Source organism: Calypte anna, chromosome 13, assembly GCF_003957555.1.
Source record: "Calypte anna isolate BGI_N300 chromosome 13, bCalAnn1_v1.p, whole genome shotgun sequence".
Lineage (NCBI taxonomy): Eukaryota > Metazoa > Chordata > Aves > Apodiformes > Trochilidae > Calypte > Calypte anna.
In genome coordinates this window covers 6,213,387-6,357,565 of record NC_044259.1, presented here as the reverse complement: position 1 = coordinate 6,357,565, position 144,179 = coordinate 6,213,387, and the positions used below count along the sequence as shown (strand labels likewise).

Here is a 144,179-nt window from a genome sequence, read left to right as displayed (position 1 = left end):
TGGTATCTGGTTGATGATCAGAAGACAGTTCCAGCTGTTTTCTCCATGCCTACCACTGTACAGCTGTTGAGAAGAATTACTCTTGAGAGCAGCTGCTCTCTGACATGGGGAGATCTCTGACACTGGTTATTCAAAATAAGGGAAAGAGGTTTTTGGCTTGGAACTGCAACGTATGGCCACATCTCTAAGGTGTGAATAGGTGCTTTAGTTTTCATGTTTGAAGGCTTGTAAAAATGATCAAAACAGAATTTAAAGCAGTATGGGAGCTTTTACACATGTGTAGCAACATCTATCAACATGTTACTGCTTTTTTTCTTGTGGAAGATCTGAGAAGAACCCGAATTCAAAGTTCAGTTTTGTTTGGCAATATGCATTTATTACTATTATTATACACTAATTATTGTTCATTTCTTTATATTGAGTATTTTCTGGCAACTGTAAGCTATCTGTGGGTTAGCCACAGCCTTTGATTTAGTGTTATTTAATGTGTATCTCTGTGGTCAGGATGGAGTTAGCTATTTGCCCTGTGGTCCTGCATGACAGCCGGAGACTGATGAACCCCTTGGCACTATTCAAGGCTAATGTTATAATCCTAATATTTACTCAGGGTCTGATAGTTCCACTCAGTATAGCTTATCAGTCAACATAATAGAGTAATCAGGCAGATATTAAAATGAGAAATTCCTCTCCTATTCCTATCCTGACATTTGGGTGATCCTTCATTCACCAGACCCTGATTTAGTCCTTTGGTAATGCTCACTACATTTTTCCTGATTTTCCATTTCAACCTGACCATTTCCAGTTTTGCAGGTAGTTTCCCATACCTAATTTTCAAAACATTCTGGAGTGACTGGAGCAATCTGGAACCTGATGAGTGTATAATGTATCTTTCGGTTCACAGTACTTGCTCTGCCAGGATGCTTTATAACTTGGTACTTTTTAAATCACTTTGGGACACTTTGAACACAAAAAACACTACCTGAAAGAACTCTTTTCACTGTCTTGTTGAAGTGAGTTACCGCAGTAAGCAATTTTTTTCACCATCCCCTGTCAGGGTTTGTGCTAACTTTTTAAGAATTTCTGTTGTCTCTTTCAGCATAAGTTGATGAAGGATAAAGAGATTAGACAAGCCTGTAAACTCTGTACTGTGTCAAGACATCCTCATTTAGAGTATCTGACTGGATAGAACTTGAAACATTATTATTGTATTTATTCAGCGGCCCTTTTGAAAAAAAAATTTAAAAATTGTGTAATGTATTTTAAAGCTATTTATCATGGATTGTTGAAATGCAGATTAATATATTGCTTTCAGAAAAGAGTAAAATAATGATTCTGACCTCTAAAACCACAAGAAATTAGAAGCCCTGAGTCATACTAAAATTCTTTAGTTAACCTAATTTCCCAAAAACTATTTTTCCGCACTCTTGTTATTCTCTTTTAATAAATCCATTTCCAGAAAGTGATGATGGATAAAAAATTTTAGAAAAATACAAGTGTTTTAACCATCACTTGACAGTAAGAGATGTTTGGCACAGTATGGACCAGAAGAGCTCAAGTCTTTGCGAGGAACAACCAGGGTATGTCTCCTGGGTAAGATAGTAGGGATGAGGCTGTCCTGTCAAGGTGAAAAAAAGCAATTTAAAGGAAAAGAAACCACTAAAAAGCTGCAAGCAAAGCTTGACTTGACAGAAGGTAGTGTAGAAAGGAACTTCAGGACTGTTGTGTAGGCAATATAAGTGGCCTAACATATCCTAAAAGGGAAGAAAGACAAAGAAAGAGGTTCATATAAGGCAACAGACTCTTGCCCTCACACATTCTATTTACTGGAATAAATATTTATTCCAGTAAATCTATTCTATTTTGCAATCCTTCAGTCAGGAACGCCCTACTTAGTGCTATGATGGATGAGGTAAAACAGATGTAAAGTTCTCTGCACAGAGAATGTGGAGCTTTTACCTTTTTCAAGTAGCTTCCAAGACAGCATTACCTTGAATGTCAGAGATGGATTACATGACTGCAGATCAATACAGAACAAAATCACTGCTGTTCAGCAAGGTTTCTCTTCTGTTTCCCAAGCTGAAATTAGGCAAATATATAATCTACTTTGTCCTTCATGGCTTATTGCTTTGGTTGACTCGTTGGGTAGCATTATGTTTAGCACAGAAAGCTTAATGACCCATGGTTCTAATTTATAAGCAAGAAATCAGGTTTTTTTAAAGGCTGTTTGCCATTTAGATTTTCTAAGATTTGCCTGTCTAGACCTGCCAGTGAAATCATGGTGGTATATTCTGATACCACTTGTTACTATTTATTTGTTTATGCAGTAAAAATGCAATCCCTAAGATTATTGACCTTATAAACAAGAGTGTAGACATACTTGTATTTGTTTTTTACTGATGTGAAATTTGTCCTTTAGTTGTCTACATATATGTGTGTTTTCCAAGGGAAGGAAAAAAGACTTCTCAAATGCTCATTCACCCAATATTTGATGTGCAAAGAGGAGATGGAAATCTCTGCTCTAGTTAAAAAAAAACAAAACAAAGCAAAAACCCAGCAACAAAACAAAAAAACAAAACAAAAAACAAAACCAACCCCAACTCTGTATTATTGTTGTTATTATTCTTACTTTGATGAAATCCATTCTTTCTCATGATTATAATCAGCCAGCATCCCTTCTATGCTATCCCTTCTATATTGACTTTGGAGTAATAGCTTTTAGTCTCAGTATTTGAAACAGTATTAATGCCTCTTAAAACCATAATTGTGTTTACTCTACAATGGAAGAGACACTAAACAAAACCTAACACTGGAACTACAGTTTTGTATTGAATCTGTCTCATCTTATCTTTTTTTTTGCTGGAATTCCTCCCCCAACCATCTCCTCCCCCATTTATGTTGATGAAGTCACTTTTTTTAACACTTTTTTTAATTTTCATAAATGGTAGGACTGATCCATCAGAAGTGGAAGATACAGGCTTCTCCAGCTTCCTCCTGTCCCACTGCCCATGACAGTGGTCATCCTCTTAATTGTGTCCATAAGCTAGGGAATAATTGGTCTTGCACTTTTTAAATCAAGAGAGAACAGACAAATAACCAACTTTCAGCTTCATTTGGTTCTTGAGAAGGTAGCAACAATCTTTGGATCTAATTCAATACTTTCATCAGTCTTCTATATAGAATTTGGTTTATTAGCAATTCAGTTTTATATATTTATATATTTCACAGTTTCTGTCAATAAATCTTTTTGTTCCATACTGTTAGAGGAGAGTAAGCTGTGCAGAAAATCACAGATCACATCAAGAACCCTTTGATATTAGAGGGACATTTTAATTAGACGTTGACTTCTGGTATGGACTATGAATGTTTATTTGCACATCTGCAAATATGATATGAAGAAACCCAAAGTGTCTGGAGAATTTACCTGCAGATGATTTAAGTTAATACAGCAATTGTGAGAAGGTATTGAATTTATAAATACTATAAAATTTTTAAGCTGCATAGGTTCTGTGTACTTAAAAGCTGCTCGGTACATAAATAACACTTTCCCCTTTTGTTGATTTTCATAATTGATTGAAAGGTGAAAGGATAATCGTGATAATATTAAAATCTTTGAGAGTGGAAAAGGTTTCACTGAAACCTGCCTTGATTTATAATGACATTAAAGACTTAAAAGGGACTAAAACAGTTATCCATGAAGGAAATACATGTACAGCAAACTCATTTGGGTTAAGCTGCACGTGAGAAATCTCACATCAGTCAGAGGACAGTGAAGTTCACTTCAATGTTCCAGGATGTATAATTCACTGCCATTCTGTGCTGTTCTTCTTTATGAGTAAAATTTCTCTCTTGGGAAATGAGGACCAGGAACAAGACCTGTGTTTTGCATTACTGGCTTCTCCTGTCTTAATTTTACAAGCATGTGTTCTCCATTTTCTCGTTGTTCTGTTGTTTTCAGGTAGTGATGGGAAAAGAAAAAAAAAAAGAAAAAAAAAAAAAGAGAGAGAGAGAGAGAGAGATAATTTAATTTGTAAGGAGAAGATTAAAAAGGGATTCTTAAACTAAACATACCTTTTCCTGATTGTCCTTGCAAAGGATGGACTCCTTTTTGCATCCACTAATCTCAAGGATGCAGCTTCAGCTACTCCAGCAGCACATGAGGAAGGGATTAATCCATGTAAACTGCAGCAAATGCTGCAGCTGTGTCACTTCTGCTGCAAAATCCTTTCCCTCCTTGTAGGTAAAATGTGACACATTGCTGCTTGGGAGGGAGGAAGCCTGAAGCTCTTCTACTTGAGTTATTTAGTTCTTGATATTTGGTCTGGACTGTGAATGTTGATTTGCTCACCCATACACATTGGATCCAAGGACTTCTGAGACCCCAGAATGTGTATCTGGAGATGAGATGAATAGCCTGTTTTATACCTTGGCATTATCTAGAAGAAATTATACCGTGTGATTCATACCTGCTGCCCAATTCTCTTGCTTTTGATATCTCTATCAGGAGCACTCCATTCCACTACTGTCTGCTTGAAAAAAAACCCATGCAGCACACAATGCAGTGAGTTTGTTAGGAGTTAGTCAGTCCTGAAATACTGGGCAAATTAGGTAAAACAAAAGATGAAATCACCATCAATATATACAAATTTCTGTTGGTCAGAGAAACAGTCAGTAGGTATTGGAATAGGGGAAAATGTCTTCCATGAAGACCATTTTTTCCATACAGACCATAGAGAAAATCTTTGGAGGGACAAGAGCACATTTCTTGCTGAGGAACTATCCCCCCCTAGTTATGATCTACTTTTACAGATGGTCAAAAGCAATGACTGTAAAAGCTGCATCTTAATTGCTCATTTGTAACACTATTGCTGGGAGACATTATACAACTTTTCATTCTACTAATAGTCAATCACATGCATAAATGCTCCATCATTAGTCCCTGGTCATAAGGAAATCCTCTCATACAGTTTGCCCACCAGACATGACTGAGTGACATTGCACTCACTCTGCTCATTTTCCTTGGCTACACAGAATATAATTGTAGAAAATATGGATTACACCAGATGTTTGTGGGTTTTTTTTAAAGTGGTGGGGGTTTTTTGGCCCCTTTGCAATCTCTGACATTCTATTCAATTTCTCAGTAATTAATATTCCTTTTCATTTTCTGGCCTTTTTGCAGAGAGGGTGAGACACTGAGATTACCCTGAATGTATTAATTCATGTATCATGATCAAGCTTTTTCCCAGTGGGCTGGAAATTTTTAAAACTACGGAAGCACCTGCAGTAACAGAGCAGAGAGGCTTTATGGGCTGATGTGATGGGACAGGCTTTGCTTTAATATATTCTGTGAGCCCACTGTGTTGTTCTGCCATTGCAGAGCTGCTGGAACTCAGCATAACTGAATTTGGTGCATTCTCTTGATCCAAAGTGTGTTCCTATATTTCTGTATTCCCACAATTTTCTCTTCTCCTATCTTGAGGTAAGACCTGTATGTCTTTAAGGATAATAATAGGAAATAAAAGATGCCTTTATTTTCCTAGTTATATGGAATGTGCTGCCATGTAGCAAATAAGCCTTTTAAGCCTTCTATTGCTTAGAAATATAGTGAAAAATAGGAAAAACTAAATTATATGTTGGTTTTTGTTTTGCCTTTTTGTTTCCCAGCTAGTCTAGTTTATAATAGCATCAGGAAGAAATGTTGGCCTTTCTTCTTTGAGAATGGGTACCAAATGTCTCACCCATAGAAAAATAATACATCCTCCACTATAAGTCTTCTGAACTACCTTGTTAAGTTTCCTATATCTGCAAGAAGGAGGAGTAACAGGATTAGAAACTTAAGTCTGGTCTCATCATAAGTAGGATGAGCCTCTCCTCTCCCAGAAGACTTCCTGAGAGCTCCCTCCCCAGAGAATTGCTCTTTTTCACTTCTTTCAAGGCTGTGTCATTCATTCAGCTAATTGGGCAGTTTTAACTGGGTCAGTCAACTCCATCTCTGGAGCTGTCTAGCAAGAGCAGAGACAGATGTAAGACTGCAAACTGAAATATGCCTGATTTGGGCTTTAGATTTTCATTTATTGTCTGTAAATGCAGGACTGGGTTTCAGTTTCTGTCAACCCAAGCACTGTAAGCCAGAGCCACAAGCAAAGAAGTGGTTTGGAACCAACTGGACATATTTTGTCCTTCTTTCAGTTATAACTCCTTCTTGGCATATGACATATTTATTGTTTAAATAATTAGTTAATGAAGAATCATAGAATCATAGAATCGACTGGGTTGGAAAGGACCTCAGAGATCATCAAGTCCAACCCTTGATCCACTACCGTTGCAGTAGAGGAACAGCTGTTCTTTGATCTAGAAATGCAGTGTACTGTTACCAAAGCAAGTAATGTACTCTTGAGAAAATGGGAAACACTCTCTGATCTTTGGATACTGCAGCTTGATACTGTCTGCTATAATAGTATATTAATGGAAGATAAGTAATGGTGCAATCATGAACAGCAACTGCTTAGTGGAAAATCTGTCTTTTCATGTTCCAGTTAGTGTTGATGTGGTTGAGTGATTTGCTGTGCCATGGATGAAGCTGCAAACCTGCATCATGAACATCTGAGAAAGGCAGAAGCAGAAAGTTCTATCTCAGCAAAGCAGACAAAACTAGATTTTCAACTTGTACATAGAGACTGCTTCTTGCAGAAAGCAAGAAGGACCATTGATAATAAAAGACATAATAATGTAGTTTCTTTGTCTTGATTTGGAGCTTCTTGGTGTCTCAAATTGATAATTTAACAGCTTAATGATACAAGTAAGGGCTGAAACAGCTTAAAAGTATCAGAGTTAAGGGACTGATCTAGTCCATGATGTATTTTTCCAAAAGATTTACTTATTCTGCAGGATAAATTAGTGTAGGTGATGCCTTCCAACATAGAAGATGAACCAATGTAAAGCATGATTAAATTAGGTTCAAAATCAGTTGGAAAAACAACTTCCATAACTTCAGAACAACATGCTAGATAGATGTTCAACACAGCAGCAAATGCGAACTATAATCCACAAACAAACTCCTGTTTTGATAAGAGAGTTGTCATAAACAAAATAGCCCATACTCAGTAGAAAGAGGAAGAAGAACAGAAAAGGGGAATCTTCTTATAGGTCAGGATAAGTTCAGACCAAATGCTCAGCAGCACATAACCAGGTAAATTCTACTATATTTTATGTTAGAGTTATAAGGGAAGGTTGCAGGAAATATATATATATTTGTTATTCCCTGATGGCATATTTGGAATAAGAAGTCATGTCCCAAAGATCTTGCAATCTAGACAGGTAGTTTTGAAAGTATCACTGAGGGATGCAGGTCACACAATAAGCCTGTGACAAAATGCAAACTAGAAAGCTCTCCCAAATACAACTCAGTGCAGACATCACAGTTTTATACTGACTTTCCCACTACTGGAAGCAGGCATCCGTAAGAACAAGACACTGAATGAAAAAGGACATGTCTTCATTATTAGATCACTGCCTTGGGAATGGAGTGGATAAAAGAAACATATTCATCTCCATATTTCATAAGCTTGCTCTTTTTTCATATTATGTTGATAAAAAGTATTCTAATTAGAAATGCATTTCTCTTCCCTCTCATTGAACTGGAGCTATTTTAGGAAAAAATGACCTGGGAATGAGAACCCAGAGTCAAAAAATTATGTTAAAGTGTTGTGTGAGGAATAAGTAAATCAATTCTAGCTAAAGTTTCATGTCTCAGTCTTTCAGATCTTGCTGTTGGTTTTTTTGAGAGCTTTGTGAGTTGCATTTTTCTTTGTTTTGGTTGGATTTTTTGGAGGGATTTGGTGTGGGGTTTGGTTTTTTTTTGTATTTTTGTTTTGTTTTCAAGCTTCCTGTTCCAAACTATCACTTCTGCTCACCAACTTTATTAACATATTTAGCATTTAATTTTAAAAACTATACGTCTACCTTATGTGTCACTGTGCCTCCCCTGAGGGACTTTGCCTTTCCCAGACTAAATGCAGACCTGTGGCTAGTGTCAGCTTCAGCAGGAGTAACAAATCTGATGGTCTCTGGTTTCCCTCAGCTCCTGTATCCTGCACTTCTTTCACCCTCAGGGTTTGTGGTAGCTCTGAAGTGTCATGGATGCTAAAAAGCAACTCACCCAGCCCATGAATGCTTGAGGACAGGGATTTCTCCCCAGGATCACTGACTTGGGCATACACTGATGTGAGAACATACTAAACCTCTGTTTACCCATAACGCAAAGTTCATTTATGTAACACACTTTGTGTAGTTGTAAACCTGGCTTTGACTTGGGTTTCATGGTCCTTGTGATGCTGAAATTCAGCTGCTCTGACTCTACTCATGTTCTGTATCTGAGCATTATTAAGGGTGTGCTTGTGTGAGTACTTGTAAACTTGTGCTTTGGAGAAAACATACATAACAGTTAAAATGTTTAACTATTTTTTATCTGAAGGCTTGTAGGAGGTAGTAGGAGATGGCATAGCCTCCCATGTAGCTGCTTGCCATGCTGTCAATTCCATGAGTAAACCCACTCCAGCTTTCCAGCTGGCTCACCCTTTGCACAAGTTCTTATTCTGTGTCACTGCATGATCCAGCAGCGGGAAGCAAGTCAAACATTAAAAATAAATGTTCCCTATCATTTATTTTTATGAGGTTTTATTTTTTTTGGGTAGCAATTACTGACTCAGCCACTGGCAATGGAAAAGTGTCCTTTTAAATAACTCAGGTTTGATTTGAACCTGAATGAGATTATTTGATAAGATGTCAACAAGTGAAGGTTGTAACCTTGTCAGGGATGACATTTTAAGTTCCAGCCTGGTCTGTGCAAACTGTCATAACCTTTAAACAGGGGCTTCAAAAAGATGAATTGCTTATGTCAAAGTAATGGGTCAGAGTTAGACTGGAACAAATGGCAAGTTCAGCAGGCTCTGATTTTCTGGGGCACTAAATCGATGGAAAGATTTAATAAATAAATAAAAGGTTTCATAAAGATTGTGATATAGTTTCTTTGGATAAAGAATAGTTGTTTCTGGATGGATTAAAAAGGTTATTATTTTATTGTAGGATGGGTAATGTTGTAAACCCTAAAGGTAGGGTTCCCCCGTGCATCAGTTCTTGATTCGAAGCAAACATCTTTACGGCATAAACCTCTCTGCTGTTGAAATAATTTCTCAGATAGCCCTACCAATCGCTTTTTGAGGTTCTGTTTTTCATTTGAGTGAAAGTCTGCATTTATTTCAAAGTAAAAAGAGTATTCGTTGTGTTCAAAGATTGCCTCTTCTTCTGAATGGGCAGAAATGCCTGCAGTAAATGCAGAAGTAGATGTGTAAGCAAAAGGCTTGATTCATGTCTGATCTAAAACCAGAAAACAATGCACCAGATGGTGAAACCCTTCTGCTTTGTTGATGACCTAAAACCACCTGGAAAGTGAGTAGAGTTGGCCTGAGACAGGGTACAGCCAACACAAAGGAATATGAATCAGCTTTTCCTAGAAGTGGGAGTCATCTCTGAACCATTAGTTATCTCAGAACCAAGTATTTACCCAGAGGTGTTCTGTACAAATACAGTCCCTGGGATTAACATTACCTGAAAAAAGCATTGAAAAGCTGATAGAGAAGAGGTGGCTACCATAGCAAGATGTGCAGCTTTTTAGCCAGTGCCCAGAAGTTATTGCAGCTTTTCATTTGTAACCATTCATATCCACAGAGATGAGAACAGGTATTTATTCTTTGTCTTTGTTAACAGCTAGGGAGCTTTCATCCTTTTTCTACAGAGTGAAAAATTCTTTTCTAATTCTAGGTGTATGGTTTCATAACTTTGCTTGGACACTAGAGTGGCACACAATGTGTTTTCTAAAGCATCCTCTTTGAAAGACTTTTCAAACTTTTTATAATTGTCCTTTGAAATTAGTGGGGTTTTTTTCCACCTAACTCATAATACATGAAGGGTAAAAAAATATAGGTACAATAATAATTTCCAACTGAGAACTTTTGACAGGAACTGACAGGTTCTTTCCACTAAAAGGACACGAAGATTTTCATATGGATTTATAATGATCTCTCTTAATAAATTGATCCTTAATGAAAGATTTCACAGCCTATATACGTTATATCAGAAAACAGACACTTTGAAAGATCCTCAGCAATTTATCTTCACTTTGTGAAAAATAATAGAGTTTTTTCTGTTTCTAAAGGTATTTCATAAAAATGTCCACCTTGATAAATCTCCTACAGAGAAAGTATCTTTAGTCAAGATAATGGTGACCAACTTCTGTGACAATCGCTCCAGATGACAGACAAAAGGTGGAGAAATAGTTGGCAGTGCCCTGGCTAACACTCCCCAGAGCTATTATTCCCTTGTGCTGTCTGCTGTCTCTATTCTTGTTTTTCTGCTTTATATGCATTGACATATTGTCACTCTATCTCTTAAGGTGTCTTTTTTTTTTCTTCCAGATGGTAAAAATCCACACTCGTCCTTATTTGGGAGCTATCCAAAAATAGTTCTAATAATTTTCAATGTTGCTGTTTTTCAAGCCTGCTCTAATTACTGACTTCATGTTCATAGACTTCATTGTACCTTAATGTTTGTTGCTTCTTTTGATGGTAGAGGGACTGAAATGGGTTGTCAACATCTAACTTTAAAAAAAAGTATTGTTATTATCAACATCCATTCTTTTCATAACAGTTGTAGGAGTAGTCTTGAAAACAACAGTGCATCACTGCCATAGTAGAGTACAATAGTGGAGAATTTTTCTTTATTTTTTCACTTGCTGAGATTTTTCATATCAGGTTATCCAGCCAGGGCAGTAACCCAGAAGTCCCTGTTTGATTTTTTCAGAATGCTGCATTTTTAGTGAAATTTCTCTGCATTTTTAGAGCAGCATAAATAATGTAGATATTTTTTCCAGCCCTGCTATTAGCAGAGAAGGAATGAAAAACAGTCAATCCCAAATGTTCTTGTTAAATTGAAGTAGCCCTGTAATTTAGCAGGAACTGTATAATAAGTAGTCAGAGGGCCTTGAGAGCCTCTTATAGTCCATGGAAAGAGAGAGAGAATTATCCTACTGTGGAATAGTGCCTACTCTAGTACATGGTTAATTTTGCCTAAGTTAGGTGTTTGCCCTGGATCTTTTTCACAACTATACTGTAAATCCTTATGAATTTAGCTCCCTTAGCCTCTAGTGTGTAAAGTGATTAACTTTCAAATGTGACAAACTGCAGTGCAACTATTACACTTGCAGTCAAAGAATAATTTTTGCCTTTATGTTTGGTCCTGTTCCTAGCTGATCCCAGGGGGCCCATTTCTCTCTTATCTGCATGTTCCAAAAAGGGAGAGGAAGCCTCTTTTAACTGGTTTTCTTTTGAAGTGCCTGAGCAGATCCTTAGAGGCTGATGGAGAAGCAGGAACACTCGTGGCACAGGTGAAGTGGCCAGGTGACAGCATGGAAGGCAGTGCCTGATCCCAGACTTTAAAGGTCCCGAGGGAAGCTCCTGAGATGTGTGATTCATTCCAGCCCAAAAATGGGTTTTGCCCATTGTAGACAATGCAGCCTGAATCTGTCAATGTGACCCCAAGCACTTTATTTTTTGTCTTGCACAAAACAAATGTATAGAACTCAGCACTGCTTCAGCTTCCAGTAAATCCATTAATTGTTTGACAGCTACTTAGAAAAAAACATCCAGTGTGCATTATACATGACAAAAAAGACTTATTAGCTGCTTTGTGCTGACTCTCTCATCAACATGATGCCATCCCTCCTGAGAAGATCTGCTAACTACACTTTTGTATTTTTTACTGTATTTAAAACATTCTTTTAAATCTCCACCAACTCCAGAGAGTACTTGTAATGCCAGCCGTGTGTTCTCTCACTTCTCCTTTGAAGTATTCATTTAGTTACAATCTTTACAAACATCCTTTATTTTCACTGCTCATTTTTCAGCTCCCCAGCAAGGGAGGGATGGGGTGTTCTGTGTGCCAGGCTCTCCAGGTAGAAACTGATCCTTTTTTTTTCCTCTCCTCCAGTTACCTATGTGCCATACTTTTACATCCTCTGCCTGCTTCCTTTTTACATTTGTAGATGACCTCCTCAAAATGCAGTTTTGACGGGGTTGTCTGGATCATTTACCTGGTTGTTTAAGCTCTGAAGAGATTTGATCCCAGTTCCCAGTGTGGGAGTGATGAGCCCTCCCCCATAGTCCTACTGAAAATTTTCTGAGCTTTTATTGAAGATTTATAACAGTGTGTTTGCAGAAATCAAGTTGAAAGACAAGTCCCTTCCATCATAACTCTTCCTGCCTACCTGCCCTCCCTGTCAAGTGCATGCTCCAAGCTGTCTTGCTCTTTGTAAAAAGCCTCAGGCAAGTGGAATCCCAGGGGACTGGGCTGCCCAGATTGAAGTAATCCTGACTGCGTAGTTTGCCAAATTGTCTATAATAATTACATCCTTAAGCTGGTGCATTTTCATGGTTAATTTGGCTGGCAGAAAATGAAGAAGCTATTTTTGCAGCGTATATGCTCCATATGAATATAATTACTTGGAAGCACTGCAGACTCCAGGACTGAATGGGTTTTTTGTGAAAATTTCTAATGAGCATGAGCGGGCCATGCTGCTGCAGTTGCCTGGGTAACTGAGATCAGACCTTTACCTTGTTCATTCTGTTACAAGTGGAGGAATAGACATTAATTCTGATTTTTGGGCTCTACCCTAAATGATTTTATGGAGATAGAAAAGGCCAAAAAACATCTTTAAACCTGGCCTTACTGCTTGCATCTGAGAAAATGATCAAGCAATCGATTCCTTACATGGAACCGCAGCGGTGGTTCAAGGGTTGGACTCCATGATCTCTGAGGTCCCTTCCAACCCAGCCAATTCTATGATTCTATAAGAGCAGTGCAGGCAAGGAGCTATTTCCTTTCTCCATTTAATTGCAAACTCTGTCCTGTGACCCCAGGCAGGAGTGTGACATGATAGGAATCTCCCCTGAGTCTGATTGTGCTGGTGAGCCCACAGCTTGAGTCCTGTGTCCAGTTCTGGGCCCCTCAGTTCAGGAAGGAGATTGAGGTGCTGGAGCAGGTCCAGAGCAGGGCAAGGAGGCTGTGAAGGGATCCAGCACAAGTCCTGTGAGGAAAGGCTGAAGGAGCTGGGGGTGTTCAGTCTGGAGAAGAGGAGGCTCAGGGGAGACCTCATCACTCACTCAACAACTCCCTGAAAGGAGGTTGGAGCCAGGGGGTGTCAGACTCCTCTCCCAGGCAGCTCTCAGTAAGACGAGGCCAAGGGCTTAAGCTCTGCCAGGGGAGGTTTAGGTTGGATATTAGGAAGTAATTGCTTACAGAGAGGGTGATCAGGCATTGGAATGGGCTGCCCAGGGAGGTGGTGGATTCTCCGTCCCTGGAGGTTTTTAAGAAGGAACTGGATGTGGCACTCAGTGGCATGGGCTGGGAACCACAGGGGTAGTAGATCAAGGGTTGGACTTGATGATCTCAGAGGTCCTTTCCAACCTGATTCTATGATTCTATGACTGGACTTTCAGAAGCAGTTCTGAACCCCAAACATGCCCATTGCCAATTTTTTCCAGCCACACAATCAAGAGGCCTGCAGGACCTCAATGCAACAGCCCAGGCTGCCTGGCTGGACAGGGCTGAGTCTGAAGAGCACTCAGAAATTTCACTTAATGCAGGCAATGTCTATCTGCTTTCCCAGTGTTACTTCCTGCAGGGAACACATCTTCTCTGTGCAATTCAATGAGCTGCTTGAAATTTCCAAATTACTTGTGTCCCAGTAACCTTGGAGACTAAGTTCCTCCTCCTGCTGCAACAAAATTGTTGGAACTCAAATTTAGTTGCTTTTGGAGCTTGCTGGAAGGCTGATTTATCTGGATGTTGGGAAAAGAGAGGAGATTTGAAGGTGGAATTGGCCTGGTACATGGGTACCTCCTAGGCATGGTAAATAGGAAAAGCAATCCAGCAAATCCCTAATTTTAAGATGCATTACACTGCATATGGCTTGTACAGACACTGAAAGGAGGTAGGAGACCATGCAGAGAATGGATTATTGAAAAATCCCCCTTTTATGAGGTGGTGGAAAAGATTGGTAACTCAGGAAATGTTAATTTAAATTTTACTTTAGCTCCTCCCTAAAGTATCAGCTTTGACTGAAATAAAGGTTAGAATATTATTAACTATACACATACTGGTTTTTCCTGTGGAAAAGTAAAAAAATCAGTAGGTAATGATTATGCCAAAATAGGTTATGCTGCTAGACCTCTAATGGTAAATCTCCCTGTGTTGATAAGTTCACTGGCTGCCAAATAGCCACAGATCCTGAAGTTATTGCTACCTCCTCCTGCTGCAGGATGTCTCTCAGAGAATTTTCATAGATGAGGATTGAGAATATGAAGTTAATTTTAAAAACTTCATTTTTTTAAATGGTGGGAGGAGTTATCACAGAGCCTGAAATTTTTCTTACGATTCAGTCCATGAGATTTCAATAGGGATAGAACTTAAGGATACTATACTATACTATACTAAGGATAGAAGCTCTTTTCTCTTAATATATATATATGTATATATAAAAGAGAGAGCTATAAATTTGAAACAGCTTTTTCTGCAGCCTCTCCAAACTGCTTGATCTGTCATTTAACCTGGCATTTTGTTAAGGGCTATTTTCCAGCTGTATCTGTAAAACTGTGATTGTGTTTTTCAGGGTATTTCAGTCAGAGAGCTTGAAGCCAATCATAGTGGATAACATGAACAAAAGATATTTTCTTTTTCCCAGGAGAATGAACCAAGTGTCCACATATGACAAAATCCACTGAGACACAGAACTTAATGTGAGAAAAACAAATGGGCATCATTGCTGTCATCTTCCTCTTTTCCCAGGAAGGATTTCCCAATAGGATTCCTGCTTAAAGGGCCATTGCTGAGCATTTTTTAACACCTTTAAAGCAAACGAAAGTTCTGTGCAGCACAGATTGACAGATGACCAGGCAAATGAAGTGGTAGCAGCTTAGAAGATAACCCCTCTTACAGATTTGATTTTATTGCTCAGCAATGAAACACCTACTTCCTCTGGTCTTCTGCATCTGAAGAGTTTGAGAACTGAAAGGACTATTAAGAAGCACAGGTTTCACAAAGAAAACACGGAAAGGTCAGGAAGGCTGGGAAAGTTGCTATTGTCCTTTTTCAGAGTTTCTCACATCTATTCAGTTTTCTGAACTCTCTGGAGAACACAGAGTATATTTTGAATATTCCCTAACAGGTCATCAGTTTTCTGCAATATTCTGCCTAGAAACACTGCTGAAAACTCAACCATTGTGCTTTTTTTCTAACCATAATGGGTCTGCTGTCAGGTGAATGGTGGTGGGTGACTGATGTATGATAGTTTTCTTCATAAAATCTTCTTTGGGAAGGTAGCAAATTGTCAGGAACTTGCCTGAGACTCCATCTTGCTGCAGGTTTGCCTGGGATTTTCTCAGCAACTGTAATGAATCCTTACAAATGAGGTTTTAGTTGTAGTTTTATGATCTCCTGAAAGGCCTGGCAGTAAACTGTTATGAAACCAAATTCATCACAGAATTTGAGCAGCCAGAGATAGACCTATAAATGACCTGTGAGCCTCCCACACATCTCTGAGGCTGACCTGTAACATCTGGAGCTCATCCACAGCACAGATTGCCAACCAGGATAAATGCTGCTACCTTTTTATGCCAGTAATTCCTATTCCCCTGGTACTTAAAGAAAAACTCCTGTCCAGTCATATACAAGTCCTTCTTTCCATTCAAAAGCCCACATAATTTAAGATGCTTAAACTGACTTCTCTGGCAGTGCTGGCTGCTGAAAGAGTATCTTGCTTTCTAATCAGAAGCTGGAAATGAAAATTTCCTAAAATGCTTTGTTTCCTCACCACTTAGCCTGTTCAAACACTTGTGCCATCCTTCAAATAAAATCTAACAATGAAACACAGCTGGAATAATAGATGCAGAAAATCACACAGCATAGCAGTCTGTGTTTGGATTTTGTCTTTTAGTGGCATGGAACACAGTTCTAGTGCACTTAATAGCAGTTCTCCCAAGTAAATTCTATAACATAACTGCATTACTTCTTGATCTCTCTAAGCCTAACTCTACCTACTCAGGTTTCAAGCATGAACTGTCTTAAAAAACTGGTTCATTTCCATCAGTAACACAGTGGGCAGTGAGGAAGCGAAGTACAGAATACACTGAGCTGGAGGTCTCTGATTTCTGCTTGACTGGCTGTGGTTGTTCAAGGAGCAAGGGAAGATATTTCTGCCAGGAAATTACAGGAGTAGTACTGCTCTTTTTGAATAATTTATTTAATATTCCTGAGTGGTACTTGTTTGCTGACAATCAAATAACAACTTAAAAACCCTCAAGCTCTTTATTTGGCACTTAGTGAAATTCGGGGTGGGGAAGGCTATTGGCTTCACTTTTAATCCTTATCCTTACTACCAGTCTTGTAGGAAAAGCTCACCCCTGTAATGCAGCTTAGAAACCTGGTGCTCTAAGCTCATTTTGGAGCTTTGATGTCTCTGTTGTGACATTTACTCTGCTTGCTGCCAAAGGTGGAGAGAGCTGGTCTGGCTGTTTCTCTTCAAGTCTCATCAGGCCTAGGGTCACCCATCCTTGTTAAAGCTCCACAGAAATGTGTTAAAAGAGAAGATGATTGAACCTCAAGATTTTAATACAGAGCTTTCACATTTCTAAGTGTTTATGAGAAATTCATCATCTGGATTTTGCTGACCATTATTTGTCAGTTTTGTTAGACCTGATTTGGATCAGGTCCAAGCTGATTTGGATCATATCCTGATCTGAGCTAATTCCTGTATGAAAACAAATATCATTCTTTCCTGAATGTTAAATTTTGATCAAGTAAATCCTTAATCCAACAAGACTGCTCTGAATCATTCTACCATAGCTTGACTGCTTTATATTGGAAATAAGGTAGCTGTCCCACTTCTGCTGTGGCAAGTAATTGAAGACATTCTGTCAAGGTTAACAGTTAAAAAAATGTATTGCAATTATAATTAAAAAAAAGGGCACCCTACTCATAATGAACAAGAGTCATATTGCAATTTAACTGCAGAAAAATTTGCCCTTTAATCCATACATCTCTGGATTGTACAGTGCAGAGAGAAGAATATCTGATTTTATTTCCTATCCTTTTTCTATTACCTTGACTAATTTCAGGGGGTCTAGTAGAAGAGTCAAGTTACACATCTCTTAAATGTAGATACAGAATCTAAAGCACTGAGTTTATTTCCCTAGACAGTTTATATAATTAGAAGAGACAGGTTCTTTGTCAAATCCCTAATTGTCTCAAATCAGCCTTTGCAGGTCTCTAACCTTTCCTTTTAGCTAAAGAAAGATTAGAATCTGAATATGGGTGTTTTGGTTGTGAGCATCTCCATAGAGCTATTACAGGCACAACCAGGAATTGCTATCCTTGTCAGACCTCTGGTCTGCACATCTCTAAATTTATTAAATGAGTATCTGTGGTGCTTCTGTCCTTGGAGTTATGCAGAACTTCAGCGGACAAGACCTTGAGGAACTTGGTGTAACTTTAAAGTTGGTTCTGCTCTTGTGTGAGGGGTTGGTTTTTTAGGGGGTTAATCTAAACTATTCTGTGGTTCTAAACAGCTCATGGTATAATCTCACAACAATTTCCTGTTATTCTCTCATTTGAGAATAGGTTCATTTCCTGAAGCAGGGAAGTGAAAGAGAATCCATAAATCTTACCTGTTTATAAATGATAAAATCATTTTTCTAATCTTGAAAGCAAGGAATGTTCTGTGTATCATGCATTTTCCTTTATGGATCTCTTTTTTCTTCTTCTTTTGCTCCTACTCTTCTAACTCTAACCATTCCTTGAGAGATAAGATGCTGGGAAACAAGCAAATATCACTTCTGCTCTGTCTAGTAAATCAGTAGGAAAAAAATGTTGGGATCTGGGGAGGGATTTACTTGCTCTACTGCCTGGTATTGCTGTCTTCAAAACAGTCTCAGAACAAACTGGATGAGAAAAACATCATAGTCTCCAGGACTAACTGGGTGAAGTGATCTGGATGGATTCAGGCTTTCTTTCCAACCCATGTTGCCAATCTGTCTTCTCAAATGAACAGCACAGTGTGGAGGATCCAGGAGTAGCAGGAAAGCAGAATAAGAGTTTTGTGCCCAGCAGATTGCAGGTGGTACCTTCACCAGGGTCTTGATGAAAAGACCCAAATTGAGTTGGCAATGGTTTCCAGCTTCAGCAGCATGGCTGGAAAGTTACTGTGAGCCAGGAGCAGATAGAAGCAGAAAGGAACAGAGAGGGGAAAGTACCTTTTGTTGGAGGTGTCAGAGCTGTGTGAGGGTCCCCAGGGGCTGTATAAATAAAGGAGCTTTCTGGGCGGGAGGTTTGAACGTCAGCCAGGTGGCTGCACTTGCTTGCAAGAAGGTTGCTATGGCAAATAACTTTTTACATCTCTAATGTGTGAAAAGGATTTTGCCCTTGACTTCAAAGTAGTAGAAAGTTTGTCATGCTGCCTGATACTTTTCTGGTTTGGTTTTTGTTTTGTTTTGTTTTAGTTTGTTGGTTTTTTTTTTCCTTCCCAGGCAGTTTGCTATAACCATCCTACAGGAGCAGCTCCTGAGGTACCCAGAGCTTAATCTGTGATCTGCCTGGCAACCTTGCAGCTGCCAATTGTGGGGATGAAGAGTTATTTAGATAGGCAGCAAATGCAAAGTTTAGAGTTGTGTGCAACTGGCAGAATTCCAAATGTATAATTACATTCTGCTTACCTGAAAATCCCCTTATGGCTTTTCAAAATCCCTTGTCAAAGCTGTTATTGTAGTGTTGCTATCTGCTCTTAATTGGTAACTACCTCCCACTCTCCAGGCAACTGCATTTCAGTGACAGATGAGATGACCTGGTATGTATTCTGGTGTCCCCAGTGTAATTTCTGAATCCATGTAAAAAAATATAATTTTTCATGCACCCCTTGTCCCAGCTGCTCTCAGTCCAGTGATAGATTTCTGCAAAGAGTGCTTGTACAGTAGTCACCTCTGGTTTACCTAGAAGCAGCCATTTTTCAAAGTTCCATCATACATTTACTTTTTGCTGTTGTAGCAATAAGTCTTTGCTACCTTTTCTTCTTATCATTTTTTTACTTAATGCAAGGCATCACTGGCCTATGTTCCCTGTGGTTAAAATGACCTGAAACTCAGCAATGAGAAGAGATGATTCCAGAACTGAAAGTGCCCTGCAGAAACTTCCTCACTTCTAGAATATGGCTGTAGTGTTCAATCACAACATAAAATCAGGCATAATTACATAGTACAGTAATAGGTAGGTCAGTATCAGCACCTTCAGTATGGCAGGGGATTTTTCCAACCTTGTGGCTGGGGTGGGTGAATCCTATTGCCAGGGTCACCAGAAAGCTGATGCTCAGAGTCCTTATCACACAAAACTCTGAAGTGCTTAGTGCCAGGTGCAGGTATTGAAGGCTGAAATTACACATGGTCTCCTGTATTTAACTCTATTTGAGTACCTGTTCAGCTGGTTTGGGCTTTTTTAGACCTGCCACCCACCAGTAAACAAATAATTTTAATGTTATTCCTCACGCAAGGTATATACATGGAACTGATTAAAAATGTTAAGCTGTGCAATGTAGACACAATATTCTTGTGCAAAATGTGTTTTGATGCCATTTGCATCCTGTTTCCTGCATCTTTCTTAAAAAAAAAAAAAAAAAAAAAAAAAAAAAGGAGGCTCTCAGCTTACTGGCAAAGAAAAGAAAGCTGAGCACATAGGAGAGTTACAAACTTGTCCTCTGCTTTTGAAAACGCCACCATAATGAGCCTCCCACTTAAATATCTGTAGTAAAAAATGAGTCTGTAGTGTTCCTGCTAATAGCACCACATTTCAGTAACCTGGATAACACCCTCACAGTGTCCATGCTCTGCAGGCTTTGTGAAAACAAAAAAAGTAGTTGCTTGAGCACCTCAACTTCTAAAGCCTGGTTTAGGAGTAGGGAGTAAATCTGCTGGTGGTATCAGCACAGAATCAGGACTGCACTTGCACTGCAGCCCTTCGTTCAGGAGGGGCTGCCCCAGGTCTGTGCCCATAGTCTGGCTGCTTGTTTCCCCAAAAGTTGCGTGGTGCTAGTGTCTGACTTTAAACTCAGTATACTCCAAATTTCTTGTTAGAGAAGAAAAAGGAGGAATGATGGATGGACTGGTGCCATAACTGCACATGCTTTCCCTTGCATTTAGGCTAAAAAGAAATGTTACCCACAGAATAATCTTGCAAAAGCAGAGCAGTAAAGCTGGGTTTGTCACTCCTATGCTTATTATGAGAACTGTGTCTCTCCCTTTGCAATACAGTTTATTTCAAAGTCACAACTGACTTTGCTTTGACAGTGATAAATACTGGAAATCCAGGATAATGCTGTGTCAGAAGAGACGTGTAATCACTGCTACATCTCCACTTATTTTTGAAAAGCTACTCTTATATTTAATATATCCTAATCTATTTTATGGACACCTAAGTCATACACTTGGCTCATTAGCTAGTTTAGCTTCAGTCTGAATGTGGTTTATTCTTTTTTCCTTAGACTAACTGCAAAAGACAGTGGCAGTGCTCTCGCTGGCCTCTGACACAGCAGTTTGTGTCACTCATTTTGTATCTGCAAAGCATACATACTAATAACCATACCCAGTCTCCCATAGGCCTGAGGTCCAGCTCGTTCACCTTCAGTTAGGACTGTGGTACAGCTGCTAAGGGATTTATTAATTTTTAAGTGTTAAGGGTTCAGCCAATTTTCCCTAGTGACAAAACACCAGTTTTGCTAGAAGCAGATAACCATTAGTTTGGTTTTCCTGTGGTTCTTGTAATACGTAGAGCATCTGGTTGTTTTTTATGCTGGTAGCCTCAAGGCACTTTTATGGGATGGAAAATATTTTCACTGTGCTACATATAGGGAAAAATATCCATCAAGAAAGGAACAGTTTATGTTAGACTGCCCATAAAGTTAATATATATTATTGAAATCTGTACTCTGGTCCAGTGCACCAACACTGCTGTCATTACTGTCACTTTACTAAAGGTTTCATGCAGGTTTCAGGTTATGCTCAGATTTCTTTTTTCTTTTCTCCACTTCATTAACCTGTTGATCTCCTCAGGGCCATTGAAGTTGTACTTGAGCTCAGGCAGGAGTTTAGTGTTCACCCTCCCACTTTACTTAAGTTCTCTGAGAGCATCTTTCTGTCAGCAAGGCAGCCCCATGAACCAGATTACATGATTTAATATTTCACAGGCCCTGTAATAATGAAGCTATTAAAACTGGCCCAACTGGGGCATCTTCCATTTTGACCACTAGTTGAAGATAAGATTTATTGGATAGAAATGCTGCCTTCCTGCCATGAATAAAACTAAAGCTTTTGGGTAGTGGTGCACACTTATTTCTCCACGTGAATTTATGAGGGGGTGAAGGGAGAGCTGTTTTTCTTTACCTGGTTTCCTTTTCCTCAGAGTGAATGATGGTTGTGCTGCTGGTGGCTGCAAGTACATCAATGTTCTGCCTGCAGGAGGGCTTTTCATGTCTACAGCCAAGTGCTGCAGGAGAGCAAGCAGGCAGGGTGGGAAGGCTGTAAAATAAATACACTGCTACTTAAACAGTCATCTTCACTGCTTGTACCTCACTGGTTGCCTGATACAGTATTCACTCATCTTTTCAGCAGAGGTTATCTGAGCTTTTGCTACAGCAGTTCTGCTCATCTTCTGTGGGGTCAGTTATGTCCTGTCTCTGGTCTTCTGGTGACCTCTGCAGTGCTGTGTAAGGAGAAATAAATTAAATCTGGGCTGTGAGCAACTTCTAAACTTTTAAAACACACGTATGTAATTCTCCTTCTACTCTTGCACACTGTATGAAAGGAAATATTCATAATATTTTTTGGTTTTCTAACACCATATTTCTCAGTCAGAAAACTGTTTAGTTGCTGTAGTTGTGAAGGGCTTCTTCTAATTTCATTAAGAAAATAGGAAAAACTGTAGTAAATTTACATTTGAACCCAAAGTGAGTAGAGAAGTCTTTATTTCTGTAAAAATCTTTAGGATTTTTCCTTAGAGTACAAGACAAATGGAAATATCTGCATTAAAATATTTGTTTCTAATAAATGTCAGTGGTCTAATTTCATGCTGTTACACACACAGTTAGAGAAAAAGAATGTGTTAACCTTTTTTAAAAAATGGGAGTCGCCTGCAAAGCTAAAAGCATTTAAACACTGCAAAAATAGGTAGGAAATAAAGCCTTGAATCCACATTCTCTGCCTGTAATTTGTCTCTAAAGAATGCTGCCTATGAGAGACTTGGCTGTGAATTTGCCAGGACCTGTGGCTTTTAAATTAACCATTTGACAGGGGTGAACCTGACATAGCCTGCACAATTCTACATTTACACAGACAGCTTCTCAGTATCTTTTCTCTGCGTGGTGAAATCCTGTTGGGATGGAGTGACAGAGGCAGAGACGGTTGTTCCTGATTTTTTTGTCCTTGCTGTGACATTAGCAGCAGTTTTATGATTTGCACAAGGGATGGTTTGTTTACAGCATCAAATCTTTACGGTGTCTACCTAGTTAATGATTGCAAATCTGAGGGCTTTAAAATAGCAAGTAAACCAATTCTTATCCTGTTCTTACGTTGATCAGAGCCAGGATCTGTCACTTGATATTTGAACACTGCCTTTTTATTGAATCTGCCACTAGTTACGAGTTCAATTGTGGACTTTTAGCTCTTACAGAGTAACAGGGTCTCAGGGGCTTTGTTTGAAAGGATAGAGCCAAAAGTACTTCCCAGCTGTGAGGTTTGATGGCAGAGCAGACTTGACTATATTGTGTTTTTTGTTAGAAGAAAATCTGGCATGGATGGAGCAAGGATGTATTTCAGTTGTGTCCAGGGTCTTGGCAACCAAGAAACTGCATCTGAAAACCCTCTCCTAGGTGTGAGAGAGATCCTGGATGATCAGCCAGGCTTGTGCAAGACCCTTGGCTTGCCTCTCCAGTGAAAAATCTCTAATCCAAATAATCACAACCACAAGCTGTCAATGCTCTTTCTTTGGTGTCTGCAAAAGGTGGAACTTCCTATACAATAGTCGTGAAGAAGTGTTTGTTTCCTTCAAATTACTGTAAGAAATCCCTCTAAATGTATCTACATTTTCTGTATATTTTATGAAATTAAGGAAAATATATTTTTGGAGAGACTCCTACTTTGTCTTGGTGTCATCAAATCAAGAATTCCATTAAGCACAGGCTTACACTCTGTACAGGAATGATTTGATAAAATCAATTGGCCACTGTTAATGGGAAATCAAGCTATGCAATCCCATGCCCCAGACAGCCACAAAACTTGGAATCTTGATACTTCAGTTTTAAAAACAGCTCACTTTTCTCTTACCAGGAGAAATACAGCTTTTTGGTAAAGACTTCCCCATCAGTTCCTGTGAACAAGATTGCCAGGATGTTATCTTTCATACTAGTGTTCCCTGAAAAAGGGCTCAGATGTTACAGATTATCTGGACTATTATGTAATGGCAAGATTGACCAACTTGACCTATGGTTTTTGCCCAAGGGTTACTCCTGAAAATAATTTATTGTATGGAACTAAGTACCATAACAAACAATGTCTTGAGTCACTGCAGTGCACTGATGAATGAAAAGCTGGTGTACTAGCTACAGAAATAGATCATTTTTTTCTGAAAGAGTTTGTCTTCTAAATGCTTAGGAAAACACTAGAATTGTTGTGCAGTGGCTCCCAGTTTATACCTCTGTAACTTCAGATAGCAATGGATGTGTTATAACCTTCACCCACTCAAGTAGTGGTGTCAAAGTTATTATATGCAGCCTACAAATGTCACACCTTTTTTTCCAGGGGAAATAATTCCTAGCACCCTGTGATATTTAGAACTTCCCTGTATGCTGATGTAATGAGAAAGCAGAGCAGAATCAAGTCTCAGGACACTCAAGTTAGAGACAATTAAGAAATAGGAAAAAAAAGGAAGAATACAGTGTAAAGGTTTGAATCTGTGTGTCTGAATTAGAGGAAAATAAATTCCTTTGTTTTCAGTAGGTGAGCTAGGCTTACATAAAATAACTAATAAATGAGCAAAATTCCAAGAAGTTTGACTGCTTCACATTACTGCTCATATATTTGGGTTTTTTGTGTTCAAAACAAAGCTGTTAAACAATTATAGTTTCCATCTTCCACTTGAGGGTTATAGCTAAACCTAGCTCAGATAATAACTGGAAAAGCTGACTGAGTCAAGTACCCCATGTAACCACAGCTTGTAATCAACTTCAGTGTAAAGATATAAATTGTAATTCGGTGCTTTTAAAAACAAAAAGCTTGAAATTAGTGCAGGAAAGAGATTGCTCTGACAGAGACATAACCCTGGGATGCAGGGGTAGAGAAAGTCTTTCAGGTGCTCTGTGAAACCAATTCCAACACTTCCAGATTTTGTTAGGAAGAGTTGGCTTCAAGTCTCCTGTGCCAAGAGGATGAGCAAGAAGAGGATGATGATAACTTTTTGTCCTTTGACTTAACTGCATATTCATGATCTAATGCAATTTCACTGGAAACTGTTGTATGTGAAAAGTCAGTCTAGAAATGAAGTCATTTATACATCAGACTCAAAGAACATTTGTGCTTGCTTACACTTTTTGGTGTGTTTAACACTGAATGTCATCTGCTTTATGTTATAATGAAATGAACTCAGTATTTTGAATAATGTCTTTCAACCTGAATCAGAAATCAGCCACAGTCATACTTTTAAAGGCAAGGAAAAAATTACTGGGTCTTTCTGTAGAAAAAAGCCTTGGCTAAAAATTGTCAGAGTGTCTATATCCTTTATGTTCTGCTTTTTAATTAGTTTCATCAACTTGATTTTGTGCCAGTGTCTATGGTAGTATAGAATTTTCATGTACCACAACAACAACAAAAAAACCCCAGTCCTCAGGATGGGGGAAAAGCAGCTTTGCATGTGTTAGAATTTAAGTTCTAAAACAGTTTCTTGGATAGTTTAGAAATTGAAACAACAATAGCAGAAAATTTTTTTGTCATATAAGGCATTTCTCCAGAATGTTTTCACAGTATGGTACTTGTTTGGCTTTATAGATGTGTTTCAGAATTAATGTCCAGCAGAATGAAAATTTCCTCAGGTCCATTTGTTAAGCAGTAGTTAACAACACAGGCCTCAGATGCTGCAACCAGTAGCAAGTGAAGCTCAGGTTTAGAATTAGATCTCTTAAATTTGTTTTGGTTTCCCTTGCAGTTATGCGTTTGTATCCTGTTCTGCCTCCTGTTTTTTCTAGTCAGGGAAGTGATTTCTCATTATCATGGTATTTTGCACTCATGTAAATGACTGCACAAGATGCAAAGAAACAAAAAAGTAAGCCCAGGGAACCTTTAGGATGACAGATGCATATGTTTGCTTTTTACCTTAGGGCTGCATCTGAGGCTTTGGACAAGAAATAAGAATTTGTTAAATCTTATTGTTCACATCCTTCTAACAGAATTTGGTTTAAACCTTTCTGGAAACACATAGATCAGTAGAGGAAGATTGAACTCTGCATTTATGCTTCTCAGAGAATCTGTAAGGAACTATCTGTACCTCAGCATGAGGAGGTGCTCAGGTAGGATAAGGTGTCTCTGTTGGACCCAATATAGTCATGACATAAAGCATTTCAGCTTTCTGCTTCCCATCAGCTCATTTTTCTTGACAAGTCTTTCTCTTCCCTAATTTTATAAAAGAGCATCACAGCTAAATAACAAAGAGGTGTTTCATCTCCATAATAGTGCCAATATTTAAATCACCATTTCCTCTATGTGCAGACTGAGTAAAGGAGTAAAATTTCTTAGTTTCTGAAACTTTGTCACAGCTCACTTTTTAAATGTACTTTTGAACCTTTGCTTGTGCTACCTTATTGCAGTACATCCAATATCCAGCAAATACTTAGTGTCTGAAGTGACTGGGTTAATATCTCTTGCTTTGGGTGTGTATCCTCTGCAGGAATAAGATTCAAAGCTTCCCAAGATTTCCAAATAATCACTGGTCCCTTGGAAAAGGCCTGGTTTGAGTCATCTTGCAGAACAAAGGTTATTTCCCTTGGTCTCTGTGGAACTGTGTCTGTAGGCCACTACTCCTTAATTTCTTGTTTTAAAAAGAGCCAGAATGGTTTTAGACACCTTGAATAATTTGCAGTGTGAGTGCAGGAGTGTTTACTTTTACCCCTGTCCTCTCCCACCCTCTCCTGTCACCACTGCCTAAACTGGCTGCCTGGCATTTCTTTGGGACAAGGTGGCATTTCCTGAAGTTTATGTTCTATCACTGTGACCTGGCATGAGGAAGAAATAGAAAGATCACAGGGAAAATGAGATAAAGACACAATAAGATAGATAGATACATTTTTTAAGAAAAATGAGCCTTAACTTGGCATGTTGTACATCTTGTTCTTTCAGATTTTATTAGCACAGGGTTGGGGAGAAATACCACGCTGTGCTCGTTATGGTCTTATAAATTGATTTCTGTTGAACTATCCTGTTTTATCAATTTAGTTTAGTTAAATATAAAAACATACATCTCGGTTACATTAGCCTGGGGGAAAATGAAAGAGCAGAGAAGGAAAATGAGGTAAGATTGAAAGGAAGCTGACTACTGCTTTCCCAAAGGAATTAATGCTTCCAAAGAGCATCTCAAAAGTATAGTGTTACTATAGAGTCTGTGCTTAGATTCTTACATGGAAATTTGTGGTCCTCTTTGGGGCCAAGGTAATGTGTGGCTGAGCAGGAAAGAAGGATCAGTTTCCTGCATCTTAACCTTGCTCCACCCTCCAGTAGCTGACAGTTCTCCTCTCCATTCTCAGGATCTCAATGTGATGCTTTACTATCAGGAGTTCCTCTGTGGGGTGAAGACTCCTGACCAAACCAGACCAGCTCTATCCTGCCCAGGTGTTACTGGATGTTCCTTCAACAATACTGGGTGATTAGATCCTGATTAGGCTTTCCCTTCAACTTTGATTGACATGGAGCTGTGCCCTATTGAATTGGCAGTTGTTTCAGCCTCTCTGTTTTTCCGTTCCATTTCTTATTAATAAGTAACTATTCTCTTTGAGGTACTTTAGTTTAGTATTTATATTCAGAGAACTGAAATTAGAGTCAGCACATTCTGACAAAAATATAGTTGCATAAAAGGTTTTTACATATAAAGGATCTTCTGGTCAGTTTCCAATTTATTTTCAATTTTTCTGCTTCCTTTTGGACTTTTTCAGCATTGCTGAGTTCCCACATGAACATCTGCAACATAATTTTGATCATAAGTGCTTTATAATCATGCATGCTATAAATATTAGATTGTCTTTTGAAGGCCACTTTGATTTTGAATATTAAGTGAAACAAATGAAAAAAATATTATTCAGACAATTGCTCTAATTTTGGTGTCCTCATTTCTGGGCAAAAATGCAACCAAATTCTGCCATTGCTGAAGTGTGAAATGCAGGGTCTTCTAATTGTGTGCAGGACCAGTCTGAGAGCTAGAGATGGAGCCATACATTGGATTGAAATGGCTGGAAGTCTCTGCAGTAATAAACTCAAAAGATTCTGAATACCTAGATGATAGCACAAGAGAAACTGCAGTAATGAAAATGCTTCTTATGTGATATATTCAGAAAAACAAGGAAGAGCTGTGCAAAAAGCTCTCTGTGGAAAATTAATAACTGGCCCCAAAATTCTTGAATACTTCTTAAATCCTTAAAGATGGACTTTTTTCCCACAATGGAGAGATGTCAGAGCTATAGAACCCTGGTGATACAGGTTGCTGCTCCTTTCTCTGATTGCTGGTTTCTGAAGTGTTTTTATAGGTAAACAAGACAGATTCCTCAGTTGTACAACTTGTCTACCAAGAATTCAAGGAGCTAGAAACCTCTGACATGTCAAATAAATGTAAAGCACTGTAGCATATGCACTTTTTCTTCTACCTGGCTTTTCTTTTCTGATAACCATGATATGGAAAGAATGGAAATGTAGTTTTCTAGTGCTCAGGAAAAAAGTAGGTCTGGAACATTTTTAATTTTACTTGTTCTCTATGAACTTTATGAATGACCCTTTCTTCTGTGAACAAAAAGGGAATTCAAATTTACATGGAGGCTCTTCCCAAAAGTCAGTGATGCAGGAACATACCTGTTTGGATTGTGTATATATTGGAGATATATATATTGTTTAGGCCAATGTATGCTCATGAGGCATAGAATTTTTTTTTAATTTATTTATTTAAAGTGAAGTGTAACTATGACTATCAGTTTCTGTATTATGGCTCTTTTACTTTCCTGGTTAAGAATAAAAGGCCTGATTTCAGAAAACATCTGTAGCTAGAAGAGTATCTTCATGTGTAACCTCAAAACTATACACATGCCATGGTCTGTAGTTCTGTTTCTTATAATGTCCACTCTCACTTCTGCACTGCCCTGAAAGCTGCAGTCTCATATCTGGAATTATGCTTACTTCTTTGAAAAGATAAATGCACATAAAACATTTTTAGGATATACAGTGGAATTCACTCCCCATGTCTGGGCACTTAACTGCTAAAAGAAACCTCAAGAACATCAAAGTCATGAGACCATAGACCTGTCTGCCCTTTCAGTCTGACATTTCCAAGTACTCCCTTGTATTATGTACTTTGTAAAGGCTCTGGGCAAGTGCCTCTTCCCAATGTCTCCTGAGCTGAAGATTGACAGGAGCAAACGTAATAACTGAGCTGGAAATGGTAAAGATGCAAAAGTGCATCTCTGCCTACAGTCGTGAGAAGTGCAGTGGACCTCAATGTAATAAGAATAGATCACTATAGTGTCTGGGCATGCTGGCAGCAACGACAGCAATTGCTGCTAGCCAGATAATTTTAGTTTTTAACTCTTTCTTGAAATGAGGATGTCATATGGGAGAGCAGAGTAAACTCCTTTGTCACAGAATGAAACTAAACACAGCATTCAGCACTCGTGTTTGCAGGTTGGAAACTTCCTTCTTGAATAATATCTGATAATCATCCTTATCTGGATGTCAGCATATGCTGAGAGCACATCTATTTTGAAATCAACCTTAATAACCCAGCAGCAGCCCTGCAGAAGGTTGGGCTGCCTTAACACGCCTCTGCACTGCTCAAGCTAAAGGGAAGTTCTGCATCAGGCACTGAAACCTGGTCTGTCCTTGGGAAAGAGTTTTATAATTAACCTATTATTGCAAGATTTTTGGATTTATTCCTCAAGGAAAGAGAATCTTGTTGAGACATGAAAAATGTGTCAATCTAATATAATAATAGGCTAGTGAAGCCCTGTGGTCTAATGACGCATTAGATTTATGAAAAGCCCTTTTCTGTTTATTTATCCCACACAAACACAAACTTGCACTCGGAAAGATTATGTAATTGTTAATCCAAAAGGCATTTTTCTTGTCAGTTGAATGACAACAGTGTGCAATGACCAGCTTTATTTCAATGGAGCAGTTCTTTGGAGCTCTTTTTCTTCATTTTTATCGACTTTCTTTCCTCTTGCAAGTATTCTTTCTCTAATATAAAAACTTACAGCATAATTTTAGGCTGTGGTCTGTATCCTGCTAATCAATGTAATTACCTTCATCCCTCTTCACAATCTTCTTTTCCTTTTTTATTAATCTTACCCACAAAGTATTTTCTCTGAACTGATGTCACTGAAAAGGAATTTCTATACAGTACCATGAAAAAAATGAAAGAACTTCCAGCAAGATAATTGCATAGCAGATAAAGTTTGTGGCTGAAATTTCTATAATACTCTGCTCACTCAGTAATGTTTATCTCTCTAGCCAAACCTCTGCAGAATGGCTCTTTTGAATAGATGCCACACCATCCATACAGGGCATCAAGAAGAAAAATTGCTGCTGCTTTCAATTAGGGAATACAAGAGGTTTAGAATAATGGAATTAAGTATTAGTGGGGACTTGTGTTATTTAATGCCTTCTTGCCTTGGAGGTAATGTAGGAGTGAAAATCTCAGGTGAAAACTTGGAAGGACATTTTCTCAGTTGCAGTTCCTTTAAGTGCATTTTCTCACAGTACTGATTTTCAAAAATAAGCTACACCCTGTCAAATTTTTGCCCTGAAGTCAGATTTTCAAAAATACCCAACTGACAGAAATTTTTTTAATGTATATCTACCATCTCCCTTAATATACAGCACAGGAGGCATGATTGTGTGAACTTTTTGGTTTTTTTTTATTTATTATTATTATTATTGCATATATGAGAGAGTCAGGATTTCTGTTTCCAGCTTCCAAATTCTGGAATGTAGAGATCTGCAGCTGAGCCTGTTGTTTGGCAAGAATGAGGCAATCTTAAAAAATAAAAAGCTGTTTTCTTATTGATGACTTTCTGATGGGCTTTTACCTACTGTCAACAATATCCTTGTTGGATACAACAGTCTTCACAAAAAAGAAAGCATTTAAAAAGTATTCTTGTAAAGAGTATGTGTCACAGCCATTCCTTCCTGTTACAAGTGCAGCCTTTTTCTGACATAAAAAGTTTTCTTTATTGTTGGATGAGATTAAGCAATGAGGGAGCCATGTAGGCTACTTTGGAAAAATGGAGAGGGATCCTTCTCCTTGTCAGCACAGGGATGCAGGAGGAAAACACCATCAGGGGGTTATGTAGCATCCTTTTCCCAGTAAAGGGAAATACTTCCCAAATGCTTTTGCTGGCTTACAGTGCAGTAATCAAAAATAGAAGATGGGCTCAAAACATCTGGAAATGAAAAAGCCAAATTGTACCAACTGCATACTGGATTCTCTAGTGCTGGTGTCCCTGTGGCTTTCTTCTTGCCTTAGATGTACCTTTTAACAAGTTCACCTCTTGAATAAGAATGCCTACATATTCCTACAATAGTATAGATAAAATAATTTTTTAAAATTAACCTGGGGCCTCTCTGAGAGGACAAAAAACCAGATAAATACATAGTACTTCATCTCTGATATGCTGAACCATCTTAACAAATGGAAATCCGCACTTGCAAAGAACTCGGAATTTCTCTTTGTGTCCTCTGTCAACCCAATGTGCTTTGCAGCTCTTTTCCCAACAAAAGGAATAAAAAATTATCCTGCTTCTCTCTAGTTCAAAATGTGTTCAGGTCCCCCAGATACCTTATGTTCTGGACACAAGCCAGGGCTACCTGTGAAAGCTCACCACTGTGTAGGCTAAATCATGAGCACACTTGGACTTCACAGAAGAAGTTTCACAGAAGCAGAAATGTGGAAATAATTTGAACTATGGTGACAGTTTCATTCACTGATGAAATGCAGCAAAAAGAAAAGAAATGAGGTTTGCAAAAAATGAATGATGGCCTTAGGGTTTATAAGATACAGTTACTGGTTGCTTAGTGCAGTAAATAGGTTCATGTTGTGTTTATCAGATAGGCAAAATCCTCTTTCTGAGACAGGGTAGTCAATAGCATTTCCCAAACAACATCTTTTTCCGAGTACCATTGCAAAATTGTTAGTCAAAACGAGTACCTTTTCCCAGAATACCATGATGTGCTCTTTCTAGCTCATTGAAACTGGGTATTTTAATCCATGCTGCAAGTGGCAAAGAGAAAATTGTTTAATGACATGGTCCTTCTGAATTGCCTGGTGATAAAAGTTATTAAATTGCACCTCAGACTCTACAGAAAGTGTGTCAGTCCTCTTGTTGTTGCAAAGAAATTCTGATTTTTCAAGAGCTACCTGATGGAAATGTGAATGAGACCATTTTAATTTGCAGCTTATTGTTCACTTCAGTCTTTCATCAAACATCAGAAATCTTTAAAACTTTCTTGGACACATACTCCTCCAGAATTTTATGGGAGAGTTTTAAAGGTTTTCATACTTTGGTTGTTGCTTCACATGTCAGAAATTTTGATACAGGCTTGTGAAATAATGTGAATACTGCATCCAAGCCCCTGTGCCAGCAGCTTACACATTTCTTCTCAGCTCACATCTTAATATAAGTGGGTGTCTGGCCGGCACATTTCTGTATGGTTAAATTACCTTTGCTATAAATATATAATAGTTTAATCACTTATGTTGCTAGTCTTGTTTTTTCCAGCTGCAGAAGTTCAGGAAATGGGATATTTAGGTACCTTTTAGCTTTTTGCCTGTCTCTGGAGACCACAGTGCCTTCACTGGAAGATCAAAGAGTGACAAAAGTGTGGACTCTGGAAAGGAGTGCCTTTTCCAAAAAGGAAGAAGATAGATTATAATTTCATATAATTGCAATTTTATATAATGAATATATGTCTCTGGCTGTGGGAACCTTGAGAGAAATCTACCCAAGGGGATGGAGGACTTGTCCTAGGCTGAATTTTCTGCTGTTCTCTTCCTGGAAAACCATATGGGAGTTCAGATGGGAAAAATATGTCTGGCCCGTTGAGAGCTGCCCACAGGTACATCCATGAATAATGGAATAGAATGAAAGAGGGGAAATAGCTTCTTGAAACTGGGGCTTTTTAACCTATTGAGTAGATCTCCATGGGAATGACAGTAATAGCATCAATTACTGCAGCTTCACTAAAGACTGGACAATGAGTTACTTAAAGCTGCCATGGTTATATAGGAGTAAAGGGAAATTGTCATGGATACTCTTCTGTATGACTTAGCTGAGTAATTTCTCCAGGCTCTCTCCCACATATCAGGTTTTGTGGTTCTAAGGACCCAGAGGAATTTTTTCTCCCCAAATTTGCAAGTTTAACAAGCTTGGATCTGCAGTATACCCCTGCTTTCCTCCTAGTTCTCATCACCTTATGCCTTGAGCAGTTACAGAGCATACAAAGCAACTTTGTGGCTGGTGTTTCTCTGACCTCATCCCATGGAAAGTCTCAAAATCCCAGTCAGAAATAAAGCAGATCCTTGGGTCTTGCTGGTTCTTTTTAAGGGCAAGGGTTTCTGACAAAGAGGAGTTTATATAAAGCAGCAAGAGCTCTCATGTGCACTTGTAATTCTCTATGCTGAAGGGGAATAGATGGCAAATCCCAAACATTATGATGTTGGAACTGCCTGTATCACCTTGATTTTTCCCTTTAAATATATGTAATGCAGTACTGAAGCATCATTTGCTAGATGGGGAAAAAACAGCCACTTCAGTAAATGTATGTGGAAAAAATCAAAACTTCAAGGGTTCTTTCAATTACATGTCTTGTAAAAATATAAATCAAATGGGTGTGAACATATAAAATACTCTAGAATTTTGGAAAAGGGATGTAATGAAGTTCTTTCTAAGTGTTGAGACAGATACATTGCCAGAGGAATTCAATATTTTTAATGGATTTTCTACTATACAGAAAACAACTGGCACAGCACATCAAAGTGCCAGTAAATTGGAAGATTCTTGTAAGCAGTTGGCTGAATTTTAGAAAATTGACAGTTTTACAGAAGAATATATCTTTGAGTTCTTTCTTCTTTCCTGCTAAGTTATCTTCTAACATTGATGACAAGTTTAGGCTCCCTTTTATTCTTACCTTTCCAAAATTATAAGTAGTATTTTTGTTTCTGCTATCTTCTCATTCCCAGCAACAAAATTCATACGTCAAGAAAGGCATTATCCTTCTGCTTTGACTGTGCATCCAGCTGTATAATTTACCCCCCATGTAATATTTCCTTAGGTTTACATTATTTATGTTACCACATCTCTACATCTCCTGTGACATTTAATTCCATGGTGGTACCAACTGACTTCTGTCTTCAGGGATGTTTATAACCATTGTGTTTTCAGTAAAGCCACGAGGAAAGGGTTGATTTCCAAACTGAATAAACCCATATCATTCATTAATTGATTGATTTGCTAAGTAAATATTTAGAGACGGGGTGGAGAGAGACACTATCTTGAAGCAGACTTCTCATTGTGATTTCTGAAGCTGCAGAAAAAGTTTCCCAGAGGAAATTGTTGAAGATATGAAGATATTTATGTGTAAAACTACTAAAATTAATCTTATTTTTAGTAACATGCCTGAAACTACTGTTGTTGTTTTTTTCATTTGTAATATTTAAGGAATTTCAGCCTATCTTGATGTATCTCAGGTAGTGAAAGAACTTGATGCTCTGGTAGGTTGGGTGTAACTCATGTATGTAGCTCTACTCCATGTCTGTTACATGCAACATAAATATAATTTAAGATGTATGTAGCACAGTATGTATCTGAGTCACCAAAAAAAAAAAAAAAAAGCTGAATGTCATTTTGCCTTCAGTCAGTAGTTAATATGGATTCTGAGAGATCCTGTCTACAGATTAAGCTATGATTTTATTTAGTTCTGCATGAAGCCAATGGAGGTTTAGGTTGTGTGTGCTAACACCTTCAAATGATTGATTTTCCTCAGTAAATAAGCACCAAGTATGGTGAAATCCAGACACAAAGAAGTCTATCATCCTGTCTGCTGTACTTCCAGTCCTCTCATGTTTGTAGTTTAAATCTGGTATCTTCTGGAGAAAAAGTTCTTGGCTTGCAAGCCTTGTAAAAATGTAGGTTTTCCATCAGTTGTCCAACCCAGTGCTCCACACTTCTCATTGTGTCTGGGTGTTTCTTTTGTCATGGCTCACATGCAGCAAAACCACAATAAAATCAGTGTCATTCCATCCTGCTAAGAGACAGCTGCTTGCTGTGGCCTTGTCACAAGGCTCTCACAAGTCTTAAAGGAAGCTTTAATTTTCCTCTCCTGCCTACCAGCACAACTCTCTCACTGATGTTTTGGGGACCCCCAGAAGAAGACAGGACAAAAGCAGAGTGAAGCAGAGTCTGATGTTCCAGTTTAGGTTCAGCACACCTTCATCAGAGCTCTATTCTCCTTCCTTTGCAGACCATCTCTGATGTGCAGAATGTAGGATGGGATGCTGCCTTCATGCTTTTATTGACCATTCTGCAAGCCCTGAACATCAGTCCTTGTGGTCCTGCATGAACATGACCTTCAGGGATCAAGCCCACTCCATTATTTTAAGTACATCTTAACCCATTATCAGACTGGCTGCTGCTTTACCTTACAGTGGCTCATCTTTCAACAGGTGAATTAAATTACTGTATACAAAGTGAAGGCATCTAAAACCCAGGGGTGAAAGGAGGCATTCCAGTCTGCAGAACACAGCAGGAGTAATGGTAAATTCTGTTAAAAACTCCTTTTACTTGCTTGTTGGGTTGTTTGCCTCCCCCTGCATATTCCCATCAATTTGTAGTTGAGTGCTCCTGTCAAGGTAACGTGGTATTAAATCTGGATTCATGATAATGGGACTTATTTTGTATCAACTGAAACAGTATTTACAAGTTTCTGATAGGCATAAATTAGCCCTGCTCAACATTGTAGAGGATCCCCAAGCACTACTCAGCAACCTGAACTCTGAATTGATGCTTTTTTCAGCAGTTAGTAACTAATTGTTTATGGGCAATACTTGTTTGATGATGAAACATTATACTTTGAATATTTTAGTGAAATTCTGCACAATATATTATTTCTGTTCCAGGAGTTACTCCCTTACATTTTTACTCACTTACTACACTACATATTTTTAAATATGAGAAAGTTTTTTTCCAAAGGAAATCATATCTCACATATGGTAAAAGGTATGATTTTTGGAAGAGGAAGCTGAAAAGCAGAGATAAACAAAGGATTCACTTGTAATAAAGGTATCAACCATTTCAAAGGTTTAATGGATATGAAATGTGTTTATTAGACCAGTACAAACATGTACAGATATTCTCAATCTGCCTCAAATAAGGCTGTAGCTAAATAAAATTCTAACCAGTTCATCACTGAATAAATCTAAGTTACCATTGTCTATGTTTAAATATTTTTTTCTCTCTATTTCCCATGGTCTGAGTGAGATGGGTTCAGTTCAGGTGCTTTGTTGGGAGAAACTTTGAAGCTGCACCAGGCCAATGCCTTTTTCTGTTTGCTTTTTCACAATTAGGGCTCATTGTTATAAGGCAGCTTCCAGTCCTCACACTCCTGCTGTTGGATTGGCATTTTCCACTGTTTAAATTGAGCATAATAATTGTACACACCTGCCCTGCAGGAGCCTGAGCATCCTGCCTGCTGGATCCCAGTCACAGCTGTGGATGTGTGAACAAGTCAGAAGACAAATATTCAATGAGAATAGGATTTGTATTGGGAGATTTAATTGCTCTATTTCTCCAACCAATAAGACATCAATTGTTTTAGTGCTAGCTGGCATTTGCCATTTAAATCAGATTTCTGTGGATGCTCTGGAAAACTCAGAGTGTAAATGAGATTAAGCTGATGTTGCAGCTCCTAATTTTCTGAGCTGTTAAGATTCAACACCTGAGCAAGTGTCTTTGTAAGTGAGTGTGAATAGAAGTATTGTAAGAAAGTCTGAGACATTTGAAGAAAAATGCTTGAATAGATTTGGTGGCACTTTATGGCTGAGGAGAATGATACAGAATTTGTGGCTGAAAAGCTATTGTTCACCTCAGTTAAATTGGCTCTATCTGTTATTTTACTGTTCTAACATACAGAAAATAGATTTGGGATTTTTTTTTTTTCCCCAGAGCAAGAAATAGATTTTTCCATCTCGGAGATTTTGTTGTATCTTTTCTTCTGGGCTTTCTCTCTTGAGCAGACTTGAAGACTGAACATGTAATGCACTGAACAGTAGTATTGTTTGCTGCTTTATAAACCTCTGCTAGCACGATGGGAAGTGAGTTTTCTACCAGAAGGGAATTGGTTTTCAGTTCTTGTCATGCATTTGTCTTTCAGCCTGACATCCCTGATGTGCATGGCTTTGTCTGTGGACTCTGCTTTGTACCGCTGGCAGCGACCAGGAGCTCCAAGTCCCTCCCAGACTTTATCAGAATCAACACCACTGCTGGTTCCTGTCAGAGACAAACCAAAGCTTCACTTGAAAAAATGGAGGATTGTGTTTCCCAACAAAAGGGGAGACGGGACAGACTGGAAAGGAGCTTCTGTGCTTTATTCTGGAAACAGGATACGGACCACAAAATATACATGGGTCACATTTTTACCCCAGAATCTTTTTGAGCAGTTTCAGAGGTAAAATAACATCATTCATTGATACATAAGTTTTAAAAACTCTCTGAAACAGTGATATTCAAGGGTAATGGAGAAGGGCACATTGCTAGAATTTAAGTGATGATTGTTTGTAGCCAAATGTCCCTGGATTCATACTGGAATGGAGGTTTAAAGCAAGGAAATGCTTGTTGTGCTTTCACTGGTGCTGAGGCTCTTGCACTGAATGCTGCAAGAGTTTTCTATGTAGAAAGTCACATTTTTATTTAAGAATCCTTCTGTTTCTCTGCTGAATAAACCTCTAATTTTTTAAGAACATGTAAAGGTGTTCATTGGATGTGTTGAGACACCTATGAAATTCCTTAGATTTCAGAAGCTTCATAGATTAATTTTAGAACATTGTTATTGGCATGCAAATGACTTTGCTGACTTATAATCAGTACTCCCGGGTACAAAGGTGCTAGGTCAGGTTTCTTTCCAAGTGATAATTTGAAATCATGCACCCCCTCACCCCAGCATAATGAATCATGTTAATATTACATCCATGGTTATGAAAAATAAATAAAATGTATATATCCATATAGTTTTGAAGCTTTCATTCTGTATATTAGATTTATACATTCATAATCTGAACTTCCAAGTGTAGAATCCTACATGGGGATGTTTCCATAATGCTGAACATGTGAGGTTTTACACCCATTCTGTTACATTGGTTTGGGTTTTTTTAAGTTGATTTTGTTTAGTTGGTTGGGTTTTTTTGCTTTTGTTTTATTTTACACTTATTTTCAAGACTGAGGCAGTGGGGGATCATAAAAGAAGTTTTAGCTCCTACAGATAATTAGTTAACTAACAGATGAATTCATTCAGGGAAAAGAAGAGAAGGGTAGAGGTGGGAAATTATTAACGTTCCTTTGACACAAAAAAAGAGACATTCTAATTTCTGACTACTTTCAATTTCTTTTACACCTTTTCAGGCTGGGTAATCTTTATTTCTTCTTTCTGGTGGTTCTGAACTGGTTCCCACAACTGGAAATTTTCCACAGAGAGATGATTGTGCTGCCTCTGGTTGTGGTGCTGCTTGCCAGCATGGTTAAGGATGCTATTGAAGACTATAGGAAATACCAACTTGATAAGATGATAAACTTCTCTAAAACCAGGATATATGACAGGTAAGCAAACTAAGCCAATTATTTTTGTTTGTGTTTGATGTGGTGGAAAAAACTTGTGTCAATTTGCAGTAATTCCCTCACTGACTCTGGAGTACAGTAAGTCTGGAAATCTGTTATAAAAAAGCTTTCTTCTGCCTTTAAAAATTCCTTGTTTATCTTATTTAAATCATCCTGATATCACTGAAGTTTTGTTTCATATCACAGCATTGTATGCTGATATACAAGTTTTTGTTCCAAATGAGCTTGCCAACCCACACAACATCCTCTCCAGGTATGTCATGTACCATCATTCCAGCTGAATGATCTGCAGGAAAAATTAGATTTATGCCAAGTCTGGAAGGATTACTGGGGCTGTTTAAGAAATTGGAGAAGTGCCTTTTAGATGTTTCATGCTAAAAACATTAATAAAAAGTTAATAATCAGCTATATTCCAGGTCAAGCATAACCAGGAACAGAAAAAAAAAAATTGTAGGACTTCCAGTAAACACAAGGGATCAATACAGGATGGTTTCGCTTTTATATGGCACAACACGTGCAGTAAGCTGTAATGTTTGCTCAATACTGACTCAGAAGGAAGAAATACTGTCATGTGCAATTCTTATTGCAACATTTTGATTTCATCAGAGTTTCTTGTCCAAATACTAATTTGACTTGAGACTACTTAGCCTGTCACTTCATAATGCAATACACCTGAGTTTTTATTTCAAAGATGCTTAAATGTTTAAATGTCTCTTCCTTTTTGACCTCTCCTTATGCTGCTGGCCGTAGAGAAAACGTTACTACAGTTTGTACACACCTGGTTAACCCCTTCATTGCTACACATTTGTGTGTCAGGAGCACAAAGTCCAATAGGGAAGAAGAAATGGGAGGCTGGGAGGGATTTCTGGATGAATGGGAGGTGCTTTGAGTTTCCAGAAGCAAGAGGGGGATTGGGCTGAGGGATAACCAAGGTAAACTGCCCTGCAGTTTTTTTTTTTAAAAACCAAAAAACCCAAAAAAACCCAACCTATGTAAAACTCATCTGCTGTAAAAGTAGCATCCCATATGATTGATTTCTTTGTCTAACTTATATCACTGAAAATCTTCCCAAGTATCTTTGATGGCTGTGATGGCCATTATAGCACCAACTGGGATCACAAAAACTCTGTATCATTCTGCCTCTGTGTCATTCTCCCAACTACCAAATCATTTGCAAGGTTAGAGGGGCTGGGTTGTTGGTTTGATAATCCATTTTATGGCCATTTAAAACAAAGAGTAGGTAGAGGAAGTAAAGAGAGCAATAGTGTCTCTACTGCTGTTTACAGTAATTTTTTTGTTGACTTCTGGGACACAGAGCTCTACCCATTACCTTTGAACTTCCGGGCAACTCCCAGGCTTATAAAGTGATTCTGAAACTCGTGGAGTGAACCCTGGAAACTACAAAGTTCTTTGCTTTGTCACTGCTCTGGGTTAGCACCGAGACGCTTGGTGTGAGCAGGTAATCCCTGCCAGGGAAATGCTCTGCACGGGGCCTCCAGGCAAATGCTGACATCACCCACAAAGAATTTGGGGTGCTTTTGTCATATGTGAGGTGCAGCCTCCCTGTCAGGCTCCAGATGTGAGGCTGAGTCAGGGTGATACCTGAGCCAAGGCAGGTGGAGATTGCAGTCAACTGGGAGGCAGCCCGGGGATTCAGACATCTTGAGTCTTCTCTTCAGCACTTGGGAGATGATCTGGGTTGTTGAACTCTTGTAATTTTGTTGGAACTCTGGTAAGTTTGGTGGCAAGATGTCGAGGAGTAGTGTTTCAGGGTGCTTCTCTAGGATGGTATGGAAAAGACATTTCTTCAAGGAAAACAGCTGTCGATGGGATGCTCCAGACACTGACATTCAGAATGAAGCCCTGGAGAAGAGAGAAAAAGGAAAGAAAAGAAAGAAGAAAAATGAAAATAAAAGAGTGATCGTCTCCAATTTGCCCTTTGGAAGTGAGAAATGGAAGGAAAATCCAAACAGATACTATGACTCAAATAAAATTAAGACCACAAAATATACCATCTTGACTTTCCTCCCTAAAAATATCTACGAGCAGTTTCACCGCTTTGCCAATATTTATTTTGTGGTTATTGCTTTGCTGAATTTTGTGCCAGTGGTGAATGCTTTCCAACCAGAAGTTTCTGTGATCCCAATTTGTGCTATAATGGCCCTCACAGCCATCAAAGATGCTTGGGAAGACTTTCGACGATATAAACTAGACAAAGAAATCAATCATATGGGATGCTACATTTACAGCAGGTGAGTTTCACATAGGTTGTTTTTTTTGATTGGTTTGTTTGGGTTTTTTTTAAAGTTGGCTTGAGAACTTCTATCAATGGTGAATTTTTTTTTTAAACAAAAATTAATAAACAAACTGGAAAACCACAGGTGTTAAGTGAAAAGGGGAAAAATCATAGTGAAGAACATCTGATATTTGTTTCAATACAAGGAAAGATATTTCCTGTTTTGTTTAAGCCTCATGTTCAGACTATGAAGGAAAGTTTGAGTTTTATCGTACTGGGGTAGTTATTTAAGCACCTTTTTTCACTGCACTCTAAGCAGCTGATAGCTACCCCAATACCATAAAACTCAAACTTAATATGCCACAATTGAGCACATGGATTTCTAAGGAATTTTCAAGAGGGCTTAATTCTGTCAATATAAGATAGCACAGAACAAGATATCAAGCATGTGACTTATCTGTGTCCTTAAATGACAAGAAAATGTAGCTCTTTGAACTACTTGAGAATTTTATACTAGAAACTGTAGACTATCTTTCAGTTGTATTTGTTTTACTAGGTGGTATCTAAAATGAAACTGAGTAAAAATGCAGTATAAAAATGGGAGATGATAATGTACCTCTGTTCAGTCCTCTGTAAATGAATTAACTACATGTGTCTGTGTTGACTTCTTCAAAAAGTTTCATGACCTCTGGCTTTTAGGACTTTTAGAAGTTTGAAAATTATGTTTTATTGTATCAAAACTGTTCTCTCAGAATAGCAGAAAATGACTTCTCTCTGTTAAAAAATATCACATATGGGACTCAGAGGAGCAAAACTTTCCATCTTCCTGAATGTTGCTTGTCATCTCTTAAATTAATCAACTGTACTTTATAGAATGTCTGCTTTCACAAGCAAAATCTTGAGAACTCTGCCTTTTATCACCCAGTGCTGTCATTTCTGTTTGTTTCTTTTGCATCTGTTTGTCAGAGTTTTATTTTCATATCCCATTAGTTAAACAGGAAAATGATGGGATTGCTTCTTTGGGGGCTAAACTTATCTCGATTTATAAATGACATGTTAGAAAGAAAATGGCATTGTTTTCCTTGCCAAGTTATCTAAAAACCCCAGATATTTTACAAGTCTTTAAATACCATTCATTTAGTATTTCATCTCTTTTTTAGCATGAAGACTGTCTATAATTGTAGCTCTTTGGGTAGGTGGCAAAAGTTGCCTCTTCTGCCTTTCTTTGAGATTGCATTCAAGCTGGATTTGTTAATCTTTTCAATGTTGCATTAATTCATGAGGTTATGGATAATTTGTTAACATTAGTTGAAAGCAATATGAAAGAGAAGAGGTGGTACAGTAGGTCACTAATAGATCTGCATGGAAATCTTATTTATTTCCCCTCTTCATAGATCAACCATGTTAATTTATATCTAAAAGCCTTTTACCAGAAGAACATGGGAAGTGAGGAATACAGTAAAACTTGTTTTCTGTGAGAGAAAAATGTCCATCGTGGAATAGCAACATACGCAGAGATCCAGATTCAGATTCCAGCCCTGAGTACTTTCTTATGGAGAAATCTGGCAAAATTCTGTCTTATAATTGTATATCCTGGCCAATAAACGAGACTTTGATCTATGAATAAATGTTGACTTTCCCCAAAGTTTTGTGGTCCAAAAGGGTGATGTAAGGGAAACGAAAGTGAGAACTTCAGACTACAGCATTCATCTTGTCTGGAAAAACTATGAGTAATTACAACTGCCATCAGATCAGCAGCTACAGCTTATTACGCAATGAATAATTTTAATCAGGCTTCTCTAGCGCTTGGGAAGCTGATATTTCTTGTTTTTCTTGCTAGCTGCAAAGTCATGGAAGAGCATGATGTCTTCTGATTTCTTTGCTTATGAATCATCTGCTAGAGGTAATTTTTTAACATAGGTGAAAGTCTTTTCTGAAACACTGCAAATTTTGCTAGTCTTGTGCCAGCAAAGAATTCTCTTTAATACAGCAGATAATCTTCTATCACACGATGAGAAATTACTTAGATTTTAAAAGTTAATATTGGAGTACATTGTCTTTATTTCAGATTTCAATAACAAGAACTTTTGTCCCTGTTCCAAAAGAAATATGAAGGCAGTTTTGAAAAACTTTCTTGAAGACTGAGGGAAAAGCAATAACTTGCCTTCTTTCATCACAGAGCAAGGGAAATTGAATTTAAATAGCCTGCTCTGTAAACACATTTCTTTTCATTTTCTTTTCACTTAGATCAGCTGGAATGCATAATCTGGTCTGCTAGTCAAATGAAGGAAAAGGCTCTTAAAGTAATATATTTAAAGAATATTTAATTGAGAGAATGGGAGATAATTAATAAGAAAGAGTCTCAGGCAAATGCAATACCTAAAATTTGATTGTGGAGATTTTTATTTCTGAACGGAAACTTTAGCAATCATATTAATTGTGTGCAAACTCTTTTATTAACAGAACAAATCACTCAACACCAAAAGAAAGAACAAAAAAATGAACTGTAACCTATATTCAGTTGCCTCCTTTCCCCTGGTATTCTTTTTAATATATTCTCTCTGCTTTGAAATTTCCCAGGAAAGAGGGCTTCCATTACTACAAAATGTGACTGTCAAAGCATTTACAATTGTATTATCCTCTATTATCTCTGATTGCATTCACATTCCTCAAGTCACCTGGTTTCGTACTACCCTAATTAACTATTCTTCATCCATGACATTTAATTATAATTGGCAAATATGGGTTATTTTTACCATGCTTGTTTTGCCACTCCCAGGCACCTTTTAGTCACGATCTGTATATAGATCACTCTGCCATCTTTCTTGTCAGTCAGCCCCTCCAAACCCACTGTGGTTTCTCTTCTCTTAACTCTCAGCAGTTTGTCATTAACTCACTTACAACAGAGGCTGGCACTGGATGTTGTATACAAACCTGTAAGATATTGTCACCCCAGCAGTTGCTAAAACTTATTTCATTTTCTTGAAGTTCTGTAATGTTCAAGGAATTACTTGTTATATATTTAATGTATGGCCTGCTACTTATATACCCCCCGGTTTAGGCCTGTAAATATTCCAGCATATCCAGGCAGGTTTTTATATCAATTTCACACTCCTGGAAGATTTAACCTAAATTTTTCTGAGTAGATATTCAGAGCCAAATGAAAGGACTGTGCACAATTCTAGATGGCAGAGCATCACACTTGGCTCAGTGCACATACAAGTAGCAGCAGCCATAAAAATATTATTTGAGCTGTTGACATCACTTAATTTTAAGCACCTAAACTTGCCTATCTGAAGCAGTGACTCAGATAAACCTTTATATGCCTTGACTCACCCTGTGGAGTTGTCAGGAAACTATTAAGTCAACAGGGATCTTAAATGAGAGCCTGATTACTCTCTGTTGAAAGAGTTCTGTGATGCTTTCAGGCTCTGTGGTTTTCAGATAGTTCCTGCAAGCATCAGCCTCTTCTTTCTCTCCAGGTCCACCGATGTCTGTGATACAAAAAAGTCAAGCTGGCCTTTGCTCTGATTTTTATCTTCTTACTGTAAGATTTTAGAACATTTAGAGACTTCTGCATCAGCACTAACTCTGGGATAGTTCTAGAGCAGTGATGTAGAAATGAGGAAAAAAAAAAGTAGTTCCCTTTGTGTTGCACAAAGCAGAACTGCTAACAGCTGAAAAACTGGGGATGGCTCAAGCTAGACTCACTGGTTTGAAAGAGAATTCAAGTATTTCTGTTTACTGAAGTTTTTAAAATCAGGATTAGAGTAATTGTTTAGGAAATCTCAACTTTGCTTCATTAAAATATTATTTCTTTTAAAACTAGCATTATTAATAGGGTATAACACCTGCAGGATTATTATCTGCTATGGTATTGCAACTGAAAATTCAATTCCTATCCTCTGCTTGAAGACAAACTTGATTCTACTGTTCTGTGTGGGATTATCTCTGGCAGAGGGAATCCTCTGCTCCAGTTCTCAGTCATCCATATAACCCCTGTGTGTACTTCAGGTATCATGGCATTTTTGTACCTAGTTTTTCTGTGAGTACCAGACATAAGAGTAGGTTTTACTGAAGGCAAAGACAATCTGAGGCTTGTTTCAAACTTCCAGTGAACTGAGCAAATGGCCTAAACCAACTGTACACTCAGGTTTATTATATTTTCAGCCCTCAGCAGCACTTAAAAGTCAGAGAGAAGCAAGCCAGCAGTTCTTGTCAGTCAGTGTGGATTGCTACAGTGAGGATCCTTGGTCTCTGTAGACAAAAATCAGTAAATACATTACTAATGCTACCACCTGATGGTGCATTGCTTTATTAGAGCTTTCTTCAAGATCTATTACCTGCCAAGGCATTTAAAGCTGCTTCACAAAAAAGTTGCAGTGGTTTAGTAGACATCAGCAGAAGCTAATGACTGAAGACAAAGGGCAAATAAATGAGAACCTCTGGTTTTGGCTCAAATACCTGCAGAATCATGACCTCATGGTATTGTTTCATCTGAACTGAAGTTTTAAAATTCCATTCATACCTGTATGGGAGCAGGTTTCTAGCAGCTGACCTCAGGAGCTCTGTGGGCATGTAACAAGATGGCTGGAGCAAAAAAGGTGACCTAGGATCTGGCTTGCAGAAACTTTGTAAGTTAATAAACTAATGATTACCAGTCATTAGGGAACTGATCTTGGAGTTACCTACTCATTCCAGCTGGTGTCAGGCAGAATCAAGACAATAGAATTTTGTTCAAGGCAGTATTTAAAAAAAAATTATATTACAGAAGTTGAATACAGGCTTCCTTTCTCAGGGGGAGAGTAACTTCCTTGGTATGAAGCTCTAGTGAGGTTGAGGCCATAAAAAGATAGGATATGTTGCTAGCATTAAAGTATTTGGTATACCAAAATGGTATATAACCAAAGAGGTATTTTATTAGAATTCAGAAAATTTTTACTCCTATTATCTTTAAAAGATGCTCATTGCTGTCTTAGAGTACTACTCAAATCCTGGGAGAGAGGTTGAGGCCATGGGGAAAAGCTATAGCTGCTTGCAAATGGGGGTTTGTGATAAAATCCAGTGCTGCTAAGTGACAACATTCATAGATGCTGCTGGGCTGATGTCCACATCACCCAAAACTCCTTCCCAGTACTGTAATAATAATAATGTGACAGAAGTTGATGAATCAACATGGGCAATCCAGCACCTTCTCATGCTCAGAAGATGAGCTCAGCAGTACTGCCAACCAAGCTGTGCTGTACTCTGATTTATGGACAGGTTTCAGAATCACTTCCTTTCCAGTCTAGTACTTTCCTCAAGTCCTAAATCTGCTCCTTTGTTGTCAGTTTTATGGCCCTGGTTCCAAACTTTGAGGGCATGGTCATAAGGTAGTCTTTGAAAACATCTTGTGATTTTTTTAATTTCATATAAAAGTTGTAGTAATCTTTGGTAACATCAAATGTGGGAGGGTTTCTATTTCCAAAAGTGCACTGTAATGGGTAAGTAGTTGTGTGATTCTACCTGTTGTCTCTGTAGAACTGAGAATGTCAGAAAATGATCATATTTTATAAAGGAGGTGATGCTTCGGGGGTCATTTTCAAATATAGCAAGTTCTAGCAAATCTACTTACAATGAAGTAAAAACATTGGGGTTTATATATTTGTGATTTTGATATTTTTTTCCTAAGTGTGGTGACCTAGTGGCAATTTAGGGGGTGAAAGACAGAGCAGACAACATCTTTACTTCCAACTGCAAAGGATGCTGAGATGGAACTTGCAGTAATTCAATGGAGTACGATTCCCTGAACTAGTTGGTTGATAAAACACTTGCAGGTGATAAAGATTTCTGAATACCTTTCTCTAAGACAATTTAGGAGTCATAGGCATGCTGTAGAGTGCACATGAAAAATTACTTCTATTTAATCTTCTCTGGGGAGCAGGACAATAAGTATTTTCTCCCATTCATCATCCATTTTGACCCAATTTCTGTTTGCAATTTATCTTTATTGAACCCAAGGTTGTGAAATGAAGTTGTTGACATAAATTCAATAATTTATTCATTGTTCTCCAACCACAGAAGGACTTTTTAAATGATCCTTTCTTCTCTTAAATGACTTCATAAGGTCTATTTAGTTCAGTCCTTCTGGTCAGGCATGAGGAGTGCAATAGCAAATTCTGGCAGACTCCGCTTTGTTTAAAGGTAACAGCAGCTTTTTTGTCTTCTCTCCCCTCTGATGAGTATTACCATGCTACCCAGTATAAGAGAATAGCAAGGGAACACTTTTTAAATGTGCAGCTGATAAATTGACTGGTACAGGAGAGAAGGTACTGAGAAACTTTCATCTTGGATCATGTCTCTGATGTGTCACAGTCCTGATGTCACATGCTACGAGAATTGGGTTTACAGCTTTCCACCTATTGAAAACCTCCACATCTTCTTTATCTTATTGGATGATGGAGTTTTCCCTTTCTATATGTTTCTCATCACATTATCTTAGATTTAGTAAGTTCCTCTATTTATTTAGCAACCAGAGATAGTGCCATGAACTTTAATCACTGAACAGAAAGTGGGGAGTGTTCCCAGTTATGAGAATAGCTAAAAGGAAACTGCTTCATTCAAAAAATCTTGCTAGGCAACTGGGCCAGTTACTATGAGGTGTGCCAGGTTCCTTGTAAAGTGCTTTTCTTCCTTTCATCCGCTGGTAATTCTCTACAAAGTTGTAGAAAACCTTTGTACTACAGGAAATTGTTAATCTTACAGCTCCAGCTGAGTCATTCTTTCAGGAGCAGAAAGTGTGTTGCTTTACCAAATTCAGGGCAAGTTTGGAGAGAGGAACAGTGTTTGGGATTCACAGGTTTGAGATTCTAGTAATTCCTGAACTTCTGTACCTGTGCTAAATAAGACTTTTCCTGAAAGAGGTAATTTGGCTTTTCTGGCTTACCATCTCCTCTGTAATTAGTGAATTAACCTGAAGCTTCGTGTTTAAAGTGTGTTTCAAAGGGAATTGTTGACAAAATACTAGAAATCTGTCATTTCTGTGGATTATTTTTGCTAACCTGGTTTCTTAAGACTGATGTGGCAGACAGCCATGTGGGTAAGGCCCCTTTTTAGCATTTTGTGAGCAGAAAACATCAGAAAGAGTTCCAGAAACACCAGAACTGGGCAAGAGTTGACCTACAGGGAGGTTGGATTGCCCTGCAGAAGTCATAGTAAGCATCATATGCAAGCTATGCTTGGCATCAAAGTTCTAGGATAGCAAGACAAGCCATCTGGTTGCCCTAAACTGCTCTCATTTTTGTGTTTTAAACAAACAAATTAAAAAGTTCTACCCGGAAAGCATTTGACTTGCAAACATTTCATAGTTATATAGTTGTTTTTCTATATTGACATTAGTATCTATCTTGTAAAGCAATAAATTCTCAACTTGTACCTGCTTAAACACTTTTCAAATAGACACGGATCTGAAATTTTATTTTTAAATTAACTTACAACAAACCTCTGTTCAGTGTGGTCTTTTATGTCTATTCTTGAGCAAAAGATTGAAGGACAGGCAGATAAGCAGTCAAACAAAAAAAGAAGAATGAAATATTCAGGAAGGGAAAAGTAATGAAATGAGGAATAATTAAAGCCACAATGCTAGTGTTTAGTAAGCACTTCACATCTACCATTAAAAGGATTAAAATAGTTAGGATTTTGGGGGTTCTTTAGCTTCCACAAAATATAGATTATATGCAGGGAAGTACACAAGATTTAACCTTTGCATGAAGTAATTATTTCACATTACTTTACAGGTAAGGATAACAACCAAGTGCAAGGGTTTTCCTGACATCATCAGGCTGGCTCTTCCTTTAAAGAAAGCCAGGAAAGTAGGTTAGCAGGAAGCAGATTTTGGCCTGACTCTGGAGCAATGCTTGGATGTGTGCTTTGAACTGTAGCAAAACACTTTATCTGCTGTATCACTGCTCCCCTTCTCATGATACAAACACTTAACTGAAAGACAGTATACTTCAGGCAATGGATGAGGATGATTAAAAACTTAAGCAAAAATGAGACTGAGTCATTACAAAAAGCCTGTTACTGTCTGTCAGCTAAAGTATCAGGAGCATTTTCCCTCTTACAGAGCAAGACATAAGAGGATTCAATTATTCATACTGAAAAAATAACTTCTCAGAGTGTTAGAGGAACTGGGCCATTGTTGCCGATGCAGTTTTCCCATTAAGTAACTTTAAAGGTTATTGTGCAGTTTTCTTAAATGATTAAGAGCAGTTGAAAGATCAATTATTAAAAAGGTGATGCCAAAAAAAGTTTTCTGTTTCCTAAATCAATGGGTACCAGTTTGTTGATGAAATAGTAACTTCTTTTCCTTGAAACCCAAGGAAATTTCTTCTTTTTTTCTTTTTTTCTCTTTTATTTTTTTCTTTTTTTTTTTTCTTCTTTTTTCATTTTTTTCTCTTTTTTTTCTTTTTTTTCCTTTTCCCTTTCCTGCTTTTAATATAACAGGGAAGAGCATGCTTACATTGAGAAGTGCTGGAAAGATGTCCAAGTGGGGGACTTCGTGCAGCTACAGTGTAATGAGACCATCCCAGCTGACATCCTCCTGCTCTACTCCTCTGATCAGAACGGGATCTGTCACCTGGAAACTGCCAACCTTGATGGGGAGACCAACCTTAAACAACGACAAGTTGTCATGGGCTTCTCCAGACAGGTAAATCTGCTGAAAATGCACCCAATGCAGAGCAGGGATGGCCCAAGTTCTGGTAGGCTGGTTGCACTGATCCAGCCATGAGAACATTTTGATGTTGGATCTAACATCCCATCCAGAAGTATGTCCCAGAAGATTTTTGTTATTCAGGCACAGGAATGGCTGCATAAAAAGGAAAATTGTCTCAGATGTTTGTGGCTTGCAGCAGACTGCATCAATAAGCAGCAAGAGCCAGTACTGCTGCTTGGTCAGCCTCAGGTCTGCCTCAGGTCAAGCCACCCTTACACCACAGGTTGTCACAGCATGTGGTGCATTCCCCAGCAAACCCCTGCTGCCCAGTGAATTATTTCTCCATGGAAACTGGAAGAAATCTCATGGTTCCTTTCCCAAACTGGCCACAAGATTCCTTATGGATTTAGCTTCTCTGCTGCAGCTGCTGCACTGCTCCTGTTTGCTGAGCAGGTAGAGCTGTGGCAGTTCAGCTGGGAGCTGCTCTAAGGCACAATAAGCTCTAATGAAATAATGCAATCATTTATAGGAGTATAAGAAGCAATTGAACTCAAATTAAAATGTGACAAGTTAAATACAATTGCTGTGTTTGACATCACTTGGATTGTTAGCAGAGCTTCAGTCTGGATGCTTAAAGCCTCCTTTTTTTTTCCCCAGTCCCTTTCCTGTTATATTCTCTTGACTTATGTTAGAAGTGAATAAAGAAATATGGCTTAAGGAGAGTTGTATTTTTTACCTTTTAAAATATCTTCTGAAACAACAGACCAGTTGTTAAAATAACGCAGAACAAGCTTATGGAGTTGTAGGGGAATCACTCCAGCAGATAAAAAAATTAAGAAACCTGGAAGGTATATCTAACAATTTCATGTTTGTGTACCATTAGTACCAGTGTCATTAGGAAGATATTATGGGGTTATTGATGAGAGCAACGTGGCTGCCAAGGAGCATAAATAAAAGTACAACATTTCCATGGCCAGTGGGGCCAGGTATTGTACTCCAGTGTTACTTGCTCTTTATTCAAACAGAAATCACTTTACAAGCAGAACTAAGGACTTTCTCAGATTCGGAGTGCCATGGGATAACACACTTTAACTCTGCTTTCCAATGATGATGAGGGAGAGATTTTTTTTTATTGAGAAACACTGGAAATTTCTACCATGTAGAGATTCAGCAAATAAAAAACCCAGTAAATGGACTACTTAAACAGAAAAATAAAACTGCTGCATTTGTGTCATGTAGTCATAGTTTTCACACTAGATTTTATATTTTTTATTTTACAGGAAAACAGTGCTCTATTGTCATACAAAATGTAAAATTTTGCCCGTCATTTATAGTATAAGGAAGTCTTTCTTTAAATCAGAAAATCTCTTCATGCCAAGTTAAGAGTGCCCCTCCATGGTTCCATTCTTTAGATTTTGAGATGCTATTTGAATAACTATGCCCAGAAATGTTTATGCTTACAAAGTCTTGCTAGTTTGGCAGAGCAAAATGCAGTTCTGACCCTGGTGGTAGCCAGTGCTCAGGAAAGTCAGAGCTTAAACAGGCAATTTTCTTCCCCTGTTATTTTAATGTATTCGTGTAACCAGTACATTTAGTACATTGGCTAAAAAAAGCCCCTCAGTGTGCTAAATATCTTATGTACAGGTTTTAGTGTGCCAACTAAACTGCCTTGTTCTTGGAGTTTATTTAGTTATGTGATTTATGAGCTGCATAAAGCTTACTCAGATTTAATTGTACCCATAAAGTGTGACTCTTAAAGGAGGGAGGGAATAGAACGAGCTGGGGTTTAGTTCTTCGTTTCAGGATCTGCTTAGGTTATTTAATTCAAATACCCCTAAAAGACTGAGAGGGAAGATTTTATTTTTTTTTTTTCTTGTATGCCATTTTCTGACTTGGATTTTTGAATGTAAAATTCTTACCATCAAAAGACAAAAAATTCAGAGAAAAATGACCCTTGTTCACCCCTTGCTAGCTAGAAGCATGTTTGTTTTCTTCACTGGTAATGAGCCCCCCCAGGTGCCTTTTGCATCCTCCTGTTATGTAAATATTTCTGCCATAATTTCTTTTTTTTTTTTGAGCTTACCAAGTTGAACAAGATTCAGTGGAGGTGAACAATGTCTTTTTTAAGAGATTCTACATATTCAGCCACATGGGTCAGGAGGTATAGAAAAGGTCCTTATATTCATCAAACTTTTATATATTTTCCAACTTTTTTTTTTTTTAGTTCAGATTCTCTACTTGCTTTTACTTAGATACTTAGATATTATGGTATGCTTTTTATTAAAGAAAAAAAAAAAAAGAGCAAAGAACAAGAGAAAGAAAATAATATAAAAATTAAAGAACAGTGAAAAAAGAGGACCAATAATGTAAGGAAATACTCTTGCAGTCTGCCAAATCTTGCAATTTCCCATGAAGGATCCCAGGATTTGCAGTTTCTGAAGGAGTCCAATCTCTGGAAGTCTCTTTTCCTGTAGAAAAAGGCAGGGAGGTTGAGCAGCAAATTGGATTTCCAGCTTTCTTAACAGGAGGAATCTGGATTAAAGTGAGTGTCAGTACTTTTAAAGGTTTTATGGCACAGCAGTAATGATTCACATTTCTTACATCTCATTTTTATTACACTTCCTTAATCTAAAACAAAAGTTTTGAGTATTTTTTCAGTTAAGAAAAAAACACCACTTATGGCAGTCAAGTACCTCTTATGCTGTCTGCTTTCCACACTGCTTCCTGCAGTCCAAAACCCAAACCTCTTTCTTCAAACACAGGGGAAATCAAGCAAAACTGCATGGCACAGTTCAGCTCCAACCTCTTTTTGAGGGAGCACTTTGCCTGAAAAACTGTCTTGTTTTTCTCTCTGAAATGTTTGAACTGCTCCTACTGCCTTCCATCTTTTCATATGGATTTTTTTGTTAATTTTGGGGGTTTTCTTTGTTTGGTGTGGGATTTTTGCTTTGGTTTTGGTTGGGTTTTGTGGAGCTTTTTTGTTTGGTTTTTTGGGTTTTGTGGTTTTGGGGGTTTTTTGCTATTAGTCTTATTTGAGTGTGATATGTTTATTCAAATGTTTGATTTCTTATTATTTGGTTTCTTATTATACTATCCTGGCCAATAATGTAATTCTTCTAACACACGTTAAAACCCTGAGAAATCCTGAAATGATTTTCATTTGAGCTTGCTTTTAGTTGAAGGCTGCGTTTGTTTCATAAATAACTTGAATTCTTTGTGACACTCATTTTAAATGAAGACAGAGGTTTTCACTAATTGGCATCTGTTATATCTTGCCCAATACACACAGTATTTTCTTCATTTAATTTAAGCAGTTGTTGATCCAAGAGAGGAAAAGCTCAGCTCTTCACTCGGTCCCCCTGAAGCTTTGCTTCAGGGTCAATGACCCAAACTCCCTCTGCCTCTTTTTGTAGGGCAAGTGCTCCAACCCCCAACTATCCTGGTGGCCTATATGTAGTTGCTCTTAGTGTTCAACATTCCAAATATTCATTGGATTTGACATTTATTTTCTTGCAGAATGAGTTGTTTGAACCAGAATTGTTCCAAAACACCATCGTCTGTGAAATGCCTAACAATGATCTCAATAAATTCAAAGGGTACATGTAAGTATGTGGTATCCATATTATCCATAAATGCATTTTGTATCTGGATGGAAGGAAAGAATTTTGCAGAAATTAATGGATGTAAAAGTCAATATAAAATGGAAAGTTGATCTGTATTTTAAGGCAAGGCAAAACCAAGGCTTGACAATGAATTTGTGTTTATTTCCCACAAAGTATTTTCACAAGGTTTCAGCTCTTTCAAAATTTAGACATAATCTTACCCACACCAAACCTTACCTGAAGGTTAGGCCAGATTAGATTTTAAATCTAAATTCTTCTCAATGTTTAAAGATACTCCAGCTGCATGGCTCTAGTTCCTTCATATTTATGTTCATGTGTCTTGGTGAGGACATCAAGGGAAAAAGGTAATTCCCAGAACCCTACTGAACTTTTTTTTCCTCCTTTTTCCTCCTTTTTCCTCCTTTTTCCTCCTTTTTCCTCCTTTTTCCTCCTTTCTCCTCCTTTTTCCTCCTTTCTCCTCCTTCTTCCTCCTTTTTCCTCCTTCTTCCTCCTTCTTCCTCCTTCTTCTCTCCTTTTCTCTCCTTCTTCTCTCCTTTTTCTCTCCTTTTTCTCTCCTTTTTCTCTCCTTTTCTCTCCTTTTTCTCTCCTTTTTCTCTCCTTTTTCTCTCCTTTTTCTCTCCTTTTTCTCTCCTTTTCTCTCCTTTTTCTCTCCTTTTTTTCTCTCCTTTTTTTTCTCTCCTTTTTTTTCTCTCCTTTTTTTCTCTCCTTTTTTTTCTCTCCTTTTTCTCTCCTTTTTCTCTCCTTTTTTTCTTTTTCTTTTTTTCTCTCTTTTTTCTTCTTTTTTTCTGGGGTTTTTTTTTTCTGGTTTTTGGCTTTTTTGTGTGTGTAAACTTATGTATGGAAAAACCCACTCTGTTCCTTCTTCATTAAATAATTCTGGCTCAGGCAAAACAGGGAAATCCCTGCTAGCAAATTCAGCAGATTTAAGCCCACACCCTGACAATAATGCCAGTTTGTAGGGAATGGTTCATATCCTCAACTTCTCTTCCCCTCCAGTACAGGGCAGCTCTTTCCCAAGATCCTCTTCAGAGTGGTTGTTGGTCCATGCTGCTTCCTCCAGCACACAGAGAATTGTTTGACACACATCCTGCCCCAGGCCAAATTCATGCCCCATGTTTTGTACATAATTAAATTGTATGAATGTGCCAGGAACAGCTGCAAATGACCAAAACCTCTGACAGGAGTAAACCAGAGGGCTCTTTCCCCTTAGCACTGACCATGTTTAACCTGCTCTTGAGAATTTATGCCCTGTAAGAATGATTCCTCTGACAGGAATGCCATTTTCCCCTCTACCACAATATCTTAAAAGGGAAAAAGAGGTCAAGTTTGTATTGATCACTGCCTGTGGTTGCTGGCTTTGAGCACCATGGGGTACAATCTAAATTGAAGCAATCCTTCCTATTAGCCTGCTGGAACATGGCTCAGGAGCACTGGGATTATAGAAAGAGAGGTCATATGTCACAAGAAAACAGACACAAACACACCCCCTTAAGACCCAGGACTGCCTTCAAAATCTTCAGATCTCTACTGAAAGTCTGTAACAGAAATCTCTTTTGGAAAAGCCTATTATCTCGATTGCTTGCTAGAATATGCAATTAGTTGCCTTTCTTTCACCCTCATCTACCCTCTTGGATGAGATATTTTGCACTGAAAATTATTTACTAACATTTAGCAGGGGTTCTGTCTTCGGTCTGCTGTTGGTTGAGCTCTTTTGTAAACACAAATTACTTGGAACAGGTTACAGTTTTTCCTCCAAGAACCCTTAATAAATTACTGAGGCTCTACTGCCTTACTTTGAAACAGTAGCATAACTCACTCTGCTCAAAATTATAATGAAGAACTTAGTGACACCCACCAGACATTCCTAGCCACAGCAAATGCTGCTCAAGGGGATGCAAGAAGGCTTATATTAAATGAGTTCATCAATACTGAATCTAGATTCTCAGGAAAATGGCTTTCTGACATTATTTTTTATAATTTACAAGTTGTACGTTGTTGCCCTCCAAGTCAGTGATGCTGCAGCTGGCTGGTAAATGCAATGTCAAATGTGAAATACAAAATAGCACAGGATCCCTGTTGTAGAAGAAAAATAGTTTCTGCTGCTGATGTTTACAGAAAAGCAGATCCTGTGGCTGAAATGAAAAATCTCAGCTTTGCTAAAGATCTCAGGAGGAGCCTAACAGACTATATAATAAAAAGTTGTGAGAATAAGTAGCTTAATACTTTTATTTTCAGAGGCAAGTATAAAAATTACCTGCCTGATGGAGCACTGACCTGATAGTTTCCATTAAGTTTTCATCAGCCTGTTCTGCTAGAAGAAAGATCTTGTGAATGATAGGACATCTTCAGCCAGGATGAAAAGTCTCCCATCCAGTGTGACAGGGAGGAAGGGACCCTAAACCCAGGGTTTGTCCAAGTAAACTGAGGTCCACAAAGATGAGAAGCCTTTCGATGGCAGACAGACAGACGTTTTTGCAGGGTGCAGAACCTTTGCAATGAATTTTATCTGAATGAAGTCACATCCTGTATCTTGGCTTCATTTAAGAGACACTGAATCTGTCAAGTAAGGTATCAGGTGAAAGCCAAGCTGGCTTCATATTAACATCATCATACACACACTATGCAAGGGATCTTTAAAAGAGATGCTTGGACTTCTCTGTAGCTTCTATTGGAGTCTTTATTGAAGCTGAGTGAAATAAAAGTATAACAGGTTCTTTGATTTTAACTTAGAACAGGCATGCACACAAAAATGTTATTTAATGTTATATTGGAACAGAACAGGTGTTGATGTATTTTATTTTATTTTATTTCTTTTAGGAAGAAGCCAAATCAGGAACGGATTGGGTTTAACATTGAGAGCCTCTTGCTTCGTGGATGTACAGTCAGAAATACTGAGGCTGCAGTAGGGATTGTTATCTATGCAGGTAAGATGTATTTTCTATCTAGCCAAACATAGAATTTCCCTGTAAATATCCTTCAGTATATATGCATTGCACAGTATTACAAGACAACTTGACATTTTGATTTAAGAATTATTAGTGCATGGGGAAATCACATAACTTTTTGAAGTAAAGGGATAATTCATCCATCTCCAAAGCCCAGAGTTCTGCTCTGGATCTCTGGCAAGTGAGAGTATCCTTGGGTATGTCAAATATCTTGCTAGTTTACAATATCTTGCAAAAATACCTAGACAAGTGAAAAATCTCTAAGGTGAGTTTAACTCTCAGCTCTGCAACTCTGATTAAAACACTAACTTCAGCTGGCATAAAATCTGCACTAAGGGAGATCAACTCATGCAGATGAAGATCTACACAGCAAATAAAATTAAAAATAATAATAAAAAAAAAGATCACAAAGCCAAGCTGTGCCAGTGCCAGCACACAGGAGGCAGTGAGAACAGCAGCTGGAGGTGACAGAAGAGGTGGCAGCAGCACAGGTTTATGCTGACATAGATATAGTGTGTCCATCCAACCATTCATTTCATGCAATAGAGGCATGAACCAAGAAGAGCGTTAGTGCCCAGCTCAGCTGCAGCAGGACCAGTTCCAGCAGTGGGTCAGCCCATCCCTTTCTCAGAATCTTCTTCCTTTGGAGCTTTACCACTGCTTTTATTCAGTGAGCAGGATTTATCATTGCCTTTGCCAGCTGTGTCTTCTACTTCAGATAGGGTGTATCAACTACTCTATGAACTCCACATGTGAGGATGTTGCCTACCAGATAGAGGAGAGCCAGAGCCAAACCCATCATTGATTTCTCTGGAAGTAACTACTATAAAGAAAGAAATCTCTGTAGGGATCATTCTCTATAAAGTTGCAGTAACTCATCTTTCCTTCTGTTTTAGGATTCCTATTTTTCTTCTCATTATTAAAAATGTCCCAATATGTTCCTCTGACCACCACCATGGATCCTAATATGGATCTTTGTTGTGATGGTCTGATGGTCATCTCTCTGACCATCTTTGTGATCCTCTGGACTTGTTCCAGCAGTTCCAGGTCCTTCTTGTCTTCAAAGCTCTGGAACTGGACACAGGACTCCAGGTTGGGTCTCACAAGAGTGAAGCAGACAAGGAGAATCAGGTCCCTCAAGCTACTTGCCACATTTCTTTTGATGTAGTCCAGTTGGTTTTCTGGGCTGCAAACACCCATTGCCAGCTCACATTGAGCTTCTTATCAACCAACACCCCCAAATCCTTTTCATCTGGACTCTTCTCTGCCCAGCCTGTAATTCTGCTTGGGCTTTCCCCAGTGAATGTGCAGGATCTGAATAGTGCTCAGTTTCCAACTGACATCTTTCTGTAAATGTCGGTATTGAAATATATTCCTTTTCTTCTAAAATTAGGCTCACTTGAGCCAGGACCAGCTTCATTTCCAGATTCTTTGACATTGATTATACTCTGGCTCTTAAACATGGTCTGTGACCTTTCCACAACAATCAGTATCAGTCACATTGCAGGATGGCACATTCTCCATTTTTATAATTCTATTGCTCTTCAGACCTATTTTCTAATGGAAAACTTTGTGAAGAGTAGAGGCATCACTTAATGTGATTGGTTAGGCTATGCAATTCTCATCTGACCCACATGTGGTTAGACTTTTCTTGGCTACCAAAATGGTTCTACATGAAGCAATAGTGCTAAGACACAAAAAACCTCATTACAAAGGAACAGCCAATGAAGTTTTCTCATTGTGGTAGAGACAGCAGCAAGAATCAAATTCTTTTTCGAATAATAAATACCAGGAAGAGGTTTTAGATAAGCCCATCCACATCCACAAATAGAGAGACCAGTGGGATGGCAGGTAAGGTGCTGCATTGCAGAAAACATGAAACTGTGAGGATCAGAAGAGAACAAAGTTTATTCCTCCTCTTTCTGATATTCCATTTCTTGCAAGGTGGTATCTGTATTAGAGATGTGTTCTCTGCCTTTTGGTCAGCTGAAGTAGAAAGGAATGTTAAAGCTGATGCTTGGAAAGAAAGCTTTTCAAATTTTCTTCCCGAAATAACCTGAAACAAACATTTTTCCTGAAATAAACATTGGTAGGATAAAATGGTTCCACTGACATAGCTCCAGGTTATGTAAATAATTACATATTTGTTGGAAAAGGAAGCCAAGAGTCCCAGCTCTTGGGTGAAGGTCTTAAACATAAGGCTAGAGAGTAATTTTCTCTCTTGCTCTCTGCCTCATTTAGTATTCTTTGATGTAAATCTGGAATGAATTCTGTGATTGAATCACATCCAACTTCCAGCTTCTGGTTCAAATCACTTTCCCCAGAGAAAGCCACAAGGCAGCCTGAGAAACAGCCCCTCTCACACACATCATGCACCCACAAATGAAAATAAATACAAGTCTGTAGGGACTTCAGGGAAAAGGACTGTGGAAATAGACATAAAAGGTTCCATTTAATCTAGCAACAGATGGTATCCAGATATCCCAATTCTAGAGCCACAGTTTAAATAATATTAATAGTATAGAAAAAGGGATTTCAGCTTGTTGGCTTCTCGCAGCACTCTTCTTTTTCCATTACAAATATATTAGCTCAGTTCTGATTTAGTAAGTTTTAAGTCTTGTTTTTTATTTTTATTTCTTGTCCGACTGGTTTTTAGCACTTTACAATGACATAGTGAAAAAGTAAATAACATTATTGTCTTTCACTGCTGGATCTGACATGTTGCATTTTGTTTAAGTTAATACATTAAATGTGTTTGCTATCTTTTAAATAGTGTCTAAAATATATCCAAATGTAGGCTTCAGGAATCTATATGGCACCTAATCAAGCTGTTCGTAAAATACAAATTTTTCCTCTTATTCTCAAGGAGGTCTGGCTTTTGAATATTTGTATATACCTTGTGATCTTACAGAATCTGCTCTCTTCAGAAAAGTAAAATGTATATGACAGCTCCAATATGTGATGCACTGAAAGACTTTTGTAAACCTCTAGATTTATTCTCTGATCTATTCTGCTATTCAGTCTGATGAGGAGATAGACAATAAAATTATTGAATGAAACTGGAGGCAACTTAACATTAGCAACGAGCATCCTGCTGTCATATTGTAACAGAAATACTGTAAAAACAGACCCAAAAAGCCAACTACAAAATATTGACTAAGCATGATGAGATCCATTTGTGTTTTGAAGGTCATGAAACCAAGGCCATGCTGAACAACCACGGCTCTCGTTACAAGCGCAGCAAGATAGAGCGACAGCTGAACAGGGACATTTTCTTCTGTGTGGGACTTCTATTTGTGATGTGTCTTGTTGGAGCTGTAGGTATGGAGCCCTAACAAAAATCTGCTGTTTCAATGCTATTTTTTTAACCTAAAAGTGATCTTGGAGATGTGAGTGAGATCAGATCTGGAGTTGAAAGCTCTCGATTTCTGCAGGCGTTTTGTTTCTTCCAACAGAAAAGTTCAAATGGCAAAGCTGAACAATTCATATGGAAGAAAATTCAGCCATGGCTATAAATATTTCAGGCAAGCCCCATCTCCACTGTGGTAAAATATGTGTAAAGCTAGCTAGCAAAATCCACTGGGATAATACCAACTGAGGTGTGCTTCCTAAGTTGATGTTTGTTCCTTGTCTGTAACAACAAGAGTAAAATGTCATAGTTTTACCATCATTGCAGGAGCATCTTCCTCTAATACGTTAAGGAGTGATGTAACCAGAGCTAATTAGAGCCCAAGAGGAGCTGCACTGACAACTTCATCCAGTATGCAGTCTCCACAGCAACCTTTCTTAAAAGTCTTTTTCCTAGCAGGCTGTGAGATGGGCTAATTGTTCAGGTAGAAATTGCCTGCATATTTCTGGGGTTCTTGCAGGTGATCACCCTTGAATACAGTAACCTGGGTTAGCTAAGTTTACCAGATTGCTCATCTCAAAACCATCATCTTCACTGCAGGCAAGCACCTGCTTGACTTCCAGCTCTGCTTGAGGTCAGTCCCAAGCAGCTCAGGGTTTGTAGGAGGATCTCCTAACCCTGAATAAAGGGCCAAATTTTAAGCCTACTGGCTTTGGAATGGATCACTGCTTTAAAGGGACAACAGAGGCTCTAGGGAGCTCTTTTTTGTTTAAAGCCCCTTTTCTTTTTAAATTATTCCATCTTGGTGATAACTTGTATAGGGCTGCTGCTCTGAATTAGTTTTGTAGTGACAAAATCAAATCATGTGGCCCTGTCAAGTTTTCCTGAACCTGCCCTGGAGGCATGTGATGTGACACACCAGCCAGTCACCACTGTAATAGCATTAGAAGTAAGAGCCATCCAAAAAAGAGGAACAATTGAACTGACTTAATCAATATTTTAATTTTATTGCTTCATTTTGCAGTGGGCTTTTTTGGCACAGGAATGGGATTTCAGTTTGACAACTGAGCTATGTAAGAGGAAGAGAGAGACTTTATTTGCCTTGTTCCCTGACAGCTGTCATGTAGATTTAGAGATTTCTCTTAGTCTGGTGTGTAGTCTTTTAATTTAAGATTTCAAGTAATCTCAGATTAAAAAAATCAGAATTTAAAAACCATTTATCTGCTCAAGCTTAAAAATAATAAAAACATTTATAGTTTAAGTGAAACATGTAAAACAATAGCAAGTCTGTTGGCTTTCATCCATTCAAAATGTCCTTTAGCTCTACCCTGAGTAGAGCTTTGGATCCTTGTCTGATTATGGGGTTCTAGGAAGAAATATCACTGCTGGATTGGTTTTCAGGAGTTTCCTTGTACACAGTGAAAAACTGGGTTAAGTGGCTTGTAGAGTATAGATGCCCTTGCTCAGATGTTATTGTGGTCTGTAGCAGCCAGCAAGTATTGCTGAAATAATTTTCATTCCTTTGCCAGCATTTTAGTAGGCAGATGCTACAAAACAACTGCTTGCTTAGCTGGTCCTAAGAGAAGTTTTACCAGATTTGGGTATGTAAAGTAGACTAATAGAGGGTTTTGGCATCTGGAGCAATGATGCAACAGGGGAAACTGAGTTGTTTGTCCCAGCTCTGGGTGAAGTTTCTGATGCTGTAAATATAGTAACATCCTTGGGCAAAGTTTATTTTGGTAAGAGCAGTATGAAAGGTGGTAAAGTGATTGTGATGGGATGTTGTTAAGTCCTGAAACAGAGGCTTTGTTGTAGCAGTGCAATGATATCTGCTGATATTTAAGAGTCAGGGGAAGAAGCAGGTTTGGGGCACAACTTAATTAAGGCAATGTAAAAATTAGCTGCCCAGACTGAGTTACAGGGGTTTTTCAGCTCTTACAGAAACAGATTGAAATCATGAATGGTCAGAAAGGATAAGAAAAATTTCATTTTGTCTATAGAAAGATAAGCTTTCTCTCTGTTAGCAAGAGGAATGGGAGTCTTGAGTGCTGAGGGTTTTTAAACATAGGTGGTGGAGACAGAGTCCTCCAGCAGCATGATATGGAATAAGGAAAGATCTATGCAAAGCAAAGAGCCTTGGGGGACACCTGCTGAAGGAGAGGTGAATAGAAATATCCATGACTGCTCCTTCCTTACTACAATATCAATTATATGCATGTACTGCAGAGCTCTGCAGATATTTCCCATTCTCCAATAGATTTACAGCTTTGTTCAGGGACTGCTCCTTTGGAAATATTATTTCTTTTTAATTATCACAACAGTCCATATCTATAAATTTCAAAAGCTTTGTCAATCACCTCACTGCTCAGTGTATTTCAGGATTTTATGTGATTCCTACAGGGCATGGTATTTGGGCTGGAAATTTCTTCGAGCATCCACCTTATGACATCCCAGATGAGAATGGCAATTTTCTCTCTCCAGTTCTTGCTGGTGCCTACATGTTCTTGACAATGATAATCCTGTTGCAGGTAAAAGACAAAAACCTCTCAGTTACCTCCAAGGAAGAAGCTATAATGAGTATAATCACTAATGAACAATTAATATTAACTAATAGCTGTGCAGAACCCTCTTAATCCTATTTGAAAATATTGCTAGGAGTGTTTCAAATCATCCAAGTGTGAAATAATGAATCTTTTTAATTTCTAACTGCAGATTTTTCTTTCTTGTTGCTGAAACCCAACAAGGATTTAGATAAGAAAGGCACATACTAAATCTTTAAATAACTCTCAAATCTCTAGCATATGCATTAAAGAGGATGTTTACATCTAAATGTCAGCTTTTTTTTTTTTGCTTTTTTTTTTGCCAATGTCCAGAATTCCAAAATAACAATGCCACTTAGCATCTCAGGGAAACAGTGAAACAAAAATACTTTTGCCAGTGGGGAATTATAACTAAGTAAGGTTCAGCTGGTTTAGGAATGAAGCTAAATTTGAAATAGGATGCTTGTATATCTGAGTCTGATTAAGACTAATTGGGAAAGAATATTTTCTGGGACCGGGGGGGGGAGTCACATTTACTTTTCAGATTTCTTGATGTAGCTGCTGAGATTTAAGTGGACAGAATTGCTTTAATTTAAATGAAATCTGAAGATAACTTTCAGAGCTGCTCAGAGGTTCCTTGGGGGATTACTCATCATTACTGAAATAGAATATTTGTGCATCTTAAGAATTCATTATTATTTCAGAGCATAGAAGCTAGAGAGTAGGAAATGTTCAACACCAAGTAATTCTTGTGAAACTTTTTTGCATTAAGAATCAGTCTGTGCTAGTGCATCCTTGCAGAGTTTCAGGAAGTTTGAAAGAGCATTCTCTGAAAGACCCATCTTTACATTTATGTAGGAATTATCTCTTAAATTGGTCATTTATTGTTCCTGTATATCTAATGCTGTTGAATGCAGGATTTTTTTTTTCCTCCTCTGAACTGTTATTATTCAGTCCCACAATATGTCTCTGGGAAGAAATGTTTCTCTGCCAGGACATTGCTGACAGGAGAAGATAAGACTTGTCTCACCCCTCACTGAGAATTTAATCTCTCTTTCAGGTTTTAATCCCCATTTCTCTTTATGTGTCCATTGAACTTGTTAAGTTGGGCCAAGTCTTCTTAATTCACAATGACATTGACCTGTATGATGAAGAAGCAGATTTGCCCATACAGTGCCGTGCCCTAAATATTGCTGAAGATCTTGGACAAATCCAATATATCTTCTCAGATAAAACTGGGACACTAACAGAAAATAAAATGGTATTCCGAAGGTGTACTGTTGATGGCATTGAGTTTTCACATCAGGAAAATGGTGAGAGACACTTTTTTTATACTTGCTTTTCTCTCCAAGCATCTAAATGTTTTTTAATTTAAATATATTAATAGTTAAACCTGCTGAGGCCTTGGCTGAATGTAGAGCTTTGTGTATTTGTCTCCGTCTTGTGAAAGACTCTTGTTGCAGAGATTCATAAAAAGTAAAGGTGTTTTAAATTATTTAGAAGTCAGATGGGAAAGGTTTGGCAGTTCCCTCTGCAGGCATCTCAGGCTTTGCCCTGCGTTCAGTACCCACTTGAGAGTGCAAAGAGAACATTTTCTCTTTCTCTTCTAACTGAATGCCAGCCAACCTTTGATGAACTCACAAACTGAGATTAGTTTATAATTAAACTCAGAGGGTCCAGAAGTCATTACCATAGTGTTCTGTGTTTTATGAAAAGCAGAGCTACACATTTTCTTGAGTCAATCCTGTAGCCCATATATGAAATCTCTTGGCTTTTGGTGCTCTGAATCTGGATGTTTGATGCAGGCCCAGCCTTGGCCTCTACTTTCTTTCCCTAGATACTGCAAAGGATTAAGCTGGCAGGCAGCTGACAAAAAGAGGTTTGTTCTCAGTGACTGAAAACATTAGCAAACTTGTGAATTACCATATTTCACCCTCCTGTTCCAGTCAACTGCAAAGTGCAGCTAAAGAGACCAAGCACTAGCATAAATCCATAAAAGCCACTGATTATTTTGAAAATGGTTTTGTTTTCTTCAATAGTAAAGACTGGAGTTGCCAGAAACCGCAGTCAATAGTGAAGTTTTTCTGGTGCTGGCTTTTAAGTTGTTTTGGCTTTGGTTTAGCATGTTTCAATCTTTTTAACCAACCAAAAAACAGAATAAAAGGCAATGTTTCATTTTCTCTTCTTGCAGCCAGGCGCCTGGACACCCATAAAGAGTTGGATTTGGATGATGAGGACTTTGCAAATCTTCAACGTTTCACTCTTCCTCCTATGGATATTGAGAAATCAGCTACTTCTAAGCAGAGGAGCATGAGACCTTTAAGGAGATGCCAGAGTGCTCGAGCTCATTTTCAGAGGCATACAAGGACCAGGTCCCTCGGCCGCTGTGACAGCAATCAGTCTCAAGTGGCATTCAGCAGTCCCATTGTGAGTAGCCGAAGCCTGAGCAACTTTCTGGTTGCATTTTGTGCTGGGAAGCCAAGTGGTGGATGGGAAAAATCCAAGCTCTATTGGAGCTAAAAGGGAAAGAGGAAAAAAAAGCATCGGGGTGAGAGTTTGGGAATCTGGGTCCTTACATCAAAGACTGAAACAGAAGAGTGGGAGGACACAAATGATGGAGTGAAGGAGGGAGATGTGAATTTGGGGTCCAGGGATTGAGTCTGTGCTTCATATAACAAGAGGAACTTGGCACAAAGAGGAATGAGTTTTTGTACAGTTCTGGTACACAAAAATGTCAGGGGAAAAGAGAAGGGGGTTCGCCTTGGGATTGCGTAAAAGAAGCTTGCAACTTGAGTCTGGGACCTGGCTTAGCAGAAATAGAAGGCACAGGTCCTCTGAGAGATGGTGGTTTAGGAGGAGAGTATGTGTTTAAAGTCTGAGTTGGAACATAACTCAGAAAGGCACAAACCAATTCTGCTACTAGCACTGCAATATATCACTTCTGTTAAAGTTTAGGCACCCCTGCACTGTACATGAAAAATACCCAAGCTGCATTCTCCAGAGAAGTTCTGGGACTTTGTAAGTGTGTCAACAGATAAATACTGCATTTTACAAGGAAAAAAAAATATATCACAAAGATAATAGAAATTAAGCTAAAAGGGCTTCTCAGAGTAAGGTCTTAAACCCTGCAAGATGTTGAATTGTGCAAGATGCTGAAAGGCCCAGCTCTGCTTCAATAGCAAGATGGCCTCTGCCTCACCCGGACTTACTGCCTTGAGAGTACCTGTTGTCTTCATTGTAATTCTAGGGAAATGTTAGAGCCTGCTGAAAATATTCATGAGAACTGTTCACCTCAGGTAATAGTAAAATCAAAGAACTTTGCACAGCTGAGAAGACACAGTGGTTTCTGGGTAAGGGTTAGCACAGCATCTGCTATCAGCACCTGCATGTCAGAACTGTTGCCAAGAAAAACATGTTAAAGCAGGATGGCCATCAACATAATATTTCCTACAAAATATGAAGAGTTTAATTGGAAAATAACTGTTCCAAACAAAATATAATAATTTACAAATGTCAAATTTATATGTGAACACTTTTAAAAAAAATATTCTCATTCAGTGTTACATGAATCAGGGATAAGATGGCTGCATATGGTATTTTAAGTGCATTTTTAGTGGTTACTTGATTGTGCCTGCAAATCAGCATGTTTGAACTTTGTCTCAGTATTCTGAGCAGTTCTGCAATTAGGAAGCTCTGCAGCTACAGAGTGTGTTCCAGTCTGCCTGTTTGTGAGAGTTTATTCTCTGCCTGATGAGTTTTGAAGTTTTGCTGAAATCCAAGAAGCTCTTGTCAATTAACATGTTAATTTCTCTGAGACAGAGAAGAGGATGGTGGGTTTTTCCTGGCATTTGATAAAGTTAATTAAACTGGAGCCTGCAGATCCTAGAAGAATAACTAAATAGCATTACTTGTCTTTTCTGGAGTAAAAGTAACATTAGGTATGATGCAGAGCCTAACTCTTAGGGCTTACTCTCTTAGTTTCCTCCTTTGAATATTTTTGTCTATGGTCCATGGCAGTTTATGGAGCCTCCTTACCCACAGTTCCTGCAGAAATTATGTCCAGTTACAGCTTTGAAAAAGTCAGTGGAAAAAAAAAAAAAAAAAAAAAAAAAAAAAAAGGTAAGTGAAATAAGTGATAAATCATAAAGTGATTTTTCTTCCAGGAAAAGGATGTGACTCCTGATAGCATCCTGCTGAGGCGAGTGAGAGAAGCTGCACTCCAGACTGAAAATCTTTCTCCTTTTATACATATGAAGACTTCCACATCTCTTACTGACTTTTTTCTTGCCCTTGCCATCTGTAATACAGTCCTGGTCTCCACAGCTACTGAGCCAAGACAAAGGGTAATCTGACTTTAAGTATTTGAGGAAAATTGATCATACTTCCATTTAACAATGTAGAGTGGTATTCAGTGAAACCTGAAATGGTGAAAAGTAGTTTGTTAGGGAGTTCTCCTCTTGTTATTTTACCTTTTGTATAACTCCCTGCCTGTATCTTTCTCTCATGGCCTTTTATGTTTGATGAACAGCTATGGCTACCACAGTATCTGCACTTTGCCTTCTAGATTTTATATTATATATATAGTAAGAAGTATGTTGAATATACTGTGTTTTCTCTGATCTCCCAGGCCATTGATAGGACTAAAAGGGGCTTGATTGCATCCCTGGTTTAGGGGATACTAATCACTAGCTAATTTGGATATAGATATACCAAGCACTAGCTAATTTGGGTGCTGAATCACAGCTCTTCAGAATTCCTCCATCACAATTAAACAGGAAAAAAAGAATTTTTCTTTTATAATTGTCATCATTTAGATACAGAAAAATGCACTGAGATTTTGGAAAGTATCTTGTAGTTCACATTTCTTAATTTTTAACCATAGATTTTCTCATGTTACTAGGTCACTGTCCCACCACCAATCAAACCTTCCGGAATCACCCTGGAGAAGATTCATCAGATATTTCAACGACTAAAATTAGCAAGCCTTAGTCAATCTTTTTCCTCATCTCAGTCTAGTTCAGACCTAGGCATTAGCTTCAGTGCAAAGAATGCCCCTGAGTATCGTGCTGCCTTGGAATGCTGTGACAATGACAGAGACTGTGGGGCCAGTGGCGGAGGTGATGAGCTGCAAGGCAAGGACAGCACAGATATTGGGAGTGCTTCCTTAGATGAGGTTTTTAAATCTATGACTGACAGTTCCTTGCCAACAGACTTTTGTTATGAGGCTGAGAGCCCAGATGAAGCAGCTCTTGTCTATGCTGCCCAGGCATACAGCTTCACCTTAGTCTCCCGAACTCCTGAGCAGGTGACTGTGAGGTTGCCACAAGGCACGCTCCTGACTTTTGATATTCTCTACACTTTGGGGTTTGACTCAGTAAGGAAAAGGATGTCTGTCGTGGTGAGACACCCACTAACCAAGGAAATTGTTGTCTACACCAAAGGAGCTGACTCTGTTATAATGGACTTGCTGGAAGACTCTGCCAAAGGTAATCAGCCAAAGAGCTATTTCTGTTCCGTGTCCTGTGAAGAAGCACAAGAAGTTTGCAGCATTTTTTTCTGCATGAAAAATTTTGTCTAGGCATTAGAAGTATAAAAAAAGAATAAGCTTTCTCAAGTGTTATCCTTGCATATCAGAACTGAGGTATTTATTTAATCTGAGTAGTGCCTAGAATATGGAACAGGCTAATTAAAATTCACAGGCAGTGCTAACCCATGTGGATTGTGTACTCTGCAATAATACTGGCATAAGGGCCTGACCATTGTATTTTAGCTTGTCAGCAAGAGTGCTATAACACTAGCAAGTAAACAAACAAAACAGCCACCGGTAATGTGTTCTTAAAGGAAATAAGGATCTTAGCAAGTTTTCAACTTGTGCACAGCCAACACTTTCAAGCTTTTCAAGGAATTATTATACCAGAATCCATTTTTTTTCTAAAGCTCACTCTTTTACAATCTTAGACCATTAGGTCTGAAATGATCTGTGCCTAAAATACAGAATACAGACCTTTTTTCTTTTTTTTTTTTTTTTTTTTTTGTATTTCATAGTTGATACTAGTGCAGAGAGAAGAATGAAACGAATAAAAGAAAAAACACAGAAGCATCTGGACTTTTATGCCCGTGATGGCCTAAGAACTCTGTGCATAGCTAAGAAGGTAAGAGGATATTTGCCTAATTTTGTTTACAGCTTTACTCTGAACATGTCAGAATTTTAAAAATTGAAATGGTCATAAATTCTTTCTGCTTCAGAGAACAAGCCAGACACAGCCCATCTCTTTTTCCCTTCTTCTTGATTGCTCTGCAGTTTTATTTTCCTCTGTTACCTCACTTTGAGCAGGTGATGGATTTTTGGTCAGCTGCAAATCACTCATTTCTCTTTCTCTTACGGTAGCTCTCGCTGACCTTCTCACCAGTGATTCCAAGCAAGAAATAAAGACTGTGCAGAGAAGCCAACCTTATTCTATTTTGTTTGGCATTCAGCTTTCAAAAGTCTTGCCCTGAGCCTGGGTTAGTACCTCTTAGCCTGATACTTTAATACAGAAGTTGTCTATGGGCAACAAACAGGCAATATTCACAGTCTGAAGAAATGTAAAGCAGCCATTAGGAACAGTTCAAAATCCCAAGTCTAAAGGCTGTGTGATCAAGTTTCTCCAGGTCATGATTTTAGGTTTTAAGTATGGGCCATTATACCAACAGGAAGAAGGTCTTGTTTTTCTAGTTTCTGATCGTTCTAGCAGTTATTACTAGTTCTAGTTTGTGTTATTTCAAAGATAACAGAGTACTTGACCAGCCTGGGCAGGAGTTAAGTCTCTGTCATCCAGAATGTTGGCATTTTCTCTGACTTAAATTTTAAATGAACTCTGTTTAAATTGTTTTATGCAGGTCTTGAATGAAGATGACTTTCAGAAGTGGGCCAATTTTCGTCAGGAGGCAGAAGCTGCAATTGACAACAGAGAGGAGCTGTTAATGGAGACAGCCCAGCATCTGGAGACCAAACTCACCTTGCTGGGTAGCTAAAAATAAGAATTGTCATTGCGTGAAGTATCACTTGCTCTCCTGTGATATTCTTGGCAATCAGACAGGCAACAGCTTACACTAATTTATATCAAAAAAGTCTTCCTCTGAGCTTTGGAAACCTCAGGGCTAAGGTATACAGGCCAATGACAGTGCCCAAACAAGTTCTTGTGCATTTTGAGAAGCAGTAACTTTGAAAGAGTGTACTGAAACTATTATATGCCAGGAGCAAAGAACATGTACATCAGCTGTTCCAGTGGCTCAGCTGACACAATAGATAAGCAAGATCCTATAATTCAATCATGTGTCTATGTCCTCAGATAAACCTCCAAATATTATAAATTAATTTCAGCTTTGAGCAAAGATTCCAAGGCAGTTTGGTAATTAAACTCTCTTATAAAAACCTGTAAAACTGCTGTCCACACCAAGATATTATTGCTAGTGAATTCCTGCTGTTGTTACATTGTCATGTTTGCTTTCTGTACTTGTAAAAATATATTTCATGTTCAAACTTGGAGTCTTTGGCACCTGTTCATTGTCCATCACTATTGTACCTAACAACATTATTCTGTTAAATTACACAGCTCTTCAGTCCTTTTTCTTCTTGTTTCCAAACATTTTGTTCTTTATGACTTTGATTTTTGGTGTTGTCTCAGTCTCATCTTTCTGTGGATACAATCTGTGCCCATACTTCATTATCCTGAATTTCTGTGGTTGCAAGCTATTAGCATTATGGCTCCTCATAATCTCTGCGGTGATTTAAAAAATTAGAGTAATAACAGTAAATGCCATAAGCAGAACCTCATAAGAGGTAATGTAGATCTTGTCAGAATCTGTTACCTTTGCCAACTTTCAGAGCTTCGTGTGCTTTCATACTTAATTTCACAAAAAGTGTTCTTCTAGCTTAAATCGATATCCATCTTCAGCATACTGTAGTTACAGCATCTTCAAACTGACCTCTAGTGGAAGAGATAAGGAGTATTGTTACATTCAGGCAGTGATTTACCTTCAGAATGAGTGTTGGCATCTGTTTCCAAGTTTGAGGATTTTTAAAAGGAAAACTTACTGTTCTGCTTCTCCTTTTAGTGGGTGAAACATCTAACTTGACAGTTGGGGTAGCATTCATTTAAATAGTCAAAGTTCATCTTTTCTGCTTGCTTTGACAGGACTTAATGCAGTACTTTAAAAATGCATATGGTGTAATTCCTCTGCCAGTAGATTGTCATTTTGGATTATTACAAAGAAATGAAATGCATTCTTCTAGCAAAGAGTAAAATGAAGAGCCAGAACTTGATTGCTGAGACATTCAGTTCTTAATCCAAATGCAGATCTTGTGTCTGAGTGTTTATTTGCTGGACATTACCTTGGCTCAGCTCTTGACAAGTTCAGAATCACAACTGGAAGTCAAAGAACTTTTCTGGGAAAAAAAAAATAGCAGCATGACTTCCAAATGAGAGAAAAGTCCTTTACTAATTCTTTTTTTTGTTTGCTCAGGAGCAACAGGGATTGAAGATCGGCTGCAGGATGGAGTGCCTGACACAATTGCAGCTCTAAGAGAAGCTGGGATCCAAATCTGGGTGTTGACAGGAGACAAGCAGGAAACAGCAGTTAACATTGCATATTCCTGTAAACTCCTGAAGCAAAGGGACATAGTTTTCACCATTAACACTGAAAATAAGGTGAGCGTAGAGAGATCTACAGAATTTGCTATCTTAACCTTCCTTTGGGTCTAGTAGCTTGACACTGTTTTGCTTTAGACTGTGTTCAATGTGAGAAAACAGCCAACCAAAAAGCCACATAGAAGCATGGGGCCAGGAACATTTTATACTATTTGTAACAGAATGAATCAGAATGGAATTTACGTAGAGTTTGATTCAGTTAAAGTACAATGATTTTTCCACATTAAAATATTATTTTTAAAAAATTACCTGAATAGTGAGTTTTACAAAGAAGATAATATGCAGTTTAAGTTCCTGATTCCTTAATAATATTGATATCTGGCTTTTCACCTTGCAATGGAAATTTCAGATAAAATGATAGTTTAACCCCAGGTGATATCTGTAGGAGAATATTTGGAAAGAACTTAAGAATTGGTGAAGAAAAAGTATGCAGGTGTAGGTTTAGTTACACTGAGGATTAGGCTTCATCAGATACTGATTGAATGTGACTAATTTAATATATTATCTTCTTGTGTAAGAAGCATTTCACCTTCTTGGAAATCTAAATACAATTCTTGTGGGCCAGTTAAAAACACAGTCACTATCTTGACTGTCCATGGTGGAGCACAGAGCTGTTGATGTGCACAGATATTCCCTAAATTTCCATGGACATTAAGGAGGTCAGGTAATAGGCAATACACAGATACTCCTAAATGAGGATAATCATTTGAAGGGCTTGTCTGTCAGCTCCTGTGACTCACTGAAACACAGTGAAAAATCTGTGGTGCAATCTATGGCTGTTCCTGAAACTGTCTGAACAGAAGAGGGAAAATAGAGTCCTAACTTTGGAGAGGATAAATGTCATTAAGCCATGAAAGGCTTTAAAAAAACAACCTTGGCTTTTGCAGATTGGGAACCAACATAAGCATGAAAACCATGCCTTACATTTGGGGAGCAGGGGGACTGCTGCCATACCTAGCTCAGTGTTCATCTCTTTGGGTTTCCTGGTGGGAGAGATGGCTTTGTGGATGGGTTTAGGGGAGAATGATTTCAGGCATTATGGCTAAACCAGACCCATTTTCTTAGGAGTAGTAAGCCCTGGCCATTTCTAAAACTCCAAAACAAGTTCCAAAATACCAACTGTTTTTCTCTCATCTTTATTGTGTCATTAGTGACTTCTTACCTCCCAGACAGCCTTGGACACGCCAGAGGTGCCCCAGGCAGCTTGTCTTTACCCAGAGTGTGGCTCTGTCCTTTTATGCAATGAGCACTGGCTCATACTCAGCAGCTACCATGATAGGATGCTGAGTAGAGGACAGAGGGCTTCCTTCTCTGTAGAGGCAAATCACTTGTGGTTCCCTCAGTTTTTCTCCCTGCAGAAGAAGAGTTACCACTACAAGCTTTCATTTCTCCATACAGCTATTGTGAGGATTAATTAGATATAGTTACAACACTAACTTGGTTTTTCTCATGATAGGCAATTGTATAGAGCAGTTAGGTGGCCTACTTTCTAACTCCTTTTGCCCGCAATTAGTAGCTTTCCAAACAAGAATAAAATCCTATGCAAATGTCTCTCTCTTTTAATGTCACAGAAATAGGGAAACATGTGAAGATGATATGGAATTTGGCACGGAATACATTCCTTGCTTCAATGTGTAATTTCATTTGATACGCAGATCTGCTTTAACAGAAGGCAGAATGAATATATTTAGGATGGAAATTAGAAGATGGTTTCTGTCAGAGAAGTGATGCTGTAGGCGGGACCGTTCTGGCTCCAGGGGATGTCGTAGGCTCATGCACTTACCCGTAGCCCTCCAGATGGTCCTCAGTCCAGGTTTAGGTGCAGTCTCTCGTGTGAATACTGGTGGTTCAGTGGTCATTGGAGTTGCCCCATGATAAGATTTAGCCTTTCAAATTGAAGCTGAGAACACTGGTTCTGAAAGTGTGTCCCAAATAATACATACAGACAAATAATACAGACAGACAAATAATAGATACAAAGAGCCTCTGCTTTCACAGCTTCTCATTAATATTGCCAGTTAGCTCTTCAACTGACTTCAGTGCGAAAGCAAATATCTTCCAGCAAGAAGCAACATGTGTAGGGGAGTTTGGGGGATTTATTCAAAGACACAAACCAGACAATCCAGGAATTTCTGCTACAGTTTTTGGGTGGTTAACAGAAATGATGGTGTTTCAATATTTTTTAGAGGTTTTCAGTGTGCAGACTGTATGTGGCCTTTTATTAGATGTCAGAGGTACATTTGAATCCAGAACCTCCCACTTAAGTGTAATTTAAATCTTGCAAACATCCTACACATGTACCGTATGCAACATAAAGTGAAAATAACATTTTGGAACTGAATCATCACTCAATAAAGCTGGCAGAAAAGGTAGAAAAGGGAGTGATTAGCTCCTCAGGTATTCAGTGCTGTGTCACAGAAGGAGGATGTCTAGTATTAACAGCAAAATAACTTTCACATCATTCTAGGTTTTCTCTGATAGTTGTGTGCCACTTTAGATATGTATAGTAAAGTTAAAAGTGTTCCTCTTAAGTCTGTATTTTATACTAAGTCAAATCCTCCACTTGTCTGCATTTGTAAGGGGACTAAGGTCCAAAATGAGGTAAATTCCCTAAGGAAAGAGGTTGTGTTTGAGGCACAGTGCTGGGCAAGACGAAGTTTTTTTTTTGGTCCCTAGCTGTAACACCTACCTGATTTGTGACCTAGAAAAGACCAAACTGTCAAAGTTATTAGGTAGTTTTGAAAATCTGAACCTCTTGTTTCTTTCCTGCAGTTTATTTTTGAAGGAAGCAAATGCTGCAATATCTCATGATTCATATCAGAAGCAGACTTTAAAATTATCCTTTAGAAAGAAAGGATTATTTTTTTTTTAATTTTGATACTCTTAGAACTGCAAAAACAGATATGCCCTCCTGATGTGAAGATTCTTTTTTTTCAAAATTAATTCTTACTACAGCTAACTAGCTGATAAGAAGTGCAGGGTTTTCACTGAAGGATTTGGTGACGCCACTGAAATAATCTCAAATCTGATGAATCAGTGCATTTCTCAGTCAGTTTTCCCTACTGTTTATCTGATAGGCTTAAATCTACTGGCATGATTATACAAGCATACACTTTGTAAGGTGTAGAGGGAGATGGAGATAACTATTTGTAAACCCACTTCTGTTTTCTCACAGGAAACCTGTGAATCTCTGTTGAATTTAACCTTGGAAGAGGTGAGGAAGAATTCTGAAGCTGAAAAACCACAGAGGAAAATTTGGGGCGTTATCCCAACATCTTTCTCAGCCTCTGAGGCCCCCAGTTCTGAGTTTGGATTGGTGATTGATGGACGGACCCTGAATGTCATCTTCCAGGCAGGGTTGGAGGAGACGTTCCTGGAGCTGACCAAGCGTTGCCGCTCGGTGCTCTGCTGCTGTTCCACTCCTCTTCAGAAGAGCATGGTGGTCAAGCTTGTCAGGAGGCAGCTTAAAGTGATGACCCTGTCAATAGGTACCTCCACTTGGAATCTCACAGGAGAGGGGAGGAGGCAGGTTCTTTCTTGATGAGTTATGGAAATGGATGGAATATATGCTCTGAGCTATTTCTTGTGCCTTGGGTAGACGCAGTGGGGAAATAGCATTGATCTCTCCTGATCAGTAACCATACAAAAGTCCTTCTTTGGCTCTTGATCAGCAGATCTGCCCCCCACTGAAACAAGATGAATGCACTCCAGAATCTCCCAGAAGTCCTTTTCATGCACACCAGTACAAACACATGTACACGTTCCCTCCTGAATGCTGTCTCTTTGGGTGCAGTAAGCAATTGATAGTAGTTACTGTTCTGCCTATTCATAAAGCCATTTTCCTACCAGATTTTCTCAGCTGGTGAAAACAATGGTATCTCCAGTGTGGGATTAAGCACTGATTCATTTGCTTTTTACCTCCAAATAATGTGAAGTGCTTTGAGATTCCTGCTCTACTTTTGATAAGTCATCGCACTAAAATCCTTGCAAAATTTATTTTTATGACTTGAAAACTAAAAAATACACCTCAGTGGGCCAAAAAGAAGAGTCTGATGTATTTTTAAACTCCTTTTTTTTTCCTTAGAGTTCAAAATACAAGCTTTCAGCCTTCTGGTTCATTTATTTTGCTTTACCAGCTAACTTAATTTACAGTCTCCACGTTGCAGGCAATAGTCATGGTTGTTCTTTCCATTTTGTTATGTATTTCATATATTGCTGCAAGTTGAAATCAGCAGAATAACTCCTGAAATTGGCTTGTTACATTGTCAACTGCAATCAGATTTATCATATAATTTGAAGAATTCAGTGACGTAGGGTGCTGCAAACATGTTGTTGAGCATATGGAGCTCACCAAGCAGAAATGTACAGAACAATGCAGGCAGGTTCAGAGTGTACAGATAGATGTAGATGGTGTCAGGGTGTCCCTGCTGCCACCCAGACAGTTCCAATATCAGGCTTAGCCCTGGAGGATCCATGTCTCCTGGGAAGGAAGGTTCCAACCAAAATTAGTGCCAACGGGTCATGATTGTTTGATGCTGAGTGCTAGTTGCTCTAATTCATACTCATGGTAGATCAGAATAGCCTTTTTCAGCATAGTTGTTTTGGGTTTTTTCTTGTTCTGACGTAGGCTTTTTGGGGTTTTTTTCTTGTTCTGATGTAGGCTTTTGGGGGGTTTTTTTTAAGCACCTTTTCATGCCCTGTATTGTTCTCTCCTATCTTTCCATTCTAGGTGATGGTGCAAATGATGTCAGTATGATTCAGGCAGCTGATGTTGGAATAGGAATATCTGGCCAAGAAGGCATGCAGGTATCTTTCCATTTTATTGAACTTTCTCTTATGTCACATAATCTTTTACTGCCTAATAAGTTTTATAGCACTTCTATACTCTTAAGTGTCATCTTATGGATGTAAATTGACTTCATTACTGTTGTAAATTAATATCCAGTTCATAATTACCATCTATCCAAAAAAAAAGAGTGCTTTCAGGCAACAGTTAGCACACATGGGCAAATGCATGTTTGCTCATGAGACTGGAAAATTAGCAGATGCCTGCCCAGTGTTAGGTTAGCATCTGGTTTCTGAATCATCTCTGCTACGCCATCTCCAGGTTTTCTGCCTCAGAGTCTTTTGCACAGATCCTCCTTCCTCACTCCCCTAAGATGGAGAGTTCTGCAGAGGCAGAAAGTTCAAACTATTTTCCCAAGTATTTTTTTCCTACAGTATTCTATAGGAGGAAATAATTTCCATGTCCACGTTCAAATTTCATCACATTGGGTGGGAAAAAAACAGCTTTTGTAAATTAACTTCTCTTCTTTTCCCCAAAGGCAGTAATGGCCAGTGACTTTGCAATATCCCGATTTAAACACCTCAAAAAGCTGCTCCTTGTCCATGGACACTGGTGTTATGCTCGCCTGGCAAAGATGGTGATATACTTTTTCTACAAAAATGTGGTAAGATTCTTAAAATTCTAGAAGTTTCCACAATAGCAAGGGTTAGCTCCAGGTCTCAGGAGGGAACTGTTTTTATTTTTGTAGGTTATACTCTCTTTTTATGAAGCTACAGCTCCTGTTTCTTTTCTTTGTAAGTTTGTGGTTTGCTACCTCTTTCCTAGTACCATCCTGCATAAAGCTTTGAAGAAACTATCAGTTCTAAATTTATTTTGCAATAGTATTATTCCAGAAGGAAAAAGGGTTCAAGGATTTGTAACTTTTATGTAGTAGTACGAGAAACATTAATAATACCCATGAGTCTCCAAATAAAATTTGCATAAGGAAGAGCAGATTATTAGTGATGGAATATATATATTGGGTGTGAAACCTCTGGATTTTTGCATTTAATTTGATAGTACTCTGCAAGTAATGATGCAGTCATATCTGGTGTTTTTATTACAAATGTAATGTATATGCAAATGAGCTGTGCATTGAAGAATAATGTAGAAAGGAAAAAGCTAAGAGTAATACAGTTTCTACAAGACTGCAGACACGTTCGTATGGCATGAAATATATTGTGAGCATGAAGGACTATTTACTTAGAATTCAAAGTATCTGTATTTTTTTAAGTAACTGAATAAGGATTACTTCTTATCAGTGTTAAGATTTGTAATGGAAATTGAAACTTTTCCTTTTTTTCTTCACTGGGCATTATTTTAGACCTCAAAGGATATTTATTCACAAGGCAAAAAAAGCTCTCCAGAGTGGTCTATTATTTCACCAGCACCATTAGGGAGCAGGAGAGTCTTTGATTCCACAGGGACAACCAGTTTGTAAAAGGATTTCAAAATCTGATGCTCAGAGCTGTGAAAAGTTTATTTAATTATTCTCTGATATTTTCTCAAAGAAACCTAAAGGCTTTTAAAGTGATGTATCACAGTGGATGGGTGTGAAGCAGTCCCTTAAGCGATACTGCTTTATGGAATGAAGTGCAGAGCTATATACTGACAGTATTTAAGCAAAATAATGTCTTCTTGGGAGACTCTGTTAATAACTAATTTGCTACATAAACCTCACAGGTGCAACTATGAGAGACACAGACCATCCAAGTATTGCAAATAAAAGGATCCAGATCATCTCTAAAAGGGAACAGTGTAGGGGAAGGAAGAAGGTAGAAAGGAGAGGCCACAGGAAAAGTGTATCTCCACAACTCCTACCACCCAAAGGGAAATTAAATCATATCAGCATGAAAGATGTGCTTCTGCACATGTGGGGAGCCACAGTTCAGCTTGTAATAAGATGCTGTGTTTACATTTGCTTCTCTACAGAGCTACGTCAGTCTGCTCTTCTGGTACCAGTTCTTCTGTGGGTTCTCAGGCAGCACAATGATAGACTACTGGCAGATGATTTTTTTCAATCTCTTCTTCACCTCAGTGCCCCCTCTTCTCTTTGGAGTCCTGGATAGAGATGTTTCTGCAGAAACACTTCTAGGTTTACCTGAGTTGTACAAGGATGGACAAAATTCAGAGGTATGTCTTGATTAATGAAATAACTGCTACATAAGCCAAAGCATCACAGTTTTTTTGTTGTTTTGCTTTGTGAGGAGGGAGTGAAGAAAAGAGTTTCAGACTTACTGGGCACCAAATGATCCATTAATGGTTTCTAGTTTACTGATGTCCACTAGCAGTGTGATTGTAGCTGTCAGAAGAACTGGTAAGGAAAACTGCTTCAATTTGTTTCCTGAAAGTGAGGCTGAATGCTTGGTCATAGTTGGAAGATATAAATGGGAAGATTTATTCTGCCATTAAAATACAGAGCAGTCCAGGTTTTTACCAGCATGCTGCAGTATAATAAGTAAAGTGATGAGCTAGTGATTCAGCCCTGTGTTTGGTGTTTCTGATCTGAAGTAGAGATGAGGGACCAAATATGTGTCTGTGTGGACACACAAAATATATAGAACATTTCTCAGTTAAGGCATAGAAAATAAAAAATAAAACAGCATGAGAAATGTAACGAATTAGGGTAAAATAGTTTGAGTGCTCCTTTCAGTGAATGGAAGAAAATCAGAAGTTCTGTCTGCAGGACAGATTAGAGATATGTGTCCCATCATAATGACTGTTATCTATAAAATCCTGCAGATATACAAGCTGTCAACTTTCATTATTACGATGTTGGATGCCTTCTATCAGAGCCTCATTTGTTTCTTTTTCCCCTACTTGGTAAGTACCTGGGTCATTAATATTCTCATTCTCCTATCCTCCTTAAAAAATAGAAAAAATCACTTCCAAATAGCCAGGGTTCATCACAGCTTTCTTCCTGTTTTCTAGACATACAAGGACTCTGACATAGATGTGTTTTCCTTTGGAAGCCCCATCAACACCATCTCCCTCCTGACCATTCTCTTGCACCAGGCTCTAGTAATGAAAACCTGGGTATGTACTTGACTTGTCCTACTCATATGACTATTTTTTTTCCTGAACATAGCATATTGTGTAGACACAGCATTGTCTTTCAGAGTAATTTCCCTGAATTCTGGGTCACAAAAAGTGAGTAACAGGTACACCGAGAACTCACACTATGCCAGAATTGATTATTGGCCTCTGAAAAATACCTTCAGGTATAATTTCAAGTTATATAATTTCAAGTCAGAATAAAAAATGACAGAATTTGCTTCTGCTGTGCCTTTGGACAGGACAGTACACATTTTTTCCATCATTATATGAGCACACGGTTTTTAAAGAACCATATTCCCTGTCACTGTTGCTTTACAAGTTATTCCAGGTATTTCTCCTGCTACATTTTTCAGTAGCATGGACCTATTGGGCACATGATTTCTTATCCTTCTTCATGTCCTCCTGACTTACACCCTGAGTCCGTCTCACAAGCATCGCTGTCATTTCTTACAGACCCTGTTCCACTTGGTAGCCATGGTTGGCAGTGTGGTGTTTTACTTCGTCTTCTCTCTCATCTACAACGCTGCCTGCGTGGTCTGCAACCCTCCCACCAACCCCTACTGGGTTCTGGAGAAACAGCTGTCAGACCCCACCTTCTACTTCCTCTGCCTCATCACCCCAATCACTGCACTCTTGCCAAGGTTTGGATGATGCGCCAGTTCCCTCCCAATTTTATTTTTGTGGCTTTCTAGGCACCTAAGTGAAATGACAATGCTGAGGCATACAAAGATATGTCAGGCACGTGTGTTGCAGGGGGAGAGGTGATCTGTGTGGAAGTCAGGTGACTGGGTTCAATTTTTGAGTTCATGAACTGTTCGTTTATTCAGTTGTATAATCCTGGAGAAGTCTCTATGTGTCTACTGGTTTTGTCTTCTCAGGAAAAGCTTCGAAGTTACTGCTGCAAATCTGCTGCATAATTGTTCAGGGTTATAAACAAAACATTGTTGTGCTCATCATTAATAGAAAGCAAGATTTTGAAATATTCCTGTGTGCTTTGAGAGCTACAAGATATATTCTGCTTCCTTAGCACATCACAGTGCATTACTAAGGCAAAATTAGGAACATGTTTCTGTATCAAGTAATTTTCTGCATCCAGAATTTTAGTTTTGCCCTGTGCAATAAATTGAGTCTATTAAAGATAGCTGTAACTGAGCCTGAGTAGTATTTGGAGAGAGATAATTATTTTGATAGACTGCTGAAAAAATCTAGTTTGAAAAACATAATGGTTCTGTTCCCATATGTGTATATGGTAATCTGAATGTTTTGATGCTAAATACTTTAATCATTCTGTAAGCAGATATGCTTTGTCTGACTTGCACCACAGCATTTTTATTTCTGCTTGGACAATGGAGAAAATTGATTTGTTTGACTGTCTTGCTAGTAACCTCATCCTAATTGCCATGAAACAGTGCAGCACACTGGCATTGCAAGAATCAGGAAAATATTTGACAGTCTGATTTTGTCCTTTAAGGTACTAAAATCTGAGCCTTAACTTTCTCTAAAAAGTAACCTTGATACTGTGTATCTTCAAATTATTATTATTATTTCCCCATTTGACTTGAGATGCTCTTCTGATTTCATATTATGTTATATAATTTCAAGTCAGAATAAACAAAGTATAGTTCAGTAAGGTCTCATGTCTTCTAGGCAGAGCATCTTTTTCCAGTCTGTTTTGGTCCTTTGTGACCTTTGTTTTCATATCAGCCCTCATTCACTGTGTCGTTTTTGATGCTGAGCTTTTCATCAAGAGCTACATCAAGCATGTGGCAAGAGAACCTGTATCTCCAGCTTGGGAATTTGGCAAGGTTAAGATCATTGCTGCCTCAGCAGGATGCTCAGCTTAAAGATTTGATTCTTGCAATCTTAAGAGCTGGATAACTGCTGTTCCTTCATGTAGGTACCCAAAATGATTTTCTGCAGAGTCTTCAGTTCACAGAATACCCAGCCCTCAGTTTCTGCTACAAGGTAGTTGTGTCAACATATCACAGCAGTGGTGAAACCCCCCCTTTTTAAAATGCACTTAATTTTAAGTCTTGGTTAGTTCATCTTGTCACACTGCCTGCTCCTTATCTCCTTCAGCCGCCAGTTGGAGCCTTGAGAATCTGGTTTCTTTCTGAAAGTTTTTGTTCAAATCCTTGCTCTCCTTGGTTCTTCCTTTTGCTTGCTGTGTGAGCTCATGTTTCTGGGACCCTGCAGGCCCTGTAGGCATAGCTGACTCTACCCAGGTCAGTAGTCTGTAGTTAAATGTTGGATTAAGACTGAGGAGTCAATTTTCATCTGTCTGGCATAAGGTGTCTACCAGATACCTCTAGAGTAGTGGCAAATTAGCAACTGGATTTCTGTTACATGATGTGAATTAAGGAAGGAACACACTGGTAACACAATTCATTCTCTTCCTCTTTCATCAGGTTCTTTATTTTTGCTCTGCAAGGAACCTTTGGGGCAACTCTGATTCTGAAAGCACAACAAGTAGATAAGCTTCCCCGAGGGCAGCAGGATCTTCAAATCCAGAAACTGAGATCAAGAACCCAATCTCCTTCCAGTGCATCTGTACCATCACCTGTATCTAATGATGACCTTAAGCAAAGAATCAGCCACTTATGTGTGTCACCATTTCTCCATCCAGTGCCAGCAGCTGTGTCTCATGGGGACACAGCAAGTCAGGGACTTTCTGCCTCTGAAGTGAATCATCTCAGGAAGCTGACACCTGAGGAAGGCTACTATTTCTTTAATAGGTGGGCAGAAGAAGAATCTGTTGCTGCAGACTCTTCAGCAGAACCCTCTTCTGGCCATTATCCCCTTGTTCCCAGGAGGGTAAAAACTCCTGGGCAGGATGGTGACAAACAGACCAAAGATCGTGCCCACAACTTTAACCATGGAAGCCACCGGCGATCTGTCAGTGCAGTGACACTGTGAAGACACATCAGAAGGGGACCCACAGCCCATGTGGAGGAGGATACTGTAGGAAAATAAGAAGTCTATTTATACTTGACCATGATGCTCACTACAAAAGGAGACAGAGGCGTGTAGAGTTACAAACCTGCTGGCTGGTGAAATAACATCTCTAAGATGCAGCTTTTCTGCAGTGCATAAATAGTTTGGGTTTGTCATTCTGTGACTTCTTGATCTTCCTGGTTTTGTCTCATTAGGGGACATTACATGAGCATCATTCAGTTGCTGAGAAATCTACAATTACTTTCTTTCATCAAGGAATATTTTTATTTCAAAGTAATAGGGAATAATTTTATTAGTGATGTTTCAATGTTATTATGCTACTGAGGTAATAGAAAGAGAATCCTTTCTATATTAAGCCAAGTCTAAGAGCAACACATCCCACTCTAGCTTTTACTATAAAAGTCTTAAAAAGACCTTACCAACTTTAAAATAACAGTTCTGCCTGAGAAAAAGTGTTACCTCCTGATACTAAAAATAGTTGCAGAATCACAGCATCAGAAAAAGCCTAGAGAATTTTCCAGTTTCTAATATATGGACTACATACTTATCAAAATACCTGATCTGTAGTCTGTTTTCCCTGAACAATAAGCTTGGTATTTTTATGCAGGCAGTGGTTTGTCCTGATATTGTTAAGAAAAGGACAAATGAGCTTATGAAGTAAAAGAATGCAAATAATTAACTACAAGAACTGACAGGATAACTCAGAGATAAGTGGAGTCTACTTCTTTATGCCTACAAAAGCAGGCAGATATAACAAGTCAAATTCAAGGAATTATGTTCTAGAATTCTAAAGTTGTTCCTGCTTTTTCATCTAGAAACTCAGTTTCTTCATTCCATTTCCTGTATTATTATATAGTGTTGCAGCATTCAATCAAGTATAAATCATGCTTCTCCCCACAGCTGGTTACATTTAGTGGTTGATAGAGATCTCAATAATGGAGATTTTGACAAGCAATATGTGAAGGTCACTAATCACATTGCAGTAAGTACATGGTGTAAAATTACCAAAATATGCATAATACCTTCATCCTTTTCAAGTATCTCAGAGCAAGAAGATGAAGAAAAAAAACCCATAAAATGTCACTGTCATCACTACCTATTGCAATGCAATGAAAGGTGACTTTGGTATTTCTTATAGAAATGTTGATAGTAAGACCACTTCCCAAGTTTTTCTTCACAATGAGAGTTGTAACCTTAACTGTTTTAAATTCAAGCCATCTGTACTTTGTGACCCTAGTTCTGTTTTCAGTAGGTTTTTAGCCTTTTTTATACATTATTTTAGCTATTTCCTACCTATTGCAATGTGTGAAGTCTGTTTTATAATCTATTCAGCAGATGCTAATTTAACTTTTCTGTGTTACAATAATTACTGTAACCAGAGTCTCCAAGATGTTTCTTTAAAGAAACTCAGGCAAAATTGAGGTCTGCCACTGGGATTTCTGGTAGCCAGAGCAGGAGCACACATAGCACTCTAATTGTTCAAGTATTAATTGTCAGCTGTAAACCAATTCAGAAAGATATTTTGCATGATGTACAAAATGAAGGAAATTAGGCATAGTGAGATTATTGTTAATGGAGTGTGAGATTGCTGAAATGTTTGCTTGCTAGTTGAGAATGGACCTTGGGTGACAAGACTGAAGATCAAGTCTTTACAAGTCATAGCCATGTTTTTGCATTAAACGGTTCATTTCCTTTGAACTTTAAGATGGTGCCAATTTCTTATACATTTCATTACAAAATGTGAAGTGTTTTTATAGCAATAAATGTAACATGGTTATGACTTAGTGTGTTGTTGAGAGGACAAAAACAGAGGCAGAAGAGTGGTTTCCCTATTGTTGTACATGAGTGCCAAGTTCATCTTTTCAGATGTCACTCCTGTCTAGGAGGCCACGCTATAGGAACACTCGTCACAAAAACTTGGAAACAAATTTATCTGAATGTGCAAGGGGACTGAGCATATATGGAAAGTGGCCAGACAGGTTATGTTTCAGCAAATTTAGAAGACAGGTTCCTGAAGTCAAAGTCAAGAATTGATTTCATGTTTTCTCATCACAGCTTCTGCAAAACCTTTCTACCATATGTTTTGTCTCAACAGCTGGGCGTAAGGTTTAGAAATAGAATACAATTGACAGAGGGTCCTCTTAAGAAGGGAAATGAAGGAAGGATTGCTTACGATCTCCTATGAGATCTATAGTGATGGAATCCCTGATGTGTCAGGGTATGAACCAAGAGGAAGACAGTCCCTTCTCTAAGTAGCTTCCAGGCTGTAAACAAATCCAATTACTTCACTTAAAAGAAAGAAACAATCCAGATTGTTATGGGTGCCCTAAATAATTCTGCAGCTAGACCTACAATCTGTTACTTACTCTTGTCTGGTAGATGATAACAAAATGGTTGGATAGATTAATTTACCTGGGGAGTTTGCAACAGAGAGGAAAAGTATCCCTGGTCCTTAAGGAGAGAGAAAGCTGAAACAACCAGAAACAAAAGGCAGCACCAGGTGAGAGCTGGCCCCTGCATCCCAGCTGGCTCCCCAGTGTTGTAAAACTCTCCCTCCCCTGATACCTCTATTCCTGGGTGACAACGTTGCCATTCCTCCTCCAGAGCAAATGCTTCTACAGTCTGGGCCCCTATTCACTGCTAAAGTGGGATCTTTTCTGTGCTCCTGGGTAAGCAGTGATCATGATAAATCTCCTGTTGGTGGATGGTGAACAGGCACTTGCCTTTGATCATGAATTAGCTAAGAGTATCAGTCTCTTTGGGGACTAGGATCTAGTGAAAGCAAGCCTATAATAAGAAAGCAAGCCCTCCAATTAATTTTATTTCAAGAGGGAAAGTTATTACTTACTAAATGAGTTATTTAGGCCTAACTGGATTTCCAAGATAGCTTATTTTTATTTTGAGAGATAATATAATAGAACTGTAAAGTTTTATGTTCTATTAGTTCTGACATGACTGCTTCACAGCAGAACAGGTGTCTCACTTTTTAATGTATCCTTGTGTGATATTCCATAGGGTTTGTGAAATTACTGCATACCTTTTCCTTTTTTTTCTTTTTTTTTTTTGGGGGGGGGGGGCGGTGGGGGTCTATGATGTTATTATGATATTATTATGATAGTGATACTGCAAGCACTAAAATGCTTTGGTCTATAGGGAGCTGTACCTACATGACAGACTGAAGGTGAGCTCTTGTGCAGAAGTTAACAGGAGCTGACTTCTCAGATCTATCAGCTGAGAAGCACATGGAGTCCCAGGCTTCTCACAGTGGCCAGTGCAGAGTCGTCATCATCATCATCATTTTCTCAACATAGCCACATTTTTCAGTTTTTTCTTAATACATATCTACTCTTTGTTCATTTCTGTCTCAATGCAGCAAGATAGAGATGTGGTCTTTGATAGCTGTAGAAAATACCTGCCCAGTATCATCATTAGCTGCTCAGTCTAAAATCCAGAATCATCTGGATTGTTCTCTTCTCCCATTTATCTCAGAAACAGAAAGAAAAAACTTTTAAACTCTATAGATAAGCGTGCAGTGTGCTCCAGCACAGAAACCACTTTTGCCAAGGATGAATGGCATATATTTTGCCTTTTTTTTGGCTGATGCTGCAGTGTTTATTTAATTTGTTTGATTGCAGTCTGAGATGGTGTGCAAGTACAGAGCTATTTGCTGTAGGGGTAAGGTGACTGCAGGCAGGATAAGGCATGATTAGGTACTTGTGAGAAGCACTGATGAGGAAAAATATAAACACAGAGACAAGAGACTCTTGAAGATAATGATCTCAGAGGGTGGGATTTAGAGAGCTGACCAAATAACACTAAAGATCTATAAAGCACTTTTGACATTGCCAGTGATTGGAACTTGCTGTAATTATCAACACATGAGAGAACTGTGAACAGAATTTGATGCCCAGCTCTTTAATATAACACCCAATTCTTCTCAGCTACATAAACAAGACTGAGACCGAAGAGAGTCTGAATCATTATTTTAAAAAAAATATTAGAGGGGTAGCCAAAAAACAAAGTTGGGTTCCAAAGGTTAATGCATTGGTTTAGTAGAGGCTATGCTTACAGTACCATGGGATGCTCCAGTGGGTCAGCAGATACTTTGGTCTTTCTGGGCATCATCATTTGCATGAGATGGTGAGCATCTAAAGGACCTCAAATGCAAGTAATATAGTATTTCCAGACACTTAGAAATATTTTATACACGATGAGCCAAACACAACTGGGGCCTTTCTTTTGAATGTTGGTATTCCTCCTTATAGTACTAACATCAGTCCATTAAACCTCAAACAAATCAGGTAAGGAACCCTTGTACCTTTATTGGCTGTATTCAAAAAAGCACAAATTTAAATCAGTAGGCTGCAGGGAGGTCAATTGAGCTTACTGAAAATCAGCTGGATTCAACTGAAATTTTATTAAATCTCAGCTTGTTTTATTAATATTTAATTCTAAGGACTTTTGCCAGGAGGAAAAAACATCTATACACACCTGATCTGAACAGTTCCTTTTTCAGAATTTTTAGGCAGCTTGTGGCCAGTAATCCATGGTCTAAACCAGGATTTGAAGTGGAGAGCAGTCTCCAATGTGTACCTGTATACATGGGACAGAGTGGCAGAAACAAGATCAGGAGAGCACTGTGACAGTAAAGGAGGAACATGAACATGTCCAAGGCTTTCTGGAGATTTCCAAACAAAATTCTTACACTACTTCCAAACATTGTTCAGAGGTCACTCAGGGCTTGAAGTGTCTGTCTTATGTATTTTATGAGTAGAATGAGTGCAGTGTACATCCGTTTATGTTCTGGGTGAAGTGTGGAGGACTGTGAAGAATTGCCCCACACTTATAATAGACTAAAATTATTTGGGTTTTAATCTTGTTTTGATGGGAGATGATACTGTAAAGATTTAAATATAATTTCTTAAAAATTTTTGAAAGTATATAAATTATCTCTTCTTAAGATCCTTTGCTCTGCTCCTTTTTCATAATCTTAATTTTCACAGTAAAGAAGGTATATAGCCCACAGGCACTAAAGACCCAGAACTGTGCTTGCAGCTGTAAGTTCTCAAATGAAGAAAACAAAACAAAACAAAACACAAAGCTAAAATTTACAGCCCAAAGGAATCCAACTCTCCAGTACCTCTCAATAAAGGATTCAAAGCCTACATCAAATGTATGTTTTAAATCCTAATACTGATTTGGAAGGCATTTTATTTAAAAGGCATATTCTGGCACTATGTGTGCATTTAAAATTTAGATGGATTTGCAGTTTCTTGAGATTATTCTGTATAAGTGGTTATGTGTGATATATCACAATTTCAGAGAAATAGAAGGCAGTACATCACAAAAGAGATCTACTTTGCAGTAAGGAGCTACAAACAATCCACATCAACTATTTGTCTACCTAAGTCTTCATTAACAAAACTGTAAGAAATCAGAGCTACAGTGGAGCTGTAGAAGAGAAGATAACCTGCTCACTGGATCTTTGAAGATTCATCCACCATCCATCATCCAAAAAAAACTTTACTTCTACTGTATAGAAATATATCACAGTTCATAATAGGGATCCAGAGCAAGTTCATACACTGATAAATGATGAGACTTCCATGGTGCTCAAAGCATTATCAGAATCCATTTCATACCTCATCTGTTATTATAAGCATAAAATATGCAAATGTTCTCTACTCCTGTAAATGTCAGCATGCTGGGGCAAAAGTTTTGATTTTCTATCAGCAAATAATATTAGATTATATAGTGTTTAATCATGCTTAGTGAGAGTGATAAACTTTAAAGAATGAGTTTCTTTCAAGTTACTCCATCTTCAGTTCTCCTGGAAACGGACATCATCATTTATAAAATCGTGAAGGTAACTTCCCCATCCTGGAAGCTTCGTAATGGTACAAGAATGATAGCAAAGCACTAAACTACAGGAAGCATTCAGGCATCCAAATTATTTTTGTTGAGGCAATCAGGTTTTTGAGCATAGAATTCCAAAGTTAACTTTGAAAATCAGAACTTCACACAAAATAACTCTGGCATTTTTTAGGATAGTGAATTTATTTGCATTTGTGGAAGACACTGCCCCTACCTGGTGTGATACAACTTCAAAACTGTTAATTTCTAAATAAAGCAGTTATATTTACCATGCCAGATTGTAAGTGGTTGTAAGGTAGGAGTGCTCTGCTGGAGTAACTGGAGGTCTGTGGCTTTATGGGTGTGGAGAATCTTACCTACACTCTCCATAAGCTCTTTCTGAATGTAAAGAATGGCTACACTGTCTGGAAGAGATTTTTTACAGAGGGCAAGAGAACATAAATCTTCACATCCCAAAGACATAGTGAAAGGTAATACTGCTAGTATCTTAGCAACCAGAGAAAGTAAAAGACAAGCTGTACAGGGAAATCAGCTATAGACCATCTTTAAGAGCTCTCTCTGATTTATATTTATTGGTGTCTCTGATTTTTAATCACACCATTCAAAAAGGCAGATTTTTTTCCTAGGAGAGCTTCATCGTTTTTTGTTTTTATTGATGGGAGCTACATTTTTATATTTGGATCAGTAATCACGAATTTATTAGAGCAATTTCATTAGCACATGTTAGGCTTGAAGGGCAGGTTGGAAAAGACAGCAAAGTTCTCCTGTGAAAGGAGGAGTAGGTGCTGTGTGGCTGCAGTGCTCCCACAGTGATATTCCCTGCTCTGGGGTAATGGCAAAGCCTCTGCTGCATTCAATGGACAGAGATAGCTGCTGCATTTACAAAGAACTATGAAATTTTCACTTTTTTTCTAATTAAATTGGCTCATCATTTTCACTACAGTCTATTTTTTTCTGGATTTTTATATCACCTCCGGTATATATAGATGGATATTTTTTTCTATATCAGTCAAAATAGAAACATAGATTTAAGAGCAATCATCTGGGTTGTAGCAAAATTTTTATCATGATGTAGAATTATTGAGAGATTAGACCAGTTTCAGAACATCAGCTTTCTACTCACGGTTTTGGGGATAAAAATGCAGAAATCTTGAAACAAGACGGAATTTGCAGAGTTATTCTAATACTAGGATAATAGATGCATATAAATGTCAGTATATTAAACCTTCATATTCACTTCATGTTCTTTTATTGTGAGAGTTTCAGCACCTATTGCTTGCTATTGTTCCTAACATCATTAACCTTCATGATAATGACCAGGAACATCAAAAGTTTGACAAATGTTTCACTGAAAGTCTGTCCTTTGATCTGCTCTATTTGTTTTATATAATAATGCTTTATTCTCATACTGGAAAGTTACAGTCACCAAAAGGCAACACCCCAGGAAATAGTCTAAAGTACAAATTAGATAAGTTTGCTAAAAAGCAGATAGTCGAAGACAGTGGTCTACAGGCAAACCTCTGTTTTGCAATTTATTTTGCTATGTTGTTCAGTTACTAATGAAAATCCTTTTAAAGGTTGACAAGGGAATGGAAATTATTCAGAATCTATCAAATGATGGCATTAGGGAAATCTTTTTTCTGCTTAATACTATTTATCTAGCTCTAAGCATCTTTCAGCTGACAAAAGGCAAACCAGGGTTTATTGTAAAAATACTATTACTAACCTGTGTATAGTTATTTCATTCTTAAGCCAGGAATAGTTCAACCCTACTAAACAGATATTTGAGAAGAGAAATGTGAACAATTTTTCCTGTGTTTCCAAGAAAGAAACTGTATGCAAGTGAATTTGAACAAGTTTCAGTAAGACTCAAGCTCTGAAAGTGTCTGCCTGCCACCAGCAGTAAGGTCTTACAAGTCTTGTTATTTACTAAACATCCATCCCTCTTCAGGCCTTTTGGGGCCTTTCATTTTGTTACCTGACTTGGAGTTCACTCAAGGGCATTTTTTAATTAGTATCTTGAAGCTAAGAAGTCACTTGCTGTCTACCTAGGTTTTCCTGAGCCAGTCCCTCAGGATGCTTTTCCATCACTGTAGCAGTCCCAGGGTCAGAAAGATGCAGGTGCCAGCAGCAAAGTGGATAATAATATGTTACTAAAACAGAAAGAAGCCAGACTTTGAGAAGCATGTATTTTTCTAGACCTAAAAGTGCAACAGATGGTTTAATAATGTCTCCTTCTGCAACAGCACTCTGAAAACCAAAATACATATGTACCCTAAAGTGCCCAGGGTGCAGCTGCCTTGCCAGGTCCCAGAGGGACCTTAGCTTGCACTCTCAGTCTGTATATGGAAAAAATAATCCTTTGCCCTGTCTGGCACAAGAGGGATGAGAATAAGTCATTCATGCTTCAAGTCATTGCTGGCTGGGATGCTGGCAGAAGTGCAAGAGTCAGAAGAGGGCAGGAAATGATGGTGCCAAATGTTGAGCAAACTCAGATAAGATTCATCAGTAAAAATCCCTGCTGTTGTCTAGTGGTTTCTTGCAGCCTTATGAGGACTAACAGAGATTATTTGCAAGGGAAATCTGAACAGAATCACAAAGTGCAGGTTTTAAACATTAGTAATTTCAATAGTTAACACCTTGGAAAATAAACTGGAATTAGCCTCTTACAAGTACAAATATATATCATCACTGCCTCATGTTCTGCCAGCCTAGCAGCTGACTCCATGGCAATCAAATTCCTTTAAGTCCTTCCAGTCAGTATTAACAAGACACTAAATACTCAGATGCACCTGTCCCTTAGACTTAATTGACTAGTTTATTGTCTTCACAGTCTTTTGAAGAGTGATAAGCACCAGCTTTGAACAACTTCTAGGAAAAGATTGCTTGATTACAGCCTTTGAATCTGTTCTGGGAGGTGGCTGACAGCTGTCCTTTCTGGTCTGGAAACAATCAAATTAGTCTGACTGCTAAGTGATGATGCTACTTGGAGAAAAAGCTTATGCAACGCACTAGCAGATGATGCCTCAATCCCCTTTTTTTAGCTGTAAGGCAAAGACTGGCAAGAAAAATCAGTAGAAGAGGTTAAGTGTTGTGTTAATACCTGGAGACTCATTGATGGCAGAGAGCAAGCTGCTCAGTATTACCTGAGATGTTCTTAGTATAGAAGACAAAAGTTTTCATTTTAAATCATTGTCCTGAGTTTCTACCCAGGGCAACAGGCAACTGAGCAAGGGCTGTAACTCCATGCTGATTTGGCACTACAGCAGGTGCTCCTCTCTCTTCCAGACAAACTGTGAAGAATTCTGTTTTCAGGCACTAAGTAGCAAGCGTTTGGGGTGAGATTCTCAGCTCTGTCACACAAGGTACAAGAGGCCTTTTTCTTCAGGAACCAGCTGTGAAAGGAGATGCACATTAATTGAGGGTTTGACTTTTGAAATAATGAGAAATGTTCCCCATCCCTTTCAGTACTGTCAGGGAACTTTTAAAAGTTTTTTCAGTGACAATTACTTTCTGCTGCACCCACTACGTGGATTTTTGCTGGCTCAGCTACAGTGGGAACAAACCCAAGCTTTCTAGAAAAGGGATTTGCATCAGGCAGATGGGTGGGCAGTAGCATCTTCATCTTGGCCAAAAGCTAAGTGCCAGTATGTGTATGAAGTAGGTTTTATATCCCCAGATTAATGTGAGATAAAACACACTGAGCCTACATGATGATTTCTCTGAGCCGTAACCTTCTCCTTCAGTCCTGAGAGCCTTGCTGCTTCCCAAGCCAGGACCTACCAGACCTTTCCAGGCAGGGAAAATGAGGGAGAAATTTCAAAGCTGAGCTCACAGTGGCCATAGACAAAGGATCCTTGTGCATGAATGTAGGTGCATCTTGAGGGAAAGAGGCTACCAAGTTTTGCACCTTGCTCTACATTTTTACAGATTCACTTTCTGGGTCACTGTTCCTTGCACAGATGCAGCCTGGCTTTATATAAGCTTTGTGAAATGAGCTCTCTCTTCATTAATTTTTCACTTGCAATCCCCATCCATTTCTTTTCCTTTGCCTTCTGATTCTTCTGCTTGGATGTTTTCCTTCTGCTGCTTATTTCTGAAGGAAGTACCTAGACATGAAAAGCAAGAGCAGAGCCGAGCTGAGCTAATTAACAGCTGCTTTAAGCTATTGTTTACCCTGCACAGGAATACATGTCAAATCAATGCCAATTTGGATCACAAAATTGTTGCTAGAGGAAGCCAGGCCAAAGTCTTGAAAGCCCATCAATAGCAGCCCCTTTTCCACTCACAATTTTGCAGAAGCTGAGCCCCACTGAGAGACCTTTCAAGGAAATTGTTAGAAACACATTTCTCATCTGTTCCATGTACGTGGAAACACCTCATGAACACACCTAGTTAATGTAGTACTGTTAGTCTTTTTAAAAAATATATTTAAAAAAGGAAAATTATGTGAAAAAATAAAAGGGTGTTTGCTCTCTTCATCCTTTTCCCTACCATAGAGCTCCAATATTAGCTATTATGGTTCCAGCTGCTGAGAAGGAGCCAGAAAATAATCTGCTGCTTCTGATTCAGGATCCATGGCATCAGAATTGAATCCTCTGTCCTGGGCTCACAAGTACACAGGATGTGTTTCTGGTGTGGACACAGGACCTTCCTTCACTCTACATGTGGTTTAACCACTCTTCCTGAATGCAAAGTATTACAAAGATGATGCAACCTTCAGATCAGCTGAATTCCATCTCAATGCAGGCCGGGAAACAAGGATTCAGCTACAGCTTTGATAAATGCAGTTCAGGTTAGGAATTATGAAAATGTTATTTTTCTGAATCAGTCTGTGAATATTGTTTCTCATGCAAATATATGTATTTGCTCTGATTTCCCTGAAAACAACATGGGAAGATTTGCATTGACTTTATGAACTGGTGAAAGGTGTAATTTAAGCTTGCTCGCAGTTCATAACAAACCTACAATGATTTTGCAGAAAGAAAAAAAGGCTCTATCAAAATGAAAGCAGACTGTCTGGTTGAAGTCACTGCATCAACATTGCGAGCTCTCATTTGTTCGTCAGACTGAGGTATGACACTGTCAGCTAGCAGCTTTTGAAGGGCATTTAGACTTGATGGTGCTGAACTCAATAGAAAAGAGTTAAATTAATTTACAAATTTATACTTAGAGCAAGTGTCAAAAGCATCATGTTTGACATAAAAGAAATAACAGTATATACAGGAGGAAAGGAACAAAAAAAAAATTTTAATCGTGGCAGCTATGTAGTGGGAGAATTTAAGCTGAGTAATCATGAAATGCTGCAACCCTGGGAAGCAAAGATGTACGTTTCCCTGCTTTGAAGGTCATACACATAAGATTTATATGCATGTATGAATGAATGTATCAATGTATATTATTTTAGATAAGCTCCATGTTTTTCCAGGTACTGAAGGAGGAAGACAAATTAATGTGTTAAGTTTTGCCCACACTGTTTAATACCTTCTACTACATACAGCTCCTCATTCTTCAGTAAGTTCATAGCCTCACCTGCTCTGCCAGCCCACCTGGAGATTGAGACCTGGAGCTCCAGGATGGTCTGTAGTGTTGAAATCCAGCAACTTCTCATTATTTTAGACAGAATTACTGCTTTCAGAGCTACCTGGGTGGAGCTCTGTATATGGGAGACTGCAGCAAAAATTAACAGACCTGATGGTTAGCAAACTGTAGGCTGATTTTGGCTGATGGATCAGATGTAGTGAGGATCATGTCAACCAGCCAGTTTCTTTGATATATGAATTCAAATTACGGGGGAAAGTATTAATGAAAGCTAAGTTAGGCTTAATAATTTGTAAGGAGGAGTCCTGAGTAGTCCAACACCAGAAAGGCAGGGTCCAGGCTCACTGCTGCACAGCTGAGAAGACAAAGTGCCCCTTGCGTGATTTTCTAGGTTGGATTTCAATTATTAAAATCTTTCACAGAAGAAAAAAATTTAGCCATGAAACCTTCCCAAGAATTATCAGACCTGTAATACATCAGTGCATGTGCTAAAAGGGAAATAGAAGTAGCAAAGATTCTAGAAAAAGAGATGAGTGGGTACAAATTGCATTGTATTGGCTATTTGTTACATTATTTCTTTACCTAGCTGGCCTCTCTGTGTGTAAATCAGTTCATCTCTGCATGCATGCTCCTGCTCCAGTACCTGGTTGTCTCTGAGTTTACAGTTCCAGCCATTCATCACCCTCCAGGTCAGCAAAGGGCCTTCGCCAAGGTGGAGGAAAGAGAAGGTGCTAATGGGATCTGCCTGCAGGCTTGTCTGAACAGGCTAACCCAAAATAGATCTAAGAAGCCTAACAGTGCTTTAAATCAAATCTGAGTCTAGGAAACAAGTTTGAGTGTTTAAAGAAAAAAAATACTAGCAGGGAAACTGGAAAAAAAGATTTTGCAGGTATTCATTAATGGCTCTACCTCCCAAACTTCTCTGCTTTCCTCCTGTCTCCTGTGATCCTTGAGCTTAACCTGTGTTAAAACTGAGACCCAGTAGGTTGGACACCTAGATGCTGGAAAGCAGCACTGCTCCTCTGGGCTCAACAGGACCTGTCATTTCTACCCTATTTGGGAACAAGTGATAATTTTGCTTCCTTTATACCCAATTAGACAGAGAGGCACACACCTCCAGCATGCTCCCCTCCCTGGCTGCTGCTGGCTGGTGAATGGAGATGGGCTGGAGGGTCAGGCAGGGCAGCTGCTGCCTCCCTACACACAAAGCCAGGCAAGTATCAGAGCTTTATTTCTGTTCAATTTAATTGATTGATCTTCATGGATATCTTCTTTGTACATCCAAAGGCCAGGCCAGGTGTCACTGACTATTTTGGCACCAACCTCTTTTCTATACTTTGATAAACACAGGACCTAGTCACATACATTTTCTTCCCTTCACACCTGAGTATAAGTGTAAGAGGAAAAGGGTCCCAGTTTCCTGGAAAAAGCTGCCAGTGGAAGCAGCCAGAAAGTCTGGCTTGGAAGGACATAGGACTAACCATAGCAAATAAGATGGTGAGGCTTTCTTCTGCTTCTGGGAGGTGTCTGGTTTCTTCATCCTTCAATAAAACTGATGGTAGCTGGCTGACCTAGGAGCCTGGCTGGCATTCAAGTCCTGGCTGCTCAGCTGGGGAGCAGATGGGCAGGAATGAGTGGTTGCCTTAGGTACCTACTGAGCCAGGACAAACAGACATTTTGTTAAACACCACTGGCACAGCTCATCCTCTTCCAGAAGCCTGAAATAAATTTCAGATTTTGTGATTTCTGCTCCAACATTCAGATGCTCATGGATCTGGGCTCACCCTGCTTATACAGGGATGAAAGCATCTCACCCATGACCAGCTCTGCGTGGCCCCAGGGAGCATCAGGACAAGCAGAAAATGAGAAAGAAAAAGAAAGGACAGACCAAGGAGCTCATTCCTCAGCAGGAGAACAACATACTGTGATTTGCAGCATAGTCAGTGGGACATGGTACTCAGATGTGCCCCAGAAGGTAAGCAAGGGCTGTGTTGAATGCAGCTGGGAGAGTGAATCCAAGCTCATGGAAAGACTTTTCAGAGCCAGCTGCCTCTGGCAGCAGCTTAGGGAATCACAAAAAAACCACTCTGGCTCCTAAACCCACTATGCTGCCCCATGGTTCCTCCCTGGCACACAAAGGGCTTACAGGATCAGACCTTTTAGGGCAGCAGATTTGACTTCCAGATTCACACAAAAAAACATTAATGGGGATACTAATTATTCCCTGAGTGTTTTATCATTTTCATGTCTATATTTGCCAATTTTTCTTGCAGCAGCTGAGCAAGGAACAGAGCTCAGATGCCACAGTCACCAGAGCTGCAGGTTTGCTGGGCACATTGGCACAATGTGGGTGCTCCTGTAAAGTGGGCTCTTGGTGGTAGTGTTGGGTGTCTCATACAAGGTAAAAGCACTATTGCTACCACAGTGGTTAAATATGATTTTTTTTTCCCTTAAGAACATATATACCAGAAGGTCTCTCACTGATGTATACACATGGATCTATGTTACAAAGTTCCTGTAGCTTCATGAGAAAAAAATTGTATTGAGCCATTTCTCTCTTCTGCTGGCTCTATAACAAACATCAATAATGACTGATGGTAATTAAAAGCTATCTAATTCTGTATTTGCTGCAGCCAGTCAGAACATTTCCTACTCCACAGGCTAGGATGAAACCAAAGCAGATCAGAGATGCAATTCATGCTCATCATGATGCTTTCTCTCTCCCCCTTCTGTCCTCAGCTCCCTTCCAGACACAGAATATTTTTAATGAGAGAGAATGAGCAGCTCCTTTTGTCCTGAAGTCAGTGAGCAATGCAGATTGCAGTGCAAAGAGCTGAATAGCAAAAGCTTTGCTGCCTCAAAAAAAGAGTGCAATAGAAGGTAACATGATAATCCCCCCCAACAATAACTCTTCTCCATAGGGCTGAGATTTTCTTATTATCTTTTTGTGCTCTCTCTAGGCAGGAGCAGCCTAGGATTGAGCAGAGGGCACCAGAACAAAGTGGTTTGTGACAGACAGCAGCAAAGGGCTTCCCTTGGGATTGCCAAGAGCCTAACAAGGGATCCAACAAAAGAAACAGTGAAAAACACAGTTTATTTGATTTTTTTTTCTGACAAACTAATTAATCACTGAGGGAATCTATCTGTATGGCATTTGATCTGGCTTTCCAGAGTTTTCAGTTCCCCCTTCCATCTGTAATAGGAACTATCTATTGCATTTTGTTTTGTTTTGTTTTTAATTAAACTTTCCCTTTCTCATTTCACCCCTTCTTTCACCGACACAATAATATCACAATTTATTTTTTTTTATCATTACATTTCTCTAGAGCTACCAAAGAAAAGCTGTGCTGAAAAGCAGCTGTAAGCTCAGTGGAAGTCTGGGTTTCTTCATCATTGGGAGGGTCCTGTTTAGGAGACAAATGGCTTCATTTTGGAGGGAAAAAGTTGGGCTTGTTGTATACATACTTTCCAATCCATTGGCTGATGAGGTGATGAGCTTCAGTTTAATATTTTCTCCTGTGGTTTTGTCACAGCACCAGGTACTTCTACTTCATCTTGCTGATAGAAGTGACAAGTGCTCAGAGAAAATGCAGCATTGATAAAGTGATTGCTGGTGGGTGGAAAATACCCAGGAACACCCTGAGATGTGCCTGGATGAGCACACAGTGAGGTACCCCTGGGAGCTGATGTGCAGCAGCCACAGGGTGGGAACAGCAAAATTGGAAAGGCAAAGCAAGCCCAGCATAACTTCATCTCCAGGTGTTGTGTGCTCAGTGGCAACAGAAAATCAGTTTCTGTTCTAAATGGATAAAAACTCTTTGTATTAATCAAATCAATGCAAATTATGTAATTTGGAGGCCTGGCAGCTTTAACAGGCTGTATGATGATGTTCTGCCAGCTCAGGTGGAAGTGGGAATGCAGTCACCTCTCAGAGCTGAAGAAAGAGCTCATGGCTGAAGTTAAAATTACAGAGGTAAGAGAAACCCTTGTGGTCTACTGTTGGACCAAGAGTGTCTGTGAGGTTAATGGGTCTTTTCAGAAGAGTTCAGCTATAGATGTGTCTCCAGTTCTCCTGCAGGACTGCACTTGCAAGCAGCTGGTGGTTCAGATGAGTTCCCATGCTGTGATAAACCTGACTGGGTGTTGGAAAAGGCAATTCCCTGCTATCCCATCTGAATCCATCATCTGAGATTAAGCACATATGGCCTGAAGGGTCCTTCCTGCAAGCTTATTCCCAGTGTGCCTGCTAACATGCTGTCACTGGGGTTTCATCCAGAGTTACTGATGCTGCAGGCAGGTAGCAAAACAGCCCCTGAAATTCCCTGGAGAAGGAGCTTCTCCTCACAGCTATTCCTGCTCTTACACTCCTATTTGACCCCCCCCTGGGCAAAGGCACTGATTTAAGCTGCCAGTGACTACAGTCACAGTAATCCTTTGACTTTGACTTGAAATGGGTTCTGTCCTCTCCAGGCTATTTATAACCCACACAGAGGTATCCTCTGCTTGCTCAGTCTCCTGAGGGATTATTGAGTCACACCGTGGATGGCTCAGCTCCTGCCACACATGATGATGAGCAGCTACTCTGCCTCCTGTGTCTCTCCACCTTCCTGCCCTTCAACCTTGAGGCACAGGACTAAAAGTCTTCTGGAAGCACTGTGCCTCCCTGGAGGGTGCAGCTACCACCAAGGTTTAACCCTAGGATGGATGGAAGTGGAGGGAACTGCTCCAGGTATTGGCTGACACAACAATTCAACAAAAAAATGAGGATGCTGAAAATTATCCTTTTTGGCCTTGCAAAGAGGACTCCCACCAACTGTATTAGGTAACTTGTGGCACTGAAAAGCTGTTAGCAGCAGCCAGAGTCTGGTGGATGTGGGGCTGCATTCCTGCACCTTGGGGTGCTGGTAGCAAAACCCAGAAGATCCACCACACACAACATCCTGGGAAGGAGAAGCCTCGGTGAAGGACGTGGAGCTTGCAGTGTCCAGGTTTGCTCCTGCTGGGCCCAGAGGTTGCGTGTTGGAGAGTTAAAATGCTGGGAATTGGGACAGCAACTGGAGATGGGCTGGGAAGCAGTAGCATTGGGCCATCAGATGCCCATCTGGGAGTTGCAGGGCTGATGGAACCACTTAGCCTCTACTGAAAAAGGCATAAATCCTCCAGTCTGGCAGCTCTGCAGAAAAATGAGCCATCAGCATTTCAATCAGCAGGACAGCATGAGCAAAACCAGGACCAGAGGAAATGGATGGAAGCTGTGCCAGGGGAGGTTTAGGCCAGATGTTAGGAAACATTTTTTCAGTGAGAGGGTTGTCAGGCATTGGAACGGCCCAGGACAGTGGTCACTGTCACCATCATTGGAGGCATTTAAAAGGCATTGGGACCTGGTCCTTAAGGACATGGCTTAAGAGTTAGCTTATGGTGTTGGTAAAAGGTTGGACTGGATGATCTTGGAAGTCTCTTCCAACCTAAACATTCTGTGATTCTGTGAAAAAGTAGTGTTTTATGCCAGAGATTAATTAATTCTTTAGCCACTGTCCTCAGCATGTACCATGAGATGCAGAGATGAACTCTCTTCCTGTGCCACTCAGGGCAGTGATTGTAATCCCTTCGTTTCACTCAAATCTTCTTGATTCAAGGATCACCCCCAGGACACTTCTCCAATTCAAACACCCCAATATTGAGTCCAACTGGCACATCACATTGTATTTTACAGACCTCATATACGGTAAGAGGACACTCCTCCAGCTCACACCAGTAGTTTCCCTGGGGTTCTGTAACGGAATAAGAAAAACACTTTAAAGACAAGAAACTATATTGAGTTCTCTTACTCCAAATCAGATTACCATTTTAATTTTGCTTAATTAGTTAGCTGAAGGTTTTTGTACACCAGTTTACAATGTTGGGGAAGTGTATTTTACAACTCTGCACATACAAGTAATAAATTGTGCAACACAGATGTTGCCTCTAATTGTAATATTTTAAGTTGCGAGAAAAACACTCTGTTCAGCTTTTAATTAGGTTTATTCCATGCAGAAACAACAATTAAAATGTACTTGTGTTTTAAGTAAATACTATTTGCAATATATTTCTATGCCACAGCCTAGTGCAAAGAATAACTGCAGCCTTCTCTGCTCCTATGGTATCTTCTTTAGGGTTGAAAGTCTCTTGGTATAGTGAAGGGAAATGGTCAATAAGGGCTGTATTGCAGCATGGCTCTGATGTGAAGTATGTCCCAGCCTCTCTCAGACAAGTTTCAGGCTTGAGGAGGTGTTCTTGATAGCAGGGTAACCCCTACCTGTATGTCACTCTGCCCTGTGGGACAAGAAGGAAGACTGTCGCACCACAGGGCAAAGAGGGGATCAGGCAATGGGTGGCTGAACCACATGCACCTGTGCTTTGGTACTGTGTGGTGTGAAAGCAGCAAGCACTGCAGGAAGCAAGCCAAAAACACCCAAAAAAAAAAAAAAAAAGTGTAAGTGTAATAACCCCCCAGTACTGGCTAATTTATATTCCCACCCCATTTTGTGTTTCTAAAGCACAAAAAATACCAATGTAAATGTCTGATGCCCAAGGAACCAGGCCACATTTGTCTCTATTTACCACTTTACAATTCCAGAGTTCACTTCCAGCAGCACAGATGTGACACATGCAAAGTAAGCAGCTTAGTTCCATGTCAGACCATGACAAGCATTATTTCTGCCCTGGGACCCATGGCAGATGGGCATCACTGGTGGGAGCAAGATGAGCAGCTCCCAGGCACTCCTGGCATCAAGCCTGCTCATTACCAAAAGCCTTTAAACTCAGCCCAAGGGTGGAAAAGCAGGATGTGCTGCATGCCTGGCAGCTGAACAGATCCCTCAGCTGAAAAGGATCTGACCTCCTCCTTTTTGCTGTGGCAATTTAAGCCTCTCAGAACCATGGAGACCAAAGGCTGTTCCTGCAGAAGTGGCAGCAGCTTTGCAGGCTGCATTTCTGCACCCAGGCAGTTCCCCTACACCTCACCAGACACCTCTTCTTTGGCTTCATGTTACTTTTACTTGTCAAAAGTAAAACTACCACAAAATAGCCTCTTCACAGGTGTTTTTTTTTTTTCTTTTCTATATGCACACCTGCCCTTACAATAAAACAGGAAACCAAAAAAAAAAAAAAAAAAAATTGCCCACCACTGCTTTTTTTAGGGGGAATTTTACATCTACACCCTCATATCCACTATTTCTTCCAGACTTATTTCAAAACCCACCCAAAACCAGAAAGGCTAAAGCCATGGTTGGAGCCACCTCCAGTTGGTGACCAGCTGATGGGCTCCATGTTCCTACATGTGAATGTCAGACACTGGGGAAGGGAGGGATGTGGCAGTCTCTGTGTCCTCTTCTTGCAGCTATAGCATGGGTTCATGTCTAAAGCAAGCAGAACCAATACCTAGAAATCTATTTTTTTAATTTTTTATTTTTTTATGTTCATTTTTTTTTTGCTGTCTTTAATTCTTGTTCTAGGGAAATGATGGAGGGGATGGGAGGAAAAGTATTAGTGAAAAGGGCTTATTGTGCTCTCACACAGAGCAAATAATTTTATTTTTTAATCAGCTGCCTCTAAAATCTTGGGGGAAATTGCAGTCAGCCCAAGGGCTCAGACCAGCCCTACCAAGAGGCTCTGACTGTGGAGCTGCTGGTGTCCCCAGCCTGGGGACCCAGATTTCAGTGCCACTCACCCTCCACCAGCTTCTGCTGGGGTTCAGCCTCCTGGACTGACTGCCAGGCAGCAGCCTCCACATAAAATAATTCATTTAAAGACACCTATTTTCTTTGTAAGAAATCTTGTAATATTCCAGGTAGCCCTGCTTTGCTTGTCTTATTAATTTTGCTTCAGCTAAATGAAAGCTGATAAAACAGAAACTTCTGGAAGACCCAGAGAAAATTAGGTTATGAAACCTCTTTTTTTATTTATTTATTTAGCATGATATCAAAGTTGTTTCTTATCACTCTTCAGGTACATTGTGCTCAGGAATAAATTAAACTGTCCATTCAACAAAGAGGAGCTACTTTTTCTACTGCTCATTTTTGCTCTCTTTCTCAGTTCTCACTCTATTATTAGGAAAAAAAAAAAAAAAAGAAGCAGCAGCTTAGCTGAGCCAGAGGAGCCCTTCCAGCAATTCCCCAGTGCCATTACCTCATGTAATCCAAATGGTCCATCTATCGGCCTCCGGCTGATACAGCAAGCACCAAAGTCAAAAGTACAATGATGTTTTTCTTTACATAATTACTTGCTGATGTTGACAAATGGAGTGACAGCTGTGCCCTTTTTAGGGCAAGATTTGTGCAGAAACCAAAGTCACGGAAATAATATCCCTGGGTGGGTTTTTTTCCTCCCTGTCCCTCCCTGTGCCCACAGCCCCAGCCATGTGCCCGGCTCCCGGGAGCAGCCGCACAGCCTGGAGCTGCAGATGGGCTCAGATGGATCCTGGTTCCCCAGGTGCCAAATCCCACTGCCATCAGCTTCTACCAGAGCTTGAATTGCTCCCACTGCCAAGTGGATTTGGGGTTTTTTTATAGGAGTAATGGGAAGAGACAGCAGAGACCTCCACATCCCCTGAACTCCAAGGGGAGAAGAGGGGAAGAGCTGCAGACCAAACCACCTCTTGGGAAATGCAGAGGTCTTGGTGGGTTATGGTCCCTTCCCAAACTGGCACTGGAATTTGGGGGCTGGGGACAGGGCTGGCACCCAGAGCCTTCTGACTGGCATTTGCAGGAAAAGCTCAGTGCTTCCCAGGGCTGGGTCTGTGCTGGAAGCATCCAGCCAGGTGAAACAGGGTCTGGCAGGGTGTGGGGTTCTGGTTATGGCCAAGAGGTCACCTCAATGCCAGGGGGATCAGTGCCAGAGAACACTGACCTTCCTTCACCATATGGGAAAAGCATGAAAGTACAAAAAGAAACAACCCTTAGAAAATCCACCCCTCCTCCTTAAAGTGTTCATGGGGAGAGGAGCAAGTTTTCCAGAAATTGTGATGTGTTTCTGGGGATGGCAGACACATGGGTGAAGGTGCCCTCCTCAAGGTCACCAACTCAGTGGTTACTGATGGCTGCAACCACTGCAAATATATATAATCTCTACCTCCTCTAGCCTCATTTTATTGCTCCATTTTACCCAGAGGGCAGCAGCATCTCAAATCCCCCATGCAGGCATGATGAGGAGCTGGGGGCTGCTTACAGACAGGGTGCTGAGCCAGTGTTTCCTGACCACAAAGGGTTGTGTGATGCCAGAGTTTTGGCTAACACCAAAGAGCATGGTGGCAAAGGATGGGATTGGTAGAGAGAAGGGGCAGCAGAGTGTACTCACAGGTCTGCCTGCATGTACATATGGGGACCAGGAGGTTCCTCTCCCTGTGTCTGTCTATCTCATCACATGGCACTGGAGAGATGTGTTAAAACAGCTAATCAGAACCTGAGCCAGCAAATGGATGATCAGTTCCTGAAATGCACCAAGGTTCAGCTCCTGTGCTAATACTGTAACTATGTTAATCTCAGTTAGATGAACAGTCTATACTTATTAAAATTATCATCTTTCTATTTCACATGTGTTAAGGCAAGACAGAAGTCAAGTGACTGGGTGACACTGCTGAGGGAAGGCACAAAGCCCTAGGGGAGGAAAGCTGCCTTTTTTTTTTTTTTTTTTTTTTTTTTTTAAAGGCTAGTATGATATCAGGACTGCTGAATATGACAAGATCCTGTCTGCCCTTGTGAGCTGTGGTGCCTTTCCAGAAGCCCCAGGGACACAGCAGAAGGTGCCATGAAGGTCTCCCCAACCTGCCACCTGTGAGACATCATTCCAGCATTCAGCTGGAGGAGAGGTGCTGTCTAATGGTGAGAGCACAGGTGAGAAGAGGTCTGAGGAACAATCATGTGGCAAAGGCACTAGGAAATCAAATTGCTAAGGAAGGGAAGGGGGAACAGGAGAAAAGAGTTGCTTCTCAGTGCAAGATAAATGATTCCAGAAATTTTTACCCAGTGTATTACAATGAAATGCTGCAGGAGAGAAACATTTTTCTGTGTGTATCTTGTGGGTGTTTACATGTGCTTTGGTCCACCACTTCAACCAGAAATGGCACTAACAGGTAGGTGATGTTTTTCATCTTATTTTTAATGTGACTTTCTTGTTCTGCTCCTTCTGCTTCACACCTGCTGGCCTGAAAATGGCAGTTCACCAGTTCAGATTTCACCATCAGCCTTGGTAGTTATCACATTTGTGCTTACATAAAGGCTATGAAAGACTTCAGTTCTTCTGTTCAAGTTAGAAGGAAAATCAATAATTTCTTTACTTTCCTTATTTTTTTTTCTCTCTTCAAATGATAACAAAACTGTGAACACAGGTAGGAAAATAATTGATGCATTCTGAGAAACTGTCAGGTGTGAAAAATGTTGAAGGCTCAACAACCCTATTAATGCTATGAGAAGGTGTTAGCAGATTTATGTAACAGCAACAACACAGCTTAAGATCTATATGACAACAATACTCTATGAAACTATTCCACATTTTTTTCTTCTAGAAACAGTGCTGTGACACCTGATCTGAAACCCAGCAGCTGACAGAGAGAAATGGGGCAGGTCCACCTAGACAAAGATCCCCATCAGCAATAAGTAATCCCTGGGAATTCTCACAGGGGTTTGTGGAGCACATGATGTCCCCAAAGTGACAGTTAGTGCCCTGCTCCCCTGTCACCAGCCATGCATATGGTTGTCTAGGTCCATGCTCTCCCTTTCCGTCATCCCAAAGATGTGTGAGTTCCTATAACCATGCTCCTCTGAGAAGCTGAAGATAAATACCCCCAAAACTAGTCTGGTCCTCTTTGCTTTCCAGTGTTTGTGACCAGGCTTAAAGAACTGAGGGCACCTTTAAAAGATTGTGTGCTGACTTTAGGGCCCCCAGAGGAGTTGGTTTTAGTGATTACCTCTTTCCCCATTTTTTTATCTTAATCTGCAAGGTATTCTGCCCTGACCAGGTTGAGCAAAGGGTCTCCCTTTTCCCATCCAGCTGTGGATAAGCCCATTGAAGAGCATTTGCTTTGTTTGTCTAAAGATACAGCAGAATGATAGAAAAAAAAAAAAACATTCTATAATAGCCTGAGGTTTTTATTATTTTACTCTAAAACAAAACAAAACTTGTGGAATGCATAAATTTCCCATTAGAACTGATAATCTTCTGGCTTACTACAATATTGCCCTGGCATTTCACTGTTCTGCTGGCATTTCAGAAGTTTTAAATGAAAAATTAGCTTTCAAAAAAGGAGTATCTTCTTGATTAGAAAAACTTGTTGAAACCGTAATGGAAAGATCAGAACAACTTCATTAGTCTTCATTACATAAAATAAATGTTATTTTTATTCTCTTCACATACAATCATATGTTACAACTACTAACATTACAGAGAGATTTCTTTTGTCTCAGAATTTAATGTATAAAGCTGCAAACCTCCTTGCATGAAAAACATCTTACGATCACTAGAATGACATGCAGTTCATCTTTTTTATGTTCATTAATTTTCTGTAAATAGAGCACAGTCACTCTGCATTGTTTGCACTAATGGAGAGCTCAGAGCAGTTTACCCTGTTCTTATTTATTTGGGTGATAATTTTAAAAAGCTTTTAAATTAAAATGATAAAGATGGTTGAGGGGGAAAGATACAGCCTTTCAGAATGTTTCAAGTATGATAGATTATCCCAGTAAAAAGGATGCTTCTCATTTATGAGACTTGCCAGGGCTGGCTGCACATCTCAGTTTTTTCAAGCCCCCCACCTTGTGTCAGGCACCTTGCCCAAGGCCATTTTGGAGCATAATGGCACCAACCTCCCCCTCTCCCCCCAGCCTAGGGCTCAGCCCTGTTCAGCTGGTCCTTGGGGCACCTGCCAACACCCAGGGTTGGCTTTAACCCAGAGCCCAGGCTATGAAGAGTGGCCCATCACAGCTCTGCCCTGGGTCACTGGGCACCAAGTAAGGGTCTGGTGGTACCTGTGACTGCCACTACAGCTCTCATCTCTTCCAAGTCCCAGACCACCACTCAGAGCAGGAGTCATTGCAGTGGGAGCCTGGTTCCATATTTATGGTCAGATGCACACATTTGTGAAAAGTGCTCATATTTGTGACAGGGACATTGCAACCAAAGAGCCCAAGGAAAGGCAGGACCCCTCCTCCCTCATCTGCCACCTTCTGCAGTGCTCAACTATACTTGGTTAATTTTTTCATTTAATTTCCCCCTCACCCCCAAGGTTTAATAATTATCTAATAAATTATACTTTTGAAAGTCAAGCTCTTGTTGCTCCTCCAAGTCCTCCAGCCCCTGAACCAACACTGCAGCACAGACCAAGCCAGGTCCCCCCACCCCATCGTGGGACAGGACACTGTCCCTATCCCTGTGGCCATAGGTGCCAGGGAGAACCCTTGGGATTTGCTCCAGGCTGTTAAAAGGAGGCAAACAGCTTCACAGCCAGGCAAGCTCTTCAGTAAAGTCAGCCTGGAGAAAGTAAAGGAGTATCTCTGGTAGCTGCATCACCATGGTGGGATGGGCTGTCATAGGGCACAAGGTGTGATCAGCATCCCTACTCCCTACAGCATTCCAGCTTCTCACTCCTCCTGCAGTGGGGCTAGCATGGAGCTGAGGGAGCTCACCAATTGTGCCCAAAATGCATCTGTTCCCACTGGCACCTTTATGAGCTCTACTTGCCAGGTCCTCCCAGGGCTGCACACTGTTTTCATCAGGTGTCCCAATGCCTGTGGGAGGGTTCCAGCCATGCAGCTTTGGGCATAGGAGCAACTGGGACACTGGCTGTGTAAGAGCTCCTCCAGGAAATTGTTCCTCAGCCAAGGTTTATGAAATTTAGAAAAGGGAAAAAAAAAAAATAAAAACATTCACATATTTCTGGCATTAATGGTTAATTTGTGCTGCTATCTAGATGTGCCCTTATCAGTCCAGGCAGATACTGAAGAGGGAAGCTTGTTTAAAATAGTGGAAGTGCAGATGACAAGAGTCAGTTCAGCACACAGCAAGGCAGGTGAGCATGTTTTGCCATGGGCAGGAGCAAAGCTGCCCAGGTTGATCTAACCTAGATTTAAAATATTTTTTTGTTTGTTTGGAGCTGTGTGTGACAGACGGTGCTGGGTTTGACGTGTTAGCTCTCTAACTAGCATCTTCCTCTGTTCCTACAAGGGGTTTGGTTGCCTGCCAGAGGGATTTGGAGTGGGTAGGAAAACCTGGCCAGCTCAGGGGAATGATTTAATTTTCTCTCTCTAATCTGGTTAGGGGCTTTGAGACAAGAAGGATGAGCAACTAGCAGGAGCAACTAGAATAGGTACCCTAGAGGCAGCTTATCTGTTTCCACTGGCTATGGAAGTAGCCTAAAACTGTGGCTGTCTAACTTAGACACAGAATTTGTGGGTCTAAAAATAAAAAAATTTAAAAAAAAAAAAAAATTAAAAAAGCAGCCAATATTATAATTCTCCTGACTGACCAGTCCCTTCAAACCTTCCCTGTGTACTTTCATCACAAACTGCCTATTTTAGTACATTGTGCCTCCAGATAAGATGCAGAAGAAGCATCTTAACCCTGCCAGTCATCTTCAGACTTGCAGCCTCCTCACCTGAGGCTGATGGGCCAGGACTGGGGCATTTGGATGGCCACCATGCAGAGGAAAGTAGGTCCAAAGCATGATCACTACTAACTTGATTCTTATGCCTCCCTCCATACAGGTTACTAACTTTTTCAGGCCTTTCCTGCCCATTAGCTAGAACACTTTGCTCTTCTAAGGCCAGCCAGAACATTCATCTAAATTTATGTCAGCCATTCATCAGCCTTCCTTATCTTATTGCTGTGCTTATATTATTATTGTAGCTTACCCTGGCAATTACTTTCTAACAAACAAAGGAAAAAACCCAACAATTCCAGCAGGCAACCCAAACAAGTCTCATTTAACAAAATATCTTTCATTTTCCTTTTTTTGCCCACTAATACATGTAAGTGGTAATTTCCTCTGGGTAACAGGCTTACTTTGACTAAGCTTCTCAGCCCTGTATTTCCCTGCTTGCATTTTTGCAAAAATCAGTAACAAACATTTAAAAAATATATTAATCCAGGCAGCAGCATGTTCCCTTTTCATCTCTAGATGCTGGGAGAAGAGGTAGGCTCTTTCTAATCTGAAACAAGTAACACCAAGTACCATGCAGTCAACTGAGAAAAATCCTTTTTTCTTCCAAAGTCATGGGCCATGCTGGCATCTGGATGCTGAGAATGCCTCCGAGCATTATGCAGCCAGTGAGGCACTTCTGGAAACTATAAACCTAATGTAAAGTTAATACAGAGCCATTTTGCAAATATTCTGCAAGCTGGGCAGAGACAGAGGGCTTGGTTGATATTCCCCATTTTTTTAAAAAACATCAAGATGCTGAGTAAGAGCAGGTCAGAGTTTATCATCCAACATTTCCAAATCTGATCTCTTTCATTTCTTGTTTCAGCAGGTTTAATATTGTACGTCCATAGAAAAAAAATGTGGATGATTATAAGAAAGAATCAAATATTATTTGGTATCTGTTGTAAAACGAGTTCATCATAAAACACTCGAGAGTGGCTTTTGCTCGCAGGATTAGATTTGGGGAATGGCATATGGCATATCAAGTGATTACAGCTCTAAACTGTACATTTAAGGCCTGCTCATAATTAAGTTCTTGAGAGTTTTGCAATTAATGGGAGAATTGGGCCTTTCATAATCTATTTAAGTAGAATCTATCATGCATCATGATACGCTCCACAGCAAACAAGCTGTCCAGGCATTTGCATCCCCTCAGAGCCCTCTGCAGCACAAAGGGTCCATGCAGGCAGGGTCGGGGGGAGAAGAGGCACAGATGGCCAAACGCTGGGAGTTCAGCAGCATGATGTCCCCAGCACCCACCTTCTGCAGCCTGACAGGCACCCAGCATGAATGCTTGCTTTACCCAGGGAGTTTTTGCCATTCTGGGTTTGTGGTCCTCTTAAAATAGCCCCGACGACCTCATCCTGGGAGCTCAGCTCTCGCCCAACCTCCCTCCTGCTCTTTCTTTTCACAGGCAACTTGTAAATTCCTGACAGGAAGCTGAACATGAGCCAGCAGTGTGCCCAGGTAGCCAAGAAAGCCAATGGCATCCTGGCCTGTATCAGGAACAGCGTGGCCAGCAGGTCCAAGGAAGTGATTCTGCCCCTATACTCAGCTCTGGTGAGGCCACAGCTTGAGTCCCAGCTTGAGTGCCCAGTTCTGGGCCCCTCAGTTCAGGAAGGAGATTGAGGTGCTGGAGCAGGTCCAGAGAAGAGCAAGGAGGCTGTGAAGGGATCCAGCACAAGTCCTGTGAGGAAGGGCTGAGGGAGCTGGGGGTATTCAGGCTGGAGAAGAGGAGGCTCAGGGGAGACCTCATCACTCTCTACAACTCCCTGAAAGGAGGTTGGAGCCAGGGGGTGGTTGGTCTCTGCTCCCAGGCAGCTCTCAGTAGGACAAGAGGGCATGAGCTTAAGCTCTGCCAGGGGAGGTTTACAGAGAGGGTGATCAGGCATTGGAATGGGCTGTCCAGGGAGGTGGTGGATTCTCCATCCCTGGAGGTTTTTAAGAGACCAAAAGTGGCAGTGAGTGCCATGGTCTGGGAACCACAGTGGGAGTGGATCAAGGGTTGGACTTGATGTTCTCAGAGGTCCTTTCCAACCTGGATGATTCTATGAGTCTATGAAAACAAGGAATGTTAATGGGAGTGCTGATTCAGCCTGAACTGTGCTGTACCAGCACAGAAAGCATTGAAAAGGTAAAATAAAAGGACTTTACAGACTCCATTTCTGTGTGCCTGGTGATTTTCTCCAGGGAACAACCTGGCAAGTTCTCTGACAATACCCATCCAGAGAAGCTTTGGTTTGCCTGTGTGCTCTGCATACCAATGAGGTCTGGAATAAACAATCCATGCAGCAAAGTGGTGTATTATTTATGCATCGTCACATCCATCTATAGAGAAAATTGTCCCTAAATTAAAAAAACAGGTATCAATATTGCCTATGTGCTGGCTCCCAGAGAGAAGCTTGAGGGAAGAAAGCAAAATTTCAGTAATAATGCTCTTTTCTCCTATTGATGTAAACAAACAGCCTATGCCAGTGGAGCAATGTTTATGTTAGCAAATACCCCGAGGTGTTTCACCAAAATCAATCTGCACAGAAAAAATTGCCTAAGAGAGTAAAAATTCAGCAACTGCACAGCTCAAGCCCAGGCCTTGTTGCATGTTTGGGGCTGGGGGTGAAGGGTGAGGAGAGCAATGGGTCTTTTAATTTTTCAGAGCACAGCTCATGAAATCAAAGCCTCTGAGTCCTGAACACCACAGGTTTCAGCTTGGTTCAATCAAATTCAAGGACAGGAGAAATTGCAGGAGGGAAATAAGTGGTATTGGCTGCAAGCTGCAGGAATACATGTTCTGAGAAACTTCTGCAGTGAAGTGAACTGGGAGGGGATGGCTCAGTACAGAAACCAAATGATTTGGCAGGTAATTTTCCATCCTCCTCCTGTGGTTGCTTTATTCCCCTTGCAGCAGAACCAGGCCAGGCATGGAAGTCTGGGAGGAAATGTCATCCCTGCCTCTAACACCTCAAGGAGCCTCATGCCCTGCAGTGGCTGTGGCACTGAGAATGGGATTTTGGTTTCACTGTAAAAAGCAAGTAGGATAAAACCTTGCTTCACTGCAGTGGATAAAGCAAGAGATTGCCTGTGATTGTGGTAATTTCTGTGGCTATTCTGCATCTCGGGTTTAGAAAAAACAAGGGAAGGAATCAGCTAGCTCAACTTTTAACATACACACAAAGCCAAGCTTTGCTCTAACCTTCATCCAAAGCTCCCAGCATTCCTGCAGCAATGACATTTTGTTCTTTTACTCATTCCATCTCCTATGTAGGATGTGAGTACCCCATCTCCTGAGGTATGGGACTGGCCTCTGATCACTCCATAGTTCAGTCAAATGCAAATCTCTTTATTTAGCTTTAGCTGCTCTTTAACTTTCCTCCTGGCCTCAGAAATCATAACAAATTTAATCCTACCCTGTGTAGAAAGATTGGGCAATTCATTTATTGTTATGAGATCCCTCTGATCTGGAGCTGCTGCAGGGTGCCCAAGCTTCATGGTGCTCATTGGTGTCAGAAAGAGACATGAAAATCCTAAGACCCCATCCCCCAAGTCCAAAAAGCCCTGAAATCCCAGAGACCCTTTAAACATCGATCTTACCTTTAGTGATGCCCATGAAATATCCTGAGCAGGTTGTCTACATAGGGTTTGAAGCTCAGGTTAGGTATTCCCTGGAGTCTGACACAATGAAGCCTTAGCACACTCAATACAACTGCAAAGAGCTGGAAGAGAACAGAGCAGTACAAAACAGAGCTGAAGAGATTAAGTCACCTCTGAGCAAGAGGTGACGGTGCCTCTGGAGAGCTGGCTCAGCTGGCTATTCCAGCTTTTGCTTGGTTGTTCAACATTTCCAGCTCTGTAAATTTCAGATTTCTGATCACATTTGTCTTTATAAGGTTTTTGGTTATCACAGGACAAGAGGCAAGGCTGGTGCTATTTCCAGCATTATCAGAAACCCCATGAGAACTCATTCCCAGCAGGACCATCATATTACCAAAGCTGGCCAAGAAAATGAGGGAGTGGAAAGGGGTTGGGTTAAGAAAAAAAAATGATCAAAACTTTCTTTTCAAATCTCAAACATGTTTTTTATTCCAATTATCAATGAAGATTGAAGTTTGCTTTTGTTCTATCGATTGCAAAAGGGAATGATGGCTGAAACTCATAGTGGAAAGGACGTGAGATTTTTACAGAGGTGCTCAGATATGATTGATTCACCTCACTTAGATTTAGAAGGCTAAAGAAAATCCATAAAAAGGATAAGGGGGGTGTTTCAGATTTCAAACACCATCAAGGCTGGAAATGCACTACTGCTTTTTGAACGTGAAAAACACACACATTGTAAGAAGTCTTTTGACACCAGCAGTTTTAGCTCAGCCACTCTCAAGACAGATTTTAGGTTTCTGAAGCTGAAAAAGGCCAAGCAAAAATGTTTAGAGACAGAGATTTGAGTCTTTAAACAGCAAAGGTATTTATTTTCGGATCCGGGGAACTCCCAGCTCTTATCCGTTGGTGGTGATATCTTTGTGTTCTTCTTGTGCGGATGTTCACATCATTTGGTGCACAGCTGGCACCTAAATGGCCTTGGCAGTGTCTTGCTTTAAGAACAAGACTTGTTTTAAGAAAAGAGTTACAGAAGAAAAGACACTTTTAATTATTCCCGAGCTAGAAGTTAATCCCCTTAGGACCTTGTATTGGTTACATTGTTCTAGTAGGAAAATGACGTCTCAGCTGCTTTGTATGGGAAAGTGAAATGTCTCAGCTGCTTTGTTCACTTCTTCCTCAGTTTAACCCTGATTTCTAGTAGTTATGAATACAAGTTCATTAGCATATATTACAAATCTTAATTCTACATAAAGTAAATTCACACAAACAGCTTGGCCTGATTCACTCTCCTTACAGGAGTTAATCCTGTCAGGATTTTTCTCTTTTTCATTTCCCCTCATAGTATTTGCCCCTTATTTCATCATCCTTTTCACTATAACTTAGGAAAAAGCCAAAGCAGGTTACTCACAACTTAAAGTCCTGACACTCACTGCTCTTTGTAACATCTTTTGAATATATTTGTTTAGAAAGAAAAAGACACTTTGATAGTCAGGAGTAAATTCTAGTGGTGACTCTTGAGATTACCTTGTCTGATCACACTGATTTCTCAGACGGTTCAATGCCTCCACTAAGAACCATCCCAAAGCATTTCAGTGCCTTTGCTAAGGGGACACTAAAGGCAGAACCTGCTGGCCAACAGGCAATGTTACAGGCCGTTCCCTCTCTACTGTTGATCCTCTCTCCAAAACAATTCCCCTCAGATGACTTCTAACTTTCCTGCTGCTTTCTTTAAGCTACATCCCCCAACATCAACATACAAGCAATGACAAACAAGTGTCATAAAGCTAACAAGACCAGCAGATTCCTGAGAATAGGCTGATTTCCTTAGTCTCTAATAATAAAAAGAAAAATGATGAGGATTTCATCTTTTCCAGCACATTTGAACTGTATTTCTTTCTCCTTTACTTTGGCTAAGATACAAGGTGGCTGATATTTGATTCGGATAACAAGGAATCAAAAGGGGTTTGTTTTGCTGCTGCTGGCAGCCTGGCAACCACTGCAGTCCCTTGGGAAGAGCTTTTCTCCTCCTGCACCTCTGGAAAAGTGCCCAGAGCCCCCAGCAGCCTCTGCTCTCCTCTTCCCAACCCGCAATGCTGCTGGAGCCTTTGGGGGGGGCAAACCCCTATGCAGGTAGGCAGCACATTCTGAAAGGAATCACACCAACCTTCCAAATCTTCCAGAAGCTCTGGAGATGACCAGCAACCCACACAGGTCTCAGGGGGAGGCTGCTCCCTTCCCTGTGCCCCAGGGATGCTCATCAGCCTCCCCCAGCAGCTCAGGGTCCTTCACTCCAACACTTCCTTGCAGTATCTACCCGCACTGACTATTTAAAACCATCAGAGATTTACATCAGGAAACTTTAAATATAGAAGTAATTTTGTGTCAACTCTTGCCTCTATTGCAGCTCAGAAAACAGAAGGGAGGGAAAAGCCTTTCTTTTTTTAGACTTGGCAGGAAACAAGCAGTTAAATAAGTGAAGACTATAAAATGGAAAAAAAATCTTAAAGTGATTACAAATATGAAAGGAGTGAATACCAAATTGAAACAGCCGTTTAATCAAGATAAAGTACAGATATCCAGCAATTGGCCTCTTTCCATGATCCTGTAGAGCTGTGCAGAGGAGGCAGCTTACTGTAGCATTACCAAGCTCAGTTTCTCACTGCTGACTGCCAATACCCCAAAGTCTTCCACCCTTTGCAGCTTTTCACATGCAAAATGCCTTCCTTTATGGATCACTCTTGATGTAAAGTGGCTTTAATTATTCAAGCACTGAAATAAAAATTAAAAGGTAATTGCATTTTAATTGCCCTAATAATGCAGGATGCTGCTCTGTGACTTAAATACTGAAAGGTGAAGATTAACTTTGTTTGTTAAGATGCTTTTCCTTCAAACACAGCTTTTCTCTCTTTTCTGCCATCTTTCTCTCCCTCTCTTACTCAGTAACCAGTCACACCAGCGTACGCCAGGCTGAATCTTAAATTCCTGGGATATTTTGGTCTGTTAGACCATGGCATCTACAGATTGGAGCTTTTACCATAAGCAATTTTAAGGTTGAGAGATTTACTTGTAATTTACCAGTAACAACCTTCTCAGCTTGAGACAGTTGCTTTCCCCAAGCATCTGCAGCCTGGGCAATAACAATCCTTTAGAGATGGATGACGGCAGTGGGTGGTTGCACAAATGATGTTATAGGGTGGGGAAATGTAATTTAAGGGGCAGTTCCTGCTGGCTGACAGACTGTACAACTCTGATAACCCCTAGCAAGGAGAAGCTTGAGTTGGTTTTTCTTGCTATGGGCATTTGGAACACAATACACCCAGAATTTTGGAATGGGGAGGGCATTTGTTTTCTCTTAACTGTACTTCATGTGTCTGTTATGCTAAAGTTTAGGTGGGAACAAATCCTGTCAACCAGTCAGAGCAGTGGGAAGCAACCTCACCAGGCAGCCTTTGGCACGGAAGCTTCAGGACCTGACCCAGGCTGACATTAATAGCACTTTGGAAATTAGTGTGAAACCATTGCTCAATACCCATGTATCACCTCTGAATGCCTCCTTTACCACAAAGATTATTTTTTTCCCTCTGCACAAGGAAGTTTTTCTGCTCTTGCTGCCCTCTCTGCCACAACAGGAGCTTTAACTCTTCACACCTCCCTCCTTCCTACTAAAAACCAGAGCACTCTCTCATGCACACAGTTCCTCCTGGGACTGCACCATCATCGAGTCAGACAAAAGAGGCTCAAAAAAAGGAAAAGATGCAGGTGGAATACAGAGTGAGGCTGTTGATTTGGTGAGCCAGGCATGGGCTGGAGTCGACTCCAGATGTGAGCTGAACATTAACGAAAACCTTGTGCTTTATTTTTAGAGTACATGGAGAGATGTGCAAACAATTGCTTGTAGTGAATGATTTCAGGCAGTCATTAGCCTCAAACTGAAGGAATAACACACATAAATACACAGGCAAGTCTATTGTGAGCAGAAAAAAAAAAAACTTATGAAAACAATTTTAAAGAAAGGTGGGGGAAGAGAACTTCATTATCTCGCTCTCCCCCCTCTCTGTATACATCAGCAGACCCCTGTTCGATGAGTATTAGAGTGATGCAGGTTGAATAGACCCACTTCCCACCAGGAATGAAACAGGAAGAGAACTGTAGGACACAAAATGTCCTTTCTGGTTCCCCTAGGTGTCCAGGAGACCTACAGCTCTGTCAGTGTTTTTGCCCAGACAAGCTGAGCCCAGGAACTGAACATGAAGAACATCACATAAGGATGCTGTGGGATGAGATGCAGCCTACTGAGAAAAGATTTTGCTAAGTTAAAAGCAAGAGTAAAGTATTATATACATTCTTCAGTCCTGTGTAATGGGAATACCACCATAGTTAGGGCTGAATTGCAATTTGCATTCAAAAGTAGGAAGAAATTACTCTAGTTCACATTTCAATGAATGAAATTCAACTAATGAATTAGCATATGTTGCTGTGAGACAACTTCCAGTTTCAGAGGAAGCCAAATTTTGTGCACATGGCTTTAAAGATAAAATATTTCTGGTTTGTTTGTTTGTTTGTTTTAAGAAGTACTCTCAAATGTTCCTTGCTTAAAATTCTATCTCTTCCCTCACACAACATCAGGGCAATTTGCTCAGGGAAGCTTCCAGATTTCTGTTGCAATGTGGAAGTTTTGTGCAGTCTCTTAATGTTTTTCTGCTCAGGAAAAGGCCATTTTGTGACCAGAGCAACAGGAATGTGCAGTTGTTGGGAGGGAAGGATCTGAGGAGGGACCAGCCCAGGAGCAGAAGGGGCAGCAGCTCTAGAGGTGGAGTTGCAGCCCACCACAAGCAAAGGGGCCCAATGTCCAGAAATGTCACTGTGCTTCTTCCCAGGAAGCCTGGTGCCTCCGCAGGGCAGTGATTCTTTATGCATAACACATCCTGTTATGCAGTTTGTCTCTGGATGCACCACCAGATGCCTCAGCAAGAACCTAACCAGCCCAGCACCTTGGCATCACAGGATGCTCTGAGCTCCTCTGTGCTGTGAGCACCCACAGATGGTACCCTGACTCCTACCCTGCTCTGCTCTTTGCAGGATTATGTTTGAACACTTCTTGATAGGGTTTCCATCTCACTTCTAATTGGACACATAAGACTTAAATATTGCAGTACATATATATATGTATATTCAGTAAACCAGAAGAACACAGGGGAGATGGTGCCAATGGGCACACGATCTTGAAACTTCAACCCATGCCTATAGTCCTATGTTAAATTTAGCAACCCTATAAGAAAAATTTCTGTAACTGATTTGAAGATAGTTTGAGCATAGGCAATATTTTCTCCCCTTGCACACAGCTTAGGCCCTGTGGGTAGGCAGACCCTCTCTGGTGAGCTGCCTGTATAAAGGTAAAACTTACCCATGCAATATGTGAGAGCCCTTGAAGTATTCTTCCTAACACCCTTAAATAACAAACCTGTAGGAACTGCAGCATTTTCAGGGTCATTTTCACCTCTAAAAAAGGGTGCTGGCATGATCCAGAATGGCTGCACAACGAAGTCTCACAAAAACAAGCTTTCTCACCAGGTACTTGTGCTTCCTATTCCTTCTTTTAATACAAATAAAATAAAATAAATATCTTATTGTTACCACTAAAATTCAGCACCTGTGTTTAAGCCATCAAACCTATTATGAACAAAGTGCTAGCATATTTTAAAGTAATGAACCAAGCACAGTATCTAACTGTGAGGCTATTGCATTGTTCTTGGCAAGTGCAGTAGAAGGATGAAATTATATTTGTGACAAGGGACATCACTCGATTTGAATATCAGCTCTATTAAACAGAAAATAGCAAATGCATCAGCTCTACAACACCTCTGACAGCATGCTGAGGAAAATATTTGGTAGGGTCAGGAGGTAAAAACTGAGCAGAATAATTCTCCTCATTGCTGCTTTCACAGGAAGCTCCAGAAGTAATATGTATTTATGGGGAAATTTAACTGAGTCTATGGAGATTTATTCCATGAGAATTTTCCTTTCTTCCATGGTAATTGTTTGGGTTTCCTTTTGAGTTTCAGATTATGAAAATGATTATTCAGTTGGGAAAATAGCATTGTACGGATACTACTGTGCAAACAGCAACTTTCTGTAGCATAAAACATGATAATCAGAGAACAGTGCAATTGGATTTACAAGGGAGCAGACAGGAAAATGTGACAGCAAGAAAATAAAGACCAGCTCTCACGGGGTGAAGCCACCTGTAGCACTGATGTGGGATGATTGTGCAGAGCCTTCTCACCAGCTTGTGCAGCGGCTCTGCACAAGAGGACCCAGTGGTCTCCAGCAGGTGAATGAAAGCCCATGGGCTTAGCCCTAGTCTCCCTTCAGCAAAAGCTTCCCAGAGGGTATGCAAAGCCTGCTTTGCTAAAGGATATTTCACTGGGCTGTATGTTAAAATTCAGCTCAGCTGTTTTAAGTTAATGCCTCTTTCTAGACCTCTCTTTACCTCATCAGGTTCCCACTTCTAAGGCAGAGCCCCTTTGAATCCCTGTTCCAATCTGAGCCTCCGCTGGCAGCTCACATGCTGGCCTAAGGCCATATATTATAACCAGTCTGGAGACAGTTTCAAGAAGACCATAGGAGAGAACACTTTTACAGAAAGCACCATCAAACTGTCAGTGGCCTCATTAACAGAGAGCCTCTCGGTCCCCAGATGCACAGGGAGCAGCACGTGGGCCATTAGGAAAACCAGGGATGCCCTGGGACACAGCTCTGGCTGCTGCAGGGCATACAGCACAATAAGCCTCCTGCCCTGGCAGAGGAGGAGGCAGAGAGGTTAATTAGTTCATACTTTTAATTAATTTGCCTTTCCTAATAGATGCTACAGACAGAGTCCTGAAGTCTTGATTATCTGACAAGGTAAATTTATTCCACATTAAGTGGACAGCATATGCCTTCCCAACCAGCTGTGCCCACGTGTGTGCAAACACAGTTCACATAAGCTCTGTCTAACTGGGAGAAGGTATTTTAGTCTCCAACGCTCACTCTTTTCTTTCCAGACTGACCACTAATCCAGTCTCAGACAGCCTCCCCTCCGTGATGTGTCCTGTGCGTGTGCACTGCTTTGCCTGGGTGTCTTCAGCTCCTGGGGTCCCTTCTTGCTGCTGAGAGCAACCCTGTTTGAGCCTGCCACCTTTTCTTCCTTTCTGCCCCCTCTCAGCAAGGGGAAAAGGGGTTGATTCATCACCTGAGGTGAGACCTGACCTCGGACAGAACTGCTGGGAGGCAGGAGGTAATTTTGAGTTCCTCCCCAGCCAGGCAGTCAAGGCCAGTGATGCTCCTGCCAAAGTCAGACCACAAATCTGGGGCTTTTGCCTCAAAGCACAGGCATTTGCTTAGTTTAAGCCATGAGAGGCATCTCACCTCACCTCACAAAAATAGATGCACAGGGACTTGAAATTAATTCTTTGGGCAAAAGCCTGCGGGACCAGGTTTCTGTTCCACAGTCAGCACAGCCTGAGGATGCAGACTCTGGTAGCCCCTAAGATGTCAAGCCCCTTCCTCCATCAGAGCCATGGCACAAAGGGGCAAGGTTTAGCCCCAGCAATTATCATCTGAGGACACTGAAATGTCTGCCAGGCTTCCCAGCAGCTGAGGCACTGCAGATGCCTACAGGTAAGGCTCCTGGAACTGCATTTCAGCTCTAGGCAGCTCCCCCAAACATCACTGAGAAAGGTTAGAAATCCAGTGCCAGGTGAAGAACAGCAATTCTGGTTTTTCCCTGTTGCATGAGGGGAAAAAAAAAAAAAAAAAAAAAAAAAAAGAGAAAAAAAGGAGGTGGGAGAATCAAATCTGGATGTTTCCAACAATAATTAATATCAAATCTGGGCGGCGTACACAGAGGGCTCGGTGGCATCCGTGCCTGTTTGAGCCAGAAAGCTGGTGAATCAGCTGTGAATATTGATGTGAATAACAATGATTTGATTTGGAAATCAATGTGAAGGAGATTGTTTGCTTGCTTTGTCCAATTTAGTCCATGAAATGCTGGCTTCAAGACAGGGAGAAATTCAGCCGAAGCAGGAAGGGGATTTTGAGAAGGGGTGGAGTGGGGTGTGTTTGTTATTTTATCAGACATCCGTCTGGATTCTAGCTGGTGAAAACTTGAGCATTCAATCAAATGTTTTATGTGTGCTTATAATAATCCTAACAAAGGAACAGCTGACAACTCATGATCATTTAAAGATAGAGCAATTTCTATTTAGCAGTCTTGTGACTGCATTTTCTGTATCTACGTGCAAGGCTTCCTAATCATTATGTGGGTTTTGTTGCAGTTTGGCTGCAAATGAAACACTGCGAATTTACAGGAAACCCAACACAAACACTAAGTCTTTAAGAGGAATATTAAGAAGCCATTCCCCTGGGTCACAAAGCAAAGGGGCTGCATACACACACCTATTAAAGGTTTGCCAGGTATGAGTTGTTGCTTATATTCTAACCCCATGAGAAGTGATAATTCACCACGGATAATTTGTATGAGAAAGGAGAGAAGTGTTTTTTAATTTTAGTCACATTTAGTTGTCTCTTACACTTTAGTTCTAGGGAGCTGTTTCCACCACAAACTCCTAGGAGCACTGCAAGAACCCCTGGGTAAAATTGTTGTGGTATGGGCTGGGAAGTAAACTAGTAAGTAACTGATAAGTAGTCTCTCCTAACACAAATATATTTTTTGAAATATGTGAAAAGCTCAGTCATGAAATCCTAGACCCCATCTGAGGGTCTCATTCCACCACATTAATAGCAACTTTCTCCACAGAAAGTTAAAAAATTAACCCAAAGAAAAACAGTAAATGAAACACCAGAGCTGGAATCTCTCTCATCTTTCTATTGCCCTTCAGAAATTTATCCTCCTTAAAATCAGCAACTTTATCAGTTATGACAATTGCTTCATCACTTACAGTGGGAAATTTAGACTTTGTCCCCTCCTGCCAATCAACAGGCCACTCAGATTCCCGTGAAACCCTTGGTCTCTTAGTCTGGAGCTACAAGACTCTCCCTGGCTCTAATCAAGATTAGATGTCCAGCACTAAGTCAATCACAAATGAGGAAAGCTGATGCTACTCAACAGCACAAGAGCTGTGAGCAGGTCAGTCCCACAGCCTCCCACCAGCACAGGCTGGGAGGAATGCCAAGAAGCTCTCCCTCCCTCACAGCTTCTAAAGTAGCATCTCTCCTTGGATACAAATGGAGGCATTTGGGTCTGTTCACCCAAAAAAAAAAAAAAAAAAAAAAACAAAACAGGAAAACAGGGCAGAAAGGAGGACTGGCTAAATGGTTTATTGAAGTCACAGACATGCCTGGTTAGACCTTACCCCCTTGTCCTTGCCACCTCTAGAAGCAGCTTCTCCATAGCAGCTCTTCTTAAAAATTAAAACTTCCATGACCACAGCAAGTTCTCACCTTTCTGATCCAGTCAGTGACCTGCTAGGAGCAAAGAACTTTTTGACACAGAAAATCCCATCTGCAATGTTACCACCACAACTGTGGTATGTCCATCCATGTAGGTCTGGACTCCTTTGACAGAAGCCTCCCACCAGCTGAAGTCACCTCTGGGTCTGTTGCAGCTCTGCTTGCTGTACCAGGACATATTTCCCCTTCAAACATCTGAGGAAACTGAAATAGCTACAGACCAAGGGTGCTGCCAAAATATCAGCTTAACATCAGAACGAATTAACACATTTTACAATCAAAAGCACTGAATGGAGAGGTTGGATTATTCTATTTGGACATTGGGCAATACTGACAGAAGCCAAGGAAAAGCAGGATAACAGTCTTGCACTAGAAAAATGCCATCAGCAGTGAGGCTGAGCCCAGGCTGCAGCAGTTAGAAAGTTAAAATGAGTATAGCAGTTTGGGCTGTGATCACCTCAGAGGTTTTCCACAAACCTTTTTTCTCCAACTAAATTCTTCGCAGAGCAGACAATTTGAGTAGTGATTCAATTCACTGCAGTCTCCTCTGTGAGTCATTACTGACACAACTCTTAAGCAAAAGTTAAGCATTTTAAGTGAATGGCTCTATGCATCTTAAGAGAATGGCTCTACCTTTCAAGATGGGATGCAAAACCCAGTCGGTCACAACAAGACATTCAGGCAACAGGGACTTCAATTCTCACAAGTGAGAGCCATTTACATCCACTGATGCATTTTTATTCCAGCAATTCAGTGCTGTCCTTCAGCCTCTTTGTGCAGCTACTCAGTGAGTCTCTTTATCTCTCTGTTAAGTATTCATAAAATTTATTCACATTAAAAAGACCTAAATGATCTGGACAGCCGACACAGCTTTTCAGATCAAAAAAAAAAAATACCCCAACCATTAAAATTATTAACTAATTGGAAGAGCTCTGCAGTACTGGCAGCAGAGGAAACTATTTTCTCTCCTGTCCATGGAAAAGGAGCATCTTTGATGCATTTTGACAGTGCTAGGTGAATTGTTTCCATTTCTGTAATATGCTCTCCTAGAGAAGCACCTGAAGAGCTGCCTCTTTCTCTTTTATTCCATCACACTTTGTACCTTCACAGCAACAGGGGTTTTCAGCCTCTGGCCAGACTGAGCCAGCTAAAAGCTTTCTTCTGCCCCCAGAGATCTGCACCATAAGGATGTTCCACTCTGGGTCTGGATTCAGCCCTTGAGGCAATCGGCTCTGCAGCTCGATTTTAAGCTCAGCAGCTCAGTATTAAGCTGAGGAGCTCTCTGGGCTTCTGTACAGGCCCAGTTGTACATAATTCCAACACCATTCAAAACTAATTCCACCAATGCCTGTAATGCAATAGCTGAGCAGTACCTAAACTTCGTGTGTGTGTGAGATAAATACTACCCAGGTTCTTGGCTTGCCTATTAAGGTGTTTGCCCTGATGTTCTTACTGACATGGGCTCTGCCTGACAAAAAACAAGTAATGCATTTTAATAAACCTGGAGAGCTGTGTTTGGCTCCCCAAGTAGCTCTGCAGTCAGCTTGATGGAAGGGAGGTGCACACTGCTGCAGACCTGGCTGCTTCGGGGAGGAGGGAAGGAGATGGAGCAAGTGTTGCTCAGGTTCAGATGAGCAATTTCCTGTGCTAACAGACACTCCCTGAAGCAAAGGCAACTGCAGAGATGATATTTTGATTAAACAAGCCTGGGATCACTGAATTTCTTCTTCTGCAGCACCCAGGAAAGAACTAGGATAAATTCCTAATGCCTGTGAGTGGAAATAACGGTGTTGAGAACAGCCCCTTACTGACTTTACCCTTACCACCTGCCAATTCTTTGCTAATATTTTGCTAAACTCATATTCCTAAAGCAAAACACCTTTCACAATTGCTGCCTATAGAATTAACTGGCACAGGTTCGTTCTCTGTGTTTCCTCCTAAAATACTTGACAGACACTTAACAACCTCTTTCACTAGATGCCCACATCCCAGTTTGCACCCCTTTGCCTTCCCTTTCTTAAATGAAAAACCTTATTAGAAAAAAAAAAATTAAAAAAAATAAATAATTTTTTTTTAAGAAAAGGAGTGCATTAACACGGATCCTCCACCGCTCTCTGAAGTCTTTTCTGTTACATTTCTGCCCTCTGCTGTGTAAAACGAGCTTCGCAACTTTTCTTGCTATTTTGAGGAAGGAGAGGGGAAACCCCGGAACACCAAAACCATTTCGCTCTCTCCAGCCCGGCTGCAGCTCTGCCCGCACCCTCCCGCACCTGGGTCAGAGGGCAGGAGACAGAGCTCAGAACCCTCCTATAAATAAATAAATACTTGTTCTGCTTAAATAAATATCCACCTTTCCACTTTCCCAGCCAACTTTGAGGAGCTTGCATCAGCCAGCCAGACTTTATCATAGGATTTTTTGAACCTCAAAAGGGGTTTATACGAGATGGCTTTATTTAACCAGAAGTTCAAAGCACTTTTTTTTTTCCCCCGGAGGATGCGAGCTACAAGATCAAGGGGAGGGAGAAAAATCCCCGAAGGAAAGTAAAACCAAACAGTAGAAATATGAGGCCAGAGCTTGCCATGTGCCTAGCCAGGATGGAGTAATGAAACTTTGACACTGAGAAAATAACTGAGACAAATTTCTTAGTTACCACCCCACCAGATTTAGCTAGAGAACTCCTATGAGATGGTGGAGAGTAGTCCATCTTATGTCATGAACACAGATACGTCATAAACATCACATTATATCTGAAACAAGGAAGCCAAATTGATGATAGCCAGATTTTTAAAGGGTCCTGCAAAAATCAGTAGATTTGTTTCAACAGAAGAGACTCTTAGCACTTTAAGAGCTTGTTCTAGCCGCTCTACCAGGGCATTGGTGCAAAATGTCAGGGCAATCTCAGCAGCCACAATCTGCTCCAGCAACAGTGAGCAAAGAAGAGATGCAGTGATTCCATGGGTCAGCTTTTTAAAACAGCTTTTGTAAGGTGTAGTTCATGCATTTACTTCATTAATCCCTTCCAGTTCTGAGCTGTTGTTAGAAATTGTTTCTGTGTTCTGAGTAGTGAAATAAAACTGCCCCTCTCTTTTCTTTTCTTTTTTTTTTTTTTTTTTTTTTCCAGTGGCAAACTAGAGATCAAAACAAACTGTGGGTTTCTTTCCAAATTGCATTTTTCATTCCACTATAGTTTGGCTAAAAGCAGGGAACTGCTGAGAAGAATTAGATCTGTCTACATCTGTCTACATCTGTCACCATAAAAAGTGACTGGGAAAATTAACATTAAAATGAAACCTAAGCAAAGGATCATCAGCTGCAAGTTAACTTAAACAGTTGGACTTGATGAGCTGAGAGGTCTTTTCCAACCTTGATGATTCTGTGATTATACAGGGCACAAATCCTAATGATGCAAATAATCCCAGCATCATTCCCTGTCATTGGCCATCTAATTGTGTTCACTTTCTCCAGCTGCTGAAAGAAGCCAATTTGCCTTCCAAACCAACCAACCAACAAACCAGAAAAGCATAACAGAGCATAACCAGCCTTTCTGACAGAGATTCTTGACTGCCCCTATGCAAAGTGAAGGCAATGGGGTTTCCTTTCTGAAGTCAGAAACATTCAGCTGACAGTCTGAGTGCCCCAATACAATGTCCTGAAGTGGATGGTGTTAATGCAGTTTTAATCTACAGTTTGGCCATGCTCCTGCCCTACCGACATCATAGGGATGGCAGCACAGCAAAGCCTTGTGAGGCTGCATGCTGCATGAGACACTTTCTGAAAAAGGCAGAAGAGCTTTAATCCTCAGGGCTGACCAAGTTATTCTCTGCATTAAAATCCAGTGGAAGAGCAGGCAGACATGAGGAGATGATGTCTCTGTAGCCCTGGACCTCAGCCTCTTTCATGCTGCACTGATTTATAAAAGATCTCACTGGTACTCAGAGAAGTACCCTCATTCAGCTGCCCTCATTCCTGAATGTTCTCCATGCTAAAGGCATGTAGGGCTCTGCAAATCCTTTGAAATGTGGTTGTACTGTGATAGGGAAATATGACAACATAAAATTGCTAATGTCTAGATCCTGAACTCGGGCCCTGCATCTCCTTGACGTCTCTTAATCTCTCTCAGAACACTGCATGGTCTAGCCTAGAAAATTCCTTAATATCCCACCCAACCTTAATTTCTTTGATCCTTCTAAATTCTTACTGAACCAAAAACTTCCCACTCCAATAAAACTGTAATTCCAGCCCCTTTGGCAGCTTTTCTAAACTCCATTAGAGCTCCACAACGCTGAATAAAGCATAGTTGGTTTAGCGCAGTCAATGGACCACAAAGTTTTATAATTTAATTTCATCTCTTTTGCAGTAGTGCAATTCCCTTTCCAGAACCCTGCCTATCTAATAGGCACATATTCTTCTATATCCTGGTCCTGTCTTATCTGATCACAGCAATAGACATGGCAAATGAATCAGAAGTTTTATGTCCACTGTGCCAAGAAGAGGGTGGAGACAATGTCAGTCAACCAGAGGAACAAGGGAGGGCCAGAAAGTGTTGGATGTTTCACATCCTTTGAATGTTTGCTCTTAGATGCATTGTGAGAAGTGTGATCAATTCAACTCTTTTTTTCCTACAGTTAGAAGAAGAAACACAAAAATCCTCTTTGAATACCTTGAGAACACCTTCTCAACTGGCTCATTATACCCTATTGTGAGGCATTTCCAAAAAAAGAACATTACACTACATGGGTGGGGAATAATCCTGTTTGTATAGATAAAAGGTGCCAATGCTCAATTAGAACAACTTGTGGTAGCTGAAGAATGTGTCTCTCCACATCTCAGACACCTTCCAGTGAAAACCAGTAGCTTCAAACCTGCCCAGGCAAAAAAATACCTGAGTGATGGGGCAGTAGTCAGATACCTACAGCAGCTGGAGGCAAAAAACCCCATCACTAAGAGCAAACTTCTCCACTACAGCATTGGGAGCTTCCTAGCAAAAAGCCCTTGCTGTTTCAGCTGTAATTACATAAATCTCTTCGAAGAGTTTGTGTCAAAACCATTGATCAAGAAACAGCATTAATTAGACCTAATCCACACTTCGGAGGCACCAGAACATATCATCATGGCTCAAGGGGGTTTAGGGCAGCAGAGTGTACATCTCAGCAAGGCTTCCTTAATTTTATCCTCATGATTTTGAGGGTGTGAATGCATAGAGAAAAAGAAAAAGGAAGAAAACAAAGAAAAAAAATAGCAGCTTGGCAAATTTAACTCTTCCAAGGTGTAGCTAGCACTCAGAAAATTGCCTGAGGCTAAAACCTCCTGTAGCTGTACCCAGAAAGGTTGTGCCCTTGAGAAGAAACACTGAAATATCATTGAAGTTCTGCCTGATTCAACTGCAAACACACTTATTTGCTTTTCTCAGAGCAGGCAAACACCTGGCAACTGCATGGGCAAAGGGCTGAATAAACCACAGGGGTGATTTACTGGGAGAAGGCAAAATCTGAAATCTCTGGCAATGCTTCAGCCCTACCAGCCACATCCCAACACAACTGGGTACCCCTTTCCCTCCACCATGCCACAAAAAAATAAGCAATCTGCTAGAAAGAGCAGGAGGCACTGACAGGAGGAGTGGGCATTGCTTAAAGCAACTAGAGGAATCTTAAACAAAAGGGAAAAAAAAAAGCAAACAAAAAACCCACCCATGGAAAAGAGCATAGTGGAGGCTCTCACAACACAAACTTAATGAGATTTTGATAAACCCCCCTTTTAAAAAAGACTATTTCTATTTTAAAATGTACAAACCCTAAAATCTTCATCAGTATCCTAATAAGAAACTTCTGCTGCTGTTTTAGTTTCAATTGAAATACAGAGCATGGAGGTTGCCATAGATACAAGCAAATTTTTAAATAACTGTTTTTCATCAGAGCAGCTGCAGTATCAGGCAGAAATGAGGGTGCAGGGGGGAAGCTGGAAGGAATCTGACCAACTCCAAATTCCTAATCAAGTGACTCCAAGATTTTAATGAACACAGCATAGAAACTCTTAATACCCTTCCAGCTTTTTAAAGAAAATATTGCCCTTTGTTATTTGGCAGCATCCCAGCAAATGCGGTCAGGGCTGGATTAGGCCTCAGTCAAAAGAAAAGCTTTGTCTTCATGCTGAAAAAGATAAAAATTTCCACTGCTAAGCCAGTACCATGGTACAAGGACTCAGATACTGAAGGATGTGCTGTGGGTGTTGGGTCTGCTCTGGAGAGCTTTCTGCGTGACCTGAAAAAAAAAAAAAATCCATGAGAGCTGCAGAGTTCTGTATCCAGGAAAATATCTTCTTTTCCTGAGCTTTCACACGAAAACACAGAAAGGAGGAAATGTGAAAAACAGGTGAAACTTTAAAATGCAGGAGGCTTTTGAAGTGGGCTTGTGATTGAGCTGTCCTGCTTCTGGTGATGGTTGATGGTTTGTCAGCATCAGCAGGCATTTTCCTCCTCTGTAAGAGCTCTCCCTGGCAGAAACAGGCAGAGGAACTTTCTGAGCAACACTGCAAGCAGAAAATGGACATTTCTGCTCAGTGGGCATCTGTTCAGAAGAGGCTACAGACAACACTTACAGCCTCTTTTATTCTCAAGCCTCTCAACCAGTAATACTAACTATGGCAAAATTCCTAGAAAATTTCAAATAGATTCATTTTGTGTCCTCAGCCAAGTATGTCCCTGTGTCCCAGTCTATAAAACGAGAATAAATAAAGAATAACATTTCTCACAAGAATACCAAGTGTAGTGGGAGGAGCCATTCTTGCTCCTGAAGCTTGACGAGCTGCTGGTCTCTTCCAGGACTCCAGCCACCACACAGCGCTTCCAGGGTAGAAGTGTAGCAGGAAGAGCCTTTCTTGCTCCAGAGGCTCGATGAGCTGCTGGCCTCTCCCTTGCCTCACACCAGAGTGAGCTGAGCTCCCCTCTGTGGGTGTGTGTCCCACCTTTATTGGCCCCCTGGTCTTGCTCATGCCCAATAGGGGCCTGTCCTAATCAGGCACAGGTGGACTCACACCCACTCTTTGGCAACTCAAGGCACCTGGTTGACAATGTCTCTCTACATTTCCCCTTTTTTCTTTTTTTTTTTTTTTTTTCTTAACACTTATTACAGAATACAAACATTTTACAAACATTTAACACGATTTAACATGATTTTTACAAACATTTACACTTATACACAGGATTTTTCTTCGGGCCCCGCGGGACACTCAGCTAAGAGCATCGAGGGGGCACTGAGGGGCAGTACAGAACACACTTATACAGGATTTAGACATAGACATACAGGACTTTTACACACAAAATTTTTTTACACAAAAATACACTTACGACTTACGGGATTTAACCCTAGCTTAGGCAACCGTTCAATGTCAGCCCAGGCACTTTTTCACAAAGTCTCTGTCTTTTGTTCACCTTTCAGGGAGAGTGTTAGCCCAGGCATTTTTTCAAATCGGGGATAATGTTCCTGTTGCCAGCTCCTCACACTGCCGCTTCTTTAGACGTCTGTATGTTGCCCGCATTCTCCACCAAATGTAGTGGGAGGAGCCATTCTTGCTCCTGAAGCTCGACGAGCTGCTGGTCTCTTCCAGGACTCCAGCCACCACACAGCGCTTCCAGGGTAGAAGTGTAGCAGGAGGAGCCTTTCTTGCTCCAGAGGCTCGACGAGCTGCTGGCCACTCCATGCCTCGCACCAGAGTGAGCTGAGCTCCCCTCTGTGGGTGTGTGTCCCACCTTTATTGGCCCCCTGGTCTTGCTCATGCCCAATAGGGGCCTGTCCTAATCAGGCACAGGTGGACTCACACCCACTCTTTGGCAACTCAAGGCACCTGGTTGACAATGTCTCTCTACAACCAAGAGATTTAACACCACCATAATAGTAATTGAATTGCTATCTATAGAAAGTGGATATGCTTGGCTGGGTTCTTTTTTTTTTTTTTTTTCTAAACAACAAATTCATGATCATTATTTGATACACTGTTATGAATTGGAAAGAATTATCCCTGTAATTATTATTATTATACAAATTGGTTCGTTTATCTATAACCTGCTTTCTATGAGGTACCTCCAGTGGAAGTGCTGCCTGGTACTTTGGTGGAGATGCAAGAAGGTTTGGGGTGTTCTGCCATCATCTGCACAGCAGTGGAGCTTCCAGGAAAGCAACAGACATTAATCCATACAGACAAGTCTTCTGGGCAACATAATGTTATTTAAAATCTGATTTTAAAGGAGGAGAACAAAGGGGAAGACAGTCAGAGAAAACCTTAAAAATATTTAGAAAAGGAAAATAAAATATCCTATGTTGGCAAATTGTTCTAACAAATTATATTCTTTGACTAATCCCAAGTATTTAAGGAAGTGTTCAAGGTCAGGCTGGATGAGACCTTGAGCAACCTGGTCTAGTGAAAGGTGTTCCTCTGTACAGAAGTGTTTTGGAACTGTATGATCTTGAAGGTCCCTTCCAAACCAAACTCTTCTATGATCCATAAGTGCTGAGGCAGTGTGAGACTTATCTTTAGAACAGGGGGGAAAAAATATATAAAAGTCTCATTTTAGAAATTAGGCATTTGATGGCAGACAGAAACCTTTGAGTGACTCAGTGAGATAACACTGTCAGCTGGCATTGCCCGAAACTCCTCTCTCTCCAGATCAGCAGTGAGTGGTCAGAGAATGGGAAATAAGAATGACTACCAGAAATACAGCCTAACAAATCCTAACAAATATCTTTCATATTTATTTTAACCGAATACCAATTATCAAAGTGTCTCTTTGCCAATGCAAAACTGGGCTAGTGAGGGAGGGATGCCAGTGAACAGAGATTTCTATACTTGAGTGCTTACATCCTGTCAAAAGGACAGACCTTCCAGGATATCTTTAGGTATTAACTTTCTGATGTAGAGGGTTTTTTAAAGGAAAGAAGCAAAAGATAAAAAAGCACAACCTGCTGTATGGTTGGGCTGCCAGAAAAACAGATTGTGAGTCACTGAAAACTAGTGACCTTAGTCAGCATATTGCAACTCTATAGCTTTTAAGACCTGCTGTTCTGTTTCCAAGGCAGAAGAGAGGCTTGTCAAAGCTGTAGTTGCCATTTATACACATGCTCACTCATGCTCACAATACAGTGCTATTTTCCTCAGCTGTGCAGACATCAGGCTTACTGAACCTGACATAAACTCATCATTTTCCTGGAAGCAAAAAGGGATGCTAGCCAAAAAGATGAGCCAGAGCTGGCAATAGCTATCTTGTCTTGGGGTACCAAAGGGCAGCAAGTGCAGAGCCATCTCTAGAGGAGTCTGCAATGTGCAGCCACTCACTTGGAAAGGCCTCAGATATTTGCTGAGATGCCTGATTGCAGCCTGCACTAACTCCTCTCATCAGTATTCACCAGACAAGGCACACACAGTATAAAGAAGAAATGCAGAGGCTTAAGGAGAGGATGATGGGTGAGAAGCAGCAAGAGTGCTTAATGCCACAGGGCACTTTTCTCACCCTACCTGCAACTCAGAAGATGCCAGCACCTACAGACTTCCTTGTTGCTGCACCAGTTGTTCCCACTCCCCTTTTAAAGCAGTGCACAAGTCCCTTCAGCACTCAGGAGGTTTGCTTTTTCCCACCAGATAGTGATGCTTTATTCCCAAGATAGTTTCCAGCACTGTCTTGAAACAGGGAGAAAACAGTCCCTGGGGATGACCTGGAGAAAAAGAAAAAAAAAAAACAAAACAAAAAAACTCCAAAACCAACAGATCACAGGACAAGTGCCCCAAGAGAGGCAGGGAGGGATCAAGGACCAAGAAGTGGGGACAGAAAGTCAGTGACTGGAGGAGGAGGCAGCAAACCACAGAAACAGCAGCAGTGGTGACACAGAGGTGCAGGCTCATGCCAGAAGATGTAGGTGTTTGTCCTGATTTTTTTTTTTTGTTGTGAAGAGTAAGCAGAAAGCCACAAGTGAAGAGTAACAAGCATGCAACAGAATTCAGGGCTGGTGTTCCACTTTGGGCTCTCAGCTTATTCTTTTTTAAAATGTAGGTAGCCTTGCTGGGCTGCCAGAGCTGTGCCAGGGGGATTCAGCCCATTTATTTATTCAGAACAAAACAAGCAGAGGAAGAACTGTGAAGAAGCACCAGAAGGTGTCATAGGTCAGCTTGGAAAAGACACAGAGAGGTTATAGCTTCCAGCAAATGCTTTACTTGTCTCCAAATCAAATTTTCAAATCTATAGCACTAATAAATACAGCGCAATTCATTCTGAATGATTTCCTCTAACAGGAGGAAAACCAAGTACAATATAAAATCAGGATTTCACTTTGAAATGAAACATTTCAATGACCAAATTAAAGAGACCCATTTTGTAAGCCAGGAAACAGAAAGATCAGAAAACCCTTGAGAAGAGATGCAGGCAGCAGATCAGCTCTGGGATGCTTTCACTTCTGAAGCCTGTGAACAAAGCTGATGAATTCAGTAAGGATTTGCATCATTTAATACACATGACACGTCCTGCATCTCACAGAGCATCAGGAAATGAGTCAGTGAATCATTTCACCTTCAGCAGGATGACAGTGCAGTATTCCAGTGTGCTGGGAGACAGGGATCCCTGTGTAGGATGCCTGGGGTGGGAGCTGCAGGCTGAGGCATCCTGATGATTGCCCTGGGTACAGTGAAGTAGAATAAATGTGTATACTGAGAGGCAGGATCATTAGACAGCTAGAAGGTAAATTGGTTTAAAACTGTAAGCTAAAAAATATTTTCTATTCTGCTGGACAGACAGCACACAATCAATAGGATAGCCTGGGACTTGAAAACTTGGCTGGTTTAAAGAGATGAAGGATATCCAAAAAGAAGATTCTTTGTCATCCAGGGCAAGGAAGGTTTGAAAGGAGCTACAGTAACCTGGAGTAAAGGAAGAACACACTGAATGATCTGGCATTGCAGGACTGGAAGGCAGCATTGCTTCTGCTTTCAGAAGAGCTCTGTGCTGAATCATTTTCATCTCTTCTCTTTCACTCAGCAACAACTGGAGAGCGCAGAAAACACCGAAGCAGCTTGAAAGAAAAAAGGTTTGAGAATAACAGACTCTGGGAACAGCTCTTTCCTTCACCATTTTTCACCCTAACACCTCTGATCAGAACATTCACTTGCTCAGGACACACACACCAAGTACATTTTCATTACAGTTGAACTGTAATGCAGGCTTAACACCCACGGCGAGCTGGAGCTCAAGAGATAGACAAGTTTCATGATTTTCAGCTAGACAGTGGCACTGGGGGAGGTTCAGCACTGCCAGCCTTTTGGTAGTGACGTCCCCTTTGCAGTTCACCAAAGGTGTGTGTGAATTTGGGGAGGGGTGAGGAAAGGCACTTTGGGGTTACACATGCACAGCCCTGGCCCTTCTTGCATGTGTGACCACAGGCACAAACCTGACAACCCTGGAGCTATACCCTCAGTTGTGACCCATGTCACCCATGGTGAATTGCTCACCCCTCCATGTTTTCATGACTTAAGCTTAATCTTAGATAACATTAGTAGTGCTCTTATTAGTTCGTAACCTACTGTAGACTATTGAGAAAAAAAAAGGCATTACTTACACCACATTTTGAGTGCTGCCCTCAAAAAGATGAAGCTGCAAAGGCTCATGTAGCAAGGATCATCCAAGTTCATCAGTGGCTTTGTGTAGTTCCCACTACACACACCACATCTTCTCAGCTGGAGCACTGCCTGGAGGATGGACTTGATAGTGAAGGAAGTGGAGGAAGCTTTGTGCCTTCTGACAGCCACCAGGCTGCCTGCATTGCACAAACTGCTCTCTCTTCTTCTCCAGATTTTGCTAATTTTGAGCTCAGATTTCATTTCTTCTTTCTGACAGTGATAACAGAGGAAATGTAAAAACCAAGCTTCACTATCATCCTTTGCTTTGTGCATTTCTCCTTCTTTAATGTCTATTCCCACAGCAGGAGCTGGTGGAATTGGAGAGCTCCTCCAAGAACTGTAATTTCTAGGCTGGTGAGCACAATGTATTTCAGACAGCCACAGAGAAACTTCAAACCCTAGAATAAAAGTCTGTATGAAAAGCACATCAGTATGAAGGTACATCTGTATCCACAGGCAACAGTGATTATATCTGATTTTTTTTTTAGTGTAAATACATTTTCAGAATAAAAGGCACATGACAGTTTTAAGCTACTTAGCTGAATGCCCTGCTCCTGCACCTGTGGGATTTTACTATTTCTCTGCTTTTAAGAGAATTGTATTACAGGGATAAGAACAGTGTGTGATCTACTTTACTGAGTTGGAAAAATATACTTTAGGAGGGTGTTATTTTTGCAGGAAAGAGGTGGAAAACTCATTGGTAATTATAACTTTTTACCTGCTTAAAGGCCCCAAATATTATTTTGCTGATTGTTGAATGAAAACTTTGAGTGTAGATCCTTCAAGGAAAAAAAAAAACCCATCAGCCTATGACTTGCATGAATCCCCCTACAAGGGGATGCTTGCATTTCTGGACCTTCAACATCACAGACATTGTCACACTGATTTTACAGGAAGCTCCCTAATCCAAACTCTTCAGGAGCACATTTCTGTCTCCAGGAGAGCAAATCTGTTTTTTCAAGGGTACTGGTGGATGATGGAAATGCATATTCTATACACTCGCAACTGAGAATTTTTTTACTTTTTTTTTTTTACCTGAAAGTAGGCATTTGGTATAGGATATGTCAAAAGAAACAATAACTGCACAGCAGGAGGTTACTTCAGATTATCGCTGGCAAACCTGGCATTCAGGCCAGGGAGGTGCAGGGTTTCAGTGAGTTAGTGCAGCTCACCATAGTTACTGTCAGGAGCACTGCCCCATTTTGCAGTATTTGGGGACTTTCACTCAATCAGCAATATCTCAGGGATTTCTACTTAACCTTTATAAAACCAAGAGGAAAGAAAAGAATGAATTAAACAGTCAGCAGGCCTATCAGCTAAGAAAAGATTGAACCACTCTATAGGTATTTAACATGAGACAGCTTGGCCTTTGCAATAAAATGCTTCATATCAGTCATTCTTTCTCTCCTACTTGCTGCTACCACCATCTGGAAGAGTCAGCAAACCATCTAATGCTTCTTTGATCTTCTGGGTATGTGAAGACAGAAATATCCAAGCTGAAGAACTGAGCCCCATGGGTCTGACAGCAGATTCAATTACAACCCATGGAATTCAGTTCTCAAAGCTGAGAATACACAACATCCATTTTAAAGCTCTCCTGATGCTCAGCAGCATCTCAGGCTCCTGTTTGCTCTCTCCAGTTTCTGGCCTTCTTCCAGGGGCTGTAAAACAGAAGAGTGAAACCTTCACTGCAGCCAAAATTGCTCTGCCCAGACTGTGGGCCAGGGGCAGAATAATGGCTTGAGGAGAGATATGTTGAAAAAGAGAGGCTATTTTTTATTTTCTTTTGGCACCAGAAGTAGCCACACGCATAGACAGAATGTGCCCTAATACATAGCAGAATTCTTAGTAATAAAAAATGGAATTTATAGGCAAGGAATATAACAATATAACATTTTGCACTTTTCTGGAAGCCTTTGAGAATTTCAGAGAGGTAACCTTTAAATTTCCTTCCCATCTTCTTTAACATGATGACACAGAGGTAAAAATCTTTCAGAATCACACAGTAATCTTTGTTAACAAAATAATCCATCCAAAAGCTCAAAAGAAGGAAATCAGCCACTGGTGCAGTCCTTCAGAGCTGTCAGACTCTGGGTGGCAAAAAGACAAGCAGAAGCTTTCAGTAGTACAGCTGCATGGTTGTACCCTGACAAAGCTTTGTCTGATGTGACAACCACATCCCAGGGTGACAACCTCACCCAAAGGCCTCCAGATAAACACTGTTCAAACACACTGGAGATGAAAGCTGACATCTCAAACAGGAAACATCTCATCACTTCTGACAAACCTAAGAGAAGTCACAAGTTTCATTAAATTGCATGCCCCAAACTTGGAATTTGAGAGGAAAAATAGCTTGGATAAGATGTTGGGTAATGCATTCATCTGTAAATTAGATGTTATGTTCTGCACAGCACCATGTGTAAACAATGTTGGTTTATCTATTAATTTTTTTTTTAAAATGAGATTTATTTGGATTTTTTTTAAATTTATTTCTTTATGTTCCAGTGAAATGAGACATCACCAAAAAAAATCCCTTTGGGCTAAGTGAAAAGAAATACTTGTTCTATAATAAAATATTTGGAGGTCAAGAGGATTTCAAATTAAACCTTTCAGCCTTAAAAACTAAACTTAAATAAACTTAATTAAGAGAATGGTTCAAATAGAATAATTACTTTGTTTCAGTATTGCTTTTCTTAAATTATAAATGAGCATACTTTTTCTTCTTCCAATAAAAATGTTGAAAGAATATTTAAAGCATCAGGGAGTTTCTAGCTTTTCCCTGAGGCAGGAGTTTGATTCAAAGCTGCAAAGTATTTCCAATTTTTTTTTTCTAGAAAAAAACCCCAATTTATTCCAACCAAACATTTGCCCAGCCCTGGCAGGAATTCCAAGCTCCCTCCCTGAAGCCTGATGGTCAAGCTGAATACAGGGGCACCAGTAACAGTGTAGCCAGGGCTATGGGTATATGAAAAGGTGGGTTTTTTTACAGCCTGTGCTAGAGCAATTACTATCTGAGTTTCTAAATCACTTAATTTAGCTTGCAACCCACTCTTAAATTTATCTCTAAAAACCTTCATCTGAAACAAACAACAAATGTCTGAGAAAATTGCAATGAAGGATTCTTGCTAACACCCAGTGTCACTTTTTCAGCTAAATTAGTGACACATGCAGCCAAATCAGCAGAGGCTCAGCACTCAGCCTCTTGCTTGGCAGGGCATCCAACAGCTCTGCTGCTGTGGCATCCAACAGGGTGCCCATGGCTTTATGGCTCTAATTGTTTTCTTGGGCTGTTGAACCAGCCAACCAAACAAGAGAAATTAAAAATATGCTTCTTTAACTATTTCTCCTGCTGAGAGGGAAACATCCAAACAAACATTTTCCCAAAGCAACTGATGGCACCCCCATCCCAGTTCAGCCCCACTGATCTCACTGGTTGATCTCCCACCCACAGGTTGGTTCTGTGAGGTTGGTACAGAAAATTAAAAAATACAAATTAACAAAAGGTACATCTTGTTAAGATCCTTAAATAAGATCTGACTTTATCTGTAACTTTGAAATATGATATCATCGCAATAAATTTTGCTTCTCTACTTTTTCTGTTTGGTCACTGGTGTCCTGTCCTGCTTGCTGAGAAGTCTGCTGGTGGTGACAAGCAAGACATTGGCCAGCAGCCCAGCCCTTTTCTGAGAAGTGTCCTTCCAGGTTCAAGCAGGGAAAAATCATCAAGGGATCATCAATGAAAACATGACACAGTAAAACAGTGAAAGGGTCAGAAATAACAAGGATGGAAGTGCCCAGCCCCTGGGACAACCACCCCTCAGAAAGTACCTGGGAGGAGCTGGCAGCCCCTGGGCCACCAATGTAGTCAGCAAAATGGCCAGGGGCACCTAACTGTGGCACTCATTGGCATTTTACAGTCAGACAGTAATGAAAATCAAATGACAGTAATGACATCAAATGACATTAATGACATCAAATGCCCCTCCAACAAAGCCTGGTAAGGGGACCTGCAGCAGGGACCTGGGCCAGGCACCACTGGTGGCCCTGCTCCTGGCTGAGCACTGGTTTCCTTCCAGCAGGATGAGTAGGGAGAGCAAACATCCCCAAAACAAGGAATATGCTTAAAGAGAACTATTTCAGACTTGGAGGCCTGCAGCATCACCTCCCAAAGCTCTGGGTCCTCCCTGGGGAGGAGAGCTCAGCAGAGCTTTCTACCAGCAGAGTCTGTGTTTTAATGAAATTCCCAAAGGAGACTGGGGCAGCCTCAGTCCACAGCCATTTTCAAGGTAAGTTGGCTTTAGGGGTTTTTTTAACTAAGCAGGAGAAAAGGTCAAACTCTCTCTCAATTTGCCTGCTGAGTTTGGCATCGTCACAGTGCATTAGTTCTATCTTAAAAAAAAAAAACCCATGATGTCAGTTTCAGACACATTCTGCTTTGACCCTTTAACAGCTTCACATGTGCCATCCTCTGTCCTTTCAGTGTCACTCCTGGAGTGTTCCTCTCCCTCTGAGAACTCAATTACTCAAGGATTAAATTCATGTATTTGCAAACAAGGAGATAGCCCATAAAACTATATTGTTCTGCCTTTGCAAGGGCAGTGAGGAGATGAGACTTTTCAATAGGCCATAAATTACTATTTGAAAAAAACATTATTTTTTTCCTATTCCAGCAAGGTCACTGAGTATCTTACAGCTTGGAGATCTTATTACACCAGAATTAACTATTTCTATAGGACAGATACTTAATAGGCAATCATCTTATAAACTTTTACTGCTACACTGAGAGGCAAACCTTTTTAGAATGATTAAGTAGTGTTAAGTGCCTGGAGACTGTTCTTCCATAAGTTTCCTTTTGAATTAGATACATTTTCACAGGAAAAAAACATAAAGAGCCTAAAGCCATCAAGTTAATGGGATGTGTAAAGTCTCTGCATTTTCCTTATCATTCCCTGCTTTTACTCTCTGTGTTGCCATTACTACATTTCCTTTTAATACATCTACATTTGCCTGAACATACAAACAAACAGTGATATTTTAATGCTTCTTAACCAGTCAATGATCTACCACAGTTTCGCATGAAATCCAAATACTTTTCAAATGAGCTCATCATGGGTGGTAATTAATTAGCACCGCTGGGGAACTTGAAATAAAATATGAATATGGTCACATTTCATTAGAAACATAATGTATCTTCTTCACTGTTATACAGTTAAATAAACTTTTTCCCACAGCTAGTGGAAAAATGCATCTCTCACAGCTACACTGACATCTGGTTAGTTGAGACAAGATGGCAAAAAGGAAGATTAAGTCATTCTTGAGACCTTGAGGTTTAAAAAAAAAATAATTCCCAGCCAGAAAGGCCCACAGTGACAGCAGAGTGACCAAGCTCAGTAGAAGCTGTCAGGTTAAATCTGCCTGGCTGGGTTTGCTCTTTTTCTTCCATTTGCTGATGGGACAGCATCATTCCCAGCTGCACTCCTGCCTCCCTGGGAGCCTTTGCCTCTGCTGAGCATGATGAAACCTCAAGAGTTAAAACCCAAACCATCAACCTTAAAAACCATCACCTGACTTCTGGTCTTCTCTATTTGAAAATTCCCCACCAGCTCTTTCTGCACTGCCCAGATCTTCCATCACTCCCCCAGACAGCAGAGCATCTCTGCACAGGAATTAAGGATCACCAAGAAAGTCTTGGTGCTTATGTTTAACACTTTTAAATACCTTTAACACACTTTAAATAATTGGTGATACCTTTTAGGAAAGCTAAAATACATGTTTATAGGCCAAGACTGTTCACATACAGAGAAGCTATTGATCTTCCCTTGCTCTACAAAGATCAAATTCACCACTGAAAAACCAAAGACCAAAGTCTCATTCCAGGCTTTCCTCTTGATCTAATCTCTGCCAGTGTCAAACTGTTCCCATCAGCCTCGGATACACTGGTGCTAAGCACAACCTGCTCCACAGTTGCATCCTGCCTTTTGTACATGCCTGTAGGTTTTCCTTCTAAACCCTTCAAGATGACAACTGAAGCAGGTCCACATTGCCTTCAGTCCAGCAAACACTTGGTCGCCCCACCAGAAAAAAAAAAGAAAAAAAAAGTTTTAAAAAGTTTCACATCTCCTGATGTATTAGCTCAGACACACATTTTGGGCTTGGCAGAAGCAAATGCATTTGTTCCCAATATACTTTCCCAGTTATTTCCTGGATGCATTTTTAATTTCAAGCACTAGATATATTTCTGCTGCCAATATCTATGTCATGAATAACAAATATTCAATTTCCTCTCCCATAGAATTACTCCACTCTGCTTATCTGGAGGTTCAATTCTGTTGTCTCCATTTTAATCACATTTTCCAACAACACAGTACTTTGTGCAACCGACCATTTCCCTTCATGAAAGCCAGAAATGGTTGCATATTCCATTTCAGGTTTTTTGACCTAAAATTTACTAATGGCTTTTGCATTTTTTTCACTAATTTAAATAAAAAAATACATGTTAAAATACATACCAGACATAAATCACCAAGAAAAAATATGTATTTACACATAATCACTCATCTCTATACATTGCAGCTGTTGTGAAGAAAGTAATAAGGAAAAGTGCACAATGAAAAGGTCATTTCATATTTTTAAATTGTTCTGGACATCATCCATACTAATAAAAGATTTCTAATACTATGTTTAGTATTGTCTATAATATATATTTGCAGTACAGTTACAATATCGTTCTGTTTCAGTCATACTCACAATAAGCCATAGTAACTCAAAGTCCTGAAAACCATTTCAGCAAGGTTTTTTATTGAAAAGTACAAACATTTTTAGGCTCCATAAACTTTTAATATATCTATATATTCTCAGACGACAGGACAAATAGTGTAGAGGAATGTAAATAGTCTAAACCACAAATTTTGCACATTGATACAACTACAGTAACAGCTGTATTGAGAGCCCCCAGATGTTGTAAGAAATAGAAAGAGTAGCTGGAAAGCCAATTTTCAGTGTGGGAGGAAGAGGGAAAAGAAGTGAGAAGTCAAAAGTCCCTGCAAATTTGTGAAACACCATCTCTATCTATTCTAGAATTTGTTATAAATAATTGTTACTCTAACCAAAGAAGACTTTTCATAGCAGCTGAGTAATAACGAGAATGACGAAGGAGAAGGCCCTACCTCTTGGACTATGGAGCTGTCTCCAAACCCAGATCTTCCTTTGGTCAGGATCTCTGATCCCTGTACCCAGAGCAGCTGCTGGACCCAGGCTGTCTCCCAGTCCATGAAAATGCAGGCAGGGTGCTCAGATGAACTGTTCATCTAGACCAGTTCCTAAAAAATGTAGTAGAATAGAGTGAGGACCAAATGACTGGTTGATCTCTATGCTCCAAATGTGATCTAAACACATAAAAATATAGGAAGAGGGGAAAAAAATAAACGGGAGAGAAGAGCTGGCCATTTCTTATTCCCTTCCAGTTTCCATATTTTTAATAATTCAAGAGAACTGGCAAAGTTTCAACTACTGAAAGTACACGTATGCTTACAATATTTGTCACCAAGTAACTGCTAGACTATATGTTGCTGACCCAGAATGGGTAAGCTCTGTATAAGCAGTTAAACAAATAAGAATTAATCACCTTTTTGTAACATTCTCATTATTTAAAAAAGGTATGAGATGATCACCCAGCAAGGACTTTCTTTGGAAAAACACATTGTAATAAATAACTGTAATGTTAGTAATCCACTAGAAGCCAGAGATTTGTTTTTCTTTAAGTGGGTTCCCTATGAAAGCATTTGAAATATGAAAGATTAGTGCATTTATATTTTATATTGTGACTACACTGTAGTTATTGAAAATAAGGAAGTCTACGAAAAACAAATTCAATATATACACAATCTGTTTCAATATTAATTCATTGAAATAAAGCAGCGTAATATTAAAAATAATGAAACAACCCAAGTACTGTGGAAACTGAGGAGGCTCCAAGAAGACCTCATCACTCTCTACAACTCCCTGAAAGGAGGTTGGAGCCAGGGGGGGTTGGTCTCTTTTCCCAGGCAACTCTCAGCAAGACAAGAGGGCACGGTCTTAAGTTGTGCCGGGGGAGGTTTAGGTTGGAGATTAGAAAGAATTTCTATACTGAGAGGGTGATCAGACATTGGAATGGGCTGCCCAGGGAAGTAGTGGATTCTCCATCCCTGGAGATATTTAAAAAGAGACTGGATGTGGCACTCTGTGCCATGATCTAGTATCTGCAACGGTAGTGGATCCAGGGCTGGACTTGATAATCGCTGAGGTCCCTTCCAACCCAGTCTATTCTATGGTTCTAAGTAACACAGAGAGAGGTACATGACAGTTAATAAAACAGTCTGAGAGGAAGAAATTTTCACCCCTCTCTAACCCCTGCAAGCTCTCAGGTTGGCATCACTGAGAAGCAGAATCTACTCCCTGAACAAGCACATTTAGAAGACCAAAAAAAAAAAAAAGCCCCACACTGTTGGCACAAGCACTGGCAGAGTTGGGAGCCAGTTTCTGGATGCTGCCAGGGACTGTCTGCAGGTGCAGACTGCTCCTTTTCAGGCCTGTGAAACGATCCAAGAGGTTTGTTTCAAAGGGACTCCCCTGGAACAGGCTGAGAATCGCTGACCCAGGCAACCACGGGGACCTGAGGATGCTTTCTTCTGGGCTACACTCACCTCCTGCTCAGGATTTTAAATCTTGCTCCCCTGAGCTCTGATTCTAAAGAAAATTGGTTTAGGTGCTTCTTAGATTCAATCTAATCACATCTAGAGCATTTAGCCAAGTGTGTTGACTACAGCTAAGGGTGATGGTGAAATGTCTGCACCCACAGACTTCTCATGTAAGCTCACTGGAGCAGCCAGTATGGACTTGGATATCCATTAACCACTAGAGGATTAAATGCAGATTTTAACCACGTTTTTTTCAGGCTTCTCCTTAATTAATCCCCCCAAGAAATTCACAGGTAGTCAGTGACATATTTGAAATCTCTGTTTCAGAAGAGTCTCCATTGAAACCTCAGGCCCTTCTCCTGCAGTCACAGCAATCCCCAAACTCCCTTTCCCCCAGGAACTCCAGGCCCTGCTTATCCAGCAACAAAACTATTTTAAGCACCCATAAAGCTTTGACCCCGAAGCAAATTGAGAGGGAAGGTGGATATCTGAAAAGCCACAAAGTAGCTGAAGACTTACTCGTAAAATTAGGGAATTGGTTAAAAAATTATACACAAAATCTCTTTCAATAATGAAAATTGACTTTTCTCCTTTCTGTTTTAATTGGGGAAATAATGGATAATGTGTTTAATTTTATGAACAAAAAGACATCAAAATAATCATCAAAATAATTCACATCTTCATCACAATTGAAATCTCAGCATTCTCATAGATAATTGTGAAATATAGCTGGGTCCCAAAAATGGTCTGCACCAAAGCTATGGCAGTTAGCAATTTCTTCACCCAATAGCCCAGAAGAAGAAAAAATAAGGCAAAGGAAAAAAGTCATTTGGCTGAACCTGGAAATATTTTTTCATCATTTTCTGAGGAAAAAACGCATTCGTTTTAGGTACATTACAAGGGATTTTGTGCTTTAAGCCAAATAAGTTTGTTTCTTCTTTGCTGTTAGTATTATTGCATGAAATCAATTAAGAAAATTAAAATAGTATTTTTGAAGATAAATTTAAGGTCTAATTTAGAAAATGTTGAATTTTTTTTTTATGATTTAGCTGATACTATTTGTTGCACTCTGTTGAACTTTGTAAATAATTTCAGTTTATCCAAAGCTGCATTTTTCAGCAAGCAAACTGTTCAGAAAAAGAAAAAGGTAACTGCCTGGCTTAATCAGGCTGATAGAAGTATGGGAACTACCTTACTCTGCAGACTTCAGAAACCCATCTCTGAACCCTTCCAACCCAACAGGGAATCTCTTGGAAATTCCATCACGGAATGCCCTGGTGTTTCCTTCATCCTTTTTTTCCATACTCTAAAACAAACTTTTGGATACGTAGATAAGCTCAGAGCACATAAATAAATTTTTTTTAAAAAAAAGTAAAGGTTCAGTGTGAAAGAAACCCAGATATATGCCCAGTGGCATTTGATGCAGAGAGAGAAAAAAATACACACATCAATTCACTCCCATCCTCTTCCAGTTTAAATAGTTATTTCAGTGGGTTAATATACAGACATAAAAAAAATAATATTCATTAAATTGTAATGCAAGGAAAATATTAATGCTACCACCACTCCTTGTATCCAAATTGTCATTGGGTTCAGAATAAAGTCATAACAGTGCTGGAAGGACAAGAGCAAAAAATTCCTGCCCAATGAAGAGAAGCAGAGAAACACGAACTCCCTTACAAAACAGTTTTTAAAAGTCATTCTAAATTTCTCTTTGCTTCACCATATAAACAACTCAAAACAACTTAACACACTTGGTCTCAATCCTGCTGCTGTTTACAAAACATAAATCCTTCGAAGCTGATAGATTTACTCTGGTTTAAAGCTGGAGGAATTGGGGATGAATTAGTCGTTTTGATTAAATCTTTAATGTGCAATTTACCTTTCACGTACCCAACCGTACTGGCTCTCAGGCAGAAGATAAGCATGTAATAAATCAGCTTACAGTTTTTCCAGCTCTTACTCACAGTGGAATCCCCAAAATTCATTTTATTTTATTTTTTTCCTACTCTTCAGCTTTTTCTCTTCCGTTTGCCTTCCTCCTCTTCAATCACCACAGGTTTGTTTTTCTCATTTTCTAGCTTACATCAGTCCGCTTGGTTCTCTACAATGGAAAGACAGACAGACAGGCAGAAAGACAGACAGACAGACAGCAGAGAGGGAGAGAGAGACATCCAGCCCAAGGTAACAAACTCGGACACCCACATTCTGGAGGATCTGTGTCTCTCAAAAACATTTTAACTTTATAAAGGGAAGGGAATCAAAATCATTTGCATACAGGTTCATTCCATCTATTTAGCTCACATGTTTATAGCTCTGGAAAGTCCCTTTCTGATTCCCTGCTTGATAAAAACCCAGGGAGGCACTACAGCAGCAGGGAGAGGTGAGGGCTGGTTTGCTGACCTTGCAAGAGGGTCTTAAATGAAGCACTCCACATTCACCTTGCTCAGACGACCCAACTGGGAGATTTGGGTGCTTTTTATCCTTTAGATTTCAAGGCTCAGACCCTGAATGTAGAGCTAAAGATTCAAGTCAGAGAAACCCCCACTCCTGCACAGGAGGAAGCTCTGGTCAGGCGCTCAATACTTCAGCTTCCTGTCTGTACACTCCGTGGTCTAATCTGGGGAAATCCTGAAAACATTATCAGATGCCTGATAAGCTCTTTAGCTTTCAAGTACATAGTGATTCAGTTTCGGTCAAAACCTCATTTGAATACAGTTTTTAAATCTAAATAAAAAGCGAGACCCTAGAGGAGAAGAGATTAGACTTGCAGTCGAACATCTCTGGTATTTAAAATAAAGTGACTGATGTTTAAAAATGGCACAAACAAATCTATTTTTCCATACCTGCATCAAACTGCTCAGGGTGGGTAATTCCAGCTTATTAAAAAGGGGTGGAATTGTATGTTTAATTAAATGCCTTCATTTATCCACAAACAGTGCATCTGAAGCAGCAGCACAGATGCTTACTCCATCCTGCTGATTGTTTCTGAGAGGGAGGGATTGCTTGAAACTCGGGTGCCCACTCATCCCAAAGCTGGCAAGTGTGGCAATCCTTCTTTTGTTCAATGTAGGCACTTGTTTACTGGGCATTAGGCAGATTTTTCCAAACTAATTTCACAGTCACACATCACAGGCTGACAGCAAGGCTTGACTCTGCTTTGTGAATTTAGCCCTGGAAGAGTAAATCACCACCACCACAGTCTGAACACCCAGCATTTTCCAGTTCAGATGGGTACTTATTTCACCCACAGCAAATTACTCCCACTTCATTGGTTTCCTTCATCTCAGTCAGGCCAGGGAGCTTTTGTAGGGTACATTCTAGAGGGTTCTCCTTCACACACAGATTTGGAAGATCTTGGAGAAACTCACTCTATCTGGACTCAACTAGGAACATTTTCCAGCTATCGCAGGTCTGCAAGCAGTCAGGGTCTAATCTATTACCAGAGCACAAAACATATCAAATGCTTTTCATGAAAGTTCTGATGTTTTCTGCTAAGGGCTAACATAAAAAACAAGCTCATGTATGGGCCCGCTATTTTGGGGAAGAGGAAAACTGAGAAGATCTTTCTTGTTAATAACCGCATCCCTCTGAGTCAGCGCAAAGGCCCAGGTTGTCCCTGTTTGGGTCAAAAGTGTGCAGTATGTACCATCTTTTGTTTGAAGCCAACTGGTTTTCAGATCTCCAGTGAGGCTAAGACACAGGATACACTTGCATGAGCAGAGGTTTCAGACACAAACCCACTCACCACTTTAATACCTGTGTCAAAATACCTACTAACAGTGGTTAACACTGGAAGGCAGATTCACTGAGCCCTGATCCAGGTGGCAAATAATCCCAAAGTTCTGAATGCATCTCAAACTTGGGATTTGCTTTTCAACAGCACGAGAGACCTGGTGTTGGGTAATAAAACACCATATCCAAGCTCAGGGTCAAGTTTGGGGACAGAGGAGCAAAAGCCTTCATAGGGCTTATCAATAAAGATGCTTAAATAAATTTGTATGCATCATTGCACAGGAAGAGAGGGATGTTCATATTTTGGGTTGCGATCCAGCTGTATTTGAACTGCTCACTAGTACAGCTTTCAAAATGCACCCTCACTCTAGCACCAGGTGTAAAAACCTCTTTGTAAAAGATACTGAACTAAATTAGTCTGTTCCCTGAGGACCCATACATCCTTGCTGGTTCTTTAAGTAAAGATTATCCAAGTTTCCTGGGTCCCAAAAGGCAGGTTTCATTATGTGCCTGTGTCACAGATGGATAAACTACAACAGCCTGAGACTCCTGAGAGAATCACGTTCCCCAGGCTTCAACACATCCTCCAAGCAAAATGTGACCAGGAAAGCCTAAACATTTACACAGGACTTAAGAAAGATGACAGGACAGGTTCTCCACTTCGCTTTGTGAAACAAAAGCAGAGACTAAAGGCAGGGAAAAAGAAAGCTTGTGCCCAGCACCTGATAAAGGAAGAGACAGAAAATATTCTGTGCACTGCTCTTTGCAGCTGACATCAGTCAGGATGGTTATTATCAGCTTAGCATCTCC

At 39.9% G+C, this 144,179-nt stretch overlaps 1 protein-coding gene across 1 annotated transcript; it reads left to right on the top strand.

Annotated features, from left to right (window-relative positions):
* The first annotated feature begins 36,789 nt into the window (after window positions 1-36,789).
* On the top strand, window positions 36,790-81,139 carry ATP10B (ATPase phospholipid transporting 10B (putative)). Its single transcript, XM_008498705.2, has 22 exons — window positions 36,790-37,100; window positions 38,051-38,245; window positions 48,984-49,188; window positions 52,711-52,796; window positions 55,635-55,741; window positions 58,952-59,083; window positions 61,512-61,639; window positions 62,712-62,964; window positions 63,843-64,078; window positions 65,815-65,994; window positions 66,552-67,137; window positions 67,697-67,803; window positions 68,531-68,657; window positions 70,157-70,341; window positions 73,517-73,829; window positions 75,071-75,147; window positions 75,666-75,791; window positions 77,099-77,299; window positions 77,909-77,989; window positions 78,098-78,202; window positions 78,677-78,864; window positions 80,632-81,139. The coding sequence occupies exons 1-22, from the start codon at window positions 36,790-36,792 to the stop codon at window positions 81,137-81,139; spliced, it is 4,437 nt and encodes a 1,478-aa protein (XP_008496927.2).
* Window positions 81,140-144,179: the final 63,040 nt, after the last annotated feature.

Coding starts and splice junctions, on each gene's coding strand:
- ATP10B (XM_008498705.2), top strand. CDS start 36,790: ATGCATTTGTCTTTCAGCCTGACATCCCTGATGTGCATGGCTTTGTCT. Junction 59,084..61,511: donor GTGTCTTGTTGGAGCTGTAG/GTATGGAGCCCT, acceptor TGATTCCTACAG/GGCATGGTATTTGGGCTGGA. Junction 70,342..73,516: donor CCATTAACACTGAAAATAAG/GTGAGCGTAGAG, acceptor GTTTTCTCACAG/GAAACCTGTGAATCTCTGTT.